Raw genomic sequence first — 123,038 nt, 5'->3', positions numbered from 1 at the left:
GCTCCTGTCCGGAGCTCGCTGTCCCCCTGCTGCAAACATTTGGGAAGCGGAAGGGGGCAAAACCCCCCCGTGGGGTCCCAGTGTGGGATGCATCTGCATCCCGCATCCCGCATCCCGCATCCCGCATCCCTCCGGGCGGCGGGGCAGGCAGAGTGGGGAAGGATTTTGTTGACCCATACTACAGGCAAGACTGTGGTGTCGTTTCGAGCCCAATCCTGCAGATATTTAGGGCATAATCTGCGATTCGGAGAAGTCAGTAGAAAGCTTCCCAGCAATTGCAGCGGCCACCGGATCCGGCCTCGAAGCGCACGAGCGACTTGACTCGTGTCGGTTCCCCCATTGAGTTCAATAGGGCACCCGGCGCGGGTGGGTTTACTCACGTACTTAAGTGTTTGCAGGATCAGACTCCATGAGTTCACTTATTTTAGAACCCATTCCAAGTGCAAAAATACAAAAGAAAGGGAAAGGAAAAAAAAAAAAATAATTGAGGTGTTAAAAACACAATGTTCTTAACATGTAAATAGAGTCCAAATTGATTGTGACTGCAATTCAGTTAGTATTTAAAAGTAGAAAAATTGCACTTCCTGGAAGAAAGAGAGGAAAAAAAAAAAAGTAGTTAGTTTAATTATCCTGTAAATTATTTAATTTTGGCAAGATGTATGTAATTTATATTTACAACAACTTATGTTAACTTTTTGCTATTTATTTAACTTTTTTATTTATTAATTTTATACTTATTTTGAACTGGACACCGCACCATAGAAAAGAAGATAAAAGAAGCAAAAAAAAGTTAAAAATTAAAACTTTTGACCATAAAAAATGATATTCCAAAAAAAGAAAAAAAAGAAAAAAACCCTATCTACAACTCCTACTTGTAATTTTGATGCAACCAAGTTATTTTTTATATATTTTGTTATTTATTCTTTTAACGATGGGAATTTTTTTAAAGATATTTTATAACCGAGACATTTTGATAATTTTTTGGTTTGTTTTTTTGCGGGGGCAGGGGCACCAGGGGAAGAGAGACTTTTTCAGTTTTTCTTTTCTTTTTCATTCATATTGTTTCAGGCACTGATAACAGTAAATGAAAATTCTGTATTTATTATTTATTTAATATTTAAGTCGGGGAAAAAAATGAACTGTGCTCTTGTTGTATATTTATTTTGTCGTTTGTGTGTCGGTTATGTGATGACTGAGTACTTGTTTATGTGAAGGAATACTGTTAATATTTAAATAATAAAGAGTCACATTGAAAGTTATAGCAGGCTACATGTTATTCTGTGAAAACGAATACTGTGATCTACTTTCCTCAGGAAATGTATTTTGCAGACAGAACTTCCTTATGTACTGGCACGGTTATTTCATAATAAAACCCAGTTCTGTTTGTGACTTTAGTTCCTATGGTCTTTCTTCGAGCTGCTGCCAACGTCTCCGACGTGTCCCCGGTGGGCTTCATCCTCGCTCCTGCACCGTGGCTTGGAGGGTCGGCGTGTCCCCCCACCTCGGACCTGCGGCCACCCCAAACCTGGCTCTTCCCACCTGCTAAACCGGGCGATCTGGGAGGGCTTTAGCTTCGGTATCTCTGAAGGCTTTGAAAAATAAGGGGTTGTCACCATCCGGCCAAGCGGGTGCCTAAAATCCCGCTCCTCCCATGGTGGGGAGAATCAGAAGTCCAAGTGAAGGCAGGAATTCGTTTCATCGGTTGCTGGAGCCCCTTCCCCACGGCAGGAGGGCTGCAGGCAGCGTTTCTCCGGGCAGGGGTCGCATCCTGCACCCCCAGAACTCGGCATCCCTGGGATTTCGCGGCTTCGTGCTCCCACAGGCGACGTGCAAGCAGAGGAGGTGCCATCGGGAGCGGTGCAGGAGATGCCAGCCCTGGGATGGGGCACAGAGACGGATGCTTTCCCTTCTTGGAATTACAAAAAGGCTTTGCCAAATTGATCTCTGAGGTTTAGCTAAAATGCCGGGGAACGGCTTGTTTTTGTCAACAAGGTTTCCTCGCTCCTATCTGCCTGACCGCGATGTTCACAGATTACCTTCCTGGAAGAAATGGAGCGTTTTTCACTGGGCAGAAGAGTTTATGTTTTGAAGTGGTGGTAATGAAGAGAATTTCTCAACAGTCTCTGCTCTGGAGATGTCATTTCTGAAGTTGCCAAAATTCAGTTTTGCTGTGCCGTAGCTGTAGTTTCCAAGGTGAAATAAGGTAAATCGTATTAAGGCCATTTGGAGCCGAGTGAGACGGGTCGAATGGGAATTTCAGGCAGGTCCATCACCAAGAAATTCAATTTGCTACTTAACTGAGCTGAACTTTCCTGACCATCCCCGCGCAGAGGCACGAGTCTCGTGTTGAGACAAGCCGGAGACTCCGCTGCAGCACTCCTGGGCTCTGCCCAAGGTAAGCGCTCCTCCTGCCTCTGCCTGAGCTCTTTCTCCAGGTTCTTCTATCAGCATCTGGCTTTCCTCCCCCTGAGCAGTCAGATTTAGGACCTGCTCTGGATGGCCTGGCCATGTGGTCCCAAAAACATGAGTAGAAACACCCTCAGGAGTGAGGACTGCTGGAGACTGAGCCCAGCTTTTCCCAGGAGCTGTGGAGCAGGAGCCCCAAGGACAAGGTCTCTTTGAGGCTTTGCTGGACACAATTTAGAGTTGATGGGGTTTTGTCCTCTCCGCAAAGGGCTGCGCGTCTTAAAAGGAGAAAAATGGGGCGACTGACTCACGCAATGGTTCGCCTAAACTGGCTGGCATGTTGTTTTTCTGAAGGGCACATAATTGTTTTATGGGGGGTTTCACTAGACTTTGCACCGTCAAGCAGTTCCTTGTGCCAATATTTGATTATGACGATAGAGCTAATAGACGTGCTCGCTTGTCCTTTCTTAACGAATTGGCTGTGCTGTATAATAGAGCGGTTAGATTTGTGTTATATTGCAGCTTTGGGAGCCATCACCGTGAGATGTTATCTTCTCCGAACTGGCGTCCTTTATCGCAGGGAAGGGAATTGAATTGGTTTAAGATGGTACACTGTCAGTTTATAGGTGTGCTTAGGAGAGCTCTTAAGCCTCCTCCAACACACGTAGGGTGAGAGCTGAACGGCAGAGAGCGGGGCTTTTGCTTCAAGGATGCAAGGGAAAAGATACTTGTCAGCATGTGGTTGTTTCTAAACACCTCGAGAGCATCATTTGGCTTCACTGATGCCACTGTTAATTGTTAAAAGCTGCTAACGACCCGTCCCTCTGTTCCTCTGCTCAAGTGGTACCTTCCACTTGTCAACATTTACCTAGCCTCTCCCCGAGAGCCACGAGCTCCGGCGATGGCTTTCGGCTGTGTGCAGAAAGGGGTTTCTTTCCCAGCCTCATGCATTTTCTCTGACTTTTGGTCCCCCTGCCCCAGAGCTCCTCTGGGTAAAGTCTCAAAGCTCGGTCCTTCTCACCCTGCTCCCGCCACCGAGGTGTCCCAAAGAACGCACAGCGGGGTGGTCAGGAAGGGGTTGCCTTGTTCTCCATCAGGTTACTGGGGAAAGAAGGTAACTTTGCTCTTCAGAGCTGCCATTTGGCCTCGAATTCACCTTCCTTGGGCCCCGGGAAGATGATGCTGAGGCTGGGGAGCAACGGGATGGGCTGGAGATGACACTGCAGCCAATGGAGCAGCCCCTGGCTGGAAACTGCTCTCCTCCCAATCTGCGCTGAGCATCACTTGGCTGGATTAAAGGCTCTGGCCCGCACTTGTTAACACACTCGCTTCTCCTACACTTTTATGAGAAGATATATCCTGAAACGACCTTCCACTTCGTACAGAAGGGCTCGTGGGATTGAGGCTGTAGGAAAGCATGCGGATGATGCATTCTTCAGGCAAATAGCTCTCGTTATTCCAGATGCCTTCATCCCCTTCTTTCAGTGGGATGAATAAATCACCAATTGTTGTAAAAATGGTAGTATCAGATTTAAAGACATTTTCGACCCTGTCAACAAGGAAGTATAACAGCCATTAAAGCCTGCTTTCATTTCTATAACGGCAACGCTCTTTTGTTTGAATGTCAGTGACTATCTGTGATATCTGAAGAAACACAAGCCATGAAGGGATAGAGCAAGGACATATGCTCTGCCTGAGCTCCAGGATGAGCACGAAGGGCTGGACCACACCGGGAGGACCGATCTACGCTAAGATACGATGTCCGACCCTACAGCATTGTGGCCACAGTTAACTCCAGGATGCCCTTGTTAAAGCCAGGAGATGCCAAAACTTTTCCTTGCCTCTTCCTTAATTCCAGCGAGTCCCAGCGTCCACCCAAGCTAAGCATGAGGCAATGGCCAAATGGTTTGGACTCAAACAGCGGCTAACCTGACCTTAGCACCACAGGGGAGCTGGTTTTGGCCTGAAGCTCATCAAGGCCAAGATCAAAGATCAGCTCCTCAGGTTTTGCCATTTGCCGGAGGACTCCTTCTTGGGCTTCAACATTTAATAATCCAGCCCAAACATGCTGAGGCTGTTTAGCAATTAAATAACATAAATCCAGAAGCTAGATTAATAAACAGTCTAGTCTGTCTAGAGCAGTCTACAGGGTGGAGAGATAAAACTGTAAAATATTTATTACCGGCTTGGGGATGAAGTCATTAATTTAATAACTACCCATTGCTTTGCTTCTTACAGTTGTTAGCAGTCTGAAGGTTACAGAAGATTAGGTGGGAAACTTACTGCCTCCCTGCTGAGAGGAGCCTTTCCCATGAAAGCCAGAGCCCAGCTCCCATCTGTCACCCCATTACGTTCGGAGGTGGTGAATATATTACCGTGCCGCTCTCCGAAATAAAACAAAACAAAATTTCTGCTGGCCACATGGCAACCCTCCACGAAATTTAATGAGGACGCTGCCCTTTGTGTGCGGGGCCATTTTCAACAGCTGTAGAGATGAAGGCAGGAGGATCTTTGTTGGCTCTTGCCGCTTGCTCACGACGTGGCTCCCACAGCGAGCCTGGTCCCAACAGTATTGCGAGGGCAGGCGCCTTTGGGGACCGATGCTTCGGCTGCCTCTTGTCCTGAGAGGTCGGGAGCATTGTCAGAGCCTCTCATTTGTGATTTCTCAGCGGGTCTTCACATTTTCAGGAGAGGGAACATGGGTATTAGTTCAGTCCCTGCTGTGATCTGATATTAGGGAGCATCCAGGACTTAGATATATGCATCCTCTTTATAGTGATTATGGCTGGAGTCTCCTGATGAGCGTGCTCCCCCACTGACAACTACAATTTGCAGCAATGCTGCAGCAAAAGTTGGGGCAGGGGAGAGCGAGGGAGAGTGTCTGTGTGCCCTTGGCATATTTTGCCATCCGTTTCATCCAGGGACAGCAAAGAGCTGTCATCCGAACGAAGTGCACAAGGGGCAGGGTTTGAGCAGGAGACAGTGTGTGATGTGGGACGTGTGCCCCCCGCCAGCTCCCACTGTTGAGGGGCCGAGACACTGCTAACGCTCCCCGATGACCGCACTGACAACAGGTAATCGAATTGCCTAAATAATTTAATCGAATCTTTAGCCTGCTTTGTAAAATAAATAAAATAAAAATGGGCACATACTGTGAGCACGGGACACAGACCACAGCATGGATGAATATACGGGTGCAGCCACCCAGTCCTCCCGGCTACAGCCCCCCGTGGGGGGGACCAGCTCCAGCAGCACTTAGTGCCTGTCCCTGTTCTTGGGAAAGGCAGGAAAAACAGCTCGGAAAGCGCTGAAGGGTGCTGGATGGCTCCTGGAGAGCTCTATCCTGACTGAGCCGCAGAGCCCATACTCCTCACTCAGCCACCAGCCTTGGAAGAGCCTGCTTGGCCATGGGCATCCCTGCTCCTCGGAAAGCTGCAGAACCACACGGACCGGGCAAAGCAGAAATGAGTAGGAGCCCTGAGTGGATGCCTTGAGGATGTAAGAGAGGTTGACAGGAGACAAGGTGGCCAGTGGTGGAGAAAGGCATCTGTGCTCTCTGTTAACACAAGAAGCAATGATAAGCACCTGTGGGTCATGCAGTGACAGACACTGATTTTTACCTTGCGCCATTTGGTGTGACTGTAGTTCTGCTACCAACCCAGAGAGCACCAAGTAGCCTTGTTTTCAGGTAATTTCCAGGTGATCTGGTTGACTCGAATGCCCAGGAGAGAAAGGAAAACAACATCCCTGAAATAATATTCTGGTTTCTGCAGGCTCCCACAAAGGAGAGACTTGCGTAAGGTTTGTGGGCAGCTCAAAGCAGATGAGCACGAAGCTGGGTCTCCAGGTGCTGGAGATGAGAAGCTCTGTGCAGGTGGATCAACTGTGATGTCTTGGCCAAGACTTTGCACTATGGTTTAATGACATCAGGCTGTGTTTTAGCACAGACAGAGTGAGATTTTAGTGGTACTTTAAGGAGGATAGGGAGGAGAGGGAAAGAGAGAAAAAACGCTTGTGAATCAGACGGGCTTCTTCAGTGCTGAATGGCGCGACAGACCTGCAAGATATTTCTGTTCTCACCAAAAAGTAACAGAAACATTTCTGCAGAGTGTTAACCTCAATTTTTCCCTCACAACAGACTAATTTGCAACTGTCAGCACAAGCACCTTTGTCCTGACCATCCTGTACTCCGGTACACATCCAGCACAGGCAGGGCTAACTGCAGAGGCCTTACCCCAGTATCATGTCATCGCATTACCCTTTCATTTCTCTTATCAACACCACCATTCAGTACCACTCCTTATTCCCAGCCGTTATCACAATGAGCCAAGAAAGTGCAGAGCATCAGCCAGGATAAAAAAAAAAAAAAAAAAAGAAAAGGTGAAATTCTGATGTTGTCAGCTAAAATAGTTTCTAGATGAGCTCTGCCCACAAAGAAGCTGAATCTTGGTGATTTTGTTGCCAAATTTTACATTTGCTCCCTCTCCGCCATCCCTCCTCTCTGCTGCAAGCTGAAAGTGGAGTCCTGACACTGCAAAGTGTTAATAGAATTAGTCTCCTGCTATAAACTGTTCACTGGGGCTTGTTAGCTCAATTGTTGATGCTAAATTCTTATCAGAGCCACCTAAAAGAGCATTAATCAAGAAAGGCTGAACTCCCTGCCTGGGTCACAGAAATTTAATTAAACCCCAAGTAAAACTGGAAAATCATTTTGAAAGAGAAGAGACGAATACAAAATGCTTTTCATCATTTGACTCTGCATCTTCGTAGTTCAAACCCTCAGCCATGATTTCAAAGAGAGTTTTGCTAGAGCAAAGGCTGAGTGAAACACAGACAAGGCTTCCCTCAGTGCCTCCTTTAACACAAGGTCCTGATGCTCATCCAGGGTAAATGAAATATGGAAAACCACTGATTAAGGCCTGCTAAGGACTGGCACCCACAAATGCAAAGGGGCAGAATGCCCTTCCAAGTAAAACAGCGATCTCCTTGAGTAAGGTTGTGTTATGGTTATTGGTTTATGGATTTGTATCTATTTTCCATTTGCTGTGCAAAAAGGCTCATGCAACAAACCATTTATTCAGTAGACACAGAGAAATATTAGTACACCGGTGTCGGTACGACCTCGTGTGGGATATTGTGTGTAGTTCCGGGACCTCTCTTTGGAAAAAGAAAAGATGAATTTATCCTTGAACAGGTGCGGGGAAGGACTGGCAGAGTGATTAGCAGAACAGAGAACCTATCTTAGGAGAGGAGATTAAAAGAGCTTGGCTTGTTTAGCCTAGAAAAACAAAGGTTAAGAGGGGATATGATTACTCTTCATAAATACATTCAGGGTGGGAGGAATGGGAATGATTTAAGTTAGAGGATAATACGGGTAGGAGATCAAATAAGGCGCATCTTGGCCAGGAATAAATTTCCATTGGAAATCTGAAGATGTTTCCTTATTGTTGGAGGAGGGAGGTTTTGGAAAGGCATTCTGAGCAGGATGCCTGAGCCCCCGTGGATTTTAAGGGGAAATGGACAAACGTTGTGGCTGGCACAGCCCAACATGCCAGTCTGTAGATAGGATATATAGGACCACCAAAGCCAAAGCAGGAGCAGGAAAACATGATATGGCTGCCGTTTTGTGGTATTTTTATTATTTATGAATCCATAAAATCTGTTGATTTTATTTAATCCAGGAATCACTTAAAAGATCTAGAAATCATTTTCTTCCCCTGTAAGTAAGAAATGCTTGATTTTTGAGATTCTTATTTGGCAACCCTCTCCTAAATCATGGCAGATGGGCCATAACGAGACAGGAGAGAGACAGGACACCGAACGGGGCTCACCGGTGCTCCTGGCAATACCAAGAAGAGTTGAAGCACCTCGCTGCTGTTATGTCCCCAACGGCAGGGACCTCTGGTGACACTTTCTCCCACTCTCACCCAGGCCGCACCATCTCCTGGCTGCTTTCTTTTGACGACGCAGTTAAGTGAGATGAATCCAGGTCTTTACGAGCCCTTCTTCCAAGTGGCAGTGGTTATGCATGGTGCAATACAGTGGAAATCAAGACATATGTTCTTCCTCTTGCTTCAGCAATTACTCACAGAGCCCCTTGATGAAGTGAGGCAGGAGGATAGCTTTAGGAGGAACACACACACACACACACACACACACACATATATACCCTTTGCATGGGCAGGAGGATCTCAAGTGATTTGCTGTCAGTGGGTTAATAGTAATACTAGTATAAATGCATGTGTCTGCATGTATTTACATATAAGCATATGTGTGTGCATATGCACATATAGTATATACTTCTGAAAGTGGTATAGTGCCAAAGTGACAAAAAAATGCAAAAGAGCATATTTTGCAAAATAAAAAAAAAAAAAGAGAAAATGGTGAAAATACAACCCTATGATTTAATGCTCCTCCACCTCTTCATTTATGTGAGTCATCCTGTCACTCACAAATTACCCTGTTGACTTAAACAGCAATCTGTATTGCAAGGCTGCAGGTCAGGCTGCCGGAGTGCACGAGCTCAGCCTGTTGGGCCCTGACTTGGGTGCCAAAATACATTTTTACTATTTGCTCTTTCAAATAAATCAAACCATCCCATTTTTAACTAATCATCTCTAAGATGGACTTCAGAAGTTAATTCACACTGACTGGTATTTTTAAAGTATTTATAAAAGAAATTGGTTTTACCAAAAAAAGAGGGAGGAAACTGTAAAACACAGGGAAAAAAGACAAGGAAAAGCAAGAAAATTCTTGGCTTCAGCTCAACCTCATGAAAATTGCTTGCTCTCAGTAATTAAGTATCTCAGCTAACGAAGGATGGAGACCTGATTCTTACTGCTAAGACTGTAGAGCAGGGGGTTGCTGAGAGGAGGGACAGGGATTGCACTTGCACCTGCGAGGGTCCCTGCAATGCCCCAGGCCAGGCAAAGATGCTGAGGTGCAACCTCCGAACCCCGCAGCAATGCCTGTACTGCTGGAGACACCTTGTGGTACACGGCTGAGAAATATAATAATGCATGGATTTAACCAGGGCCACCAGGGCCTGCTTTCCCAATCCTACTTTGCTTTTTCCACTCTCAGGGGCTGCTGGGGTTCTTCAAGCCAGGGGGGAGCTGCCCACACGCATTTGCAGACAACGCAGATGCAGGAGTGAGTTACTAATCTATTGCTGACTATAACTCATGGATAACAAAGCCCCAGGTGAGCTGTAAGGATGAAAGGAAGGTCTTTTTAAAGAGCAGGGAAAGAAGTAGCACAAAGAATCAGCAATCGCAGACCCATGAAATCATGAAATACCCAACCCTTCTGTTTTTCTAAATATGGGCATTTTTCCAATATTATCAGACAACTTGCGGTTTCCTCCAGAGCTGGAGCCTGGTGCTATGACCTACGTGGAGGTGTTTTCAGCAATAACTACATTTTCAAAGAGCCAGAGGGGAAAAAGCGCCCAGGGCAGCAGAACCAGTGGGAAGCTGGGGGTGAGCCCATGCAGCAGTGAAAGCAAGCCTGCCCGGGCACAGCTTGGCATGAGTTTTCTGTTAGCGCATGATTTGGGTCATGTGCTGCAGAGACATGTATGAGTTAGAGGTGCAGAAAATAACCTGTCCCTTGGGGGTGACCGTCTCCCTTTGGCTATTCCCTCCTCATGGCTGTGCCCCCGGACATGTTTGGGGTGCAGGGAATGAGGTGGGGACTTGCTGTGGGCAAGTGTCTTCCCTGCGTGCTTCTCCTGGTTAATCCCTGTAATTCTCTGGAAACAGAGGGGCTGCCAAGATTCACCGATCCTGGCAGTGAAAGGCTGGAAGGAATCATGAATACACCTAGGAGGGCTCAGGGTATTTGGGAATCCCTAAAACACTCCTCAAGCTCTTTCTGGTCTTCTCGAGAACTTGCTGCAAGATCTGCTGCTGCCGCCGCCAAATCTACCTCTCTGCCTTAGTAACAGTTTGCAGGGAAGCACAAGCAGTGCTCCTTTCTACCCCTGCTGCTGTGAGCTCTCTGCCTACAGCACAGCTGCTCTAGCAATAATGGGAATTTTTTTACCCCGCCTTTATTTTAACAATTTTTGTGCAAAAAATAAACCAACTCCTATTTTTCAAGCGGCTCTAGTGGCAAGGGGAGCAGACACTGAATGGAAGGCCTGGAACCACACATGTAAGGAGTTCGTCTGTTCTGCGTTTGCAGATTTGAACTGCGTTGCCATTATGCTTGAGTGCTTTCCGTATTAAACAAGATGAGGCGAGCACAATAACCGCGTCCTGTTTTGGTTGAATCAGCAAGGAGGAGTTTCAGTGCTCACTCTCCACAAATAATCCCATTCTCCCAGGCAGCTGTCTTCCGTGCAATGAAAGTGCAGACATCTACAGTATTACCCCGTGCCTGTTTGCAGAGTCTGCTGTTATCATGTTAACGAAGGGAGCTGAGATAATCACCTTAAAGCATAAATACATCTTGGATGCTGATTCACTTTCTCCTATTCGTGCCTATTTACCAGGGTAATTCTTATTTTTTTCCACTGCGGGCTTGTTGTGTCTGGAAGGATAGCTGTTTCTTGTTTCACAATTCAAATCCCAACAACTTAAAGCAAGATGCCTCTTGTCTAGATGTGATTATTCCTTCTCATTTTGTAGCCATAGTAGTATCAATTCCTAGATCTAAGGCCAGTCTAGACAATTTTGTTTGATCTGCAGCCTTAGCAGTCACACAGATCGCGCAGCCTCAGCCAACGCTGTGTGCGTCACTTACAGATGAAGACGGACACGCAGTTTTAGAGGAAAATTTCTCTCAGTCTGAGATGGGTGAGAGGAGTCAGCTTTTCCCCATGTCTTGTCAGGCCCTGCCATGTCAGTTAAAGCCACTGAAGGAGCCTACGTGGGTGGATAAAATCTAAATTAGGTGCCTAATGCTCAGCCAGATCATCTCAGGGGACAGGGATCCCTCCACCGCACGAAAGAGCAAGTCAGATATTGTGGCAGTCTCGCAATACTCCACGTTTCCCTCAAGCCCCAGCCCCTGGAGTCGGGTGAATATGCATCTCACTGATTTTCTTCTCGGTAAATTTATATCTGGCATTTACGGTTGCAGCCAAAAAAATAAAATTATCCAAGCATGTGACTCAAGTTGGGTGTTCATAGGCTCAAAATGAAGAGTACCAATTAGCTCCCAGAGTAATGGGGTTTTTTTCCTGAGTTCCCATGATTTTTTCCCAAGCCTGACTAACGACATCAGAACATCTGGTGCTGGCCAGGCTTCACACAGGAGGTTCAGCTACAGCGTGAGGACCGTGTGTGCCAGCTGGAGACTGGCATCTCCCCAGCTCCCAACGCCGGGCTGCTCCATGCATCCGCTCCCGCACCCCGGGAAGCCCCGATCCCACCCGGAGCCGGGGCAATCTGCTGTCACAGCGGGGATTGCGGCGGAGGTGTCCTGCAGGGGATGAGGACTGGGAGAACCGGGTGCTGACCTGAAGGAGCAGCTGTGGCGACGCAGCCCCGCGCTGGGAGCCAGCCATGAGGGCAGGGTAAGGGGGACGGGGCTGGGGGAAAGCAGCCACACCGCGATGGGGAGATCTTCCCAGGAGCTGTGCGATGGGGAAGGGAGTCCTAGTCTGTATTTAGTCCAGCTCCGTATTTAGGCTGGATCTGTGGGTGCAGGCTGTTGGCCCAGTCTGTGTTCAGACCTGCTCCGCATTTACGCCTGGCCCATAGCCCCGTGCTGCAGGCCCAGGCCGTATTTAAGCCCTGTCTGTCGACTCCATCTGCATTTAGCCCCAGCCTGCAGCTCCGGTCCGTCTTTAAGCCCTGTGCCTGTTGCCCTAGGCTGGTTTTAGACCTAGTTTGTACTTAGGGCCGGTCTGTATTTAGCTCCGACCCGTAGGCCCAGTGTGATGAAGGCCTGGTCTGTGACAACTTCCCTTCAGGCCCCCGCCTCGTAGTGGTACAGTCTTCCCACCCTCTCCCCGGTCACTCATGGTACAGCCCAGACAGCGCCCTCCTCCGGGCAGCAGTGGTATGCTCCCTCTCGACTTCCCCCCCCCCCCCCCCCCCCGCTTTTCTCGCGGCGGTGGTGCGCGCCGCGCCTGCGCAGTGTCGCGGCCGGCGCTCAGCTGGGCAGTGTTTACAGCTGACCGAGCGCGGCGGGACGGGCCGCGCCGCCGGGCCCGGGAAGGGGAGCGGGCCGCACCGGGCTGGCTTTCGCCCACCCGCCGCTCAGGTACGGCCCGACGGGCGAGGAGACCCTGTCCGTTGAGGTGCGGCCGGTCCAGACTCCACTTGACCTCACCGGGCTGCTGCAGCCCCCCCCCACCTCTCCCCTTCACCTCAGCCCCGGCCGGAGCCGCGCCGCCTCCTCAGGCCGCAGCCCACCCCCCCCCCCCCCCCCCCCGTCCTCCGCCTCAGCCCGGCCCTGCGGCTTTCCTCGGGCGGTGGGGCTCCCGCTTCTTCTGGAAGTGCCCCGCGGTGGGAGCATGGCCCTTCCCGTGGCCTCTCCTTCGTCCCAACACCGCTTCCCCGTCAGGGCGGCCTGGGCTCCCACACGGCCGCGCTGGGGCTCTGGGCACGGCTGGAGGCAGAGGTGCTGTGTGGAGACCGGAGGCACCCAGGTGTAATTAAAGCCGCGGGCGGGGAGGGGGGGATATACCAACATCTGGCTTTCCTAGACCTCCCAGCCTCTCATCACCGTCACTTTGCTCGGCAGCAGCCTGAGAACGCAGGTAGTGATTGAGCTATATGGCGTGGGGCTTTTAAATTTGTTATTTGAGAGGGTTAGAAGGGATCGGATTGAAAGTGTGCCAGCTGTAACTGTTGGTTGTTTTTTTTTTTATCGGTAAATAGCCTCACCTTTGTTATTCCTTCTGGCGCGTATTATGTCAGAGCAGGGATTATCCTGGAAATGTGTTGGGGTGAAGAATTGCATTTTTGTGCCTTGTGTATTGTTTTGAGTCTTCCTCTGTGCATCTGCTGGTGTTTGCCTTGGAAGAAATTGCTTTTAGTTCAGTGTTTTGTTTCAGGCGTCTGAATCCAGCTTCTCATGTCAGACTTGTTTGTTTGTTTTTTCTGTTTTGTTTTTCTTAAAGGGGAAGATGACAACATGCAATTGAAGGGATATTTCAACACTAAAAGGCTGCTTCGTTTGATACCTGTGTTGTGATCAGCTAAGGATGGTAGTTTTTGCATGTGAACTTTGTCCCTGCTCAGATTTGTGGAAACCTGTGCTTTACCTAGAAGCGTGAAAAGTGCGACTAGGCTAATTGTGGAGGGAGAGGATCTGGTTTTTAAAAGTTTGTTAAAAATAAGCCCTGCTCGTAGTTGTGGTCCCCATTTCCGATAGGAGAAGGGAAACAAGGTTAAACAAAGACGTGGAATTACCTGAAGAGGAATTTAAATGTCAGAGTTTTATGTTCTGCATATAAAACATGCATTTTATTGGAAGTAAGCTAGTGTCCAGTAAAAGTGATCATTTCAGAAGTAACTCACACCTGTCACAACTTGGATATTCCTTGATCTCATTAGAAAAATGTCTTCAATGTTGTGTAGGACGTGGAAGAACAGTTGTTGATCATATAGCTGCGCTAAAACCAGGTTGGACCACTTGTCCCAGTGGGGCTTGTGTACATCAGAAAGAATTTGTTGGTGATCCAAAGTGGAACACTGTTAAAGGCACAACTTTTTATTCATACTTTAAATCTAAAAATGTAGATTTTTCAATAGCAAAAAGAGCTTAAGTGGAAGAAAGAAACAAGCCTAAGAACAACGTATACAAAAGAAAGTCGAGGGAATCAACACCCTCAGGGAAGAGAGTATTTTAATGCAGCGTGTTATATAAAGCATACTGACTAAAGATATAAGCAACCCTACTTGTGCAGGTGCAAAGAGTTGTTGTGTATGTAAGAGGAGGGGGAAAAAAAAAAGAATCAAATTGGCTGGTAAACCCAGCTAAGCCTTCAACTTGATGTGTTTCCATTGTGAAGTAATAAAACACAATCATTTTTTTTAGAGAAAATGAAGGAGTAACTATAGAAAGGAGAGGGGTGGCATTTTTTTAAGTTTTATTAATGGTCTGGAACTGGATTGATGTGTTTGAGACATGAATGTATTAAAAACTGGCTTGAGTTCCTTGCCTAAGTATATCCTATTTTGTGTGTCTCTGCAGGTAATCAGGATGGTATGTTATTTGAATAACGGTGAAATTTCCTTAGACTCCTGTAGCTTTTCTTTTTTTTCCTCTGAAAATGAAAGTGTATAATTTGCTCTTGCTGAATGAAACAAATAAACCCCAACAATTTAGCTGTAGGCAGATCTTCTGATCCCAGGAATGAACTCTAAAGCTGCTCTTTCTGTGGTTGTTATTGTGAGCAGAGAAAGGCATTGTAAATAAATGCATTTAAAAAAAAATACCATGTTGTGTTTTCTGAAAAGGATTTTTTTTTTTTAAGATATGGGAAGAGATGAAAAGCTAGGTTAATTTTGAGTGATAAGTTCTTCTATGATGTTCTCCCCCTACACCTTTTCCTTTAAAACCTATAGATATTTTACTACAGGAAGCATATAGCCATGTTTGGTGTAATGCATAGTCAAGGAAGGTGCTTACTTTTCTCCTCCCCTCCTCCCCCCAAGACTGAATAGGTTGCTGGAGATGATCATGTCGGTGAAGTCAGAAGTATTTGTAATTCATATATCTGTGTCACTGAAGAGTTTCCAAATTGGGGGTTAGCTCATCTAGGACTTAAGAGGACCTAAGAAATTCTATAGGCTTCAGTGGAAATTCTCCCTGCAGTTGCTGTCTGTATCATTAAGTGCTTTACTAATGATGGTGGCTCAAGCTCTAAAGACGACATGTGTGAAAGTGCATTTGCTAAAGTAAGCAAGCTTGTACACTAGGTCAGAGGTTTCTTTAACCTCTGCAAAATCGGCATCCTGGTGCACGTTCAAAAAGAATGTAATTTGAGATTTTTTCTGGTTCTTGCTGCCTGTGTCTTAATTTCCCCTAGTTGTTATTAGAAAGTCCGCATGTGGCAAGAATTCTGACAGGCAAGCCAAACTTGCACTGTTTGTTGGATTTGAAATGAAAAATGACCTATAAGCATAGGAGCTAGAATAATCCTTTTATATAAAGGGTTCAGTGGAAAAGCTGACATGCTAGTAAAATGTTGGTAGTGTTTGAAGACAGGCATTGCACGTTTAAATTGTCTATTGTGGTTTTCCCTGCTAGTGTCAGGTACTGGGTGCCAGATCTGCTGCATTTTCGTTTTCATTGTTTGAATGGGGGATGGGGGTGCTGGTAGGTGGTAATGTTTTTCTGGTGCTTGTGGTCCTTAAGGTACCTAAAGGTCTCCCTCAAAGTACTTCATATACAGCAGCATAACTTAGCGTTCAAATGCATGCTCTATACCTCACCTTCCTTTATTACTCTTTCAGTTTTAGTGCTTATAGAAAACTGCTGAAGATGGGAGGTGCAGTGAGTGCAGGAGAAGATAATGATGAATTAATTGATAACCTGAAGGAGGCACAATATATCCGGACAGAACTGGTAGAACAGGCATTCCGAGCCATTGATCGAGCAGATTACTACCTGGAAGAGTTCAAAGACAATGCCTACAAGGACTTGGCATGGAAGCATGGAAATATTCATCTCTCGGCACCGTGTATTTACTCTGAGGTGATGGAAGCTTTGGATCTGCAACCGGGGCTGTCATTTTTGAATCTTGGCAGTGGCACTGGTTATCTGAGTTCCATGGTTGGACTCATCTTGGGTAAATACCTTTTCAATCATGTTAACTGTTTACATTAGATTAAAAAAGAAAAAATTTTGAAATTGGGAATGAAGCATACCTCAAGTAATGAAACTAAAAGGTAGCCAGGAAAGTAAAGAATGCATTAATTCAGCTGGCCAATTTGTCAGGATTCTTGCAACCTTCTCTCTGGAACTGGATGGGATCCACATTTCTGTGGCAGTTCAGAACAGGCAACAATGTAATTGCCCAGGCGGCTGTAGTGGATTGCTGCAGAAATGGACCTGAACTTGGGTTTGTTGCCCCTTGAACAAGAACCCAGCTCAGGAGCAGGAGCACCATGTTTAAAATAGGATTGAGCATGCCCACAGAAACCTGTGACTATAGCTGCTTTGTGGCTTGCTTGTTTTTAAGCTCTCCTGTCTAGACCAAAACATGTTTGAAATCCAGTTTTGACTCTTACCGACATACAGGTGGGAATAGTCTCTGGAAAGCAGTTGGTGCATCACAATTGACTTTGTGACCACATCTACAGTAGACACAAAGCAAAGCATCAAAATGCAATTATATAATTGCAATTCACCCTTAAGTATTTCAGTCAGCAATTGTGCAGCCGGGATAGATAGCAAATTACTATAGGGTACATATTTTCCTTTTGTGGGGGTGTCAAGAATTTTAACTGCTGAAACGTTTGTTGTCAGGATAGAACCTTGCTCCATCTCCCATTTGTGGTTTTCAGCTAGGTTTGTTGAGATTACCTAGGATGCAAATATGTAACCCCAGGGTTTTTGAATTCCTTTGAATTTTTTGAAAAGTTACCAAGTCAGTTCTGAATAAAAAGCATGAGTGCTGAACAACTTCTGTATTTTCTGATTTATTTTTGCTGTTAATTGAGGTACAATGTGTGGTGAGTGTTCCCAATTCCTTTGAGGAGATTTTCAGCATTATCAGCAAGGGGCTATGAAAATAACATGAAGATTTTTTTGAGAGATTTATTAAAAAATGCAGGCTATTGTTCTGCATTGGAGTTTTTTCAGGTGGTCAGTTTTACAGCAGTAGTATCAGTGTTTCCCTCCTACAGAGGAATTTCCTGCATAGTTAAGAGCAAATGATTCAAAATAATTGTGCCGAACAGCCTCATTTGCTGCCAGAAATTGCAGGTATAGGGTTGCAATCCCCATTGTAGTAGTAAGATAGCTGATGCTACACAAGTGCTGACTGTCTGACTCTCAAGGAGCAATCTGTTATAGGAAGTAACCAAAACTGTATTTGATCCTGTTGGATTTTGTGTTGTTGCCTGTTACCGTTACGTACTGTTCTATATTTGCAGGTCCTTTTGGTGTTAACCATGGTGTGGAGTTGCATTCTGATGTGATCGAATATGCAAAGCAGAAATTGGACTTCTTCATTAAAACAAGTGACAGCTTTGACAAGTAAGAATGTGGAATGCGCATTTGGATTCATTTTGTGCATTTGGCTTTAGTCATGGCAGTTCTTGCTCCCGTGTGGCAGCTCTGGATTCAGGGTAATCTGAGGATTTTGGCTCCTTAGGCTTGCTGAGCTGCAGTGTATGACCTTCGAAGCTGATACGTATTGTGGGGGAGTTTCAGAAATTTTTGCAGTGTTTTTAATAGCAGTGCTGCTGTTGCAGAGCTTAAAGGAAGCTGAAGAAGATTACTTACTTTAAAATGCACTTGCAGGTAACAACTTGAAACTTGCAAATAACAATAATAGTTATGTTTGTGATCTGAAAGCGTACATGGTTATCAGAAGAATATGAACTGATTTCTGTGGTGGCCTAATATGTTTTATTTGAGAAGAAGAAAAATGGCGTTTTAAAATATGAAGGTAGTTTTATGATGATTAAGTTGGTACTAAAACTGCTTGGGATTTGATTTATGTTCTTCCTTAGAACCTCCATTTTGCTGCTGTCACAAGTAATAACTTTCCAGCAAGATAACCACTGCCAATAGTAACCTCAGCAATAAAAGTTGTAGCTGTCATATTTTTGGATCCGTCTCACAGTTTGTTCGAACAGGGAAGTAAAGCACTTCTGGATACCTGATAGTCCTGCTCTCATGGGAGGAAGAAAATTAAAGTCATTCTGTGCTGGAATTTAAACTGCTCAGCCTTGTGCTATTACTGCTGTGCTGGAAAGCTGCTGATGGCAGGGCTGTATTTTCTTAATGTTGGCAGCAGACCGAAAGTTTTCGGCATGGACAATGCTTGCACGTAGATGACTGGGTTTTTTTCAGAGTCACATTGCTGTTGTTTGAATAGGTGTTTTAAGGAAGACTTATTTTTCTCTCTCCAGACAAATATAGCTATGGAGCAAAAGTGAGCTGAATTCAGAAATCAACATGTCTGGAAAATTGGCATTGCTGAGAGAAATGTCCGCTGGGTTATGCTGTTAGAACACCGTGTGCAGGAACTATTGGCTGGCTGCTGTGAATGTCTAGCACACTTTGCAAAGCCAGAAGGTTTCAGGAAGTGTTTAGGAATAAATAGGTGCTATCTTGAGCTGCCTCTCAAGATTCCAGTAGAAGAATGGATATGTTGTACAACTTTTATCAAAATCAGCCCTTAAATGTAGGGCTTAAAGCTTATGTAGTTTTGGAGCATGTGAGAGAACCAGAAGCATCACAGAATCATTCATTTTTATTCTAAACTGAATCAGAAATGCTATAGGCAAAAATTCTTTTTATGAAGGGTGAAATCACAGTTCTTTTGAAGCTAATGGCAAAACTTACATTGGCTTTAGGAAAGCATATTTCTGAAGCATCAGGTGATAGTTCCCCACAACATCTGAAAACTACTTAAAAGCTTTTGAAAATGCCAAAAACCCCCTGGTGCAGTCCTTAGAAGACCTTAACATTTGGAGTTGCTTGTCTGATATTTATATTTGCATATCATAACTGAGTCAGCATCAGGTGACTAAAAATAGCTCGTTCTGAAGAGTTATATGCAACTAAAGTATGAAATTATGCATCCTTATCCTTTGGAGATTTTCACCTATGAATTCTCACCTCGTTGTTCTGTGGTTTTAAGACTTCTAGCTGTGGTCTGTTCCGGTAATGTCTAGAATATATGGGCTTCAGAGGAGAAATCCCATGAAACTGTTGGGGGTTTTTTTCAAGTATTTTTCATGGTTTCATTTTTTTCAGAATCATGAAAATAATTCATTTGATAAATTGTAATATTCTTGTATGATACGCATCTTCTTCATTTTCAGATTTGAATTTTGTGAGCCATCTTTTGTTACCGGCAATTGTTTAGAGATTTCTCCAGACTGTACTCAGTATGACCGTGTTTACTGTGGTGCTGGAGTACAGAAGGAACATGAAGACTACATGAAGAACCTGTTGAAAGTTGGGGGAATTCTTGTCATGCCTCTAGAAGAGAAGGTTGAGTGCCTTTCTACCCATGTTTCTCTTTCAGTTATTCTTAATTCTTATTCTCAGTTGAGTCAATAGCTCTTCCTTTAGTTTGCCCTTGTAGCAGATTGAAGAAAGCAGCAAGTGCACCAGTTTTCACTGTGAGTGGAAACGCAACTCTGCTCATTTAATAATATTTAAGAAATTTGTAGCTCTACCAGTCTTCCACATATTCAGATCTGTTGTTTTTAATCGCAGATTTATTTTCATGCTGCAGAAAAATGTCAGCAAGGCTTTGTTCAAGTTACATCATCTAGTGTTGTACTTAATGGCAAAATACAAAATTACCCCCTAACTGGCTTATGAAAGAGCATGCAAGTTGTCCCTATTTAAAAGTGTCAATGGATTCTTTTTAGTAAAAAGTGGGTAACTGCCCTGTGTGCGAGTTTAGGATTGTAATTCAGATTATTTTTCTGGTGTAAAGGTGTGTTGTTTTAATGGACTTGAATGACTGAGGTGTAGGTATGTGACCTTTTACCTCTGTCAGGGTGGTTGAGGTGAGCAGAGTTTCTTCCCAGTCAGATGCTGCACAGTGAGTTAGCGTAAGAGATTTGAGCTGGAACAGAAATCCAGTGGTCTTCAGACTTCCTTCAAGAGTGAACGTTCATCAGTGACTGGCATGTTTTCTTAGTGGTGAGACGTAGCTGTTCTGGTTCAGAATTGAGGAAGATCTGGGAAAGCAGGGTGACCTAAACTGCCAGTGCCCATACTGTGTTGCAACAGATGAAGTTACCTGGGACTAATCCTGTAAGGAGTTCTCAATTTTCTCAAAAACGCCCCAGTGTTTCTCCATATTACCTAACTTTTACTGTTGTTGCTTCTAGTACTTTAACCACTTGTCCAGGCAGAAAAGTAACTTGTTCATTTTTTTGTTCAGAAATCTTACTGTAGTTCACACAATGGACAATAATCTCCTTGTTTTGATTTAGTTGACTAAGATAACTCGTATTGGTCCTTCTGCCTGGGAGACCAAGAAGATTCTTGCTGTTTCTTTTGCTCCTTTGATTCAGCCTAACCACGCAGATTCAGGAAAATCAAGGCTTGTTCACTTGCGTGAGTACAGATATTCTTGAGTATGGGGGGGGTTTCTTCTGCTATTTGGCTATAAACTGCACCTTACTTCCTTAGATGTAACATGCCTATGAATCCTTTCACAGAAAATTATTCCAACTGCTTCCTTCTTTGAACAGTTGTCCAAGTCTTGTATTGGGTCCCAGTCCACCCTTGAGGATATCTGCAGAGGCCTGGTGCAAGAATCAGAATTGCAGAAAACAGATTCTAAATACAAATGATTTCTTGTGAAATTGTACCTAAACTTTGTGGGATGTTTCATCATTGTTTTTGCACATGCAGACATCTATTTCAATCCTGAATTACATACTGTCCTGGTTCTCGGGCACTGTGCCATGGTGATGGAAAACACACAAGCAGTACCTGTGAACAAACATTGTATCTACTCAAAGGCTCTCACCGCCCAGCAATTCAGAATTATCCTGAACCTGGAACGCTTGAGGGATAGAAGTTGTGCAATTTTTGGTTAGCTGTTTGAAATGCAGGTTGTATGCAGTGGCCTCAATCTTTAGATTAAGACTTCAGTGTAGGGAGGCCTCTTAAGAACATGTGAAGACAGAGATACTTCCATAAAGAGATTAGTCAGGCTTTGTTCTTATTCTGGAAAGGTGTCTTTGCATGACAAAAAGCAGCTCAGCAAGCAGTCCATACAGTGCTATAAAGCCCATTAAGTGCATATTCCAGCATACTTCATATGGTGGCTTTGTAGTGAGACCTGCATATATATTACATGTAATTTTTTTCTGGTTCCTTCATTCAGGTCATAGGAATGCTTACTTGTCAGTAGAAGACAGGGAGGTTTTTTTGTTTCAGTTTTAATTCATTTTAGTACATGGATGTGTGTGCATCAATACATTTTTTTCTTTATACTACATGAGTTATGTTGTGCACTTACGGGCTGGCAGCAAATAAGTGCAGAAGACAGAACAGTCTTCCAGACCATTAATGTGGGAAGTATTTTAATACAATAACTTATTGTATGCTTCTATAATTACTTTTACCAAATGGTTTCCAGCCAGTCTTCACCCACTAAGTCTGAAGCAGTTTTTGAAGAGCGTAAATAGTACTCATGTTTTATAAGTGAAGAACTTGGCAAAGCTGAAGTAACTTCAGAATAGAAAAATCATTTTATGGAAGAGTTAAATAGACTTCAGGTCTAGTTCTCTATGGTCGGAAAATATCTTTTTCTAAGTTATTAAACAGTCAGAGTTTCAGTCACTAAGTCTGCATTCTTATAATCTTTAAGACATGTGTATCTTAAAATAATTGTGAGGACTTGACATCAAAATATGAAACTCTTCTTTCATCCCATTCTTTTTCTTCAGTTAATGAGAGAAATGCATAATTAAATTTTGTTTGGGAAGTTACAATACAGTTTATCTGAGTTGACAGGAGTTGAATAGGGCTGTTTTTGTAATCACAGCAGGGAATTCAAGTGGCCTGATTTAATTTGAGCAAATACAACTTTTCCTGTGAGTACTCTTGAGGGGAGTTTCTTCATATCTGTTCATGGTTTTCATTTTGTTTTAGCCCCAGTGGCTGTTCGCAGCCTCCAGGATCTGGCTCGCATAGCCATCCGAGGAACCATTAAAAAAATTATACATCAAGAAACAATGGGCAAAAATGGAAATGGGCTGAAGAACCCCCCAAGATTTAAACGAAGACGAGTGCGTCGCCGTCGCATGGAAACTATTGTTTTCTTGGACAAAGAGGTCTTCGCTAGTCGTATCTCCAACCCATCAGATGATAACAACAACAGTGAGGATATCGAGGATGAGAGACGAGAAGAGGAAGAAACTAAACCCTCTGAACTAAAGCCAGATCCCCCTGTAAACTTTTTGAGGGAAAAGGTCTTGAGTCTGCCTTTGCCTGATCCCTTGAAATATTACCTGCTTTATTACAGGGAAAAGTAATTTCCTTCTTCTAGAAAGTGGGAAGTAGGCAGAAAATAAAGTATTACTTAGGGCTTGACAAATGTATACCACTTGCTTGCCTGCTAATATGACCACCCAAAGCAGTAGGCTAGCTGGGGAACATGGCTGCTGTACACTTAAACATTATAGCTTTTTTGAGTTTCTTCTTTCTTCTCAGTTGTGTGCTATAGTTTTATCCTACAGCAGGGATTCCTTAGGAAGCAAGTTGGTGAAATGCTCAGCTGCTTATGGAAAGGAGGATTTAATTCCCTGAAACTAACTGCACAGAGATATTCTAAAAATCTCCTGGCTGCTCTACCGAATTGCAGTTTTTAAATATTCTCAAGCAGTTCCCCAAAGACCTTTGCTGTCTGTGCTTTCTCCCACTAAACCTGCCATCTATTTACTGTGGTGTGCGTTTAATGGAGGATGAAGATTATTAGTAAAAACTGACCTGGCAAATCGTGTTTCTTCCTGTAACCTGAAAAAGCACAACTTTTACAGAAAGGAAAGAATTTTTGGCATTACCCTTGTGGCATCCAGGTTTTGAATGAGAAGGAAAGCATCAGCTCCCCTTTGGTTGGTCTCAGTTTTGCATATAAACTATATATAATTTTTCAGTAAAAGGTAAAAATGTTTTAGAGAATATTGATTTTCTTAGTGGGAAACACCTGTTCTAGTGAATTAGTCTAAGAGATGCAAAGTTGTTTTTTGGTTTTGTTTTGTGGGGTTTTTTTAAAGCAATGGAGGCAAGTGGAGAATTGCAAAGCTGATTAGCTTTGACAGGATGCTAAGGTAGTCAGGGTTGTGACTGTTGTCTCTGGAAATGTTTACAGAATAATTCTGAACGGGGAAGAGGGTAGAGAGGTGCGAAGCAGTGAGTTTGTGAAAACTGACTGTGAAAGCAGAATCTGCGGATTTTGCTGTTGTATGAGATAACTTACATCTGCTGGGCTGAACAGAGTGAAGTGCAGCGTGCTAGCTTGAGCGGAGTGGCTTGTGTCCTGGTAAATCAGCCAAATGTAGTTTTGCGGAGGGTATGTAGAACCTGAAACAGTCTAGAAAGCCAAATAGATGCAGTTCTTAGGTGTTCCTGTGTGTGTGGCCCTGCTGGAGCAAGGCGGCTAGAATACAACCTATGTACACACACAGTCCACATACGGTAGGTAGAATGAAGTTGATCAACTTGGTAAGTTATTCCTGTAACAATTGAGTAGATGTTTAACAGGCTTATATAGAAGGACTTTACGCTCTGCAGTTCTGTGGATGTGAACTCTAATTTTTATTCCCAAGTCTTCCTGTAATGGTGATAGAAGTAGATATCGTGTTTAGAAGGGGAAGTTTACTTGGTTCAGCCTGTTCGAAAAACCGACCTAAACTGGTAAAGGCTGGAAAGAAACCCTTGAGCTTGTATTGATGTGAAATACTCTTAAAGCTGGTGGGGGGGAACCCCTCTCCGTAGGTAATGAAGCTATGTTAAGGCATTGCCCCATCAGCAGCACTTAAGTTGGTATCACTTTGATATCTTTTTTTTTTTTTAATGCTGTCTCCTCATTTTCTGAGGAGGAATGAATGAAGACTGTCTTGCCAAAAGTACATTGGGTTTTCGGTTAATGGTACTGAGTTGCACAACTTGCCTAATGATAAACGGTGTTTCAAAGTTCTGTGTGGCTTTGAAAATAAACGGATAACTCTTGTACGTCTAAGCCCAAGGTGAAGAACTCTTCCTTGCTTAATAGGCTTTTTTATATCTTTGAGAATATCATCTGATAATACGGTGTCATGTGGCCGCTGGCACATAACACAGTTGTAGGCTGTGTTTTGCCTCTGGTTTCCTAAGTCTCCACTTCTGGCCTAAATGGTACCCTAAGCTATTTTGCTCTCTCAGATTTTTATTTCTTTATTTTAAGTGGGGCAGTTCTATGGCCACTGAGCTGATGGTTTCCTGTAAACATGCAAGTACCCATCTTGTAATTCTGGCAACTACAATGAATTTCTTTCTACAGATGAAAATCCTGGATATGGTGGTAAATAGAGGCTTAATAGAATCTACGTGTAATATTTCCCTTTGCTTCCCTGAAGGCTGTCACCTCTGTATTTGTTAGGCATTTCTGCTTAATAGCTGTCATACCAGGTGTGTGCCTTTCTGTATTGTGGCACAATTTCCACACCCCTACATAGTACAGGGCACCTCCTACTTTTGGCTATCAGGTCATCCTTCAGTTTGTTAATTACAAAACTTCTTTTAAAGAAGTTGCTTTAAAAATGACATTAAACTTCAAGTTCGTATTAGTAAGCCTTGTTGAGATTCTGTTAAAGCCGACCAGTTGAGGGAGAATTCTCTTTCATTTATCCCTGTTTGATTTTAGCCCCATCCCACTCCCAGTTATAAAAGATATTTTATCAGATTTTTCACCAGATTTGCCTTTTTTATTACATTTGCTAGATTTTTGTAGCTTTCTATAAGATGCATAAAATACTGCTATTTTTCCTGGATAAGGTTGAATAAATAAATATATATACAGGAAATTTATGTTCTAGGTTGTCAGATTGTCACCTTGTCCAAAAACCCACAGATCCAAACACAGAGTAGAAATTTTATGTGTAATATAACTGTGAAATAGTATTGCTTATAGCCTGTAAATGAAGGGGAACTGTAAATATTTTCCCTGTGCACAAGGACTTGCACTGTAGTTTTGTATGCATTTCTAATAGAGTAATTGTAGCATAACTGTTTTTGTATAGTCTGTAAGCTGTCTAGGAATTTTACCTGCTTTGTTTCCTTTTGTGTTCGAAGTAGTCTTCACTTTAATTGTATGTGGCTCCTTTTAGGTTTTGATACTGCAGTAAATTTGCAAAAAGAAATGAACTTCAAGCTGCTTTAATCATTAATGTGTAAGTTGAAAAATCTATGTGTAGAAAATAGAGTTAAATTGGCCTGAGGCATGCAAAAGTGTTACACAGTTTAAACATTATTAATAAGTGTTTCTGTATCAATAAATTCAGTAAAGACTTTTTAGCCTTCTTAACATGGCTTTGCATCATGTTGTGATTAGAATACTTTGTAGATAAGTACTTATTTCCATAATTGAAGGTTAAGACACTAGACCACTAGAAAAAGCACTTAATAATATGGTGCAGGTGCATAGTTTTAGATGAACTCCTCAGAATATAATCTCTCAAAAGAAACCTGCCCAGCTGATGGTTTCTAAACCTTTACGTAATGGAGTTGTGCAAGATGCGTTTTGGAATTGGCACACACAGAACTGATCTAGATTTATTATATCAGAACGGTTCAAGAGTGAATTCACTTACCTGGCTGTTAGACCTGTAGACAACAAATATCAAGATGTCATTTAATCCACTGCTGTATTTCAAGGAATTGCCTAAACTAAACATGTCAGGAGTTTGTTTAATGCATTCTGAACTGCAACTCCCCTCTCATCTCCTGTGCTCTGTTTCAGTGCTTAATTCATGGCGATTTTTAAGAGCTGTTCAAGGCTTCCATTTCACTAGTGTTGAGAATAATATTTTGGCTTCAGCTGTAACAGGAAACTGATCATAATAGCAAATACAGCTGTTGCTAATTAAATGTGTCTGTTAACCTTTATTCCACAGGATAATTATGTGTAGTCTGTGTTTCTTAATGTCATCTGTGCGTGTGTGATAGATGTCCTTTTACCAGCTATAACATGAGACTAGTTCAGTGATAATGTTTTCCTTCACGTGATGCTTGCGGAAAAAAAAAAATCCCTTTCTGCTTTGGAAAGCTATGGATGTGTCATACAAATGGTGTCAAGTAAATTAAATTTGTCAGATAATGTTTATGTTCCCTTTATAGTAAAATGTAAAATATCACGGTTTCCTGGGAAGTAGTGATGAGCTCCTCAGGGGACCTACTCCAATGAAATCTTTTTACTGCCGTAGAAGTGAAAGTTAAAAATAAAGAAGGGGGGTGGGGGTGGGGAGACCCACACCTGAAAAACAAAACCAAACTTCCTTGCATTCTACCTGTGTGAAAAAGTGTGTCTAGGAGAGACTGACAATGCTTAAGCATGGGACACAAGGTTCCTGTTGCTTAGGAGTTAACTTTTCGTTCTTGTTCAGAGCTGCATGCTCCTTTTTAAACAGTTTGTCATGTTGATGGAAAATAAGATAAATTAATGCAAGAGTAAGGGAACTGTGATTGCTAGCATTTCATAACATCTCACAAACATCCCATTTGTCGTGAGGGGGAGATAAGCAAGGTAGAACAAGTATGTTTCAAGTTCAAGTGAAGATTTGCTTCTCGGTAAACGTATAGCTTGCAGAACTTTCTTTTTTGCACTCAAGTTATTCTTTGTGGTATGGCCACTGTTAATCTGCTGACTTGGCTAAAGATCCCATTCCCACAAAGTTGTAGGCAAATACCCATCAATCGTCCCAGAAGCTGCCACCGACTGCACAGCCAGGCGCTGAAATAAGATTCCAAAGACAGTACGTATAGAAACATGACTGATGCCTGGGCCAGCTCTCCTGTTAGCAATATAAATAAACCTGAAAGGGATTATTTTTTTTTATATGGTGGGTTTAGAGCTCAGAGTTTATGCACCAAGATGTGATTGGAGGCAGAAGGCAAAAGCTTTGTATTTGTAAAGTGGCCAGATGTACCAGGGAAGATGTCGATGACATTCCTAAATACTGAAGCATGGTTTGAAGAGAGCATTTTTGTTTATTTTCCTAAAAATACTTCTTTACAGAGAAGCTCCTAAGTAGCTGTTTACCCTGTCGTAACAGAGTTCAATGTGTTTTGAAAAGATAATGTGAGGAGCAATCAGACTGGAAGAACATAGAGCTTAAGTCTTGAAGATTTTGACATAACCTGCATTGTCTTTTTCTGATGCACGTGAAGGATGCACTTTTCATGCACTTAGGTTCTCAAACTGGGATAAAAAGCTGTCATTCACCTGGAGCAATCTGCCCTCAGCTGCCAGTTGTTGTTACATAAAGGCTGAAGCAGATAATTTAGCCTTTTACAACCTTTTTTTGTAACAAAGGGTTGGGTGGCCACTAGAGGACACTCTGCTCAAAACCATGAGTTGGGTCCGCAGGGGGAGCGGGGAAGACTTCAGCGAACTTGTTTGAATTTTAAAGTGATGTCAGGGCAAACAAACAACGGATTGCCTGAGAACTAGATGCAGAAAACCTGCGGTAGTATAATGCCCTTTTATAGGTGGAAAAAAATATAACTTTTACCATCTATGACATGAAGTTTGTAAGTGAAACCCCCAAACCCAACGCTCTCTCCGCCTGTGCTCAAGTGACAAAGAATCTGAAGGGAGAAAAGAACTGGGGAGGTTTAAATGTCACCCTTGTTAAGTACTGTTTTGTCACGTTAATTATATTGTAGTCTATGATATAAAGCAGACGCGCAGGTTGATGGGAAACTTGTGTTTGATCTTCCAGGTAATGTGGAGCAGTGCCATGTTTGGTATTCCTCAAGTACCTTTATATCCTAATAAGTATTAATGCCTCACAGTCATTTAGGATCTTGCGTAGTAGTAACTTAAAATCTAAAGACAAGCTGTTTCCACTCTAAGCTACTTTATAACACTAGAAGGTGATTAATTCAACTGGAAACAAGTCTTCCCTTTTGCATCTCCACTTTGTCATCCAATGGGAGAAACAAACTGAGGTCTGTGTTTCTTGCAGTTCAAACTCAGTTGATTTCATTGTCTCTTTCCCTCTTCACCCCTCAATTGCCTTTAATTTCTCCAAAATCCTGACATTCTTCCAAATGACATCCTTGTAGAAAGAAATTACACTAGCTAAAATGTCTTTGAAATGAATCAGCTTTTACTCTGCATAAAAAACTTTACACAATGCATACAATCAGGGTTTTTTTGTCTTTATTTGCAGGTTATTTATCTCTGTTAGTGATCTCCCTTTTAAAATCACTTATCTGTAGCATTCCATGTTCCCATCAATGGTTGGAAACATATTTTTGTTGGATGTTGTAACTACATGTAATAAGAGACAGCCTCTGTCCTGAAAGTCTTACTGCCTGATACATTTGACAGGCTGTTAGATAAGATGCTATCCTTAGTTTGCAGAGAGTGTGCTAAGGCAAAACTTTTGACATAAAAAACTTGACCCTGGGCCATCTGCATCCCAGCTCAGCCTTGGAAATACAGGGTTATTTTTTGGTCCTTGTTCATGAAGGTGCGTTCTGCATGCTTGCAGATAAATGCCTGAGGAGAAGGTGAGGAGTTAACTTGCTGTTCAAAGTAAGAAACAAGGCAAAAATAAATCAAAATTAAAAGTTTGCATTTCAGCACCACAATTAAAGAGGGGTGGGAACAGTCTGATCTTCAGTGATGTACATAATGGCAGAGAGGGTGGGCGGTTGGACTGTCAAACTGCCTTAATTTAATTGCAAACACATGCTGATGAGTCCCCTCCTCCTGGACCTCAGGGCTGGGAAACTTTTTTTTGTCAGCTCCCCGCAGTTCAGAATTGAGGCAAATACACTCCAGCAAACACCATGCTGATCAAATCTTCAGCTCTTCGAGGCTTTTTGTGTTTTCTCCTCTTGCCTAGTTTCTCCTGCTCCTGTCCTAGTCGCTGCCTGTGCTTCAGGACTACAGTAAGATGCATGCATCTGATGTTGGAAACCATCCCCGATATCCCACCCCAGACAAACATACTGTGAGTAACCATTTCATTTTACTGCCTTTCTTACCTGCTTGGTCTTTAGAAAGAAGAAAGAAAACGTCAAGGCCAAAGGCATGCTTTTTTTTCTGCAGAATTGTCTACATCACAAACTGTTTTATGCTTTTAAAGCAGAAAACAGAAACTGCTCTTTTTTTGGCATCAGTTAATTATTAACAGGACAATCAAGGGAATTGAAAAATGTAATAAGAATAATGCCAGGGCGATCAACTGGAAGACAGTTTTGGAGGATCAAAGGTCAAAAGTGTTAAACTGAGCTTGTAGAAAGGTACACAGTTTACATTTGAGAAGGCTTTGTATATGGGTGTAGGGGAGAGAGAGGACATACAGCAGTTCAGGCTTTTGTCTCTACTGAAACAAACACTTTTCTAATATATACAACACCATTTCTTTCCTAAACTTTAAGTACTGCTTTTTCAGTTTCCATCTGAACTATACAAACCAAACTTAAGGCTTATTTGGAAGGCAACAATTGTGGTAACTCACAGATTCCCTGAGAAATAAAATACCTGTTGGCGAGGGAGCTGCTGGCTGAGGCCCTTTGAGCAGAAAAGGTGGAGGAACAGGGTATGTAACGCTTGGAAAGTCCTAAGAAGTCCTTGCTGATAGATCCAGAAGAGCACTTCCCTGTGATTCTAAACTAATCCTCACCTTAAAGGTGGCTTTAAGATGCAGCGGCATGTGACAAAATACTTCCCTTTGTGCTACTCTTAGCTGATCCCTTAGTTTGGAAGACCTTTTTTTGTAAATAGTAGGAAAGACTCATCAAAAATTTGTCTTTATACTCATCCTCCTTAAACTGCTGCCAATTGTAAAACTTTTTCAAGACGAGTTTGAGAAGCTTTTCACTGTGCCTGTAACAATCCAAATTTGGTCTCAGTCAGAACATCTATACCAGCATTTCTCCTGTAATCATCTCACTAATATTGCTAATGCATTTTCTCTGCTGGCAGCCTAAGGAACATGATGTGGGCAGGATGCTGGCATTTTAATTGCTGCCATCCAGATCTGCTTTGGCGGATGGAAACTGCAGAGGTTCTAGCGTTAGTGGCACACAGGAAAATATCTACGCTTGCTACAGCTGCCAGAGCTATGCTGTTGGGGAAACTGATTGCAGCTGGGCTACTTGGGAGTCACCTTGGCACGGGGCAGATCAGAATCTGGACTTGCTCTCGCCCTAGGCTAGTGACGGAGTGGTTATTCTACAGTGTGGAACTGGTCAGTACTCTATGGCTTGTTGCAGACTGTCTGGGTGGTGGTTATCTGCCCTTACAGCAACTTGCAGAGTCTGACTCTCCAAATTGTCACCAAACTTTTTTCCCCCTCTTATTCCCTTGCATCTTGAAATATTAAAATATTTAAAAAACCTTACACTGTTTGATTTCAGCAAAGTAACTTGTTTCTCCTTGTTTAAACATAGATTTTACTGAGAGAAAAGTTTGTTTTGTTGGCTGAACTGAGAAAGCTTAATTTCTGTTCTCTGTTTGAAATGAGATATTTACTGTCCCACTGGATAGCCTGAGTGTGTTTTGGATAGAGATTCTTCACAGAGGGAAGGAAATTTACTGTAGTCACCAACTTCTTTTTCAGTACTGCAATGGTGTATTTCTAAACGTCCTCTGGCAACAGCACACTTCATTCTCTGTGCTGAAGGGGGCAAACCTAACTCTGGTCCATGGCTTGTCCTTGCAGCTTTAGTAAAATTCCAGGTAGTATCTTGCTACAATGTAAGTGGCATTTAGTTGTCTGTAAAACTCAATCTAGAAAGGTGACCAGATTTTCCAGTGCAGTGTATACAGTTATCCTAATTCCCTCTCCCCTGCTCTAACTAGTTTACATGTACACTGCGTGTAAATGGTCCATGTTTTGCCTCCTTAACCCTTTGGAAAGCTGGTTTATTTAGTTTAACATGATAGCCACAACCTTGAATGAGAAACTGTTTTTTTAAATGTTAACTAAATGGTATAGATGTGAGATATAGAAGTAGTAATATTCCAAAACGAGATGACTGTCTTTATAGACCAGTATTTTTTAAGAAGATTTATCTGGTTTATTCTCTTTCAATACTGTCTGCATAATTGTAAGTAAACCCCATACTGATGAGCAGAGATCCCCATAGATACAAAGACGTATGAGCCTGGTAAGTGTTCTCTGTTGGCAGCTCATGTGCCTTTGTATGGTGTGTGGCCTGACTTTCTGACTATCTTGAAGATCTAATGTATGTAAATGCATTTGCCAGCCAGCATCCCATTGTATCTGTTATAAATAGCATTTGAATAATTAAACTTTTTTTAATTGTGAAAGATCAAAGAATGCTTCTTAACCAGGCCCCTGACGACTCCAGCTTTTTGGTATGTTAATCTTTCTCCTGGGAGGACTGTTGTGTCAGAGTGAACATTCAGAATTGTAGCAAGAGTAGTCTTGATCGTGGAGTTCGTCTGAGTAGAAAATGTGGGATTGTGATATTTTCCACATTTGCCCTTTGGTATGAATAGGACCAAGTCTGTGACTGCAGATACAAACACCGATCCCAGGCTCCAGCTCGGTTCCCTTGCAGAACAGCTGCAGTTTCCAGATGGAGTTTGCTTTGAAGTTGGGAGTTTGGGACTTTCTGACCTCCGTGACTCCGTGCCACCCTCTCTCTAACAATCCTTGAAGAGTGGGGGAGTCTTCTAGCTGGCACACACTGTGCTTCGACAAGCCCCACTGGCAGATGGCCCCCTCGGGGCTGTAGCCAGCTGGCGTAACTTAGAGCAGCCCATAGCCTTCTCCGAGCGATGCTGGGATTGGCATGGAACCAGTTCCAGGATTGATGAGCTGTTACTGGCTCCTCTTTGGTCACCATTTCTCTCCTCCCTTCGCAGTCCCAGCTGGGTGCAGCTGAGGATCTGGCCCAATGTCTGGTTTTAGCACTAGACTCTTTATCTTTGGTAATGAAGTCTGTTTTATCCTGAGCAGAGAATAGGATGGCAGGAATGGCTACACGTGTATAGATAAGTAAGCTATAAAAATTCATGGTGTATAACTGCAAACGTATTTTGGCTGCTGTCTCTTCAACTGGAACATGATTACCCAGATGTGATCTGCTGGTTACCGCTGGGATTCAAGCAGTTCTTTTTGCCAGCAGCCCAAAGAAGGGAACAGCTGTGAAACATACACTCAGAAAATTTCAATAGGTCTTTAACCTTCTAAGTCATTTGTTCTACAGTGTGACATTTAAAACAATAAACGTTGAAATGTGTGGGCATGAGTAGAAGAAATCTATGGAAAGAAGTTCCCCCCTGGCTGGCAGCTAATGGATTGCAATCCAATTATCCATGGGTTATTCTCCTTTCTGCATTATGCATAGCACATAATGAATGAGTACTTCTAGAGAAACATAGCTGAGGGCACAAGCAAAGGCGGCGCAGTATCTGGGATCTGAACACATCGCTGGCATGAACTGAAGGTGACCCAGTTGTTCACAGACCTGGTTGCTAATTGGGCAGTGTAAGCATGGCCAGCTTGACAAGTTTTGTTTCCCATCGTTGTTGTGCTGCGTGTTTGGTGGCCGCTCGGTTCCTTTCGTCCTCCCGCAGGTCATTACACTGCAGTAGCGAAGGCTGTAGTAGGACAGGGTATAGCTCTCTTAGTCTATCTTAAGAAGCATAGTTTTGAGAAGGAACTTTACACGTTTGTTGGGGAAAGGTTTACTGAGCAAATGAGTTCTTGGAAATGCTGCTCCCTTTGTGGTCTCTGTCGTGCGCTTTGGGTTGGAGAATGGATTACTCATTTCCTCTGCGTGTGATAGTCTTATATGCAGCCATTAAATGCACACCCACGCATTCTGGATATGCCAGGTGTGATCTCTTTCTGACTTCTTTCTCTGTAGTATTTAATCCTCATTAAATCTTTTAGAGGTGACCAGAGTGTTCTGAATGTTCTGTTTGTAGAAGTCCCTTCATCAGAAGAAAAATATGGAGGGAAGGTATTTAAAACATGTTTTCCTTCCTAGAAACATCCCAGCATCTTCTGATGAAAACATCCTAACTCTTGGGATTATAGCTACCTCAAGGGTTTAGAAATCCTGTCTTCACTGAACTTCACAATGCTTCATCATCTGGTTCCCACTTGAGTATTTGCATTTTCATTGACCTCCCCACATCCTTCTCCCCATAGGTATACCAGGATTTTTTCCTGTGCTCTTTAAGAAGAAGTCAGCATTTTTTGGTGAAAGAATGTGTGTGTATTCTGGGTAAAGACTTGAACAGTCATGGTCTTAAAAAAGAAAAAACCTGACACTTAGGCTACATGGGACTCGGTACTAAAGAATGCCCCAGCAGTTAATTTAAGCTGAGATGGTGCTACTGCTTCTTAGACTCTATGAAAAAGGTAAATATATCTTTACGCTCTGAAATGTTCTTTTACTCCTTCCAGATCCAGGTCAGAACACAGTTCAGCAGGAGGGAAAGTTGTCTTCATTTGACGCGGGCAATATCTTGAATAGATGGTACAAAGGAAATATGCATTATGTTAAGAGAGTCCTGCTCGTTGCTGACATGAATGCCCAAGAATAGACTTAGCTGGTTTGATTAAGATCAGAATCCTAATCTCCATACCAGCTGTTAATACAGAATAGCTCAAATTATCTAAGATTGTGGAGGTCAACAGTTTGCTGTGTAATCTCTCTACTTGAATATGTGTCTAGGGCCGAAACTATGTTTCGGAGATACTCCTTGCTTCTGCCTTTACTGGCAAGAGCTAAAGGGATGCCCTGTGGCAGGCGATGAAATGATTCCACAGGGATGAAGCACTAGCAGACCCCTTCTGCCCTAGCACTGCCTTCAGGGCCAGGCTCTGAAATGCAATATTGATGCCAGCTTACGTGCACCGAAAAGGTGGGATCAAAACAGCTTGGTACATTGACTGCTGAATTGCTATCTTGCCGCAGCTGATGTAGAGGGAGCCCCTTTGAAAAGGTAACCCCTGTTTGTGGGAGCTGAAATCTTAAAAAGCTGGTTTCAGAAATGCCTGTGGTAATTTCTTAATTAAAAGCTAGCATGTCCGTCCCTAAAACTTCAAAATGTAAGCAGTGTGGCAGCGCAACAGATAACAGCCTGTTTTGCAGCACGAGGTTCTCTGCATCTGCTTGCTCTTCAGTGTTTCAACCATGATCGTATCATCTCATTTACTAGTATTTCCATGGTGAACATATTTTCCTTCCTCCTCCCTCTTTGAACAGTCAAATCTTGATGTCTTAAGCTGGTATGCCCCAAAATAGGCAGGACTTGGAAAAAACCCCAGGCCCGAGCCTCCCTGCGGTCTCCTCATCTGTCTAGCAGAGATGGCAATGCTCAGCTGTCCATGTAAGGATTCGGAGATGAAGGCTGTCATTTATTAAAGCCATTTGGGGACTCGTGTGCGAGAGGGACATTCCTGAGTTGGGGAGCTGATGACAGTGAATCTGGAAGACTTCATTTCCATCTCAGCAAGGCTGTTTTCCCTTCCTGCCAGGACTGGAGCTGTTTGGCAGGATGGGGGAACCTGCAGAGCTGACTCTGATGGTCTGTGGATAAGTAAGAGAAACAAGCATCTTTCTGATAAATGTTCTGGCTCTTCTTACATATGGAAACTTGACCTAAAAATTGTGTTTAGGATGTCTTTCACGTCTTCCCTTCCCCAGGAAACACTGGAAGGAACCTCAATGTCTTATCTCTGTTTGGAAACCCACCTTTATTCTCTGTCTCTTTGTTGACAGTGATTGGGTGGCTGCCACTTACTCGACCAGTTCTGGGTGAAATGGGCCAGAACTGCCAGCATCACTGCTGTGCACAACGGTTTTGAACACAAAAGATGCTTCAGTGAAACAAACCCAGTAATTTCCATGGAACTGCAGTAAAATACCTCTTGTAGCTAATTATCTGCTTAGTTAACATAGTAATACATGTTTCTGTAAAAGCCTAAACAGATTAAACAGAAGTGGAAGTTTCTTGTAAAAGCCATTGATTGCTTTATATGCTAATCACTGATAATTATTTAACGCAATGCTTTCAGGAACAATTGTTCTGATAGCAGCTGAGAGGATCAGAAAGATTCAAGTGTCATTCTGTAAAGACCTGATTCCCCATCCGTTTTCAAGTTCTGGCATTCTTGGTAAGCCTCTGCAATGGGGTTAAGAGTTCCCAGAGTCAGAAAAGGTGAGTTATTTCAATAGCAGATCCTAGATTATCTATGTATTCCAGCCCAGTTTCCCGTCAGAGCTATGGTGCTTTGGCACCAGGGTTTGGTGAGGTCTTCTGCTGAGCCAGTCAAGCTGGTATTGTCTGGAGGGATCAGTATTGCATGATGCAGGACAGTTGCTGTCTCAGGCCTCCAGGGACTGTGTATGTGAAGGTAAAAAAGGATCTGGGATCCTCTAGCAGCAGATATCCCCTTTGTTCCTTGCAGAAAGGTATCTTGGAATCCCAGACTGTTGGCCTCGAAACATGGTGGAGGGTCAAATCACAAAAGACATTTTTCGCCCCCATTTTGCAAATTCCAAGGTGGAAAGAAGGAGGTGGGAGTGAGGGAGCCCAGCTGCTGGTGTGCACAGCAGCTGGAAGGGGCTGGCACGGGAGAAGCTGTGTGGTGGGTCCCCGTAAAAAGCACACTTGTTTGTGAAAAGAAACGTAAAGTTTCCAGAGCGAGTGCCCTGGGAATAGAGAGAAACAAGCGTTTCTGTGTAAGAGGGGACAAACTCTGTAGGGAATGTTCTCAATCAAATACATGTAAGCCAGGAATTTCCCAGTGCAGCCCTCCATGGCATTCATTACCAGCTAAGCTTCAGGCTGAGGCAAGGTCTGGAGAAAAAACACTATAGATGAGCCAAAATGTTGGGTTTATTTTAATGTATCGGTAAGGAGGAAGGTGTGCGTTCCTCTGTGTCTCCAGGGACTTTCTTTGCTGTGTAGGGACATACACACCAGCGTCTTTTCACTGCTCTCTTGGGTACAGGGAGCAGAATAGTTGAGTCCATCCTTCTGCCTCCAGGGCAGGATCCATCTACCTAAACCACATGTGGCTAATGTCTGTCTCACCTGCAGTCCACCTGAGTGTTTTATTAGCCTTGCTATTTACGATATTTTAAAAAGAAAATCTGGATCTATGGTTTTAGTCAGTGACTATTTGCCCTTTTCCATTTGTAGCAATGTTCTGACATAGTTATTGTACCTATGGCTAAATAAGCCGTTTCAGTTCTTTTCATTGTCATGTTTTCTAGACTTCAGATCATTCCCATTGCTTTCCTCTGGATTCTCTCCAGTTAATTCACATCATTTCTTGAAATTAAGTGCTCAGAGTAGACATGCACTGTTTCAGTTCCCCTTTTTGTCTGTGGAGAAAGCTGTTGCCTTCATGTGATGCAGAGCAAACCGAAGAGTGAGCTTTCCAAAGGAGAGCAAGGCAGCTGGGGTCCAGGGGCTCATTTGAAGGTCTTATCTGTAACAGAAAAGAGAAGAAAAATCAAAGATATTTCATTAAAATAATAAACTAAGTTTTATTATATGCTCCTTGGGGGTGGTGTAGGGGAAAAGTTCCTGCATGAAACCAGACCCCCATTGCTTGCTCATCAGTGGGAGCTATGAGGAGGCGTTTCTCCATCCATGTGCTTAGCAGGAGCACTACTGAGAGATGGTTCAGCCAAGTGACAGCCGTGAGACATGTTAGTGACACAGGGTCACTCCTGCCAGGTTTTGCAGCCCAGGTTTGCTTTATTGCTCTCGCAGGTGAAGAAACCTGCCGCCTGGGAGGTCAGACTTGCTTAGGAAGCTGGAAACCAGGTGCAAACTTCCACAGCACCACTTCCAAGGAGTTGTTTTCGGCAAGCAACCGATACTGAAAGCAACCCTGGGAGTGGAGGAGCTTGTGGTTTTTATTTTTCTGGGTTTTAAGGCACCTGAGGTTCTGGGGTTTGCTTTTTGTGTCAGCTGTGGAAGCTGTGTGCTTTTGTGTGAATGCTGGGGTGTGAAGAATTGCAGTTATCTTTGTTCATGAGAATAGTCTGATTTTTTTTTTTCCACCTGCAGCCTGTGACCCAAAGTGGTATTTTACACTTCACTGCCTGCTTCCCGCTGCCTTCCATGAGCATCAACAGCTTCAGCCCTGACCCCTGTGTATTTCTTCCATTTATTTGTTATGTTCCCTATTACCTGTAGCCAGCTGCCTGGACTAATTACACAGCTTTTTACAGCCCCCTGGGGCAGACAGAGTTGGTGTCTGTGCGTTACAGTGTATAAATCAAGTTTGCATTTCTTCACCTTTTTTCATGATCTAGTCTTTCCTCCTTTCCTTTTAATGAGGCTGCGGAGAATAGTCAGTGTGTTGTGTTATCACCTTTGCCAATGTTTAATTGTATTTGGCTTTATGGTGTCAGCCGTTGCCTTGAAAAATCCATACAGATATCCTCAAATTCACATCAGCAGGGAAGAGGGATATGTAACACCTTCCAACAAGAAGAGCAAGAAACGCGCATTTGAAGCAATGCAAGTAAAGTCAAACACTCCAGAAAATGTCAAAGGTAAAGTTACTGTTAAAAACTGCAATTCCAAAGGGTCATCCTTTGGGACCGCAGTTTGCACTGGACAAATGGTGCTTGTAAATTACAATTCCAACACTTTTTTTGAAATATTGAAGCTGTGTTCCTTCCTGCCCTCTAACTCTTCTCTGTGCAGTACTTGCCACTAAGAAAGGGGAGAGACTTCTCACTTCATTAGTCTTTTCATTCCTTTATGCAAAGTTGCAAAGTTAGGCAGGAAAACACACAACAGAAAAGACAGCGTTCCGCTGGCGTGTGTTCTGTTGCATTCAGTGATAACAAAGGGGTAACAAGGCAGAGATTTAATTATTTCAGTGTAACCTGAGTTAAGTAAAAATACCATGCATACTCTGCCTAAAAAGTAAGAAAATTTAGTGGGAATTTTTTAACGTAAAATAACTAGTTTGGCAAACTGTTCAGCTAAAGAAACATTACATCTGAAGATTAAATCATCTTTACTTACTGTGTATCCTCTTCTCCAGTACTTGCTCAAAGATGTTTCAGCCCCCTCGGATACTCACTGTCAGTTCAAGTTTACAGCCACCTGCAATGAATGCACCTCTTTCTAATCTTAATTTTATAACAGCTGCGATTCTTGTTGATGCCTGTTCTAAAAATAAGTGTTAAACTTCTAGCTATTTCTAGAATTCTTTCTTTAAACTCTGCCTCCAAATGCTCTGTAACTTACCACCAGAATGACAGGCAATTCAGCATGTTCATGTGTTGTTTTGTCTTAAAGCAAATGCCCTTAAAAGGCTGTCTTAAACCAAGAAATAGCTGTGTATTCTCTAAATGTGATAGATCAGGCAGTGTGGGAGAAAAAAAAAAAAGCAACTTCACTGTTGTGCTTTGGATAGAAACTAGCAGCAAAAAACATTTGTCAGTCTTTTGTGATTTGTTATAATAGGCTGGAAGGTGCCAAATCAATGCACATTCCCTATAGAAGTGTTTCTACTTGGTTAACCAGGTTAAACCACTTAGCTCTTATTTTATTATCTCATTAGCAATCAAAACCCCATGTTTTAGGGCTCCAAGTCAATGTCGTTACATGGACAGCCCTTGAAATTTGCCAGAATCCCCTGGACTCCACTAATTGTAATTGAAGTTGGCACAAATTTGAAATGAAGGCAGCGATAAGCTGTTCTGAGTCTTGGAGCATTGCGGAGCAGAATGTGAAATGCTTATAATATGAGGTTATTTAATCAGGTTTAACCATTTTAGGGTAAAGATAATTTTGCTAGTGAGCTAAAAAATGGGCCCACATGATGCTACACATTCCTCTACAAATCAGTATGAGATGCAAGTGTAATTGCATGTGAACTTGGGGTGTTGAGCAGCAGACCTTGTCCGGTGTTCATGGAAACGATCACTTGAGTCCTTTCAGTCTTTAGTTCTCCATAAAATTAAAATGAATTATGTAAACGTAGGCTTGCTCTGGCTTTTGGCTGACTTTGCAGACAACAGTAGACCCCAGTCATCATCCCCACTCCTTCTCCACTCCCTTCCCTGGTCTTTGTCTCCATTTCTCCAGTTCATGTAGGCCTGGTACGATAGACTCTCCTAGGAGCCCTCCTCCCTTCCTCCCTGGATGATGCTGATTGCTAATGGTTTGTTTATATCACGAGTGCACTGATTGCATTTTCTGCTTTCAGAGATTTACGTTTCAACCACATCAAGGAGATACAACCTGGAGCCTTCAGGAGGCTGAAGAACCTCAACACGCTGTAAGTTCCACTCGGTGATCCTGCAGTGAATTTATCCACTTATTGCTTGTGTCAGTACTATCCCCCATAATGGCTTAAAGATGGCTTTGGTCTTTTAGTTATTTCAGCCAAGTTGTGCATATCCAGCTAAAGCTTTAAAATTCTCTCTGTTCTACCCTGGATCATGTTTCTTATCCTTTTTAATTAAATGTGCAATTTAATAACTTGCATTTTGGCAATTAACTTGTCTTTTAAAAAAAAAATTAAAAATCCTAATGCGTATGGTCACTGCCTGAGGATGTTTCAGCAGGTATGGCTTTAGAGTAGCCTGTAAAAACAGTTCTGGCTTGGGATCAAGATAGCGGAGGGATGCATTAAGATCTTTGTCCTTTCTATGACCTCCTCAAATGCATAAACCACATTAGTTGCTCTACATGACATTGACTGAAGTGAGAGTGCATCCTTCCAGATGCTGTCTTGTCCCTACGCCTTGCCCTAGAATAAATGCCTACAACTATCCTACTGCAGCTAGGAATGGGAGCAGAAAGCAGTTCCTTCAGTCTTGCATCCCAGCCAGAGCAGGCACACTCATGTCAATCTGATCTACTACTGCACTAACAAGTTTCTCAAAGGAAATAGTGGGAGCCTTTGCTGCTTCTTGCCGCTGTAAGGCTGAGGGTTTGAAGATAGATATGAGTACATCTGCACTGTGTTGCCAAGAAGTTGAAAACAAACCAGCTCCCAAATCAGGAACAGAAGCTGTGTCAGCACAGTGTTGTGCTGGATGTAATTGGCCTGTTGAGACTCAGATCTGATTATTCGAGCCGTAACATGGCGCTAACAGCTATAAGATTTCCAGGTCCAAGCTCGAATCTCTCTGTGAAGCAAACCAGCTAGCTTGGGAACCTCCACTGCACAACAGACATGCTCAGATTTCCTGGGTTCGTACATTCATGGTCCCAAATGGCAAGAGAATGTCCAGATCGTTTTTTTCTGTCTGACCTTGAAAGATCTGAAGTCCCTGATCCTATAAAGATGGCAACGCTGAAAGAAGGAAGACCTGGGCAATAAGGAATTCAGTCAGTTGTAAAAAGTTGTAGGAAGTGTGGAAATACAGCAGGACTTTTATCATAGAGCCCTGTTCAGTAGCTATCTTTTAAAAATTGGCATTTGCTAAAGATCGTTCCACTGTGTGGGGGGGACTGATTGGCTGACCCATGACTGCAGGATGCTTCAAAGTACCCTGGTCATGGCCCAGGCTCCTGCTCACAGGACTGGTGGTCAACTAGTGGACTGGTAGAAAACTTTATTGCCAATGATGCTGTTCATTCAGACCACAAGAACAGCCCATATTAGTCTCTCAAACAGCACCACGTGGTACTTAATTACCAAAACTAATAGAGAGAAAGGATACTTTGGATGGATTTCTGTCACTTGAGATAGGGTCAGATGGGGTGATAAATGTGAGTAAAAAATCTAGAGAGAAAATAGAGTCTGAGTCCGTAGGGTTTTACCTTATCACAAAGCTCTACTGAGGCATCTTGATCTCCAGACCTGCTCTTCCACCCCTGAAGCTCTCCTGAGTCGAGAAAACAAACCGTTCCAAATTATGTCATCTCTGTGAGATGCAGACAGATGTTTGGCAGACAGCTCGGCAGGACCGCCAGGCTAGTTTCAGCCGAACCCTGGGGAAACTAAGGATGCTGGCAGGCCTTCACTTGGAGAGATGCTCCACCCAACCTGCGGAGCCTTGTAAGAGATCCCAGTTTCTGCCCTGCCAGTGTCTTGGTCTAGGCAGGTCCCTGCCATCTGCAAGACTTCTGCTTCTGTCTTTCTGACTCCTGCCACTCTGTTTAAAGCTAGATATAGATACACAGCCTGCCTGAGGTGGAAAGACCTGTCTCTTTACAATACCTGTTCATGCTCCATGAATTTGTCCCATTCTTTTTGCTTTCTGTCTCCACACCCTCCTGCACAGGGACATGATGACAGCAATCCCCTGAACAGATCCTAAAGGCAATAGGCATGAATGTTCCCCCTAACATCCCTAATCTCATGATTACGGATGCTGGGGCAGTTAGAGGAATGTGTTTTGCACAGATGGGGTGCAGACTCCCCTGCTCTCCCTAAATAGTGTCCTACGGCCATCATCAGAGCTGGAATACTGGACTAGGTGAAACACTGCTCTAACAAATACTGCATTTTTATATTTGAATTCTGAAAATCAACTGGTTTTGCAGATGAAACCTTTCCATTTAGATAGTACTTCATATGCTTGGTTGGATTTCCTGGTTTGGCCAGCAAACTGGAAAAATCAGTTATTCTCACACTTGTAGTAGTTAACTCCCACGGATGAAGAGCTTGATAACTGAATGAAAGAATGTCAGACCTCGCACTCTTAAAGCAAATTTCTCTCCAGGAACTTTTGTTTTTCCAATTCCCACATCAAAACTGACAAGAGCTAAAGAATTTGCTGATGTTTCTTAGATGCTAAACTTTTGCCTGAGGACTCGTATAGGTCTTCAAGTGATAAAGAGAATAAATCCTTTAAAATCCCTGAGAGACTTGCTGGGAAAGTTTGGCCAGAATATTTGAAGTGAGAGGTTTGGAGGACAGCGTAGTTCAGGTTCCATATGCAGAGCTCTGAGCTTGCAGCTTTCTGCCATGGGACTTAAATAAGTGTTCCTTAAGCAAATAAGTGCTTTTAAAAGAGCCTTTTCCTACAATGCTTTGGCCTGACAGAGGAAGGGCAGCAGATTCTGATGAAGCTTCTGTTCTGCATCTCCTTTTGGGCAGGATGGCTGTACTATATCCAAGTTTGACAGTTTATAAACCACCCTGATAAGGAAATCTTTGTCACCCACGTTGGATGGAGGGACGTGGGCTGTGAGACTGACAGAAGAGGAGCCTGCCATGAATGTCCAGTGGGGCTTTTCAACAGTTAAACCCTTCCCCTGCCTCTGCTCTCTTCTTTTCCTTCCCTGGTGCGGAGATTTGATAAATTACAGAGCACTACTTTAAAATTAAAAACAAGAGCCCTGTTTGTCTGTGGAAGAGATACAGTCATTATATGTGTCTGACTGAGGACTCCTGATACAGCACCACAGGTAATAAGCAATTATCCTAAATGCTGCACCACTGGGAGCTTGCTTGTCAGCCGTCTGCAATGTTGTGTGCATTGAAGAAGTCCTCGTGGACTAAACTTCTTAAGACTTGTAAAGGTTTCCTCATCCCTTCCTATTGCCTCTTCTCAGTTCCCATGCAGATGTTGCTGTCAGGATCTCCTCTGTGTATTTTTAAACTCTTAATATGTCCCCTCAGTAAAAAAAACAACCAACAGGGTAGCAGGGAGAGGGAGAGGAAAAAACTCTTGTATGCCATCCACAAAATACCCACAGCTCCTCAACAGCTGTTTCGCTTGAGCTTGCCAACGCCAGCCGCATCACTTAACCCACCATTAGCTCACAGCAGGTGGTGGACTGTGGAAGAGAGCAAACACATGGCGAGCCCGTGGTGAGGCATAGCATCTCATTGCTTTCCAGTCTTTGCTCCTTTAGGTCATCTTTGGGTGGGGATGGATGACGACACCCCTTGCATGACTGTCCCCTTACGTGTTTCCACAGGAGATCAGCACCCTGCCATGTTGACCCAACTGGTTGATTGCTGTATTTTCAAACCAAAGCCATCACAACCAAATGGTTGCTGCTACTTGAGTCTGTCCAGCATTGTCTATAGAAATGTCCAGCCCTGGGACCAAAGCACTATTTCTTAACTTCCCCAGTATGTATTTTGTTCTCCTTGTAGCATGGGCACCCTAGAGAATAGGGACTCTGCGGAGACCCCATCATGGTATGTGCTTCTGCTTGTACGTTTGCCCTGTCAATGTTGTTGCTCACATCATATTCCTCTTTCTGCTTAGGTGAGAGCAAAGGGCACTTCTGGTGAACGCTGCAGCTCTCCTTTAGATGCCGTTTATAAGGGTTTCAGGGTGAATGACAGGAGTAACGTGGAGGCTATGTCTTGAACCCTCTAGTAGCTCTTGAGAGAATGTGTTCCTGTCAGCAAGGACGGGATGTTGGAGCTTGCTTGGATCTCAGAATAGAAGTTTCTCCCTCAAATGTGGGGAATGGCTATTCCAGATCATTCTGTCAACAAGGGAGAATGCATGGCTGAATATTAAACTCACATTTTCTCCCCCTTTAAATACAGTATGTGATGATTTCTATTAATGGGGGGAGGAAAAAAATAGCTGTTGTGTCACAACGACTGTAGCATGTGGTTTGTCAAACGAAGAGAAGAAAGAGTACACGGTTTGAGTCTGAATTCTGTACTGTCACATCATTTGATACATTCTTCAAATCCGAAAACGACTCATTTAATGCAACTTAAGCCTGTGCTTGGCAACCCGGAGAGAGGGTGGGGAAGGAGAAGGGAGGGGTGGTCGGGACATAAAACCTAAAGGAAACTGAATGTAAAGTGTTCTCTTACTCAATCTGGGCCAGATCTCATGGTGCTTGTATATATCAAACCTCCCAGAAGAAATTCTCAGGAATAAAACCTGTATGATTGAGTCCACCTACTCATTTGGAGCCCAGTTCACCAGCTGGCACAAAGGGGAATGCCACATCGTTTTGCTATCTTTTGATAAACTCCAGGAAACGTACTTCTGATACTTTTAATTTAGCTTGTTTTGCTACAGGGTATACTTAAGATGTGCATCAATAATGATCTTTCCAGCTTCTGTCTGCCAGAGCATTTATTGCCAGCATATATGGTTAGCAGTAGGTCTTAGCTTTCAATCCTCTTTAACATTAGCAGGAATTTGGGCAGTTTGCTGTTTGATAGTATCAATATCCAGGTCATGGCAGGATTTTGCACACTCCTCTGCCGGAGTGAATTGCACAGAAGTCGAGGAGTAGACAGCTGTGCACAAGCCATCTAAAGTCTTTCAAGAAGCCAGATGTGCTGTCTTGTCTATGGATTTCTCTGAAAGCAGCATTTTGGAATATGTAGACTATGGTGGACTTCATAAATTATCTCACTTTTGAGTCTTTTCCAGGACATATCCTTCTATTACAATGGGGAATCCTGAGGCAGGAAACAGAGATGGCTTCTTCCATACGCATTTTAACCTTTAAGCAGGCAATGAACAAATTTTTAAGTGTCAGACGATGAGATAAGAGGCCTGTGTACTGCATGCCATCTGAACTTCCAGAATTTGTCTTGTTTGGCTTGCATCACTGATTACACCCCCTTGAACTGTCCTAAAGAGCCCAGACGACAAAACGCACTAGGTTAATGCTTTTAAATAGCACCAAAATGCAGTCAGACAACAGGTTGCAATTTGAAATCCCCCCCTGGACTTCAGTCCTCGTCCAAACTCATTGCCTTAAAGGGTCAGAGAAGGAGTCCAGACCATCGTGGTGCGTGAGGCTGTTGGCATGACCCTACCTCCAGGACCTGCTCGCCTGGTCGTTGTCTCGTGCCCGCTGTGAAACGGGTGGCTGGTGCCAGCTGCGTGGCAGGGGACGGGTGCTCATGTCCATGGGAATGATGTCGGAGCTGGCACCCGTCTATCAGCCCATCTAGCGTCCTCAGAAGTGGGGCCAAGGATCAGATAACAGAGAACAAGCTGCCTTCATCCTCCTCTGGCTGAAGATGAAAGCGTGCTGATAGAGGGCAGGGAAGGAAGCGTGCACGGTTGGTGCCTGTGTTGTCTTTGTCCTGTGGGTAAATAGACAAAAGCCCTCTCCTGTGCTGCTCTCAAGCAGTTATTTCCAGTCCTTGGGTGTTCAATCATCAAATAAACCTTTGGGTTGGTGTTCAGGGGCTGTATTTCCACTCAGCATATCTGGCTGTCAAAGCAGGATCGTGTGTTCCAAGGACTTGACATCATTTTTGCATCCTTATGAGTGAAATCGGGTTGTTTAACCTCAGCCGTGTGTATCGAGCCATTGCTTCCAGCTGTGCAGAAACTTTGCAGCAACTTTCTGCCTTAACCTCTTCGGGCTGCTTGTCCACAACGCTGGCAATGTGGGGTTTGATAGTGGTACCCACATCCATGGTAGCAGGGTAGCTAATCAAGAGAGGATGGTCAAATCTCAAGGGTATTGAGATTTTTCTCAACCCCTTCTTGTTCTGACTTCTGAAGGTTTCTTTGCACTCGAGTTTCTGAAGTGCTTTTTGGACCCTTAATGTAATACTCCACCTGAGAACAAGCTGGTGGAAAGCTGGTGTGACTCAGGTGCCTGGCGGTAAGTTGCGAAGCTGCCGTAACACGTGTGTGTTTCTGACACCTTTTATCTTTGCATCCCCAAGGCATTTGATTTTATCTTCATCTTCTTTTCCCACACGTCTTCTTCCATTTCTCCCCACCTCTTCATCTTTTCTCTCTATCCTTTACCTGTACAAACTGTTCTTCCCAGGAAGGGACCTTTGCTTGTAGTGCCAGAGGCTGACTGATGCGCTGCCTACCCTATTTTCTCCAGCAAAGGGGAGCAGAAGATCAGGCTTCTGGGACTGCTAGGAAAGTGCTGAACTGTCTTCTCACCTGCTGTCTGGTGGCAGATCATTCGTGAGGAGCGTAGCTACCACAAAGAGGAGCTTATAAAATAGAAAATTTACATCCAATGCACGTATTGAATTTGACCCCACATTGTAAGGTCTGGCCGCTTGCAGAGGGAATAGCAGTTTTTCCTACAACACTAGAAAAACAAATCTTTGCAGTACACAGTCGCAGCTCTCCTTTCCATCCACATCTCCATTTAAGAATTTTAAAAATGAGTGTAGCCACTGAAATCCTTGCTCTGCGATATTCAGCTATAAGCCCCACCAGCTCTGTGGCTGCAGTGAGGTTTGCCAGATCTGAACATCAGTGGGATCCCACGGCGAAAGACCCATAGGAGTGCGGTTGGGCAGCCACGATGAATAGTTAAACGTCGTATATTAAAGAGCTATTTATAAGTGATTTATTTCGTTTTCTCGGTGTTGGGCTTGGCAGTGGTTGCAGAAGAGGTTTTTGTAGCGTTCAGCTGCGTGGTTACCGCTGTTGCACACAGCATGGTTATTACAAGGTTGAGCTGTGTTTCTGGTCATTGGCACGGGCCATCATTTGCATGCACAGTCATGGCAACTGCACATACAAGTCGGAGATTGCTTGCCAATAAGATGTTGTCCATAGGTTTTGTATTAAAATCTGGCAAAAGGCTCTCTAGATCGAAAGAGGCTGTCTCTGAATAGCCTCAGGAGCCAGATCTGTATTTATTTATTTGTCATGTGCACATATTTGTATACAAAGTGATTAGAACAAAGCGTTACCATTTTATAACTCCTATAACTCCACTGTGAACTGGTATTTTAAACTGCATTTGTGCTTTTAAAAACTGGCTCTGCACGCCCCTGGTCACACGTTGTTGAACACAACTATGCATCTTCAAAACCTGTTGTGGTTGTACAAGACTGGCAGCAATGATTTAATTTCTCCCTCCCCTCCACTTCCTTCTGCCTGTCTCCCTTCCCCTCATCCCTTTCCTGGCCAAAATTGTAACTTTGGGGTGAAAAATGCTGTGGCAAAAGGTAAAGAAAAGTCTTTGAACATTGTACGTATTGGAAGCGCTTGGCCCCTCTGGGCAAGAAGCCTTCTCATTGACTTAGCTGGTCTTTCATCTGCTAACCCCTTTAAATCTTAAACTCTGTGAAACACGAGCTCAGGATTTTTTAGTGGGTATCCAGGAACAGAAATACCACAAGTCTCACACGTGCTGAATTCACCAGTTGTGTTTTTCTTTCTTGATTTGAACAGGCTGCTGAACAATAATCAGATAAAGCAAATTCTGAGAAGATCCTTTGAAGATCTGGAGAACCTGAAGTACCTGTGAGTTGGTAGCTCAGTAATTTCTTAACCTCTTTGAAATTTAACAACCGGCTTCTAATGTTTGCCAGTCAAGGATGTATTTTCTGTCCTCAGAATTTCTGGATGTTCATGTCACAGCTATAAAATGTTGCCCTTGAATCGAATCGGCAAGCTCTGCTTTGGGTTGAGGTTCATAGTTGTTTCCTGTGTCGTCTTAAAACACAACTGCTGGTCAGTTAGCCTAATGCTTTTTTTCTTTCTCTCCTTTTGAAAGCTACCTTTATAAAAACGAAATTCAGACCATCCAGCAACATGCCTTCAACGGGCTCCGTTCTCTGGAACAGCTGTGAGTACAAATGAGCCTTGTTTGTTGCTGAAGGTGATGTGCGTAAGAGCTGATTTATTGGCTCCTCTGACCCAAGCGCTGTGTTTCCAGTAGAGGAGAGTACCAGACACTTAGCAAGGAGTAGGATGAGGCTTCTACTGTTTTATGATCCAGCTTTGCAAGACTACCCCGGCTTCATTTGAAAACAGCTGGTTCCAGTACTGATTTTGGTTAGTTAATGCTGAGGTCTCCTCCTACTGATGTCCTGTATGTTTTCTCCTGACCCTGAACCCCTGGAGCATAGGAAGAGCCCAGCTGTGCTTCTGATTCCCTTTACATCCAAGAACCTTAGGGTGGGAGGAGATCGGGGTCTGTAGGATGGCTTGAAGCAGAAGGCAGCTGGCCTGCTGTATTTATGTCTGCTGAGATTCCTGGAGCAGAGAGTAGGATCTGGCCCTTTGCTTGGATTGAGGGTGCTGGTCAAGTTTTTCTGTTATCCAAACCTTTGCTGAAGATGAACGGATGAAGTGCAAGGTGAGAGCTGGGGCAGCAGGGTGTTTGTGGGAGCGATGGTGGTGCTCGCATGCTATAAAGCATCTGGAAATTGCAATGGGGGGAAGATGATGGATCCAAACAAAGTAATGACCTTCCCTCCAAGCTGTGTGGCACTCTGGGATGAAAGGAGCCTCATGTGTTTTCCTGGCAGCTGGAGCCCATCACAGTGACACTCTAGCAGTCCTTATTTGCTCCCCTTCTGTGTATTGCAAATCTGTGTGGTTTATTCAATCAAAGAAGTTTTGTTTCGTTTTTTGACTCTTAGTGCTCCATGCTCAAGGTGAGATGGGAAGACTGAGATCTGACTCTTCCAAAGTGTCTTGCTAAATTGGGATTGGATTTTTCATGCCAGGCGTCATGATATATTATGTGCATGTGTGTAAATACATGTGTGCATGGGGAGAGAGTGTGAGCGTGGCTATTTGAAGTATAGGAATTATTTGCATCATTGGAGAATAGGAACCAAAGGTGAAACCTTTCTAATTCATGGATTGTTCCCAGCGGCAGTGTTTATAGGGTTGGAACGTAACTAAGGATTTTGCTGTAAAAGGGATAGGATCCAGCTTGTTCTCCAGGCTGACAGCAGAAGTGGACAGAGTATAACAGGAAGTTTCAGGCAAGCTTAATAATAGGTGTGCTACCAACCCTCTGTACAATATGGTTTTTCATCAGCCAGCTCAGCAAGGATGCCTGGGAGAAAACATAGGAAGCAGATACCGGCTCAGCCGTGCTTTGAGGGGAGATGATGCTGGCCACAGCGATATTTTAACAATAAGCGTTCCAGACTTGATGTCATGAATAAAAGAAAAAAACCCAACAAAACCAACAAACAACCCGCTGAAAGTCCCATCTGTTTTCAATCTCAGGCAGGCGTGGTTCCAAAAGAATTAGCTTTGCTCAAATCCTACCCCGTTTTCCTGTACCCTACAAGCCAGCTTTTCAAGAAAAAGTATAACCCGATTGATGGACAGTATCAGATGCTTTCCTCAAGGACCAAAGCAATGACAGCAGACATGTGAGACCCATTAAAGCACATATGTCTTTCCCCACTGTTGCCCTCCACTGCAGAATCTGAGTCACCATCTCTTGGTTTGCACTCTGATAGTGGACCATTTATCATGAATCCTTCCATTACGAATCAAACAGCCATGTGGCGGCTTAGGCAATTATTTCTCAACGCACTCAGCTACAATAGCAGAATGAGTATTTGTAGATCTGTGATTAATCAGTGTCTGCCGTGAAATTTATGCCTGTGTAAAAATAAGGGGGAAGAGTTTAGGCAACCTTGAAACCATACCAAAACGCATCTAAAGGTCAGGAACACGTCAGTTATGCCAGTGAATGTCACAGCTAATGGGAACAGGGAGTCTCAGGTATCATGGGGTGTTGCTCTGCAGATCCCAGGTTTCCTTTGCTGATGGCAGGGGGTGACCTGGGGCAGAGCAGAAGGTCTCCCAGGCCTCTGGAATAGCAGGTCACACTTGAGATCTTAGTGGAACTAAAAATATTAACCTGCATTAGCAAGAGCTGGGCTGTTCACATTAACGTGCCATTTAGATCCAAGTGTTGCAACTGGCTGAACCATCTCTGTCTTTGGAGACTGTGCCTTCCCTCCACAGAAAGAGAATAGCCTGATGGCAGCTGTTCCCAGATGTTTCTGCTCTTGCTGGATGGATGCACGTGCTGGGAGCCCCTGTTAGAATCACAGATAAATTCAGACTGGAAGAGACCTTTGGGCGTCTCCAATCCCACCTTCAGCAGCAAGCAGGACCAATTTCAAAGGTTTCAATTTCATCAGGTTGTTCAGGGCCTTTTTCTACAATTTAATTCTCAGCAAACTCAGGATTCCACTCAGAAATGTTGCAGTTCCTAGGCTGGGAACAAGTGCCTTCTAGTAAGGCTATTTCTTCCTCCCCAACAATCCAAGGACGCGTTGGGGACTAGGGGAAAGGCAGGGAAAATTCCCATATGGTGCTCGGATAGGAGCAGCTGCTGCTGGCTCTCCATGGGCAACAGTTTCATCCTGGCACTTAACAGTGCAACAGGCAATTCAGAGTGATGGTGGTGGCCTTAGGCTTCAGGGAAGAGCAGAGCTGTTCTCTTTTCTGTCTGTGTTTTAGTTTATTAAGAGAGAGAGGAAATAATTGACAGGATAGGGAAAAGCCTGCATTGGCTACTGCATTTGCCCGTGGAAAGTGGATGCACTGAAGTGGATGCTGGCTTCTCAACATCTGCCCTGAGATGTGTGGTGACCAACTGGTGGGCATTGGTGGATTGATCTGGAAATATCTTCTGTCTTTTAAATTGCAATCTGTAAGCCTGCCCTTTGTGATTTTCTGTGTGACAGCTACCTGCATTTCAACAACCTGGAAAGTCTGGAGTCGGAGACTTTTAGTGACCTGCCTAAACTTGAAAGGCTGTAAGTAAAGATGGGACTTTTCTTGTGAGTAAGGGGGTGAGGAGAAGGGGAAAAAACCTTCTTTTTGTGTAACAGTTTCAGTAGCATGAAGTGTGATCTTCAATATGGAGGCAAATGCAAAAAGAAGCTTCCTTGAAGAAGGAGATTTTACATACTTGCCAAGCAGAAAGGTTACTGAGAATATGAAGGGAATTTCCCATGTTGTGTTATGTTCACGTTTCCACTTAAGTAGGGGTAAACCTGCAGAAAGCCCTACTGCTGGCCAAGCCAACTGAAATTTTACTCTGGCCATAAGGTCAACATTAGTCACTGTTGGGCAGTGTGTACAAAAAAAAGCGGGTGGAAAAGGAAAAAAGTCAGAAGAAAGTCTAACAAGAAAAACACGCGTCCTTCTTGAAAGCAGTTAGGAAACGAAGTCCTGTGTCTCTCGCTCCCCAGGATTACTTCTAGTAGTGATGTAGCCCCTATGACAAAAGTTAGCACGGTGGTTCCCACTCCATGGTGAAACCACCAGCCCCTTCTATGCTGCATGGAAATGTGCCTTATATCCGTACACGCAAGGCAAATAAAATCATGGTATCCAAACACCCTTAGGAAAATTCAGACCTGGATCAGTACACCACGACTGATCTCAGTCGCTGTATTTGATCCAACAAAAATTCTGGATTTAAATTTTAGAGGAGGGTTTGTCAGCTTCCAAGCTGGGCAACTAGGCTGAACTTGCATGTACATGTGTGTATGCAGACATTTGCACACAAGCTGTACTCCTTTTGTATTTCTTTCCTGTTCCACTCTCTACGAATATTGCTTCCTATCTTTTATCAATGGTCTCTTATGAGTTTTAGATGTAACTGGCATAAGTAAATTTCCCCCTCCCTTATGGAAATGGGGAGTTAATTATCCCATCTTGGTCCCCACTGATGCATTTTAGTCCAATCAGGGGTTGTTTTTTCTAAGAACTGGGGAGTCTTATCTGTGTGCTAAGACTTGGGAAGTGACAATTTATGTTGGCTTTGTTCAGAGGTAAGCCCGGCTTAGGCTGTTGTTATCTGAGTTAGACTTACTCATGGATTTGGGTTAATAACTGCATTGAGTCTAGGGCACGAGTTGTCTAGCATCTTCTGCTGGAGCCTTACTTCAATGAAATTGCTATATCTCCTGCAGGGGAGAAAAGAAAAGGTGCCTTCTAAACTGGAGCTGACCCAGGCACAGAAAGCATAGGGTGGGTCCAGTCTGTGGGGATTTCGTGCCCTTTCTCCTCCCTTTGCAGCGCATGAAGCAGATTAACGTTAAGGTTCCAGTTTAAACCTGTTACATCACATCTTGAGTCACCATTTCCAGTCCACACCCGCTCTCCGCTTTGGTGTATTGCATTGCACTTGCAAATGAATGAAATCCCTATAGCTCATGGAAACAAACACAGTCAATTTAAAAACTAAGCTCCGTTTTGATGAGTAGCCTTTGTATTTAAACTGAGTTTTGACCTGGGATGTTATCATCCATGTAGTGCAAATACTGAATAATGTTTTGGCATGGGTTCTCCCACTGCAGATTCTTGCACAACAACAAGATTTCCAGGATTCATCCAGGGACATTCTCTCAACTGGAATCCCTCAAACGGCTGTAAGTAAAAAACATTGCCTGCAAAGAGCAATTGTTTATCTTTGATCAGACGGCCAGGACCTGAGGAAAAATGTGCCTGGTTGGCAAAGCTTTTAGTTGTTGCACTTCTAAGGCCGCTGCTAAGTTTATAAAACAGTTTTGATTGGACATGAGGGCTGATTTAACCAGTTAGTAGTTTCTTCATGCTAGTGTCTAATTATAATCTAACTATAATCTGCTTCCAGCTCAATAATGCCACAGGAATGAACATTCCTGGAAGGTCCTCACTACAGTTTGAACCCATAAAACATCTTTCAAAAATGTAGGAACTCCAGGTCACACATATGACCTTGATCATGTCTTCAGATCAGTATCTAACATGGCAGGAAAAATCATAGTCATAAAAGGAAAGGCTTTTTTTCTACAGAGTGAAAATACTCCAAGGGGTGCCCAGGTGCACGATTCTCCTCCTATGCAGGAATACCCTGGTGTGTTGTTCCCACATAACCTGGCTGTCTCTTAAGCTTACTTGCTTGCTTAAACCCTGCAGAGATTTGCTTTGTTTGTCTTTTATGATCTCTGGAAATAAGTTCTATGATGCGTTTTGGGGGGAAAAAAGCAAAAGCTCAAGAATTTTGGTGTTTTGCCATGCTTTTAAACTGCAAGAAAATAATGTGTTTCTCACTGCAGCCCTCTGTGATTTCTGCAAGCAGGTAAAATGCTTCGCTTTTCTTTAACAGGGAATAACTTGTGAAATGTTGTCTGTACGTGTCAGGAAAAAGGTGGGGTGTCTATAAAATGCTCTATCGTGGCCTTGTGTGAAATCTCACATTCTCAAATGTTTGTCCCTGAAAACATTCGACCTTTCTTCCATGTTTTTTTCTGATGGCCCAGACCCATCTATTGTAAAACTGTCAGTGGGGAAGGAGGCATAAACTAATCCCCCTATAGTCTTTATTTATCCTTATGCATAGCACTGCACAGAGGAATGAGGTCAGCGGAGGGAAAACCATGGGTGCACTGGGAGGTCACTGGTGCTCCGTACAGTACGTTGCAGTAATAAAAGTTCTTCTAGTTTGCAGAAATGCTACAACCTCTAGCAGCTGGTCACAGAAAGAGATTGATCCGATGCACACTAAAATCAAGGGGGAGTTTTTTGGAGCTAAGAGTGAAACAGAATGGAAAGCTCTAACAGAGGCAGTGTTATCTGCCATTCTTAGAGAATTCAGTAAAGGTTGAAATCTCCATCCTGGGGGAAAATCCAGTATTTCAGTGTCTCTCTTTGCCTCAAATTAAGCCAAAAATGCATAATCCAGTTTAACAGATTAATTTTCATTTGAAACTGGAATGAGTGATGGGTGACATTAGTTTTTCAACTAAATCCTTCTGACTTGGTTAAGCATCCTATATGACCATTGTGGGAATGAAATATCTCAAATTTTCATTTGGGATATAATCAAATGCAGGGAAAACCAGCCAAGTGATCCTTCACTGCTCTTCCCCTCCCGTGTCCTGGAGAAGGAGGCAGCAGTCAGAGGCTGGGCAATGAGCCTTTTCCTCGGTCTTGCAGGCGGCTGGACTCCAACGCCTTGCTTTGCGACTGCGACTTGATGTGGCTGGCTGAGCTGCTGAAGAAATACGCCGAGCAGGGCAGTATCCAGACAGCCGCCACCTGCGAGGCTCCTCGGGACCTGCACGGGCGCTCCATCATCACCTTGACCGCCCAGGAGTTTAACTGCGGTGAGCGAGGTCAAACCCCTCCACCGGCCACCCTCAGCCCGTGGAGTTGGGCTTTGGTCTGGGAATTGTGTCCTTCACCCCTTTTCCTCCCTCTTTCCCACCCTGGCATCCTGCTTTCTCCCTCCCTTTTACTGCTGAAATGGGGAAGTCCCTGTGGGGTCACACAAGTTATCAGGATAATGCAGAAAAAACTGACAGTCGTGGGGGGGTTGAAGACAGCTCTTTTTTTGGCTGGCAGTTGTCATCTTGGTTTTTAGATAGAGTAGGGCCAGGAAAGGATCTGCTGCAGTTGGTGGCTAAACCAGCAACCAGAAGAAATGTCCCGCGTTAGGCTGAATAGAAGGGGAACGCTGGGACAGCTGCAATGGCTGGAAACGCAACTGAAAACCTAAGCAAACGTATAGTAGATACATAGCTGAATGCTTTGTTTGACTGTGGTAGTGTATTGCATTTGTTAAGCTGTTATTCTTTAAATTTAGATAATTGCTCACTGAAAAATGCCATTTTGAAATGGAAGGTTTTGTTCTGAAAAATTCTGAAGTAAAATATTTCGTATAGAAAAAAGACAAAACTCTGACTTTTAAGTGCAGGCATCAGCAGAGGATGGCACAAGTGTTGGCTGTGGTTCCCTGATACTTTACCGCTGGTGGAGTCAGTTTGAGATGTTCCCACTCACCCAGGCCAGCTATTAGCATCCCTCCTGGATGTGCCAGTCCAGCTGTGTGCGTGGCTGTGCCAGATGTGTGAGATCAGCTGGACTTTGAAGGGCTCTCCCTTGAATTCAGCTTTTTTTCCTATGACTTTGTTATTTTTTTCAAAATCTTGACCACTTCACAGCTTAATTTAGGGCACAGCCACGCAAAGAGTTGAACTGGCACAAAAGGGTCTGTAACCTCAAGGGAGGGGGGAATAGGGAGGGGGGAATAGGAAGGGTCTAGAGAAAGCAGCTGGGGACACATGGAGCGGGACCCGCTACAAGTGGATGTGGCGCACAACGAGCTGTCCCCGACACACAGCCGGTGCCATGGTACAGCCGTTAATGTAAATTGGTTCTGGTTGAGGCATGGGCGCACAGTGGGATGTCTGTCAAATGAGCCAGAGCACCTGGTGGGAAGATTTTGCTGGCATTAGGCTTTTACGCTGGTATTGTGCCAGCTGGGAAAGACAAATGATGCATAATTCAGCGTAAAGCTCTAATGATGCAGGCAGCTGATATCTGAGTCAGTACGAAGCCTGCTGGCATCAAGTTAACCCACCACTTTTTAGCAGATGTGAGCCGGCGGAGCAAATCTGCACTGGGTCAGTGTTTTGGAGCAACGGGCTGCGGTGGGTTTGGTCCTGGCGTTGCCGTTGGGGATAAGTTGCCAAGCCATTAAGTTGCGGTCTAAGGAGTAAGGGCACAGACTTTCCACTGGAGAAGGTTCTCAATCTTATGAATAATCCAGCTGGTTTTACTGGATTACTGGTGAGCACACAGATTGTTAGATGGATAAGTATTTTGCTGAATCGAGATCAAGCACTCCAGACCATGTACATAAATTCCTTCCTATTTTAGCACATCCTTTAAATGTTTAACTTGTTTAGTGCTTGAGTACATCTTAAAGTGAAGCGCATAGTGAAAGGCTTGGCTGAATAGGGATCGGCTGATGAATTAGGGGCATAATGAATGAAATCCTGTTGAAAGGGAAGTAGCGTGATTTGCAGAGAGCTGGCTCTGTGTGATTTGCAGAGAGCTGGCACTACGTTCAGATGGAGCAGGCAGTTGCTGAGAGCAGCAGGCTGCCAGGGGCAGAAAAATAACCCAAGTGAGGATGCCGCTGACTACTTCGCTTATTCTGGGGGAGATGGGGACCAACTTTTGGGGCAGCTATAGTGAACCAGTGTACAGCCAGGTCTGGTTTTTCTCAGTGCTGCCTAGGGCTGTGCGGGGACCCCAACATACTGGCGATAGAAACAGCCACTTTGATTCTCCAGGGCTTTTGGTGGGCTCAGATGAATGATGCTGTTCCCTCCCTGACGTCATTTTTGCTGATGTTGGTGAGAAGTCCTGGGGTGGCTCTGAGTTGTGCCTAAGGATCTGCTGGTACCTACCTGCTCAGGGGTTGCAAGATGGGTGTTGCGTTACCCACTACACTCCGTTTGGGCTGTAGATGGTTTTGTGCTGCTCTAGACTGGGTTGTGTTAAAACGGTCTTTTGCAGAGAGGCCTCGCATAACCTCACAACCCCACGATGTCGACGTCCTCTTGGGAAACACAGTTTATTTCACCTGCAGGGCAGAAGGCAACCCAAAGCCTGCGATTATTTGGCTGCACAACAAGTAAGTGGCACACAATGAGCCCTGGGGTAGCAAAGGTTTTTTAAGCATCAAGCTCTTCAGTTAGTGCCTGTAATTACAAAAGCTGTTTCACGCAACATAAAAAAAACCAACAAAAAACCCAAAAGAATGGATATTCCATGGGTTGTATTTACCTCTCTTTTAATAGCATTCTCTGGTGACCACGTAATCCAAGTGGTGTTTTCATCTGCGTTTGAAATATTTCATCTGCATTTGTAATGGATTCCAAGAGCTTATAACTTTCCCATAAACGTACTCTGCAGGCTGAAAGCAATTGTCTTTTGATCAGAAAAAGAATAAAATTAGTATTTCGTGTTGCTCTAAGCCACCACGCTTGCCATTTATTAACTGCTGAAATGCTTCTAGTCTCTAGGTTTTTCTCACTAAAGGCCTAGTGTGCTGGGAGAATGGCTTTTTTTCAAAGGGAAAAATCACTGTGCTCCACTGAAAGACAGACCCTGCAAAGCAGTGTATAGATTATCATTCTATACAGCAACGCTGAAAAAATATACGGCTATGCTAGTTGCTGATGCGTTTCTGGGAAATGCTGCACAATAAAATATTCCGTGCTCAAGCAGTCGCCCACTGTGGAAGTGAAGTTACTTTGCTGCTTTACGAGCTTCTTGTCTGTGGGAGCCTGAGTAGGGCTTGGTTATTAATAAAAATGATCAATGTATGCTTCTTCAGCTAACTCCCCACCAGGCAGAGTTTCAGCACAGAGCAAAAGTTTATGGCTGAGTTAAGTTCCCCTGGAAGGAAGGTTTTGTTAGGGAAATGCTGGCAGGCTCCCAAAGATAGCATTGTAAGAGGGGTAATGATAATAAATGTTCCGCAAACGAGATACGACTAGAGTGAGGAGACATCAGGGGAATTAAATAAATGCCCAGCAAGCATATTAGCTTGCATAGTGGATTCAGCCTTTGTCCTAGGGGGAGAGAGGTCCCTTCTCCCCTTTCAATCGTCTGCAGCCATCCAAGATTCCTTCATGCTGGGACAAATGGGATGCAGCAGCGGGACCTTCTGCCGCGGGCTGGGATCCAGGAGTCGCAGGTCATTGTAGAAAGAAGGAAGATGTTTCACAGCTCTCGGGTTGGGTTGGAGTCCAAGCTGTGTTGGGGTCCCATGGTGACTTACTCAGAGCTTTTTTGCCCCCCTGAGGCCTTTGAACCCGTACTAATAGAAATGGCTGCATGCAGTAACAATATTAATTCATAATTATATTTACACTTAGTAAATAACGAGAACAAGCTTTCCAGGCCCGGATGCCCTGACAATAGCAACGATGCTATTGCATGGGAACAGTATGCTCTCCCGATGGGCTGTAAATGTCGTATGTAATCAGTGGTGAGAGAAAAAGTAGCTCACCCAGGGAGTAAATCAGAGCTGGAGCTGAAGTGCAGTGCTGTAAATCATAACTCTTGCTATAAATTTCATGAAGTCTCAGAATAGCTCCAAGGAACACCAACTTGCAATGCATGCGAAGCCCCACCGCTCCTCCAGCAGCTCGGGGCAAGACCACCAGCCTTACTCCTTTGAGATTTTGCCTGTTTGTGTCTGGTTTTCAGTAATGAGATTGATATGAAAGACGACAACCGCCTGAACCTGTTGCAAGACGGTACCTTGATGATCCAGAATACCAAGGAGTCGGACAAAGGCGTCTACCAGTGCATGGCCAAGAACATAGCTGGCGAGGTCAAGACACAAGAAGTCGTGCTGCGCTATTTTGGCACCCCATGTAATTGAGCCTTGTGCATCCCTTGAAGGCTTGGGGCTGGGAGTGGAGCTAAGTCAGACTCAGTCTCAGCTTTGTACGTGCCAAGATGTTCTTGGTGTGCTGGGGAAGAGAGCGGCTAACAGCGTAGCGTGGTCTGAACTTTAGGGGGTTCCTTCACAGGAGTGGGAATCTGGGGGTTTAGAGGGAATTTGGGGCTGGGGAAGGAGTCTGGAGGCTGGGATGAATTCTGCAGCCCAGAGGTATCAAAGCTGAAGGGGACGCGGGAGTGGGGATGCTCCAGTGCTAAGTGACTGGGAGGGAGGAGGTGGTAGGAAGAAGTAGCACTGGGGGAATTGCTCGTGGTGAGGATTTGGAGGTCAGGGAAGAGCCAGGTGATTGCTAGCTGGGTTGTGTGAGGAGTCCCAGCAATTTCTGCCCATAACTGAGCAGACAGCAGAGCTGCTGGTTTCTGAAGCACTCGTTTCCTTCCAGCCAAGCCCACTTTTGTGATCCAGCCGCAGAACACTGAAGTGCTGATTGGGGAAAGCGTCACCTTGGAGTGTGGGGTCTCTGGGCACCCCCACCCCCGCATCAGCTGGACCCTTGGCACAGGCTCTCCTTTACCACAGGATTCCCGTTTCGCTATCACCAGCTCTGGAGGACTCTTCATTCAGAACGTCACTTTCTCGGACCAGGGCCAGTACAACTGCAATGCCAGCAACACCGAGGGATCCGTCCAGGCGACGGCAAGGATCATAGTGCAAGGTGAGGAGTCCCAGGCTGACGACATTTCTGGGATGCAGTGTTCAGTCAGGGGGCTGTATTTAAGCCCTGTGGCTGGTTCTGCTCCCATGAACTGAGAATTAACCTGAGCTTGCTGCCTGAGTTTTTCCTGCTGCTCAGTCATTGCTTTCCTCTCCAGATTCTCCCAGGTTTCTCCTCATTCCCACTGATCAGACAGTAACTGAGGGACAAAGCGTGGATTTCCCGTGCTCTGCTGAGGGTCATCCTCCACCCGTGATTGCCTGGACGAGGGCAGGTACTGCCTCACTTGACTCACGATTTCTTTCTCTCCCATGCCATCATCCACGGGATGTGGGTGAGGACAGCTGAGCTGATGGTCCAGGGTGATGACTTGCAGTGGTGACAGTGGACGGACGGTGATCAGCACAGACCTAGTCACACTAGGAGGTGTGTTGTAGATCAGCAAGAACGATGTTAAGCACTGAGGAGGGAGCCTCGTAGGTCTTTGACCCACTGAGTCATCGTGTCAGAAGGAAGGAGTGTGCTGGTTTTCATCAGCATGAAACCCGCGGACAGCCTCGAGCTTCCTCCTGCCGCCTTTGAAAAGGGAAGGTCTGGACACTCCAAGTCAGTGGATATCACCGTGTACCGGCTCTGCATCACTGTCATTGATTTGGTCCTCTCGGGGAGCACGGTGCAGAAGAGCACCGTTCACCACTGACACACCTCTGAAGTTTCTGTTAGGTTAGGAAAAAACACTTTGGGCCAACAGGTGGTGGTGAACTTTTAAAGTCTCGGGTGGTTGTTAGTGCTGGCTCCACTGAACTGATCCCATCCAGCACTTTCTGGGACAGAAGCCAATAACACTTGGCCCAGAGGCCCTCCAACTTTTCCTTATGCTTCACAAGCCATAATTAATGGTTTAGTGCTGTGGAGAATTCATGGCTATTGTATTCCAGCTTCCACTGCAATAGCCCTGATGCGGAGTTAAGAAAGACCAGCTGAAATTCTCCTCCACCAGCATGTTCTCCATCTCCTTTAACCTGTTTTCCTCCACTGCCCAGATTTCAGAAGGCATCTCTTAGAGATGTGGAAAGGAGCACAGTGACAAGAAGTAAGGTTAATAACTGCTTTGTAACCAGGTTTGCTAGGTCACTCGGCAATCCAAAGATCAGCCAGGCTTTACAGTGCTTTCACGGAAAGCACGCTAAGAACAAGACAAGAGGAGGAGAAGTGATGGAGCATCTCTCATCCCAAAGCCACTTTTGACAGTGTGGGGAGGATTCAGATTCTTTTTGGTATTTGGGATGAATAAAGAGAGCTCTTATTTGGAGGAAAATGGAATATTAAAAAAAAATAGTTGCTAAACTGAGAAGTTCTAATAATTTTGTTTGGGTTTGGTAAGGCATTTTAATTTTCAATTTTTCTCCTTAAATAGAGGGACTATTGAAACAACATAGTTTCCAAACCAAAGAAAATCAAAGCAACAAATTTAAAGAGACAATGCTAAATTTTTCCATTTATTTGATTGAACAGCCCGTTTGGATAATTAAACACAGATTTGCTCTCCATCAGGTGTCACTAAATCTGCAGTTTGCATTAAGGAAAGACTTAGGAGGAAAGAAAAAGGGTACCAGCTCCTTTCCAGTTGCTAAGACAAGACAACTCAGTCATAATCCTGGGTGTGAGAAGAGCAGCAACTGTCCTGTTCCTCACTTAGCAAGATAAAGATGGTATTTCAGGGTGGCTGATGTCATGTTGGGAAGGAAATAAAATTTTTAACCGTCACACAGATACCTCCGGTGATGGGCAGAGAAATCTCGCAGGCAATTAACAAATCGCACTGCTTGTTTGTCCAGGTGGGCCACTGCCGAATGACCGGAGGCACAGCATCCTCTCCACGGGTACCCTGCGGGTGATGAGGGTTGCTTTGCATGACCAAGGCCAGTACGAATGCCATGCCATCAGTGCCATCGGAGTGAGGACCCTCCCGGTACAGCTGTCGGTGACCCCACGAGGTAAGCTGGTGAGGCTGCGGGAAATAAGGGCTGGCAAATGGGTTTATTAATTTAATGTTACAGTATATAACACACTGTCTGACAAGGCAGGGAATTGCCCTGGTTCCTATGGGATGGGATTTTGCTTTTGCCTGGGAGCAGACATCTAGCCCTGAGAGCTCCATCAGTTGATGGGAAACGTTAAAGAGGTTTCCAGAGGGCCAAGATTTGTAAATTGGAAGAAGCTGCTTCAGTGTTCCTTGAAAATTTATCTGGTAGTCCAGAAAAATATAACCGTGGGAATGAAAGTCATCTGGTGTGGCCAGGGAATGGGATGGTATTGTTTGGCATCTGCACAAATAAACACTAGGGCAAGGTTATGTGATCAGAAATGACCTTTAACAGCCATCAGATGAGCTCTGATATCTGACCGGTTTGAGTGAAAAATGGGGCCCTTTAATATGTTGGGGAGTTGTCGTTAAGAAAATGATTTTGGGAAAGGAAACAAAGGATTTTTGTTGGATAATTTACAAAAAAATATATTAATTAAATTCTTAGTGGGTTTTTTTCCTATTTTTTAATTTTGGCTTTCCTACAGAATGAATTGTAAGATTCTTTTTAAAATGAAATATTCTGCAAAACAAAATGATGCCTTCTCAGGAAGATTTAACTCTGGCTCTGGACACATTTGTCTTAAACATCAGCAACCAGGTCGTAGGTTCAACCTAAATTTAGGTATTCTACAATCAAGCCTCTGTAAAATACAAGTGACACAGGAATGCTTTCATATTTTAATTTTCTTTTTTGTTCCCATGTACATAATCATTCTAAATAAGCAAACATCCCTGCTTGTTCATAAACATGGCAGAATTTTACTAATGGTAGACTGGAGGGAAGGCAACTATCTAGAAACATGAAATTAGTGGTGCTTCAAGCACAGAATTCACCGAATATTTTAAGACCAGCAAGATCAATATAATTATTTAATCTGACCTGACTAACACTTGCCAGAGAGCCTCATCCGATAACTCCTGAATCAATTCACGATCCTTGTTTCAGCTAGAGCATCTTTTCTAGAAAGCCTTTGAATTAACGATTTTAAAGGACGGAGAACCCAGCACATTCCTATGTAATTGCCCCACAGTTACAGAGACACACAGGAGCAGAAAATAATGAATGTAAATTACAGAGGACTTGGTAGAGAGACAGAGAGCACGGGTAAACTGACACCCCTTTGAAGAGCCCTTGCAACAGCAGAAAGAGCGCAGCAGCCCTGGTTTGCCTGCATGGAGATGGTTTGCACACAGATTTCTCTGTTTTCTTTGATGCATTTCTTGCACTTGTGACTTTTTTTCCCCCGTGTTGCACAGTGATACCCGTGTTCCTTCATCCCCCCCAAGACGTGGTGGCAGAGACAGGCCAGGACGTTGCCATTACCTGCACTGCCCAAGGAGATCCCCGGCCCACCATAACCTGGGTCAAAGTAAGAGATGATTTCATGTACTCGACAGTCACCGGCAAGCAGGAACGCTCCTCCGTGGGGGCGTTAAACAACTCTCTCGTTAAATGCCTCTCCCAGCTCAACTAGTTAAATCAGTTGCTGCAATGCACATGGAAGAAATTGTCTTTGATGAAAATTTAAGGACCAACGTTTCCACTGATTTGGGGTTTTTAATGGTCTGAAAGAACAGTGCTCTTTCTGAGGCTCGAAGCCTTGCAATCCACATTCCTGTTTTTTCTTGTTCTTCCTTCCAAATGAGTAACTCGAAGCCAGTGACCTTCCAGGATGTTAGAAATGCTTGATTGGCTATTCCTGGAAAAAACGGATTTTATTTTATTTTTTTATTTTTTTTTTTTTTCTTTCTAAGTAGTTTGCCCTTATTTCCAGGATTCCCAGTGGTGGAACTGGATGTTGCCGGTTGGCTCCAGCTTTGATGGGGCAAAGCCACAATCCCTCAAAATCACACTGCAGCCTGGCTGCTTTTTTCAAGAATTTATTAGTTGAAGCTCTTCAGACTTTTTCCTGCTGTGCTGTACTACCTGTGACCTTCAGTGGGACCTGCCCTGCCTTTGAGCACAGTCGGGCACGGAACAAATTAGAGGGGAAAATGCTTGAGCCTCAGTTACCCTGCGGAGGTCTCATGGGAGGTGGGCTCCAGCCAACAGTAGGAGCAGAAGAAAAGAGCCTGGTGGGAGGGCAGCAGAGTAAGCATTAGCCTGGGGCAGGGCAGCAGAAAGATGGTAAGAAAGAGGTGAATAAAAAAGTAAAACCTGAAGCCACTTCTGCTACCAGCCAGGTTGAAAGGTTGGGTTTGAGTGTGCTGCTGCTGGCAGCATTTTGATCAGCGATGCTGCCCAGAGCCAGCAAAAGCTGGTATCTGCAGTTCGAGGCCAGCAAAAATCCATCAGTTTCAGGTTGTCCCCAAACTGAAGACATTTGGACTTACTTTATCTGCCATGAAACTTCTGCGACAGCATCAGGGCACAGCGCTCGCTCCAGCCAGCCGGTCTGTAAGAAGTGCCGAGAAATGGGTGGGTTGTCTGTGCCCTGCAGTGAGTGCCTGGAGATGGTCCAGGAGGAGGTCCAGAAGGAACTTGCTGGGGGTCCAGGCAGGACCAGATGTCCTTGGATAGCTTTCCGGTTTCTTTGGAAGAGCAATGCTAACATCTGGTGGCCACGTTAGTTCATTGCATCCGTCTGCGGGTTTGCTGAATAGGCTGAAGGCTGGGCTGATGGGAAGCTTTCCATACCCTGACACGTCTTCTGCCTTTTGATGGTACAACAGGAGGGTATCCAGATCACAGAGAGCGGCAAGTTCCACGTAAGCCAAGACGGGACCCTTTCCATTCAAGACCTCGGCGTGGCTGACCAGGGCAGATACGAGTGCATAGCCAGAAACCCCTTTGGCTTCACCTCCAGCGCTATGCAGCTCACCATCACTGGTAGGGTACCTCCTGCGGTCCTCGCGAGTCTTCTCTTGCTCTCGTGTGAGGAAGGGCTATGCTGTGTTGACGCCTACACTTTGAACGGATAACTCTGTTATTTCTTTAGCTTCTTTGCAGACAGGTCCCTCGCAGGCGTGATCGGAGTCGCTCGGTTGTGAAAGCCCACGCACCTCCCAGCTGCTCCTCGCTGTTTTCTCAGCTGAGCTGCAATTGCTCCCTGCAAAGCCAAAGGTGTTGTCTTAAACCGCCTCCTGCAAGCCGAGCTGTCGGCGTGCGTGTAGTTACGGCCTCTGCTGAGAGGGAGAAACTTATTAAAATGTGCCAACACGCTCACAAGTCATCGTCTGACCGTAACCTCGCACGCCAGGGGAGGGAGAAGGAGAACAACATTGTCGCTGCAAATACAGGGTTTTAAACGTTTGCTCAGACCCTTGGGGATGGGAAATAAGTCGCTCGTTTTCAAGCTACTGCTCCGTGCATTAGGGAAGCTGTAATGAATAAAGAGGAATAGCGCTCCTCTGCTAGTCAAACCAGAGGTCAAGAGTGGAAATTGTACTTCTTAGAGGATAAGGAAGAACTGGCAAGGAAAAAAAAATCAAAGGCAAGCAATAAGGTTAAAAATATAAGTAAGGAGCTATTCCTCAAGCACGCAGGAGTAACCAGCATGGATAGTGTGTAGCTTATTAGATGAATTTAGTATCATTTTCTATACAGGGATTGTATGCAAGGAGCTGAGAATAATCTGAAATCTCTTTGTTGTCTGAAATTATTCCTAAAATAATTTCTGTGATTTATTCTTGAGTGATATCTCATTTTCCAGCGGGCTATTGCATACACCGGTAGCCAAATGGGAACGGGTTTGTACAGACATGACAAGGGCCCTGGCTTAAGAAATGCATTCTGTAGTAATTTTTAAGAATACGTGTGTTTACTTCTGAAGGTATTCAAACAACACCTTCCTTTTTTTGATTTAAAATGATGTATCTGATGTGTTAACACTAAATTTGAACTGAATTAGAAGTGTTCCACGAATGGAAAATTAATATATGAGCAATACATTCAAATGAATTTCATGACTTTTAGAAGTTTCCTTTGTGGGAATTAAATACATTCTGTTGGGTTAACCCACTGTGATTTTTACATTTTCTTTTTCCAGTTTAACCACCAACCAAAACAGGCATTTATTTGCAAAGCTGTACAGGAGCAAACTCTGACTACGTGTTCCACAGCCATCTCCTGAAAAAATCACCTTCGGGCAGTTAATTTCTTCTTCAGAATATCTGTTTAAAAAAATAAATTCATTATGTTTATGTTGCAAATGGAAACGCAGTTTGACCTGCAGTGGAGTAACGACGGGGCTTGTACTGATACACAGATTTCCTTGAGCTTGAAAGCAATTTAAAATCGACATGAATTTAGGATATTTTGTTTTTCTTTCTGCTTTGGAAAGCCACGGATGTCGGTCGGAGCGGCGACACGTTTGTAGCCACATCGATACGGGAAGCCATCAGCAGCGTGGACCACGCCATCAATTCAACACGCACTGAGCTGTTTAGCAAGTAAGTGCGTGAAGTGCCACCATCTGAGACTTGAAAGAGAAAAGAGATAAAAGACGACAATGAATGAAGCTTTCTCAAATCTCATTTTGTTGTTGACAATCTGCAAATGAAAGCTACGGTATTGTTTTGAGTGTCGGAGGTTGAAGCTCCTCCATGTAGGATGTAGGGATGTGATAGAGCTTCATAACAGGCATTTGGGATTCTGGAAGAATCTGGTACACGACTATCGCCTCTTAATGTCACTTATATCTGCAACATATATTTTGTCAGCTGGAGTTGCCTCCAGAGACAGTGCATAGAAAAGAAAATAATCGGCATAGTCATTTTATAAATGCAACTGACTTTGTGTAGGGTGAACAGAAGTAATAATATAATATTCTAACCATTTCCTCAGTGAAAAATGACTTCTCGAGTGAATGGTAGTTCCTTCCTCTTCCACCCCAATATACATTTTTATTGAAAAGATAGTTTGTATTAAGCCCAAAACCTCTGGGTTTCAGCTGTTGAAAAGTGAAAAATAAATTACTATGGCAAAAAAAAAAAAAAAAAAAAAAGAGATGCTGAGGAAATTAAATATGTGTATTTTCCTGGGGAAAAATTATCCTTTCTTTAATCATCTGCAATATGCAGGCAAGCCGCATGGGTCTTATGCACTAGTTTTGGGGGTCAAGCACCAGACCAGGCTTAGAGCCTGACTCTTGCTGCCTGTAGAGTCTCATTGCCCTGAACAGAGTCTATTTATTTTAATGTTCCCGCATCACTTCTAATTCCTTGAAACAGACGCCCCAAGACCCCCAATGACTTGCTGGCTCTCTTCCGTTACCCCCGGGACCCCTACACCATTGAAACAGCCAGGGCAGGTGAGATCTTTGAAAGGACCCTGCAGCTGATTCAGGAACACGTGCAACAAGGTCTAATCGTGGATATGAACGTCACAGGTAGGAGAGATTTTATTTCCCTGCTTAACTTCATGCGCAGGATTAAATTAAAACAACAATGTGTAGACATGCAGAAAGTTTAAGAAGTGCAATGGTGTACCAAAAGTCCAGATCAATTTGGGGCATATCGAGAAATGTGTTCTCTGGGTTGCAATTCTCTCTTACATTTCACAGTTTATATAACAGCCGGAGGCTGGTCTTGCGTTTACCGTGCCAACCCGGTGCGCAGGAAAGTGTTTTCAGTTCCCCGTTTTGCTAAAGTTTTCTTGACTGGCTGTGGAAGCTCTAATCTTTAAAAATATTTAGCCATCTAACTTACAAAGGAGTACCTTTGTGGATCTGAGGTTCAGTCCCTCAGCAGCGTAGTCTGAGATATTTCCTGCCCTCCAAGTGGCAACGAGAAAAATACTGTAAACTCTGAGTATTCAGATGCTGTAACAGCAGAAGGGGGATATCACTCCTCTGTCTCCCTACTATTTTGACCTCTTAGCTACAAACTCAGGTGGGTTCCAGCCACTCAGGTTCCTTTTATCGAGGCAGGATAGCAAGCAACAAAGCAATGCAACACCAAAAATATTTAGTGTTGTCCAAGCATCCAGCAGCTGGACTCCAAAACTTGCTAGCTGAGACTTCCTTTATATACAACAGGCATTCCCATACACTGCATGTTTCTACCTATACGTGTGAATCATCATGTAGCAGGCATGTACATTTGGGGCCCGTAAATATTTTTTCCTGCCTGGATATATTCCAGGGTGCGAGGAGTCTCTCTCCAGGCTGCAGGTCTCGTCTGAGCTGGTCGGACTGCCAGCCTCTCCTCCTTGTTGGTCTGTCAGCATCCGCACAGCACAGCATTATTCAGCGCTTTCGCATGGCGTAGCGCCCTGGCAGTCACCCACAGCTTCCCTGCTGCTTGTCACGTAGAGTTTGGATGGTTGATGGTGCTCGAGGTTGCAGTAACAACCCAGAGAGACGTAAAATAAACCTAGAATGGAGACCGAGACCACCCCCACGGTTTGGTCTACCAGTCACAACATTTCTGGTTTCCACCTCCGTGCAGTTTATACTAAACTCTTTTCCCCTTCTTTTCTTCTTTGTGGGACTGATACGATCCTGTGCTTCATTTGCCTTCCATAAATTACATAGCAACACGACGATCAGAGACCTGGCTTTCCCGTGCCCACCCAGCAGCGGGTTTCACACGGAGCCCTTACACGGGACAGTAGGAACCGGATGGCTGCCGTGGCCGTGGTCTGACCTGGTGCTTTGCCTTTACCTTCGCAGGCTATCGGTACAATGACTTGGTGTCCCCTCACTACCTGAACATGATTGCCAACCTGTCGGGCTGCTCTGCCCACCGCCGCACACCGAACTGCTCGGATATCTGCTTCCACAAGAAGTACAGGACCCATGACGGCTCTTGCAACAACCTCCAGCACCCGATGTGGGGTGCGTCTCTCACAGCCTTCCAGAGGCTCCTGAAACCTGCCTACCAGAACGGATTTAACCTCCCCCGGGGGTTTTCCATGGCAGAAGATGCCAGGGACCTGCCCCTTCCTCTACCTCGCCTCGTCTCTACCGCCATGGTCGGGACTGAGACCGTCACCCCTGATGACCAGTTCACGCACATGCTCATGCAGTGGGGCCAGTTTCTGGACCACGACATGGACCAAACGGTGGCAGCCATTAGCATGTCCCGCTTCTCAGATGGAGCGCCCTGCAGCGAGGTGTGCAGCAACGACCCGCCTTGCTTCTCCGTCATGGTCCCTGCTAACGACCCCCGCGTGAGGAACGGGCGCTGCATGTTCTTTGTCCGCTCGAGCCCTGTGTGCGGCAGCGGGATGACGTCCCTGCTGATGAACTCCGTCTACGCCAGGGAGCAGATCAACCACTTGACGTCTTACATCGATGCCTCCAATGTTTACGGCAGCACAGAGCAGGAATCGCGGGAGCTGCGGGATCTGAGCAGCCAGAATGGGCTGCTGAAGCGAGGGCAAGTTGTGCCCGGCTCGGGGAAGCATCTCCTTCCCTTTGCTGTGGGGCCGCCCACCGAGTGCATGAGAGATGAGAACGAGAGCCCCGTGCCGTGCTTTCTGGCAGGAGACCACCGTGCCAACGAGCAGCTGGGTCTCACGGCCATGCACACGCTCTGGTTCAGGGAGCACAACCGCGTTGCTGCAGAGCTGTCGGCCCTCAATCCCCACTGGGATGGAGATCTCCTGTATCACGAGGCACGGAAGATTGTGGGTGCCCAGATGCAGCATATCACCTATGCCCAGTGGCTCCCCAAGGTCCTTGGGGAAGCTGGGATGAAGATGCTGGGTGAGTACAAAGGCTACGACCCCAACGTCAACGCGGGGATTCTCAACGCCTTTGCCACTGCTGCCTTCCGCTTTGGGCACACCTTGATCAACCCCATCTTGTACCGGCTGAACGAAACCTTCCAGCCCATCCGCCAAGGCCACATCCCCCTGCACAAGGCCTTCTTCTCCCCTTTCAGGATCACGCAGGAGGGTGGGATTGACCCCCTCCTCCGTGGGCTGTTTGGGGTTCCTGGGAAAATGCGCGTCCCCTCCGAACTCCTCAACATGGAGCTGACGGAGAAACTCTTCTCCATGGCACACTCTGTCTCACTGGACTTGGCTGCTATCAACATCCAGAGAGGACGAGACCATGGCATTCCACCTTACAACGACTTCAGGGTCTTCTGCAACCTCTCATCTGCACAGGAGTTTGAGGACCTCAGAAATGAGATCAAGAACTTGGAGATCAGAGAAAAGCTCAGGAGGTACTGTAGCCTGGACTTGGAAGCATCAAAATCGCTGGAGATCAGTCAGTGAAAAGTTTCTGCTTCTCCCAGGAAACCCATCAAATAATCTTCCTAGATATTGCTACCCAGAGATGTTAAGATAGGGTAATAGCTGTGGTTTAAGAACGGGGTAAGACAAATGAGGTCTTTCCAAGTGATCCGTCCGGTTCTGTGTGGAATGTCATCAGGCACTGCTGTGGTGTAGTTTGGGAGCAGATTGAGCCTTGGAGCTATTTTCCAGTGAGACTAAACTGCATCCTATCTGCACTGGCCGCCTCTTTCCAAGGCAGGCCTTTATCCCATTGTCTTTTAGATAAGACCATTACAAATATTGTCCAGATGAGTTCCTTGCGTACAAATTCCTATGACGGGATCAGATTTATATTATCCCCACTATTCGATAGTCTTTTAACTGTTTTTTAATATCTGTTATCCTGCAGTTTATATGGAACTACCAAAAATATTGACCTATTTCCAGCACTGATGGTGGAAGATCTTGTTCCTGGTACCAGAGTTGGACCAACGCTGATGTGCCTGTTAACGACACAGTTCAGAAGGCTGAGGGATGGAGACAGGTTATCATTGGAGTCAACCCAAAGTCTTTGCTATTCTGTTTGGGGGGATTTGCTCCCTACAGGGAGGAAGAGAACCTGTAATTTTTTATTATTTCTGGTCTTATGATACAAGGAAGAGTCTCCTCTGTCCTGTTCATTTGCAGAAGGACTTGCTACAGTTACTGTCAATGTGTCCTTTCCTGATTTAACGATTCTCATTTCACTGCAGGACACTGAGGACCATTGAGCATGTGGCCAATGTCTCATGAAAATGCTAGCAAATGTCCACAGGAGCTCCTGTCCAATTCCTATTTGGCGCTTGTGTGAATGAGACACGTCTTTGCCCCCTGATACACTTAGGGCAGGAGCATTGTTCACCCGTGCCCCAACGTGCTACAGCAGAGCTGTCCGAGCCTTGGGATTCCCCTCCAAGGGGCTGTACCTGCAGGTGGTGGCATCCTGCAGCTTCAACCAGCAGCTCACGGGGGTTCCTGGGTTCAGAAAAGGGCAGTCTGTGTTTGCAGCTGCCTGACACCAGAATAAAAGCTCCTTTTTGAGGGGTGTGGGTGCTGCCACACAGATGTAGGGGAACACTTCTCCCTCTCCCAGCATCACTCCCCATCTTCTTCTCCTACTCCTGAGTCATGCTGTGATTACAACCCACTGCAGATTTTGGTATGAGAATCCTGGAGTCTTCACACCGGCGCAGCTGACTCAGATCAGACAGACGTCCCTTGCTCGTGTCATCTGTGACAACAGTGACCACATCCAGCAGCTCCAGAGAGATGTATTCCGGGTGGCGTCGTACCCGCAGGGCATGGTCGGCTGCGAAGAGATTCCCACAGTGGACCTCCGCTTGTGGCAGGACTGTTGTGAGGGTAAGGAAGGAGGCTGCTCTAGCACCGACTGACGTGGGGATGGCTCTGGGTGGCATTCGTCATGTGCCATCAGCTTATATGAAATGCCAGGACCTGGTTTCATGCTACACCATGAGAACCATCTGTCAGCAAAGGGATGCAAAGAGGAGAACAGAACAGCATGGAATAGAACAGAACAGAATAGAATAGAATATTTCAGTTGGAAGGGACCTACCTCACCTAGCTGAGGGCTTCTGTCTCTGGCAGCAGCCAACAGCACATGCCTGGAGGATGGACTGAAACAAGACGTAGGCATGGTGATCCCCACCGTGTATCACTTTACAGCTTCATTTGGGAGTCTGTAAAACTCTGCCATTAAACCACAGATCCTGCCATAGTCCCTTTGTGCTATATTCTGGGTACAGATGTCCAGCTGACACATGGGAATCCCTGCGTGATGCATGCCCTGTTACACACCTTGGTTGCCCCCTCCCCTCCGGCATAAGAGATGTGTCCGGGGCGGATGGTGAAGGAGGGCAGCGCTGCCTGCAATCCACGTGGTTCTGCTTTAAACATGAGTGCTCACTGTAGCCTTTCCCTTCCTTCCTAAGACTGCCAGACACGTGGGCAATTCAGGGCTCTTTCTCAGCGGTTCCGAAGCAAGAGGTCTCCTGGCTTCAGCTACCCAGAGGAAAACCCTGCCAAGCATAAGCCTGCCTTCCCCAGGTGTAGTATCGCCGCTTCTTTTACCTCCATTTTATGAAGGATAAGAAAAGGTTTTAATAACTCAGTCCGCTCAGACCTTTGAAATTGGCATTCTGCAGAGGTCTGGAGGTCAGGGGTGTTCCAGTAGGTAGATGCTGAGCTCAGTCAAAGTCCTCCAACACTTTAGTGCAGAGTCTGACTCCAATATTTAAATACCTGGGCTGAGTGGCTGTTTGGCTGGCATCTCTTGGCAGGTGAATCTGGCAGTCGGGCCCTTCTGTTTGACGCTTACTCGGAGGCTGATGCTGGAGCAGGCAGAATGATTCTCTCACTCAGGATGCTGACATTTGTGTAATTCCTTTCATTTTTTATCCCTGACCCCAGAAATGAGGCGCCTTCTCCAAGCCCTTCCTCCAGAGAGAATCTCGAGTCCCTTGTGGCTGAACTGGAGAAGACAGTTGCTTCCCTACGGAAACAGGTAAAACTTTGTGCCCCAGTGTTTGTCTTCTGTGGAGTCACCCCAGGAGCAGGATTTAGCTATTTGCTACGGGCAGCCTCTGCAACTTCTGTGTCCTCCAGAGCCAAGAGCAACCATCCGATCAGAGGGAACAGGTACAGAAGAGGTAGAGCAGGGAGAGAAGAGATGAAGCTGAGCTCTGTGAGCTCGGACCTCTACAACTGTAGGGTAAAACGCAAGTTTGAGCCTCAGCAAAAGTAACTCGAGCCAGCACTTTCTTCTTGTATTTGAGACAGGTAAAAGACTGTCTGTGCAGTGGTGCAGACTCCTCTTTCTCATCCCCACCAGGTGAATGTACTAGAGAGCCAGCTGAGGTGGCACCACAGGAACACCAGCACTCATGGACAGGGGAAGAAGACTGGAGACAAATGGAGAAAAAGATGACCACGTCACTGTTCGTATAAGGTCAGTGTGTTTGTTCTGGGCTGGGATCCAAGTGGTGGATCAATGTGGTGCTGCTGAGCGTGGGGTGGGACACCTCAGCAGTCTTCACATCCAGAAGATGCTGTTGCAGAAAGGGATGGAGCAATCTGGTGATGAATGGGACAAGAGGTAATAGGCTTAAATGCAGCAGGTTAGACACTCATTTCTACCAGTAATGATTAGTGACTCACCGGAGTGGGTTGTCTGGGGACGTTGTGGCGTATCCATTCCTGGAGGTCTTTTAAGAACTGGTTTGGCAAAGATGGGGAAAGACTTAAGTATAGGACGGACTAGGTGGACTGGGCGAGGTCTCTCAGGCCTATTCTTCTGGGACTCTGGATAGGTTTCTTCTAACAACACTTAATACCATAACCCCAAATCCAACAGCCTCTAAAGGACTTTTGTGGAGAGAGAGATATCACAAAGCTCAGTGATGGAGTAGATGGACTGGTTCCCCCTCAGGGAAACAAGGACATCTGGGCAGATGGAGCAATCCAACATTTGCTTACATATTGGCAGAGATTTCCCCCTCAACATCTGAGTCATTGTGCACCTCTCTTCTGAAGGCACCAGTCCTCTGTTTGCTCAGCTCGAGCCAAGGGAGCAAGGCTGTGAAGTGCATGTCTAAAGTCACTGTCAGCACTTGCCAGCCTGGGGACGCCTGCTGCTGCTCAGCTGTGGCAGGGTGCTGGCCGAAAGCTGCCAGACCTCTGGTCCCTGGTGTTTAGGGGCACGGAGAGCACAGACTGAGCTCCCTGAGCCCGCTTTCCGTGGAGACCTCTGCAGCCTTGAAAAAGAGGATGAACAACTCACTGGCACCTGCCAGTCTGGAGAAGGTTTCTAATGGTTTTTATGTGTTGCAAATGATTACTCCAGGGACAGGAGCAGAGGAGTTATGCAGAAGCGTTGTTCTGCCAGGCAGTCTGTACTAGAAGGAGCATCCTCTGGAAGCTGGATTACAGGATAGGGCAAGCAAAGGCTGGTCTGTGCCGGTAATCTCAGCAGAAAGCAGAAGGGGAAGCCTGTAGGCTGGCCACACTGTTTTCCAGTCTGATTTGGTGTGTTGGTCCTTACAGATTTTCCAGTCAAACAGCGATTCCCCTTTAGAAATGTAACATAAATTACAGAGTGACACGTGCGTTAGCTTTTCCTTGCCATCATTGCAGATCCTTGAAGTGCACTCTAGGGTTTACAGGGTCCCTGAAAAGTATTCCTGTGGGTTTAAAGGGCTGTCGCTGTTTTGGTGCTACAGTTCTGCATGCCTCAGAGCTGCCAGGCTTTGTACAAACAACTCGCTCTGCCTCCAGCTGCCTCCCATAAAGTTTTTCTGCTTTCCTGTGCTATTTCAGGTGCCCTGTGACCTGCACTCCCGCTCTCCGCCAGCCAGTCCAACCCACTCCTACAGGGCTCAGAAAGCAGCCACGAGACCCCGCGATGCTCTGCCTCCTCTCACACCTCCTGTACCGCTCCCTGTCCCAGGACGACTGTACTTTCGCCTGTATTGAACCCTCTGCACTGATTGCCTACGAGCCCCTCGGCCCCTGGACCGTTCCTGCCCTTGTCAGCCTCCCTGGGATGGGCTCTGCCTTCTTTGATGGGGACAGACCAGCGGTCTGCCGAGACACCGCTTTCTTCTGCACTCCCCGGGAAATGGAGAATTATTGAAGCTGCTTTAGTGCCACTGTTCTGCTCTTGTCCTCCTCCCACGCGATGCTGTCGTCATCTACCTCCCCTTGTCTGAAATGGCCCATGGGCACCCAACCGAAAGAATTCATTAAGAAGCAAAATCTTTCTCATATGCACTGTGGTGCCAGGAAGCATCTGGACAAATCTTAAAAAAAAAAAAAAATAAAAATAAATAAACAAACAAGAAACCCAAAACAACTCCCCAGCCAGCTTCTCATGCCAACAGAAGGAGCAAGAGGAACCTCAGGGCCCTGGCAAGCACCGTTTGGGCTGGGCTTGCCATCCCTGCCAGCAGCGAGAAGGTGAACCCAAGGCCTGGGGAAGTCTCCCGGCTGTTTGGGTGCTTCAGGATGGGATGCCAGACACAGCAGACGGTGGCCGCCCCTGATGCCACGATCGGCTGCTGTGTTTTGCCAGTCCTCAGGTAACAAGCGGCACGTCCTGGGTTACGTGACCCTGCGAGTGACCTACCGTTACGTGCCCAGCGCTCAAAAACATTTTCCTCGGCGTGACCTGCATTCTCCAACTTTCTGCCCCTTTAGGGGTTTAATTGGATTTATGTTTGTCTTCCCTTTTATTTTTCCTCCTAAAAGGCTCTTTGCTGGAAGACGTATTTTGAGTGTAAACGTAACAGGACCTGGAACAGAACCTCAGATAATTAGATATAATGGGCGCTCTCATTAGTGGAGGGGAACTGCTGTTTTCTGTCAATTAGTACGGGGGAACACTATGTGCAGTATTTGACACACGGATGAATGCAAAGTGCTGTTTGTGTTTATTGCTCCCAGGTGCTCTGCAACTAAACCAGGACTATGTAACCAGCTCTACTGAACAAGTCTTCTGGTTTTGTTGCTCTTTGGAGGTGCTTTTTAGTGGTGCTAGAACTAAGGTCCCTGTGTATCCACCATCGCCCCAAATCTGTGGACAGATCGGTTTTTAATACATCTTGGTTAGCTGGTCGCAGGGACTAAAGAGAAAATACTTGATCCATCAGATATTTGTGCCTTCCTTATCTTTCTCACTTTTCCTACATCTTCCCACCTTCCCTCCCACAGTGCAAGGACCAGAAACTTTTATGAACATGCTTTTTCTTTTCTTCTTTTTTTTTTTTTTATTATTTTTAGGTGTTTTATAGTACCAAAGGGATTCAAAGCAGCAGGGATGCTCCTGGAACTTAATAGGAAAAATAAAAAAGATACTAGAGAAAGGTTGTGATTTATCAGCTATTTCCTGGCGTGGGACTCTGAGCTGTGTGTGCGTGTCCTGTGCAGACACAGGTTTGCAGTGATGAGTGTGTTATGCATGTCTGGTAAGTTCAGCTCAGAGGCAGTATTTAGTCCTCAGGGATGTTTGTCATTTTGAAGTACTCTTTCATTTAGGTGCAAATCAAGATCCAAAGCCTTGCGTGTTATAAATCAGCTGCACTTGTCTATTGCTTGTACCACTAGAGAATCTAATCTGGCAAAGGTCAATAAAGGTAAATCAGTCTCCAGTCTCCTTCTGCAAACCACAAGTTTACCAAGTCCTCATTCAAAACAGTAAGGCATAAACGTTCGGTGCTTGATCTAATCAGATAATCTCTAAATGCATAACCAAGCAGCCCATTTTCCTCCTGATGGAGTGTGAGGTGAGGAGCAGACATGCCAGAAGCGCTGCAGAAGGACAGCAGAGGGGGTGTCCCTTCCCCGGGTGTTGCAAACCTTTCTGCGCTCCATCCTCTGTTCCCCTCCCCATGCTGAAGTGGGAAAAATACACAGAGAAATTACACATCCCTGCGTGCCGCCGAGGGTGAGGCTGGGTGCTGGGCAGGTGGGGGAGGATCTTGGGGAAATTACCCGTATATTCAGGTGCTACTTTGGTAAGTAGGGAGCAGAATATTTTATTAAAGACTCCCTTTTTTCCTCATTTCCATCTGTGCAGCAACGTGCCGGGCATGCTCACGGAGCGCTGTGTACTCCTGCCCTCTGTCCTGGGCTTCTCTGCCTGGGAGAGGGTGAGGAAAGAGCTGACCCCCAACCCCAGATATTGAAATCCAGCTTTTGCAGGTTGTTTGGGCATCATGGGACACGCAGGACACGGCAGGCCTGGAGCTGTTGACCCAGGGATGGGTCCAGTTTGTTCCTCATACACCATACAGTTGCAGTCTGCAACCTAGACCCCTACAATTAATTTTCCTTTTTTTTTTTTTTTTTTTAAGCATCCTCTTTCAAAACCCAACTGCACACCCAAAATGAGCTACCCGGACCAATTACAAGCAGAGGAGGATCGAAATAATGGGCTCAAGGCCAGGAGCGGAGTTGCCAGGCACAAAATTCCCACTAATTAGATGGAACAGTTAAATGACAAAACCCAGGCAGGGGCTGGGGGTGGGGGGAGGCTGGCATTGAGATTTCTCACCGGAGCAGCGATCTTCAGGCGGCTTAAAGCACACATGATGCGAGGTGGGAATCTCCGTCCTTCGGCCGATGCCTGTGGTTGCTGGGATTTGGCGGGGGAGTTGTAGCATGTCTGCGTCCGAGCGTGACCAGGACCACGATGTGCTGACGGCAGCGGGAGCCGGGGGGGTTGCGTGCTGGGGCTGATGCAGACCCTGCATCAGATGAGGACCTCCTGATGCTGAGGGGGACCCATGTCTGCTGGATGCCAGCAAGCACCAGATCCTGGTGGATCTGGGAAGTGGATTCCATAGAGATCCTTTGCAATGGGGAATTAGTGGGAGGAGGCAAATGCTTTAGCGGGGTAACCCTGGGAGGTCATTGCAGACCGAAAGGAAAAAGGATCTCGTGTTATAAACCCCACAATATCCACCCAGCAAATATCCAGACCACTTCAGATCTCCTCAAAGGTTATTTCCTTAATTCTGTTTTAACTCGCACATATTTGTGGATGCAATTATTTTCCTATGGAAAAAAAAATACCCTCCCACACAAGTGAGATCAAGACTATTAACTCGAGTCAGCCACTTGTCACAAGAGCTGCTTGAAGAAGAGAGAGCTGTGTTTACGGGTGCTCTAGTAACAAGCAGGAGAGCAGATTGTAAAATAATAATTAAAAAAAAAAAGCCGTTCTTCTCCGAGAGCGGCGAGCCTGGCTCCAGCTGTGCCCGGCTCCCAGATGTGCCCGTGGGACTCCCGCCTATAGACTCGTCCCACCTGCAGACTCGTCCCACCAGATGAACCAGTTTCACTTTCAGAAATAGGAAGTTCGCCGGGAAGGGCCGGCGAGCGCCCAGACGTGCGCGAGGGACGCGGGACGGCGGCGTGAGCCGCCCGGCCGGCGGCATGACCTCTGCGTCGTCCTTTCCTCCGGCCTCGAGAAGAGCGGTGGCATAGACCACCGCATCCACCGCATCCGCCAGGGATGGAGCAGTTTGTCCGGAAGCGTTTGACCTTCCTGACGTCCTTCTGGAACAAGCTCCGTCCCCGCTCCGTGCCGGAGAGCTGCTCGCTGGGGTATCTTGGTTCTGATTCCGTTTCGCTGCACTTGGAGCCGAACTCCATTTCCTTCATCCCCAAGTCTTCTCTCTTTATCGCTTTATACGCTTTCACAGCCCGGAGCGCGGAGGAACTGAGCGTAAGCGTAGGGGACAAACTTCGTGTCCTCAGAGAAGAAGGAGACTATGTCTTAGCCCGGCGGCTGCTGGGGGAACCGGCCATGGGGTACGTTCCCGCTGCGTACGTGGCCAACCTCAGCCAGGGCACCTCCGCTCACCGGCCGTAAGTATCCGATGCTCTGGACCCCTTGGGGGATGGAGGCTGGACCAGGGTGGCATATCCCTGCCCAGGGAAAGGCAGCCGTCGCCCTCTGCCATGGCAGGGAGCGCGACCTCCTCGTCCCCTGCTTTTGCCATCGGCGGCGGTGGGACCGAGTGGGGATCTGTCCTCCCTCGGGCATCCCTGCCGTGAAGGTCCTGCAGTGGGGTGGAGGTATTCGGCACAGCAGGCGAGGGTTGGGGGGGATGCAGAGGTTCCGCTCCCCCTTCCCGGGCACATCACCCTCACACGAGATGGGACGGCTCCGGGCTGGGACACGGCGTGATGGTGCGCACGGGTGCGGCTACGGTGCCAAATAAACGGGCTCCTGCTTGCTCCAGCTCCTCTCCCTCCTGCCCTGCATTAAAGGGGAGGCAGCGGGGAGGGAAGGAGCTGGGGCAGCTTGTACCTGAGTCCTGCCAAAGGGCCCAGGAGTGGGGGGAGAAGCAGTTTGGGTTGGGACCTGCTGGGAAGCCTGGAGCTCTGTAGAGCCAAGCCGTGGTGCTGCTGCTGCCGTCCGGCTCCTGCTCATCTGGGACCGGGGGCTCCCTCCCTGACGGTGCCTCTCCCACCCGACATGGAGCTTGGGTTGATGTCTCAGCCCTCCCTCAGCTGGAGAAAGCCCAGGCTCATCATTGCGTAAGGCAGCCCGGTCCCGACATGCCGGGCAAAGCGCCCCGAGACACTGCTGCTCCCTCTGCACCGGGCTCTGAGTCACTCCGAGCGATGGGGAGAGTGTGGACGGGGTGGGTGTCATCGCCCTGCAGACCCCCCCAGCACTTCCCTGGGAGCGGGAGTGAAGGAAAGGAACGGGGAGAACCTGGGAAGGGGCCGTGATGTGCAGAGGCAGTGATTGCGGCCAGTGGGATGGGAGACGCCGCACTGGCAAGGACCATAGGGTCGGCTCGCTGCTTTAGTCCCGTTGCATGAAAGACTTGGGCAGGCTACAGGCGAGCATGCGCGTGTGCGTGCACGATTCGTGCCCAGCCCCGTCCCGAGGATGGAGGCGAGGGGGATGCCGCGGCGCGGGTGGGCGGTTGGCAGCAAACGTGCGTGGCTTTGCAGCCGGAACGAGCCGCGAGCGCGCAGACTCTGCGGAGCCGCAGGTCAGAGCTGGGTGGTAATTTGTTCAGCTTGCCGTAACCCCACGACGTATAATTTCCTGCACGGCTTCTCAGACGCCGGCGATCCCAGCTCATGATGAAATCTTCAGCTTCTCACATCCTGGCCGTATTAGCCTGGATGAAGCAGCATCTTCTCCACGCTCCCGTGCATCCCGCTGAGTCGGGACCCAGCCAGCCAACCTGCCTTTTCTTGCTGGAGATTTGGTGACGAATCTCGGCGCTGACTGGGCACAGAAGAGGGGTTTGGCTGGGTCCTCCCTCCTGGCTTGGTGCTGCTGAGGTCCCCGACCAGCGCTGCCGTGTCTGGAGCAGCAAAGAGCAATTCCCAGCGATGTTTTCATTGATGTGATTTGCTCAGGTGCTCTGAGAGATGGTTGTGTCCATCAGCCGCAGGTCAAGAAGTGCAAAGCGATGCTGTGTCTGTCTGTAGCTGTTGCTCCTGTGGCGGGACAGATGGGTGCAAACCCACCAGAGCATCTTCCACGCAGCACCAGGTGGTCGGTGCTTTATTTACCGCAGGCTGTCAGCCCAGGTGCTGCGCTGAGCCCCAAGTATAAACCTCCTGATTTTTTGGGGGATGGAGCTGAGACCTGGCCAGCTTGCTACAGCGGTGACCAGACACTGCTGGAGAAAAGGGTTTGCAGTCAGCAAGCTGCAATAAAACGCAACAAGTGCCCGCAAAACCAATCCAACGAAGCAGCCCCGACGAGGGCTGGCAATGGTGAGCGTGGTAGCCGCATTTACAGGCTCTGAGCCACGGACTGGCCACTGTACCGCTCGCCTGGTGGCTGCCAGTGATGAGCAAAACGGTGGGAGGGAGCTGCTCCCCCTCCCTGGCTCAGAAGGTGCGGGAACCCCTGGGGTGGATGTGACCCCATCCGTGCATCGTCTCCTTGCACCACGCTAACCCCTTTGCTCTGCTTTATTCTTATGACACCCAGCTGGTACTTCAGCAAGATCAGCCGAAACGAAGCCGAGCAGCTCCTCCTCTCGCCTCCCAACCAGCACGGCTCCTTCCTCATCCGCGACAGTGAGAGCAGCAAGGGCGAATACTCTCTCTCAGGTAATTTTGTGGCAATTATCCAGAGAAAATTAGCACAGGGAAAGGAACTAGGCTGTTCCTTAGGGGCAGCTCCTGGCTTGGTCAGCAAGGGGTGAAAAACACGGAAATACGTTTAAAGTGCTTTACAGCATCTCGTTAAAGTGAATTGACTGCTCTCTGAAAGCGTAGGGAAAGCTAATAGATGCAGGTAGGGATTGCCGAATTACTGCGGCAAAGGAAAGTACGTTTCTCCTGTCCAGGGTATGGAAGCCATAAACAACTCACAGCGGCTTAATGATGGTTTCGTGGCACAAACTCCCAGGTTTTCATTCCAGCAGCTTTTGTCAACTGAGGGTTGTCTAAAAATATGCTGCCACTCCAGATTACCAGGGCCTGGGCTGCTCCCACGTACAGAAATCAGGGGGCTTCGGACCAGGCAGTGCTGTTACAAGTCTGCTCCGATCCATGTAAAAACAACCCCAAAAAATTCACGGCCAACCCCGCATCGGTCCCCTGGGCTGCAGCGTGCCTGCGGGACATCCAGCCGCTGCTGGTTTATCCACCTGGAGCAGCAACGAGCCCTGCCGCTCTCCGAGCAGTTCGTTTGTGTGGGGAATTATCCCTGCTAATAAAGCATCACCTCTCCGGTCCAAATGAGCCCCACTCGCCCGTGGCCAGGAGTCTTCTGAGCCAGGAGGTGGGAGCAAAAGGGGTGATGGGGAGCGGGATGTAACACCCCAGGGGCGATTTAAGTTGCTTTAGGGCGAATTAATAGATCGGATACCTGGAAAGGAGAGAGGGTGAGAGTCAGCAGGGAGGTGGGAAGGAGTCGGCGATTGCACAAGCTGAGTTTTCCCCCGCCTGGGCTTCCCCGCAGTGCGCAACCACGCGAAGGTCAGCCACTTCCGAATCTGCAAGAGCCCCGGGGGAAGCCTCTACATCCAGAAGGGGCATCCCTTCCCCGACATGGAGGAGCTCCTCGCCTTCTACACCGAGCACTGGAAGGTCATCCAGAGCCCCTTGCTGCAGCCCTGCAGCCCCGCGGTGAGTACGCCAGCGGCACGGCTCGGCCAACGTCCCGGAGGTGGCCAGGGTGGAAAAAAGGAAAGAGAAATTAGGGGGAAAATAGCAATAATTAGTCTATCCATTTGGGATTTGAGCTTTATTAAACTAAATTTAAAATACGCCATTAATATAGCTGCCAGCATCACCTTTTATCAGCCATGTTAAGGCCAGGGCATGGCATTTATACGTATTTTTGAGCGGCCAAAATGCACAGGCCTTTCTGAAACGTCTTCTCCACATTGAAGACTAGAAATTGCGTTGTTACAAATCCCTTTGATGCTGAATCTGGAAATACCTGCGCTTCCAATTTTTTTTCCTAGGCTATAATAAGACCACATTGCTTTTTATATAGTTTCCATGCCAATTAGTGTGGCCCTCATAAAGTCAATTAGAGTATTAATCCCAAATTGCAGACTCATTTCCTGATTAGAATTCCATCCGCCGATTATGACTTAGAAATAACAATTAAACATGTGAATAATCCGAGAGTGAAACTGAAAGGTGTAAGATAAAATAAATGCTTAATGAGCCAAAGTCTGAATCAGCCATAATATGCAATAATATTCATTTACTCATTTTTATTTATTGGTGGAAATGGAAAAAAGCCACGTTTGAGGTCTGATGAGGAGTGACTCATGACTCGAATTCCTAACATTTCACGTAGCCTCCAAAAATCTCCCCCCTTGCATACGTCGGCTCCCAGCAGGGGTAATGCAGAGGATGCCCCACATGCTTTGTGCCCCCAGTGAACGTTTAGCAGAGGGAAAAAGCAACGCACAGCCTGCAGCCCCAGCGCAACGCAGGCGGTGGAGCACCATGTCCTGCTCGCTCCTCTGCGGCCAGTGGACCTTGGTGGGCACCAAGAGCTGGTGTGGGCTCCACCAGCAGGTCCTACCCGGCTGGCCGGTCCAAGCGTGCAATGTCCATTTTGCAGACCCCCCCCGAGAGGGACGGCTGGGAGCGCCCACGCTGGGAATTCACCCTGCGGAGGAAGCTGGGCGAGGGCTACTTTGGAGAGGTGTGGGAAGGACTGTGGAGGAACACGGTGCCGGTGGCCATCAAGATCATAAAAGGTAGGTGGAGGAGCAGAGGTTAACAGTGGCCAACTGGGTGTCTCATTCACTGCCACATCGTTCACCCCCTTTTGTTTCCTAATCCTCTTGGTCGCTGTGTCTGTCTTATCGAGCAAACTGTGGCAGGACCTGGCACGTCGCCACTGGACTATTTCTGTGGACCCACCTAAGCCTGGGCTGCACCTTTATAAAGTGGCTCCATCCAGTGGGTTTGTGATAAGTCGCATCAAGTCAAGGCCAATGGGTTTGTGATAAGTCAAGGCCTGATGGGATTATGATCCTGAAAATGGCAAAGCCCAGTGAAAAGCATCTCTTGGGTGTTTGGATCTGAGACACAAGGTGTGCAGACATGAACTTTGAGAGCAGGGGTGGGCTGTGAGGAGGAAAAACGTCCTTATCCCAGTTGAAGGTGCTGAGCTCCCAATGTCCCTGTAAGAAAGTAGCTCGTAACAGCTGCATTGGCTTTCTCGCCCAGCTGACATGAAGGCAGAAGACTTCACCAAGGAGATTCAGAACCTGAAGCGCCTGAGGCATGAGAAGCTGATCCAGCTACACGCCGTCTGCTCGCTGGATGAGCCCGTGTACATCATTACTGAGCTCATGCGGAAAGGCAACCTCCACAGCTACCTCAACAGTGAGTACCCATGCCGGCACCACGGGGAGCGGGCTCCTGGGGCAATGCTGCTCTGCGGATGCTTTCTGTGGCCCAGAATGGTCCTGTGAACCCGAGTGGGGACCCTCAGAGAGTGCAAGCCTGGGTTTGGTCCTGTTTAGCTCGGTGGTAATGCAGAGCATTCCATGGGCACTTGATGGAGATGGTCTTGGGTGACCCCAAGACCCAAAGACACAGTCTGGCGTGATCCTTTTGGTGGCTGCATGGGCTGGGTCCATATGAGTCCCTGGGAGCCCAACCGTGTTGGTAGGGACCTTCATCCCTCCTTCTTCACCCACCCATGGTCTGCCAGCTCCCACCAGTGCACAGAAACCCCACTGCCGTGTTTGGGTAACTCTGCCTTTGCAGAGCTCGTAACAGGCCGTGGTCTACTCATCACCCGGCCACCGGTTTATTTTTCTTGGCCTTTCTTTTCCTGACCCAGTAATCATTCTTGAAAGGAAACAAGACAAACTGCTCCCACCACAACCTGTTTTTCTGCTGGGTACAATCCCCTCCTCCCCCACACTGACCTCGTTTTTGGTTTGGGCTCCAGCAGCATTTGGTGCTGGAGGAGCTGGAGCTTGCAGGTAGGACAGGTTGAAAGGCCCAGCTGGAGATTTGCATGGCAGAAGGTCACCTTTAGCTTTGAACGAGCCATGGATGTCTGCACCCTCGTCGCAGCACAAGGCGCTCTTCGGAGCTCACCCCAGTCCCATTCCTGAGGAGCACGTGGCTGTGCTGAACTTCCCACGCAGTACAACCAGGACTGTTAGGCAGGACCTCCACTTTGAGATTTTACGCATTCCCCTGATCCCATGTTGACGGCGCAGGGTCTCCTTCCAAACCAGAAAACCCCAAATAGATGTCGCTAGATTGCCCCCAACGCTTGGATCGTCTGGGTTAACAGGTCCTGAAGGGAAGTCCCTGGGCACCTCCCACCTGCTCAACATCGCCTGCCAAGTAGCCGATGGGATGAGGTACCTGGAGGAGAAACACATTGTCCACCGGGATCTGGCGGCCAGAAACATCCTGGTGGGAGAGGAACTCACCTGCAAAATCGCTGATTTTGGACTTGCCCGGCTCCTCAAGGTGGGTCCCTCCCATCACCCCAGGCCACCAAGCTGCCGCACGCTGCAGCCGTTCCCCCGCCGTCCCCTTTCCCAGCCTGCAGCCCCAGCAAAGCCCCAAAAGCAGCGGCTGTGTTCATCGTACCATCCCTCACGACCCGTTGTCCTCCCGTTGCTTTTCAGGATGACATTTATTCCACCAGCAGCAGCACTAAAATCCCGGTGAAGTGGACAGCCCCGGAGGCAGCCAACTACCGCACCTACTCCCTCAAGTCCGATGTCTGGTCCTATGGGATTCTGCTCTACGAAGTCTTCACGTATGGACAGATCCCGTATGAAGGTAGGGCTGCCAGCCCCCTCCACATGCCAGGCAGCTGGCCCACGGTTCCCCAAAGCCACCACGTCATGAATTGTTATATCGTCCCTCCCATAAGAGATGTGGAAGCAGGTCCTAGAGCATGAGCAAGTTATTGTCCGCTTTGGGGATTGCTTAGAGGGACTTTCAGTGTTTGCAGAGTCGATGCAGGAGCTGGGGGCAGGAAGGTGGTTTGGGCTGGATGATCTCCCCCAGCCTCTGCTCTACCAGCCTCCTGGCAGAGAGACACCATTTCACAGCAGCGCCAGTTGACATCATGGCCCACGCAGGTGTGCCTTCAAGGCATCCTCTGGGGACATCAGATTCAGGGCCGTTTTCTCCTTCTTTGCAGGAATGACAAACCAAGAAACCGTACGGCAGATCACCAGGGGCTACCGCCTTCCCCGGCCCAGCTCCTGCCCTCCCGAGATCTACAGCATCATGCTGGAGTGCTGGAGCGGCAACACGGAGGAGCGTCCTACCTTCCTGGCCCTGCGGGAGAAGCTGGGCTTCATCTACAGACGGCTGCTCAGCTCCCTCTCCTGAGGGACCTCTTCCCACCATCCTTCCTGCACAAGCCCCTCCAGGCCAGCTCTTGCCAAGAAGCTCCTTCCTTCTGGTTTGCCCTCTGATGGGGCTCCAAGGAAAGCACATCCCCCCACAAAACCAGCCCACGGTCCCTCTCGGTCAGGATGCAGGGAGGTGGCTAAGGGAAAAGGCAACGAGTTGTGGAGAACTCGTTGCCAGCGCTTGGCTGTGTAGCAGTCCGGAAAAGCCCCGTGGTAGCGAAGGCATCACCCAGAGTTTACATCTTCATTCAGCCAGTAGGGTGGGAGGTCCCTGCCGCTCCCCACGCCAACGTGAAGGTTTGCAGTTTGTGTTCAGTTGTGGCTCCGCTTGATTTTTCTTGTAGTGAGTGTCCGGTGTATTTATCAATAAACGTGTGTGCATCCATCCACGTGAGTCCTTGCAGGGCATCGCTGGACGCTGCTCCCCTCCCTGCCCAGGAAGCAAAGTTTTGCAACCAGTCCCGCTCTTGCAACCACAAATATAACCACCTTTGTGTCTCTTTGGTCTCTGTTCATCCAGGTGTGCATTAAACCTTCGTGTGCATCTGCCACCCCTAACTAACCCAGGCAACAGCCCAGCTTGCCCCGAGGACCCTGCACAGGCAGCTCCTGCCTGGGCTGCTCCGCTCTGGCTCCTTGCCTCGCTCACCATCGTGTGGTTATTCCAAGAAAAACGCGTATCTGGGTTCAAATATTTAATGCCAGGTGCAGGCGGCAGAGGCAGCACTCGATAAAACACCATTTCGCTCTTTATCACGCCCACGGTGCAAAGCCAAGAGATGCTCCCACCACCCCCAGCTCCTCGCCGGTCCCAGGGGACGGCAATACAGGAGGATCTTGAGCCTCTTGACCCCCCCAAAAAAGCTGGAGGGAAGCATTTGCTCCAGCCAAGTACCTTTTTTCCCCTCCCCAACCCACGCACGCTCTCAGAGGCCGGGCTGTCCTTGGCAGCAGTGGAAGGACTCACCGAAAAGCAACACCAGGAGCAGTGCCAAGGTCGCGGGCTGGTGCAGGCAGCCTCCCCGGGGCTGGCACCGATGTGCTTGGGGCACCGATGGCAGGGAGAACAACATGCTGTGGGTGAAAGGCAGCCTGGCTATAAATTTTCTCCTGACAAGTGCATTTTGCCTGTTTACATCAGAGGGGGTGACCGGTAGGACTGAAACAACAGCAGGGTTGGAATACATAAAGTTAATAAAGTTTATGCGATACTCTCCATGCCTGAGCAACATCCACGCTGTGCAGAAGAGCAGAAACAAGTCCGGCCGTTAATTGAACAAGTCTCCGTGCACGAGGGGCCTGGAAAGGGGAGGTGGGAATGTGGTTTAGGGCTGTGATTAATTCCTGATCCGACTGGGCTTCCTCTGGTGCCCGAGCAAGGGTGAGGCTGTTGCTGAGCCCTCGGGAGCTGCGGCCGTGCCCCGGGAAGGCAGCAGCTCCGCGTTACGAGTGTTCACAGCTGGAAAAAAGCAACAGGTTGAGTTTGGACACGGCTGCAAGCAGAGCCCCTCATCTTGCAAAACATTTTGCAGCCTGATCAAACAGCACACGTGTGCGCAGCCCAGATTCCCTTCCACAAGAAACTAAAGACCGCGGCTCTGTCCGGCGGGTGATGGGGTTACTGCACGCCAAGAAAGGCGCGCAGCAATAAAGATATTAAATTTGCAGGTCTGGCTGCCACCAGATGGAGCTAAAAAATAAGCAGGAGAAGAAGGGCGTGCGTGGGGTGCTGGGGCGGTGGGTGGCTGGCGTGGGGAGCAGCGGTGCATGGGTGGGCAGCCCTCGCTGCCCGCACTGGTCCCATCAGACGTGTCGTCCCAAAGCAGCTCGCTCTGCTATAGCAATGCCACGAGGGGTGGAGTGGAGGGATGTGGGGACATGCTGCTGCCCACAGCAGTTTTTCCTTCCTTCTCTGCAGCTGCATGAAAAGCCGATGACGCTGCTCGGGTTCGCCCTCCAGCACGATCTGCTGGGTTTTGGGATTTCTCCGAGTCATCGCTTGCTGCCTAAAAGTAGACGGAGTTGGAGGGGGGAGCCCAGATTTTCTCATCTTCTCCCAGGTTCTCAGCATGGACAGGGCACTGCAGGTCCCCCCCCCCAAAATCGGGGCCACTATAGGGACCGGGGTCTTACCGAAATCCATCCCACGAAGACAGAGCTGCTGGGGTCCCAATCCTTTCCAAAACAGTCCGGAGTGGGCATTGCAAATACTGTCGTTAAAGGCATTCGCCTGCTCTGGCTTCAGCCTGGCACGTGCCCCGTTTGCAGATTTAACTTGACCAAGTGGCATTTGAAAGCAGCATCAGGCTAACGCGATGTATTTGAGCTGCGCAGTTTCTTTCTATTTTTAAGGTCCAACATTGGCCTTTGAAGCGTGAGGGGGAAGCAAAGCTGCTGGAGGAAAAAACAAAATAATAAAAAAAAATTCCCCAAGCAGCAAGAGGCGGGCAATGAAAGGAAGTATTTCTCACGCCGGGGCTGCTGAGAGAGCTCCTCGGAGGCGCCGGGGTGACACGAGGGCCGCTGCAAGGGCCGAGGGCGAGCGGAAAGCATCAGCTATTTTTTTCCCCCAAAACGTGAGTTAAGCAACAGTCAAAACACGGCGTCTCGTCAAGCGTCACGAGGGAGCAGAGGAGGGGATGTCCGTCCCCGTGGGGGTTGGTGCCGTGGGAGGTGGGTGCTCGTCCCTCCGATAGCAAGGGGGGGATGCTTAGGGAGGGGTATGGTATATAATGAGCCCCTTTGCTTGTCTCCCTTCTGTTGCCCAGTGAATTCCTTGCAATCCCACCACAGCGGGCAGCACGATGACCCGAGACACGGGAAATCAGCTGGAATCATTAAATCGTTGAGGTTGGAAAAGAGCTTTAAGATTATTGAGTCCAACTGTGAACCTAACGCTGCCAAGTCCACCACTGAACCATGTCCCTAAGTGCCACATCTACACGTCTTTTAAATACCTCCAGGGATGGTGACTCAATCGCTTCCCTGGGCAGTCTGTTCCAATGCCTGACAACCCTTTCAGTGAAGAAATTTTTCCTAATATCCAGTCTAAACCTTCCCTGGTGCAACTTGAGGCCGTTTCCTCTCATCCTATTACTTATTACTTAGGAAAAGAGACCGACACCCACGGCAGTGGGGATGGAAACACCAGAAAAATAAACACGCTTGTCTGTCAGATGCTTTTCCTAAACACATCTGAGTGCTGCCAAGGGGCAAGAAAAGCCCCAAAAGCACCAGGCACCCCAAGCAACCAAAGCGATGCCAAGGTCTTTACTCTCAGCGATACCATAAAGCTGCCTGGGAATGCAGGCTGGGGGGAGGGATTGGGCCCTCCCTGCTTTTTTATCCCCAGCAGAGCAGAAGCCCAAGTCTGTGAGACTTTACAGACATTCAGAAAAATCCCCTTTAATTCAGCAGGGCTTTTTCAGGCAGTTTTGCTGCACTGGACAGGGAGCCGCTGGTATCAGGGCAGCCACTCACCGATGCTGCGGTCACTGCTGTAAATCCGACTCGCCTTGCAGCAACGTGGGAATGAGCTTAACCTCCATGCAGCATCCAAAAATGGGATGGAGGAGCATCAATGTGCTGGTAGCATCACAGCAGGCGGCCAAAGCAGCTCACCCAGAGCTGGGTCAGGCCAGGGAAAGCACCCAGCTGAAAACCAGGGATGCGGGATTGGTACCTTTGCTCTGCCACAGCCTCCCTCGGGTGCCCGGGGACAGTTGCTGGGTTTGACCCTCCGCGATCACGAGACCAACAAGCAAATACGGCAATATTGACTTTACCTTTGTGCGTCCACGCTTTAATCTGCAGCCTCTGAGGCTGCAGGCTTGGAAAAAAATGTTTCTCCAAAATCTGGGGCTTCTGCTGGAAACCAGCAGCAGATGAGAGCCTGCTACTCCCCTGAAGCATCCCGGGGGTGAGCAGCAGCCAAAGGGCTTTGCCAGGGCATGGGAAGACCCCGAAGCAGCGCTTGCTGGTATGAGTCAGTGCCATAGGCACTCTTCCCAGCAAACCAGCCAGACCGCACGCCTCATCTTGTCTTACTCAGAAGGGATTATTTTTTTCCTCAATTTTCCTGGGTTTTGTGACGTTTAAAAGCTGCCGCGTGCCTCCTGCCATAAACAGCCACATGCACATAGGTGCAGCCCCCCCCCCCAGCAGTTTGCTGCCCAGCTGGAAGTCAGATCAGATCAGTCACGGGGTGATGTTACCACCGTGGACGGAGAAGTCACCCGCGGGGGTCCAAACCACGCGCCCAAGGCTGCTGGCCCTGGGGACGACCCCCCCCCCCCAGCCGTTCCCTTTGGATGCACGTGCCTACGCAAAGGGGGAGCGGAGGTCCCAGTGCTGCCCCAGTGCTACAGGGGGGACACAGACCCTCTGCCCTGAGGACAAGGAGAGGTAGAACTCAGGGCAAAGCTCACGCGACGCTTTTCCCTACCAGAAACAAGGAGCAAAGCTGGAAACGACCCTGGATGCCTCTGTAGCACGGACAAAAAGCAGAACAGTTCAGGGAGCTGCCTGAACGCAGCTTTACCCTTCAGCCCTGCCCGCACGGGATGCCAGAGGTACAAAGTCACCGCTCAGGGGGTCCCGTGGCCCCCCAGCTCCTCACGTACACAGGGACTGCCCCGTATCTCATGCTGGGGCTGGAGCAGGAAGATTTGGCACCTTTAAATCCGCCCTTGCCAGGGTTTTGTTTGCCTCCAGCAGGAACGGGGACCTTGCCCCCTCGCGTGTAGGCGGCCGCAGGCTCTTGTTTTCTCAGTGCTTTATCAAGCAGCACACCCCAGCTATCAATCAGGCTGATCGCAGAAGGGCCAAACAGCCAAGTTGACTAATTCAAGGCAAAAATCTGCCAAAACACCACTTAGGGCAGTACAGCACGTGGGCCAGCTGGGCTCCAGGACTGCCCAGCCCCATGCACCCCCCTGAGCTGCCAGCCCCACCGCGAGCTCCAGCCTGCCATCAGACCCACAAAATGCAAGCCCTGAGCGAGCTTTCTCTCTCCCTTCGTTACGGAAGGCTCATTCTGCACTTCCCCCAGCCCCGACCAGAGCCAGCTGCTCACTCCTACCCCACGAGGCCCTGGAGCAGGGCAGGGCAGCAATGGGCTTGGGGAGAAAAACAAGTTCAGTGCCAGCAGGGACAGGTTGTGCAGCCAAGTTAGGAGGAAAGGGTGGGGGAAAAAACATTTGCAGCATCACCACAGCCCAGCCGGATCTTGCTCCCATGCAAACCACAAACGTCCCGGGGAGTCACGCTGACACGACCGTGCCATCAAGCGTCACCAGACTCCGCACCGCGTCCTGGTTGAGCCCCACCACCATCCGCAGCATCGCTCTGCCCTCCCAGCCCGGATGAGGAACAACCCACAGCATTTTAAAAGGCTGCTCGAGTTTATTACTTGCCATCGTACGAGTACAAGGTAAATAAAACACGTTACCGCGTCCGGGCGGAAAGGGCGTAGTTACGTTGAGAAAGAGTAAAAAGGCTGGTGTGGGAATCATGGGGGGGGGGGGGGCGTTGCTGCATTTTATCCTTACAAAGCAATACCTTTGCTTTGGAGCAGCCTGCCTACTCTACAGGGGGAAGGGGCTGTGCCCGCCGGCCTGGGGAGCAGCCGCTGACCCGCTCACGCCGAGGGTCCGGAGCTGGGCTCGCTGGCGTGACGCCTCCGTCCCGCTCCCGGGGCTGGAACCAGACCACAAGCCATCGGTCCCGTTGTCACCCGCAGCGTTCCCGAGCTGCAAGACAGAGCAGAGAGAGGGTCAGGGCAACGCCGAGGCGTTGCGCCGTCGCTCTGCGTTGATTTTTTGCAGCAAAGGAACCCTGGGCACGAAGACGTCGCCCATCAGGTCGGGATGCACCTCGGGGGACGCAGCAGGGATGTCCCCAACCACCCTGGGTGCTGCACTGGTGCTCGCCTGTGTCATCTCATCCGAGGAAAGCACTCACCTCTCCGGGGACTCCGACACAGTTGTCATGGCCGGGTGAGTCGTCTTCCCGAAGAAGAAGCTGGCCCACCAGTGGCCGGGGTCAGACTTGGGCAGACCTGGGGGACAAGTGTGTGCCAGGGAAAGTCTGGGTCAGTGCAACCCAGGCAATCCCGCTACCACCCCGGTCTCATCCCATAGGAGAGGCTGGGTCACCTCCAGTAAAATTTGGAGCGATGGGGTCAGGAGCAGAGTCCTCCCGCGGCCCCGAGCCAGGGAAGCGCTTACCCGGGGGGTGGGGGATGACCTCCCCAGAGTACTCCGAGCTGCCGCAGGAGCTGTTGCTGGATGTGGAGCTCAGGCGCCCTGTGGAGAAATCAGGGCCATCAGAGGCACCACCGACCCTCGGTCGCGCCACGAAAAGCAAAGCACGGGCTCGGTGTGGCCGTCCCTGGAGCGACACGGCTCAGTCTCGTCACTGTCTCGCTCCAGTACTTGCCCAGCTTTAGTGCCAAGTCAATAAAAAACACTAGGAAGGGAATACTGCTGAGATTACAAAGTGGCCAACAGCAGGTAGCAGAAAAGCACTTGAACACCTCTGAAGGAAAATGCTTGCGACCCCAAGGACATTATTTAATGGCTTTGCATCTGCATGCAACACTTGGGAGGCCTGTGCAAGACAACTCGAGGCCAAGAGGATGCAGATTCCTGCATATAATCCATGCAGTTTTAGTCCAACTGCTAGAAGCCTGTCACTAGTTTCAGCTCAAGGCGAACACTTTAATTCCCTCTGGTTTAGGCAATCCCTTAAACCAGAAAATCTCTCCCCTGGAGAGGTACCAGTAGCTACCATTGCCCAGGCTGGTTTTGCAGCTCATTTCCACAGCAACAGTGCGAGATGCATTTGAGGCCATCGCCTCCCTTCATCTACAACCTTAATAAGAAGTGAAGGAGTTTGCAAGACCCATCTCCAGCCGGTACAACTAGGCAGGGGTGGCCCAAAGGAGGGTCTGAGCAGCAGGAGGGATGGCGGCCGGCTGCTCCCCTTCCCCACCAAGGAGCCTGCCAGCTCTCACGGGGCTTCAGCTAAAAGCTCACACCTGAGCTCAGCTTCATCTCCGCTGGAGCCACATCCCCCCCAGCCTGGCAGAGCATCCCACCCCCCGCTCGCCCACCCCAGCCCCGAGCGCGCGCCCTTACTTCTGTAGTAGTTGTGGGTCGCCATGAGCGAGCCGCTCGATGGGATGGATGCCATGGTTCTCGATCTTGGTTCTTGTGCAGACTTAAAACCTGCGAGCAAAGGGGCAGCTGTCATTGCAGAGGGGACAAAGCGTGGCCCCCGCAGCCCCCACCCACCCCGGACCCGACCCTTGCCCATACACGAGAAAACTGCAAGAGTTTCAATGGTACCAGTGTGATTTCTCAAGAGATTTGACACGCAGACCCTCACAGCGGCACTGCGCTGGGTACAGAGGTTAGCGCTCGTGGTGCGACACGTGGTTTAAATCCGCAGCTGTAGAGCCAAGAGCGTTACGTGCAAAGCCAAAATAATTCCCTCAAAACCGACTGTCTGCACAGAGCGCAGGCCTGGCGAGTCTGCGCAGCACCTTTTCCGAACCCCATGCGGGTGGCTTGGCTTCCTTGCAAAAAATCCAATTCCCCTCATTGTATCAACAGTTGGGAGTTATGAAATCTCAGGCACAGATTGCGTAAGTAGCAAAGGAGTGTTTAGCTCGGGGCACATACCGAGGATTTTCATGCAAGGGGTTCCAGCCCCAGCCCGTCCCCAGCAGTGCCTCCGCCACCCCCGAGCCGGGGGGAGCAAACCTTTGGGCCACCATCACGCACAACACATCGATGCCTCCTCCTGCAACGACTGCTTCCAGCACGGGCAAGAAAATTTGCTCTCCCTGGCCCACAATTATTTTGGGGAATTATTTTTCTCCTCCTGGTACAACGCACACCCCTGCTAAGATGCTGACTCTTCCCACGTCCCGTGGCTTGATCCTTTCTTCTTCGAGCAAACTCCAAAAAGGCTCAAACAGCCAAAGGTGCCTCTTGCCGGCACAAGCCACGGTCCCCTGGACCTGCAAGAGGACACCGAGCCCCATCGCCACCCGGAGGCACAGCAAAAGCACCGATCCGGGCTGCGAGCCGGGTGCGGGGGAGGCAGCCAGCACCCCAGGGTCCTCACCCCTGCCCCCGGCCATCCAGCTCCTCCCCAGCTCCTGATGAGGCTTTTTCCTGGTCTAATGCTGCACCCTCTCGTTGGGTATCCTGCTACGGAACGTCCTCCACGCACCCACGTCCCCGTTAATACAGTAATCCTTAGTGGGGAAACTGAGGCACGGAGCCGTCTCCCCCAAGTTTCACCCCAAAGTGACTCGGCACAGCCTTGCAGTGCACCCTTCTCAAAGCAAAAAAAAAAAAAAAAAAAACAAAAAAAACAAAAACCCACACCATCCCACCCCAAATTGCTACGGGCCGCCCCCTTTCCCCCCGCCGGGGCTGCACTACCTGGACTGGGCAGCGGCGGGGTCCGGCGGGCGGGCGGGCACTAGGGCCGCTCGGCGGCGGCGGCGGCGCCGCCCGGGGAACGCAGCGTCCGCTCCGCTCCGCACCGCACGGCCTGAGCCGCGGCGCTGCTGGCTCCGCCCCCCGCCCCGCCCTTATATCCCCTCTGGACACGCCTCCTCGGGGCGCACCGCCAATCGAGATGAGGAGGGCGCGGCCGGGAACACGCCCCCTCTTTTTTTTTCCCCGGGAGGGGCGGGGCCTGCGAGGGAGGGGCGGGGCCTGCGAGGGAGGGGCGGGGCAGGGTGTGCGCAGCGCCGAGCACCGCGCTGCGGGGTCCCGCGTTCCCCGGGGGGCGAGGGGCGAAGGGCCAGGGGGTCCTTCGGGATCTCTCGAACTGCCACACAAACCCTCCCCGTAACGTTCAGATAACACCCGGAATTTGGGGCGAGAAAAGTTAAAAACCTGCTACTGCGGGGTCCGAGTCCTGGAGAGCCAAGGCAATGCCGTATCTATGGAAAACAGAAACTTTCCAGAAAAAATCGCTTTCTGCGTCAAATGGAAACGCGGTTGAGAACACAAAGTGAATCCACACGGAAGCGTCACGGGGAGACGCAAGAGCCTCGCGGTGTCTCCACAAAGGCTGTTTGCTATAACTGAAGTGTTATTCTTTTATTCGCCCTCCCAAACCCAGCAATGCTTCAGAGCAGCCTGCTCTGGCCCGCTGAGGGTTCGCGAGAAAATCTTGCAGCTGTGGGAAAGAGCATTTTTAGGGGGTGATGCTTTGGCCATTTTAGGGTTTGGAGAAAGTAAGGAGCCTGTATCCCAGCCTGGGGTGGTTCTGGCACAAACTCACCCTGCAGTGAGGTTCATTCCCCCCCCCAGCCTGTGATTTTTCTTATTAAGCCGGGGTGATTCGTTAAGCACCGGGGGCGAGCAGCCAGCTCTAGGGGAGGGAGGGCTGGCTCGTTCCAAGAGGACATCGATCTCCCCACACAGCTCACGGGGCTGCAAAAGGGCTGAGATGCCCTTGGAGCTGTGTTTTTCGGCAGGGCAAGCCCCCCCAACCCCCCCCCCCCCAGCATGGGGACACCCTGGGTGACCCGTGTCCCCAAATCCCCCCACCTCGCCCACGCAACAAGGCAATACTCCGGCCATCACATCATCCCAGGAAATCATCCGGGACGGCTTCGGGGAAAGCCTTGGCACCACAGAGCTGTAAATAAATTGTTTATTTTCAAAGTCTACCCCCCGAGGTTTAAGGACCAACACAAGAGCATGTGTGATCCAGCTCGGGACCACGTTCCTCCAGCCGTGCCTCAGTTTCCCCATTGATGACAGTGACTCGGTGCTTTCCAGGGCAGGAGTTGGCTAAAAGCTGTGATGGACTTTGAATATACAAATACCAATAGGCAGTTTAAACAGCCACGGGGTTGTTTTCGTGCCCAGCCTTAGGTTTTGCTTTTGTGCCTCATGGTCAGGTTTGATCAGTGGTTTGATTTTGGGGTCCCTGGGACCCACAGGCTAGCCCTGCCGGGAACATTCGCTCCCAGCCCCACCAGCTGCAAAGCACAGGGAGCTCTAGGGCACAGGCTTGGGAGAATTTTCTGGCCCCGAAGGGAAAGATAGGAAGGCTAAAAATTGGGTTCTTCAGACCTGAAAAGCCCCTTTTGTTTTAGTGAAACCGGTGTCATTTCTCAGGTTCCTCCTCAAATCCTTCCTGAAAGATGTATTCCTGCATCCCTGTCCCTCTAATAATGTACAGAGCAATAAGAGTATATTGATATAGAGTTTATACCCTATAATGGAGTATATTTTCCCCAGCAGGTACAGGATGCCTTCGTACCTCACTGAGCCTGAGCGGGCTAATTGCTTTAATTAATGATAAAGCAGAGATGAACAAACACTTCCTAGTCCCTTTGTGCAGTGACACCACTTACACCCACATTTGGGGCTGCTTTTTAAAGGATCGGCTCATTAAGCAGATAGCACCGGGGCCACGATGCTGCACCCGTAGCGATGGGGGATGAATTGGGGCTTTGCTGGTTCGAGGGAGATCGATCTCCCCGCGTGGATGAATGAGGGTCTCCAGCAAAACCCGTCTTGCTCTGCTCTTCATCCCAAAGCCAAATCCGCTTCGCCTTAATGACGCAGTGGGAGCAGCGCCGGTGGGACAGCTCAGCCAGGGGGATTGATGGAGCATCCAGTCTGGTTTCCCAGAACAAAGCCTGTCCTGGGTGTGTTGAGGACAGGAAGATACATTTCATTTGTATTGATCAAGAATCAGTAGTTATAAAAGCAAGCAGATGACAAGATTTGGACAGATTTTTCGCTTCCATTTTCCTCTAATTAGAGCCTCTGAGTTGACTGCAACTCTCCTTACACTTTCTTTTGCGCAAGGTGTCTGTGTTTTCCTTTTTTTTCCCCCCCAATCTGGTTCCCTGGGCTCCATGTTACAGCTGGCAACTAGCTTTTGTTACCTGCCGGTTGTGTGGGCCGTTGGGAAATAGCTTTTCGTGTCACATTTTGTACTGGGCAGAAACATCTGGAAAGCAGCAAAGGCTGCGGAGCTGAAGGAGCTGCTGCCTCTGGATTCTGCCAGCGCTCACGGGACATCACGCTGGGTGTTCGCTAGTGCTGGGGACGATGGGGCACCCCAATGCCCAGCCCATGAGGTTTAACGCTGCTGCCTGATTCCCTCTGGGGTTGTGACATCCTAGTGGCTTCAGGAATTTGGTCAATGGTGAGAAAATCACGCAGCAGCCTCTTGCCCAACGCCTTGCGCCCGAGCACGCAGCTATTTTCCTCCCGGGTAAGAAGGCAACGCTCGCTCCCGGCACAGCAGTCATGCAGACTTGAGCTCTCTGTAGTGCTACAGGGCCTGATCCTGCACCACTGAGGGTTTTCCTTAATTCTCCCTCTGTTGAGAAGGGAGCCGGCACGACTTGTGCTCAGGCTTTGCCTTCCTACTCCTCCTGGGCTGCCTTTGCCCAGCTGTATTGCTCAGTGCCAGGTTTGGGATTTGGACAGTATCTGCCCAGCGCAGGCAGCTGCTGCCACCTATGGATAAAAAACAGCCGAAATGTTCGCCCCAGACGCTGCATTAGGGCCATCCGCTCCTCTCTGCCCAGGGTTTTTGCAGCCTCACAGAAATCAGAGCAAGGGCGGCTGCGAAACGACACCCATGGCCGTGTTGTGGCTGGGCATCTTCCCCTGCCTGCGCATGTTTAAATTGGAAAAGGGGACGTCCTGGAAATGCAAGGGGAGAATGGCCTCGAGCAGCGTATGTTACCTGTCAGCTGGAAATCACGCTCTGCCTTTTTGAGATCTATGCAATGAAGTGACCCAATCATCCAGGGCTGATTTCCTCAAAGGCTTGGGGAATTGGCATCAGGCCCCCCCTAAAATTCTGGGTCTAATCTGCAAATATGCAGACTGTGGAGAGAATTAGGTAGAAAGTCACCAACTGTCTGATTTGCCTATGCAAAAGGGATGTCTCCGATTTGGAAAAAGCGGTGAAGACAGAGGACGGCTGCTTGCTGTAATCCAGAGGCTTTAGGTGGACTTGGTCCCACAAATTCCTGACTTTTGGCCTGTCTGTTCCTCTGCAAAAACTGGAAAATCATCTTGCAGGAACCAGCAGTGGTGCTGAGCGGGATCCCTCTCTCTACAGAAATCTCTCAGACCAGCACCTCCTTCGTGGGATTGGAGGGAAATTTCGCTACCATCATATGCAAATTCCTCACTAATATAAATCCGTGGGCTTTGATGGGGGTTGGTTCGGCAACAGATTTTCTCATTAAGTTCCCTGATCCTTATTTCTCCCTCTGGATGCATCCGGAGCTTATGCTGTCAGCCAGGTATCTCCATTAAGAGCCCTTCCACTAAAGTGATGGGAAGATATGGGCAGCCAGGGCTCTTTTCGCTCAGTGGCTGTGGTTTAATATGAAAAGCCATCCCCAGGATTAATGCAGGCTTTTCCTAACTCGGAGATGTGCACGGCTGCCAAAACAAACACATCAATCTGTTGTAGCTTGATACAGCATCAGACTCCCTTGCCGTAAAATCAGTGTGGTCCAGGAGCAACCGAGCATCCTGCAAACAGCATTAAACCACAGGGCAGAGGTGTCTTATCTCACTTGGGCTTGACCTAGATCAGGGTCTGTCCCCTCCTCGGCACACAGGGAGATTTACGGGATCAGCTTCTCGCAGCCCCCGCAGATGCTACATCCAGGCATCAGAAATGCCAGGGTGTCCCTGAAGAGATGCATTTAAAATGGTGTTTTTCTCCTCCCCTGGTGTCAAAAAAAATTTCAGAGTGTGGAAATATTCATCCTGGCTGCTTCCCGGAATGGACAGCGGCTCACATTGAGCAGTTTTACCTTCCACAGCCTCTTCTTTGCCAGTGGCATCTTGGAGAGCTGGAAGAAATAGAGTAGCAATATTAAAGTGACAGAGGGGAGGGTGAAGAGCAGCGCAGGAGTTAAAATCTTCAGAGGAAATCTGAGTTTCGGCGAGGAGCTGCTGCGTTTGACCTGGCGATGTGCACCCAAGGGCGTTTTATAATCCCTGAGGTTCTGCTGAGCTCGGAGAGGTGGCAGCCCTAGAGCGGAGGGAGTTTCCCATCTCAACCCCATAACTCAGCCATTTGGTGGAAAAAAGGTTTCTGGCAGAGCATCCCCCCACACCCGGGATGGACGAGGACAGTTTTAAAGGTCCTTAAGCATTGTCCCTTCAGCATTGCTACCACCCGATGCCTGTGGCTACACCGAAACCCCGGGGGGCAAATCCCAGCGGCGTGAGCACGATGGTGGGTCCTTGAGTGCAGCCTGCCCCGTACAAGGTAGACTGCTGTCCCATCAGGGGTGACACCAGACACCGTCCCCAGCTGGCTGGGCGGCTGGAGGGCTTGGGCATCTTGTTATCGCTTCTGAAGTTTATTTTTAAACCCCTGGCTCCAATTTAAAGGTATCAGCAGCATGTGCTGAGTGCAGGACCTCAAAATACTCTCCTTCTCCTCCTTCCCCTGCCTTTCTGTCCCATCATTTCTGTCTTCATCTCCCCTCTCCAGGACTACGGCATGAGCACGAGCTGAAAAACCTACTCGCGTTAAAGGTTCCGTGAAATCTTCCCCTGTTTTGGTGCCTTGGGCCAGGAGTGCTGCCAGGCAAACACACAGAGAGAGGCAGGACACATCAACATGGGGGCCCGGAAAAGTTGACCTCAAAGCCAACCCCACGTAAATATGCTCTAGAAACCTCTGGGAGATGCAGCGGGGAATCCCATCCCGTCTTAGCCCCAATTAAGCTGGGGCCTAACTGAACTGGGAATACCTGTTTTATATGCACCGGCACTGGCACTGGGGATTGCCGTGGGATGCGTGTTGTATAGATGAGGAGAGGATGGCCAATGTCTCGGTGTTTTGAGCTTGTCCACTTCCAGCAGGCGGTAAATGCTGAAACATCTGGGTGCAAAGCCTCTGGAAAGCCTCCAAAACTGGTGTGGAATGAGCTGGAAGTCTGACCATGGGAAGAAGCATTCACCCCTTCCATAAAGATGCCCTATAGAGGACAACCAGTGCCCTACATGCCTCTGATCTGCTTTTCCCATGGCTGTTGCCTGAGGCCAGTATAAGGCCCAGCATTTCTTCCTTTCAGGGAAAATATCTCTATTTCTTTGCATGGGAAGAAGGAAGAAAATAGCAATTTATAGCCATTCCTTGTGTCCAGCTCCAACTTTTCCCTGGTGAGAGCAGGGCTTCTGGAGCGACATCAGGGCAGGCAGCCCTCGTGGCTGCTGTCTGCTCTGCCCAAACCCCCACCTTCAAAGAAGACCTGATGCATATTATAGCGACAAAACCACAAGTGCTCAGTTAGCTGAACGCGTTACTCACGGGAAGAAACACCCCCAGCGTGAAGGCAAATTCAGGCAGGCAGCCTGGGGTGTTCGCATCCCAGATACATACAAATTACCGGCACTGCGGATTATTCGCTCTCCCAGTCACACTACGCAGGGCCTCTTTGGAGAAAAAAAACCCAACAAACTCAATTATTATGTCTGGGCAAATGGAAATTTTAGCACAGCTTAAAGCATCAGATCCTAACCTGGGGGCTATGAGACTGGATGGGGTCGAGGTGATGATGAAAGGGGTAAGAGGTACCGTATAATGCATGTATGCAGCCTGCCCTTCCTTTTGCGGGGGGTGTCCGTTTTCTTGAGTGACCCCAAATCATTTGGTGATGGTTTTTGGGGTGAGGGAATCAAGCCTAAATGGGATGAACGGGAGTTGTTTCAGCTGGGACCAGAATCTGAAGCCAGATGGATGGAGACGAGGCGCTAAACTTCAGCCGCCCTCGGATTTTGCCTGCTCAGGTCTCTTCAATTTTACATAGCTGAACATTTAAGGACAGATTGCCACTATTTTCCAAGAGGGAAAACGGTTCCACTTGGGCGTGACAATCGAGCTTGATGGTCCACAGGGACCACACGTGTTCGGTGAAATCCTTTTCTCTGGGCACCGGCCGGACCTGGGCATATAGCTGTGGCTTTAAGCTTCTCGGAGGCTGGGCGTAAAGTGGCTTAACCGAGCCGGGATTAGCCAGGTCTGACAGCCCTCTCTCCTACTCGTGTCCCGTACTATTTATAGTCCGATGGGCCATCAGGCTCCGTTTCATTGCAGAAGTAAAGCACAGCGCACTGCCCGTTTCTCTTTTCCCTGCCTGGAAAAAGGGGTGAAAATTCAAATTCTTTTTACTGGAGAAGGAATGGAGAGAGGAGAGCTCCGTCCCATACTCACCTGGCCCAAGTGGCAGAGGGACCTGGGATTTACTCCATCTCCACAAAGACTAAAGTCTTCATTAGCAAACGCAGCCTCTGCCCGGCTGAAGGCAGCTCCCAGGCTGCCTGCAGCCCTTGTATAAAAAAGGGATATTATTTCTTGGCAAAGCGCTAAAATATGGATAGGAAGAATAAGGTATTTATATACCCATCCCTCCCACGCGTTATCGCACTTGGTGTCCATTCCCAGCACATCCAGACCTGGGGTAAGTCTGCTGCTCCTATCCCAAACCAAGGCTGGGTCAATGCCTTTAAATGCTCTCTTAGAGCCTTCCTCTTGGAAATTTCTTTTTATTTTTTCTGGCACTCAGTGTTTATGTTGCGCAAGGAATGCTGCATAAAAGTAAAAGATATCTTTCCTATCATATTTCTAAGAAAATACCAATGGACTATAACATTCATAAAAAAATAAAGTCTCCCTTTAAGCATTAATGAGAGGTTAGTAACATTTTAATCTAGATGATGTGTAAGTTTTTAACCCTTAGTCTATGAAGGTAAGAGTACTTTCGTAAGAGTACCTAAGGGTACCTGATTTAGCTGTTAAATTCACTGGAAGGATGGTCTAGGCCATAAAATTGGCCTGGACTATTACATAGCTTAATTCAAAATTAGCTTTCTTTTGACCTATATTTGGCTTTGGGACACAGAAAAATTTGCATTAGCCTTGTAATTGCACAGCTGACACAGGTATAAATATTCTGACCACTACATATTCATTTTTTTTTATGCAAAAAAATTTTCATGATATTACCGAAGGACATTACATACGGTTTCCTTGTTCCCCTGGGACTTGAACCCCATCTCCCATTCAACGGGATGACGTTAATAAACCACAGATTCTTGAGCAGCCAACCTACGCGTTGCAGGTGCAGGAATCTGTTTTGCTCCATTTGTCCCTTGCTTTGCTGTTTGCTCCTGGGCTAATGCATTTCCACCGAGGCAGAAATGCGGGTCAGCGCCGGCGGGGCTCTGCCCAGGGACGCGTTTGCCCCGTGTGCCGTGCAGGGACCCCTCTCCTCCCAGCACACGGGGGAAAACAGCCCCTCTGCACCACTGGCCCCACTGGGGGCAGAGCGAGGGCTCATGGTTCTTGGTGGCCCTGGGCCCCCTTCCAATTCCAGCCCCCGGCTGCCATAGGGGGTCCGAGCCCCACTTGGCCTCCATCTACGCCACTCCTCCTGGACCAGCACTGCCATCATTTCCCCTGTCTTCCAAAAAGCCCTTCTTCCCATCTCCCCTTACCCCTCCATCTTCCTCCCACCCCCCCGCCTCCAACCTCCCCATCTCCGCCAGCCCTCCACCTCCCTCTCCCGCCTTCATCTTCCACCTCTCCCATCTCTCCGTCCTTTATCCATCCACCACCCTCCCACCCCTCTTATCTTCCACCCTTGCCTCCCTCCAACCTCTGCCTCCCACCCTCCCACCCCTCCACTCCCCCTCCTCCCCATTTCTCCCCCCCCCTCCATTTCTCCCCATCCCTCCGTTCTTCCTCCCATCCCTTTTACCACCCACCCATCCTTCCCACCCCTCCATCTCCCACCCCCTCCATTTCTCCCCATCCCTCCATTCTTCTTCCCATCCCTTTTACCACCCACCCATCCTTCCCACCCCTCCATCTCCCACCCTCCATTTCTCCCCATCCCTCCCCCTCCTCCCCATTTCTCCCCCCCTCCATTTCTCCCCATCCCTCCGTTCTTCTTCCCATCCCTTTTACCACCCACCCATCCTTCCCACCCCTCCATCTCCCCCCCTCCATTTCTCCCCATCCCTTCCCCTCCTCCCCATTTCTCCCACCCCTCCATTTCTCCCCATTTCTCCCCCCCTCCATTTCTCCCCATCCCTCCCCCTCCTCCCCATTTCTCCCCCCCCTCCATTTCTCCCCATCCCTCCATTCTTCTTCCCATCCCTTTTACCACCCACCCATCCTTCCCACCCCTCCATCTCCCACCCCCTCCATTTCTCCCCATCCCTCCCTCTCCTCCCCATTTCTCCCACCCTCCATTTCTCCCCATCCCTCCCCCTCCTCCCCATTTCTCCCCCCCCCTCCATTTCTCCCCATCCCTCCCTCTCCTCCCCATTTCTCCCCCCCTCCATTTCTCCCCATCCCTCCCCCTCCTCCCCATTTCTCCCCCCCCTCCATTTCTCCCCATCCCTCCATTCTTCCTCCCATCCCTTTTACCACCCACCCATCCTTCCCACCCCTCCATCTCCCACCCCCTCCATTTCTCCCACCCCTCCACCTTCCCTCCCTCCTAGCCCCGTCCCCCGTTTCTCCCCACCCCCCCCCCTCCTTCTCCTCCTCCTCCTCCTCCTCCTCCTCCTCCTCCTCCTCCTCCTCCCCCCGGCGCGCCTCCTCCTCCCCCGCCCGGTACCGCATTGCCGTAGTGCGGGGGGGTCGCTGCATTGCGCTGTCGCCGTCAATAGGTGGGCCCCTCCCGGGGAGATAAAGCCGCCGGAGCCCAAGCTGGCAGCCTCTGCCACCCCGACCGCCGCTCCGGTAAGAGCTCCGGGGGTCCCTGTCATCTCCCCCCCCCCCCCGCCACCTCCCCGGAATGGGGCCCGATCCGCAGCAAAAGGGGGGAACGGGGCTTTTTGGGGGAGGGAGGGGAATATCCTGGTCCCAGGGGTTGGGGGGGGGTTCAGTGCATATACAAGACACCCCCCCCCCCCTTAAAGTGCATGGGGTGCTGCTGGTCACTGGGGTGGGGGGTACCCCTGGGTGGGGAGGGAGAGAATGGAGCTGGACCATTCCTTCATCCCGCAGGTGGGAAATAACCCGCTCCCCCCCCCAGCTTTTAGCTCCTAGAGGGGAGAAAAAGAAAAGAAAATCAATCCCCCAGTTCCTAAAGCGACCCCCCCACCCCCCCTCATTGCCCACCCTGGGTGCTGGGGGTGCGCATGGGGGAGAGGGACCCCCAGGCAGGGCTGGGTGCTGCTGGGGAGCCGGCATCTCAGGGGGGGCTGCAAAATGGCCAGATCCAGGCTGGAGCTCTTCAAGGACAGGGGAGGGAATGGAGGGAATGGGGGGGGGGGGCACAGCCAGGGCTTTTGCTGCCCAGGGAGGCTTCTCGCAGGGGATATTATCACCCGCATGGCTGAATCGCTGTTAGAGCAGCAAACTCCTCCTGACCTGCTTTACTTTTATGGGCAGATTCGTAAAATTGGATTTTATTAGACGTCAAATTAAAGCTCCTAATTGTGCCGGGTTTGCGTAGCAGCCGCAGAGCCATGGTAACGCTTGGGAGATGCCAGAACAGCTCCCCAGATATATTGATTGGCGTTTTTAGCCTCTTCCCTCCGTTTCATCCAGATTCACGGCAGCAAAATATAATAACCCCCCGTCCCGGTCCCGCCGCAAGCTCGGCCAGTGCCGCTGAGCTTTCGGCAACCCCGCTATTTGCAGCCCCGCTTGGGGGGAGAGCGGGCGAAGGCTATTTTTGTGCGTCCCATTTTGCGGACACCATGTTGTCACCCGAACCGGGCACGGCTTGGGAGTGGCGAGGGCACCCACGGCTCCTCCCAGAGCACCCACGACATGGAGGAGATGCCCTGGGGTTTGGAAAGACCGAGAAGGCAGCAAGTAGCAGCCTTGAGTCGGAGGAAGGTTTTTCTGGGGAGGAAGGGCACCTTCGAGGCACCGATGACGTAGCCCTGGGAACTGGGGGTCTCCGGGAGGGCGGTGGAGGGCGAGACGTTGAAAAACGTGGCATCTTGCGGAGAACACGGAGGCTGGACGCGGCGGCCAGAAATAGCCCGACTGGCCTCAACTGGGGGCGGACTGGCTCCATCCCAGCGCGGGCAGAGCTGCCAGACGAGGCCGGGCACCTCCGGCCGGGAATGGGGCGCGTGGTCCGGCGGGAAGGTGGGGCGATGGGAGGAGAGCCCTCCCCGATGGGCCGGGAGGTTGCCGTCACGGGGGTTCTTTTGACGCGTCTGCCTCTTCCCCCCCCCCCCTCCGCAGCCTCCCCAAAAACGCAGCCGCGTTCCCACAGCCCTCCCCGCCGCCGCCAGCCCCGGCCAGCCCCTCGTAGCCCACCAGCATGGGGAAGGAGAAGACGCACATCAACATCGTCGTCATTGGGCATGTGGACTCTGGGAAATCCACCACCACCGGGCACCTCATCTACAAATGCGGGGGCATTGACAAAAGGACCATTGAGAAATTTGAGAAGGAGGCTGCCGAGGTGAGGAGCCCGTCCCTCAGCGTGCCCCCCACCCCATCCCACACTCCCACCCGCAGGGATGCTCCGCACTGACGCCCACGAGCATCCCACGGGCAATATTCCCCTTTTCCCGGCGCTGCCCTTCTCGTACCTTCTCTTTCTCCCTTTGTTCCCATCTATTTTTTTCTCCTCTGCGCCCCTGGGTCCTCCTGACTTCTCTGGCCTTGGGAAAATAGGCCATTTGGGCGCTCGCCACCCTCTTCTCCGGAGCTGGGGCACTCCCTGCTGCGGGCTGTTAATGAGGGCAGGGGCACAAGCGAGGTCTGCAAGATGGGTTAGGGAACCGGCGGGAATCACCAGGATTCTGGAAAAGCCGCAAGCCATGGTGCTTCAGGGCATGAAATTCCTTCTAAATATTGTGCGTGAGGAGGAAAATCTGAGAATCCCTCATTGCCTAGTGCAGGACTCTCTGAATTTCACTCTGAAGCATCTACTTCCAGTGCCTGCTGGGGACAAGGTGCAGCATCAGCTGGACCACTCGTTTGATCCAGTTCGTTAAAAGCCCCATTCCCATTTTTCTCAGGAGGGTGGTCTGACGTGTAGCTCGATTGGTAGCCTTTAATACAGAAAAGCTGGCACGAAGCGTGAGCATTTCTGTTAAATTCTTTTGTTTAACTCTTATAATGGTGGCATTTACAGCAATTTAATAGTGCGTGCATTCAGCAGGCTGTCACACAGTAAAGCACCACCCAATATCTATAATGTGGCAAACACGGAGATTAAAGAGGAAGAAAAAAATGTGAATTGGAAGCTCTCGGAAATTAATGATGGTAAATTCTAGAGAGGTGGGTGAGCCAGGAAAAGCCTGGCTGTGTTATTGATAGGGCAGATCTGGTCTCTCCGAAGATGGCTTGTCGTCATCGTTCCAGGAATCTTTAATGCAGATATCCCTCGATTCCTTTTTTTATTTTTTTCTGGGCAAGATCCCACATTTCAATTAAAAAAAAAAAAAAAGGTTTACAGAGCTGCCAGTCTTGATTAGACATTTTGCTGTCTGTCTGTCTTAAGCCTTTGAATTTGCTGATAGCATCTCAGCTAAACCACCCATTTTCCTGCCTCACTGTCAGCCTTTTTTTCCAGCCTTTGAATGAAAAGCTTCTTCCTTCATACAAAATGATCTCTCTCGCCCCTGTTTTAAAATGGTCGCTGATATCCCTCCATATATTCCCCCCCTTTACCTACAGATCGGATATGGCGTTGATTAGGTGATCCTAGATATGATTGCGGCTATTTTAATTGAACAGACACTTTCACTCACTTGCCAGAATACGCGGGGACTGGAAGCTGCTATTAATAGCCTATTGACTGAGCTTACAGACTCCATTTTCTGATGCAGGGCTGGGGAAGGGTTTTCTTCCATTAGGTGGCATTCGCAGGAAATGGAGGCCTGTGTGCACCCAAAAAGCCAACAAAAAAACCCAGGGTCTGATATTTTTTTTTAAGAGAAAAGAGAAAGGATTATTTTTTTTCTTTTTCACTCAGAGGCAGAGGTAACAGTATCTCCGAAAGAAGAGTTGTTCTATTTTTAAAAAAAGAAAATCAGTATTTGTGGTCTCCAAATAGAAAGCTGTCCTTCCGCTGGGGTTTGATCAAGGAAAATCAGGCTGTTTCTGGCACTGAACAGGGAAGGTATTGTGCAAAGCTAGATAATACCCTGGGTTTTTTTCAACAACAGCTCTGGGTAACTGAATATACCCCGTGAAAGGAGGGAAACTGTTTGCTAAATAAAGGATCTCATTTGTCTTGATGTTACGTACGATACCGAGTTCGGCGGGGGGGGTTCACATGAGATGACCGGCTTTTTGTGTGCATTGCCTGCAATAAGGTGCTGATTCCCACTTAGCTCCTGCGGGAGAGCCAGGGGTCTGCTCTGTGCCTCAGTTTCCCCATCCAGAAGTGAAGGAATAGGCTGCCGAAGGGTGAAAGGCTTCAGGGTGTGCTGATCGAGCTCCCGCTCGAGAACTACCCGTTATTAATGCATCGCACAAAATGCACTGTTCCTCGGTGTATCTCCGCCGTTTCCAGCAGTAAATGAGCACACCCTAATGATCCCCCCCAGTCCTTTTTCCTGGCAAGAGAGGGGTTCAATGCACATGCTGGAAAGGGTTAACCTCCGAGCTCCTGCTCTGCCCCCTCACTAAGCCTGATGCCAGGAGGATGCTTAGGAGCAGAGATTTGATTCTGGATTTTTCCACAACCCCCTCCCCCCGACTGCCCTCCCTGCAGGTACAAGAGCTCGCAGCTGCCCAGCAGGGATGGGGCATCACCCTCTCAACCCAGTATCCCCTCCGAGGAGGGGGAGGCTTGCCCCTGGCTTTAGGATTTTGCCCGTAATCCTCCAGAGCAAGCTGCAAAGTCATCGCAGCGCTCAGCTCTTACATAAATGGGCCGGCACCGTTAATTCCTGGTGCTGGCTGGGAGTGCGGGAGCCGGGGCAGACCAGCCCCTGGGCACGGCGTGGGCAGGACAGGTTTAGATGTGATGCTCTGTTAGCCTTCTTGGTGAGGATCATCACTGAAGCGTTTGTTGCCTGCCATCAGGAAGCGCATCCCTCTGGACCAGTGATTTATAATTGGCCAGGATGAATTTTACGCATTGATACTCTAGAAGAAACCATGGTCGCAGAGAACACCAGGATGGATGGATGGGAGCGGGGTATCTCAGATCTGTCCTTGCTCAGTGGTAGGAGCCCATTAAATCATCCGCAAATGACCTAAATTCCGTTTTCCATCTTAGAAAAACCCTTGCATCTGAGGCCAAGAGATGATCGATGCCCATTAACCCTTTGCTTTTGCCAGGCTCCCCAGACTGCCCCGGCAGGCTGTGGTCAGCAAAGGCTGGTCTTGTCCTGCCCCAACTCCACGTTGGCAGGATCCCAGCTCAGACTGGGAGCACCACCTCCATGCTGGGGAGGGGGGGGGGAGGAATTCCGGCTCTCCCTGATGGCATGATGTCAAAGGACACCGACCCAAAGGAGAAAGCAGTTCAGAAGTGACATTGTGGTTTTACCAAGGAATGTGCTTTATCACAGGACAGAGAGATTTACTGTAGCTAATCTCACCCAGCATGATTTTATGCATTACAATGTTGGCTGCGATTTTGGCCATTTGGCAACAACAGTTGGTCTGGCTGCAGCTCGCAGTAGCTTTTTGTGTGAATTCGCACACTCTGTGGCAAAAATCAATCACATTTCTTTTCTGCTCATAGCAACCATCTCGCATTTAATTTTCTTTTAACCCATTCCCCTCCTCCACCCCTGTCAGTTATGGGCTCACTCATGCAGCGATGCCCTTTCCCACTAACCAGCTGTCTCACAGGTTTGGTTAATAAATTAAAATGCAACAATAAGAAGATTTTCACCATTGCTGTGTAGTTCTGTAGCAGCATGATTTCCCAGCAGCAGTGCAGGACCGTGGTGCTTCATGGAGGAGACCTCATGGATCACTGGTTCCAGCTCCTGCCCATCCAGCCCCACTCACAAATTCGCTTCATAGCTCTTCCTCCATCCTGTTGAGGAACGCATTGAGAACAATATCTCCTTTCACCTGTATTTATTAGAATAGATCATGGCTGCCATTGAATTTAGGGATTTTTGCCTTCAATGTTTGTAACGTGACCCTCTGCCTATGTGAGCCCGGGATGTGCCCTAGAGGGTAGGTTGCTGGTACCGGGGCTATGGGCTTGGGTTTCTCACCGGCTCTTGCCTTTGTGTTGGCCAGATGGGGAAGGGGTCCTTCAAATACGCCTGGGTGCTCGACAAGCTGAAGGCCGAGCGCGAGCGTGGCATCACCATTGACATCTCGCTGTGGAAGTTTGAGACCACCAAGTACTACATCACCATCATTGACGCACCTGGCCACAGGGACTTCATCAAGAACATGATCACCGGGACCTCCCAGGTGAGAAATGGTGGCCAGGGAGTGGGGAGCTGCCAGAGGTGGGAGGCTGAGGCTTGCTGATGAGCCCAGGGTCACATAGGTGCTGTTGGAGTCCTTCTGGAGGTGAGTAGTTGACACAGCAGACATCAAGTGACGTTGAGCAGGGTCCACGCAAGAAGCTGAGTAGCACCAGGAGACCCAGTTCGCCATGGGCCTTTACCTCCCTGGGTGTCTGGGAGAAAGGGCTTCCTTGGGCACAGAGGGGTGCTTTCTCCACCCCATTTTCCCTACTTGGAGGAGGTGGGGATGAATATGGCCTCTCTGGGAGGTGGGATGCTATGACCTCCAGGCCTTCGTGTGAGGGTGTCTCCCACATTATTTTAGCCTCAGCCAACTGAGGTGTACGAGAAACTTCCAACAGTCCCTTAGCCTTTATTGGCTAAAGGAGACTCCATGGGTCTTTTCTCCTTCCTTTTTCTCAAAACAGCTGTCTCTGTCCCATAAACCACATCACATCGCCAAACTCCATGGTCTACCCTTCCAGGGTAGGGCGCTTTCCCCTCATCACACTGCAGAACATTCCTGCATCTCGCTGGGGTTGACGGGTGCTGGATGAGCCTCGCTGCACGCCCAATGAGATTCTCATCGCGATGCCAGTTGGGCTGGGCATGGCTTTCTGTCAAACCCATGCAGCTTCTGCTGTGGGCTCTGGGTACAGGGGTAAGCCAGGGAACACAGTTTGCATGGCTGTAGTCTCATCCATCACCCAGGGAGATTATTTGCAAGACTTCAGTAGGGTTTTACATCAGGCCTTGCCTGTGCATCCCTGGATGATCAAGATGAGGTCCTGGTTAGTCATGCAACCTGGAGGAACCCACCCTGGTTTCCAGCCCACCCTGCAAAACCAGGCACTGTTGGCAAGTCTGAAATAACGCAGTGAGGTCAGGTTTGAGGTAGATCAGCAGGGTTATGGGTAGCAGCTGGCAGGGAGTCTGTCCAAACCATGAGTAGCGTTCGTCTGGGACTTACTCAAAGCTCTCAGGGGTGTCACCAGGAGCAGTGCTCTCTGGGGACAGAAGCAATTCATTAGCTCTCTCCTCCCAGGCTGACTGCGCTGTCCTGATCGTTGCTGCCGGTGTCGGTGAATTTGAAGCCGGCATCTCCAAGAACGGGCAGACTCGTGAGCACGCCCTGCTGGCTTACACCCTGGGGGTGAAGCAGCTCATCGTGGGCATCAACAAGATGGATTCCACAGAGCCCCCGTACAGCGAGAAACGCTACGATGAGATCGTCAAGGAGGTCAGCGCCTACATCAAGAAGATCGGCTATAACCCAGCCACAGTTCCCTTCGTGCCCATCTCGGGCTGGCATGGAGACAACATGCTGGAGCCTTCTCCCAATGTAAGTGTGCGTTGTGTTAGACTTTTCCCCCCACCCCGGCTGTCCTGATCCAGGCTGAAGCTGACCCCCATGCTCTGAAAACCACGGGCACATTTCAGGCACCCGTTGTGCGTAATGACCCGTGTTGCTAGCATAGATGGGTTTGTCACGTAGCTCTGCTTGCACCGAGCCAGGATGAATGGGAGCACTGTTCATGGGCACGCTGGTTGCTGTACCGTGGCCAGAAACCCCAGTGGCTAAACGTGAGCATCTTCAGGACATGATCTATACGGCTTTGCTTGTGGGGTGCGATTTGAAGGTTTCATATCGTCAGACCCGTGGTGATGTTAGAGTCATCTGCAGAAATTGTCACTCTCAGCAGGAACATCATGTGTGGTTTTAGGGTGTTGCTTTCTGAGCGAAATAACACGATCTGGTCGCAGGCTTGGAACGGCTCCCACCACACAGCTCCCGCGTGTTGGGTATCAGGTCCCCTTTCCCGTTGGTGCTGAATGCCGCTGTGGTGGCCGCACCTCCGGTTCCAGTGCTGGGATCTCACTTCTTAAGGCGACTTTTTTCTTCAGGAGGCACCAAGTTTCCCATGCCAAAACCATGGTTTCCTAGAGCATCCATTTGGGGCTGCTCCTTGTCCAGTTGATTTTTACAAGGCCCTCCCTCTGTCCATCAGTGATGAGGATGGTGGGGATACAAAAGCAGGGTGCTCTGGGTGGGCCCTTGCCATTATTTCGTATGGCAGCAGGGGAGAAAGAAGAGCTTGAAGAAGGATGGGGGCTTCTTGGCAGACAGGCTGCCAATAACAGTTGTTCATCTGACACTGGTTTTTTGGAAAGAAAGCTACCCCAGCTTTAGTCTTCTAAAGAAGTGATGGGCTGGAAAGTTCTGGCCAGAGGAAGGTCCCTGCTCTCCTGCTGGCTTCTGGGTGACCTTGAGCAAGTTGCTCAGACCAGAAATCCCCAGCAATCTCTTGTGAAACCAATGGGAAATTTGATGCTTAAGGGGACTTCAGGACTTCACCTGTGGATTACGGGTCAGGGCTCTGTGACGAGAGAGACAACGTACGAGTGTAGCAGCGATTGAGGGAGGTCAGGGATCACGAGCCTGAGCTAGAAGAGTGCTGCAATGCAAGCTCACACCATCATGAAACGCAGCTCACAGCCTTGCACGGGAAAAGCAGCTCGGTTGGGGCTGGCTTGGAAGGAAGGAATTTTTGGGGTGCTTACGAGATTCCTGTCCCCTGTGGAGCAGAGCTGGGATAAAGGTCAGCTGCGGCCATGCCAAACCCAGCCACATAGTTCCTGGGTGCCTCAAATCAGACAGGCTCCAAATGTCAGCAGCTGCTGGGCTGGGAAGATGATCCCGAACAATTCTCCTATTAATAGGCTGCAGAGGGGAGGCACGGAGCAGGACGGGGCTCCCTGGCCCCCTTCCTCCGGATGGGTCTCAGAGCATGTTCTCAATATAATGCACTGCCCAAGAGAAGGCAGGGGCCAAAATAACTCAATTCTCGGCCGTAAGGAGGCAGCTGGCTCCAGGGTGGATTGCCAGAAGCTGCCTGAGCTGGTGAAGTGGGAAAAGAGCCTGTCCAGAGATCTGGATTAGCATGAGTTTTGCTGGAGAGGGTGCAGGGTCCTCCCCATGCTGCGGTCCTCAGGAGGTCCCCATCCTGCCTTTGCCAGGACACCAGCTTGGAACAGAGTCCTCCTCCCCATATTGCACCACGTCTAGGAAAGCTCGAGCAGGAAGCTGGTGTAGATACGTCTCATCTCGTTCCTTGCCTGAAAAAGCTCTGATTTTTTTCACTCGCAATTTCTGGCAGGCTTTCTCTAAAGCACAAGGCAGTCAACTGACTTGTCTGTTTGTCAGGGGACTTATCAGAAAGTGGGGATTAGAGCCGTGACGTCCCTGCAGCTCCTGTCACCTCCAGGCGAGGGGAGGTGTGGTGGTACGTCAGGCTGGAGCCAGCTCTGCGTGGGAGACTCCAGCCCACATCCCTGTTGCACAGCAGCCCAAGGCCAACTGCAAAAAATGATGGCTGGGCTGCGCTTGCCTCAAAATTTGACATTTGAGAGCTTTTTGGCAAATGGGCTTTTATGTGAAGCCAGCTTTCTCTTGCTGCAGCCAAGAGAACTGGGCCATTCGATGTGGTTTGGGAGACTTTCACCCTGTTGGGATGCCGCAACCCAAAGGCACCCAGTCTGTGGGGCAAGGGAGCGTGGTGGCCTGGGGCTGCAGGCTCAACGTTGGGGTGGGTGGGGTGGGTGTGCTGGGATGCTCACGGGTTGGGTAAAATCAGAGAAAGGCGACTGGTCTGTAAAACGCACTTGGGGTGCAAAATAGTTGGGGCTCAGCTGTTATTTATGGGGGCTTGAGCCTGCGGTTTACCCTGTCTGGCTGCGGGGTTTGGTCAGATCCTGCTTTTGCCATAGGAGTGGTGGAATAGGAATTGCTCTTTGGGAAGCAGATTTGGGGAATACATAAGAGAGGTTTTACTTGCGTGGCCCTAGGAGGCAGCGCAAACCAGGTCTTGCAGATGCTTCTCACCCTAGGGCCATGCTGAGGTGTTGCAGAGTGGATTTGCTCCCAGAAGGTGCCAAACCGTATCTTTATCTGACTCTTGGGATGTCAAGTTTTCTGGCTAAAGCATCGAAAGGAAAAAGGACGGCTCTGACAGCCCCGCATCACGGGGCAGAGGTTGCCATTTCTCCGTGTCCCCAAGCCGTGCAGGGGCAGAGGGACGGGACCCACGGGCACATGGGTGGCCGTCACCCTCGAGAGCAGAGCCCGTGGGCAGGCAGCCGTCGGGGCAGCTGCTTGCACGGGCACCTGCCCGGCATTTTGGGCCGTGCGACAGCAGGCTGGAGGGAAGGTCTGAGTCATCCTGCGCATCACATGCGGCTCCGTCACCGGCTGGATGGATTTATCATTTTGCCGAGCTGTTAGCCTGGTGCTGGGGCTGGCTGCGTAGCAATAGCTACAGTGCCCTGGGAAGGATTCCTCTGCAAAAATGTCCCCAGGCTCCTCCTGCCACTGTCACCAAGGAATACAATTGGTGTCAGACGTCACCCTCCAAAGGAGGCTGACCTGAATATGTTCGATGCAGGCTGAATTCCTTGGCTGGACCTGGCTCTTCCCTACCTTACTTCTTCCCGAAAGCAGTGCAGATTGCAGGATAAGAAACCAGCCTTGACATAGCCGTGTCCTCCAGGGATGGCTGTGAAACTAGGGGCACTTTGGGGGTCCCATTTCACCCCTAGCCCCAGCCCCACACCCATTGCACTGTGCCACTGGTGTTGGTGCCTAAGGGAAAAGCCATGTCCATAAAGTGTGGGATGGAGCCGGGGCACACGGGCAGCATTTTACAACTGAGTGGGAAAATATTGTCTATACCTTTCTGTGCCGAGGAAGGGGGAATGACCTTGCAGGCTCTGATCTCTGTTTGTTGTATCAGGGTTGTTTCAGACCCAGGGCTGAATTTTTCTTGCTGGCAAGCCCCAGGCGTTGCTACAGCTTCCAGATGTGCAGCATCACCCCAAGACAGCACTGTGGTTCCCTGCATCAAACCACGGCCTCTGCTGAGCGCATTTCCATACCTCTCTGCCTCTTTTCTGGCCAGTTTTAGCTTCAAGGGTCCAATTTAGGGCAGGAGCAGAGAGCATCTGTGAAAAATGATCCTGCCCCTCGGCAGCCCTAGTGCAAGCACTGCGTTTCCAGGATCTTCCAAGCCAGGGTTTAAAATCCAAATCCTGGAGGGGTGATAGCAGGAGTGAGTGGGGAGAAGTGTCTGTCTGGGGCTCACCTGGAAGAAACTTGGTCCCCAGGACTGAAGTTTGGGAGTTTTGTAGCTGGGACTTGGCTGGAGACCCTGTGGTCCCTGTGCTGGAGGCATCATTGCTGGAGGGCAGGATCCAGGCAGCTGGTGTAGCGCCCATGGGTTGGTGTTGGAAACGGGGGCTGTGAGTTTGCTGGTTTCAACCACTTCCATCCTTTTTCTCCTGTTAATGGATGTTTTGCACGTTTCTAGAAGAGAAGGGGGGAGATTGAGCAAAGGGGTGCAGATAAGCCTGCAGGGATGGTGGAGTGGAAAGAGCTCCCCAGCCCCCAGGTAAAGCCAGGACATGGCTGGACTGACTCCGTGAAGATTGTCCTGGTGGGACATCTCTCTGGGATCGCTTCTGGGTGCTGAGGACAGGCACACTCAGTGCATCTTGTTGCTGCTCTGTTTCCAGATGCCTTGGTTCAAAGGCTGGAAGGTGGAGCGCAAGGAAGGCAATGCCAGTGGGGTGTCCCTCTTGGAGGCCCTGGACACCATCCTGCCCCCGACCCGCCCCACAGATAAACCCCTGCGCCTGCCCCTCCAGGACGTCTACAAGATCGGAGGTGAGCAAAAGCCTTGCCGCTGTCCCTCTTCCCTCTGCTTTAACTGGAATCTTTGTTCCATGGGAGATTTGGGCATGACATTTCCAGGTATTGGGAAACTGAAGGGATTGGATTCTTCAAACTCAAGATAATGTGGAGGAGAAGGGTGGTAGCTCCAGGGCAAAAACCCCGTCTGAGACAGGGCTGTCTGGGGTGGAGGTAGACATGCCTAAAGGTGCCCAGGGACCGGAGAGGAGCAGCAGGTTTGTGAGCTCTCCCCAGGGAACATGCAATCCCAGAATGGCTGCGAATTTGGGTGTCCCCAGAGGTCATGGCTCGCAAGGCAAGTTGGAGGCAGCAAAAAACGTGCTGGGACCCAGATGAGGGAAAAGACCAGCAGGGAGGGCCACCGGTGAGACTGGTGCTTGGCAGCTTGGCCACAGTCTGCCCGTGCTTCCCAAATGCTGGTGTCCATCACCGGCACCTCCATCTGCTGAGCTGGACCGTGGTGCCAGCCATGTAGGGAACGCAGTGGCCGGTGCATCTCCCTTTCCCTCTGGAGCAGTGATGGGGATGCTTTTCTGAGCTATAAATACCCCATGAGCTCTCTGACCTGCTGGCAGCAGTGGAAAGCCCTGCTGACTCACCCGGCTGCCGGATCAGGCAGGCAGAGCCTTTTCCAGCCCTTTTCCATGCTTTTCCAAGGACACATGTGCTGCAGAAACCAGGCAGGGATTGCGCATGGGTTTTAGGAGGCTTTTTAATGCAGTCATTTGTTTGCAGTGGAGAGGAAAGTGATGAGCAGGTCTGTGTCCTCCCCTAGCTCAGCTGGGGCAAAGAGATATGGTTTTAGCATGAAGTAGGTCCTTAGAGAGCAGGGACACCGTGGGAAGCTGGGGGGTGGAGGCAGCAGGGTAGATGTGGATGAGCTGATGGGTCCAGCCAACCTCCCCATCCTCTTTTTCGAGGCTGTTTCTCTTAATGATTCTTCACCTGACTCCAAAGGTGAGTTTTCCCAAAGTCTCCTGATGACACAGGGTGTAAAAGGTCCCCTTCATTTAATTAGCCACCCTCGTTCCCTGGCACAGCTGGTCCTCCTCCCAAGTGGATGTTGTGGCCATCAGGGATGTGGAGCGTATTGTTGCACACACGCCATGATGTGCCCAGTCCTCCGTGCAGGAGATGTCACAGCCCCTACAAAGGAAGAACTTTTGGGGCACGTGGATTGCTCAGGGCCTTCTGATTATGATGTTTCTCCTTTTTTACAAAACATTGGGTAGAAAGGATGGACTCATAGTATTTTTGAAGAGCCTAAAGTTGACCTTGCAGCTGAAAACTGGGGGGTTTGGGGCAAGAAGCAAACATGGTCTTTTGTTAAACCACTGGAGATATCTTGCTTTTGCTGCAGCCAGGCTCTAGCCCAGGGATATGCCAAGCAAGTTACATTTCGCTCTTTTTTGTCCTTGTCTCCACAGGGATCGGCACAGTCCCCGTGGGCCGCGTAGAGACTGGCATCCTGCGGCCCGGCATGGTGGTCACCTTTGCACCCGTGAACATCACCACTGAGGTGAAGTCCGTGGAGATGCACCACGAGGCCCTGAGCGAGGCTCTGCCTGGGGACAACGTTGGCTTCAATGTGAAGAACGTCTCCGTCAAGGACATCCGCCGCGGGAACGTCTGCGGGGACAGCAAGTCGGACCCGCCGCAGGAGGCAGCACAGTTCACATCTCAGGTCAGCAGAGCTGGTGGTGCCACCGTGCATGGTCTGCCACCATCCTCCAGCTCCCATCCTTGCCCTGACACCGCTCTGTCCCTCAGGTGATCATCCTGAACCACCCCGGTCAGATCAGCGCCGGCTACTCGCCCGTCATCGACTGCCACACCGCACACATCGCCTGCAAGTTTGCTGAGCTGAAGGAGAAGATCGACCGGCGCTCCGGCAAGAAGCTGGAGGACAACCCCAAGTCCCTGAAATCAGGCGACGCGGCCATCGTGGAGATGATCCCTGGCAAGCCGATGTGTGTGGAGAGCTTCTCCCAGTACCCACCCCTCGGTAAGGGAACAGCTCTTTGGAGGTCTCCTGTGGAGGAGCATGAAGGCTCTATGGGTGTAGAGCTCACACCAGACGTGCTGAGCCTCTCCCAGTATCCCCCACCAGTTAGACTGGGGAGGAGGGAGCTGAGGACGTTTTGTTGCTCCCCCATGCGCTGGGGTCACAAAACTGATGCATGAACTGTGTTAGGGCTGGTGGGGTGGGACGGGCTCTCTGCTGAGCTGGTTTCCAAAGGCAGGGCTGGGTTCTTCCTCGGGGAGCAACAGGACCTTTCCTTCAAGGTTACTAAACCCTGATAGTTTCTGAACACAAACATTTTCCGGCTTCCCCATCTCTACCCTAAAACACAACTGGTCAGGAGAAGAAAGAGGGAATTTTGCTCAGCAGAGGTCACCTTTGAAAGTAGGGAAGTGCCGTGTTTTCCTTGGATGGTGTTGCACATCTGGAAACTTTAGCAATACCAGGAGCTTGCAGAGAACAGATGTGATTTAAGTTTAATAAATAGTCATTTAAACAGAGAGGAGCATCAGGGCTAGCTTGGTGCTCAGAGCAAGGGTTGATGGCTCAGGGCTGGTTCCTGCAGGAACCTGCTCCAAGGACAGGGGTAATGCATGGCATCATGAGTGGTGGGTGCAGATCCCACCATCACCCATCCAGAAGAGCTCATCCTTAGCGAAAACAAGGCGTTTCACTCACGTCCCCCCGCTCTCCATCCCACAGGCCGCTTCGCTGTCCGTGACATGCGGCAGACCGTGGCTGTGGGCGTCATCAAGAACGTGGAGAAGAAAAGCGGTGGGGCCGGTAAAGTCACCAAGTCTGCCCAGAAGGCCCAGAAGGCTGGCAAATGAATCGTGGGCTCCCAGTGCATCGCGCAGAAACCATCCCTGACACCAGGACGCTGCCACCGTCTCCCCCGGGCGCATGTGTGCACATCAGCTTGTAAGAGTTTATATGTCAACGACTGGATGCTCACCATTAAGGTCCAGTGGAAATTCTTTAAAAGGAAAAGCATGTTCCAGCGTTTGTGAGGCTTCATGTTAATTTTACCAATAAAACTGGTACAACATCCACAGTGGAAAAAAAAAAACCCAAACAAAAAAACAAAAAAACAAAACAAACCAACCAACCCCAAAAGTGTGGAGCTCTGTGTGTGTGTCTGTCATTGAGAGGGGCTGGTTTTGCTGGGTTTTGTGTAGTCCCACGTAGAGCAGATGGTGGGGATGGGCATAGGCAGGGCTGGGATGGAAATATGGGGGAAGGAGGAGAGCTTGGCACCCATATTCAGGGTGTCACCAGGGTCCAGTCCTTACCCAGCTCTCGCCCCTCAACCGATGCAGGTGTCTGGTCTGATTCCCCCAGCCTAAAGCAGGGCCTGCTTTTATGACAGTCTGGGTTTTTATATTCTCCTTAACCTGCTCAAGTGTCTAATACCAGTTATAAGGGTCTTCATTATCATTTTTTTCCATGCAAAATAAGCTTCAGTTAACCCCCTAAAGTTAGGCCATTTAAAGAGAGAAAATAGCATACCCCATGCCTCCTGGAAGGGCTGGCAGCATCGCTTTTATTCTTCATAATCAGTTTGGGAGAAGTGGCCAAGGCTGCCTTCTCTCTGCACCTTTCTTTGCCTCACACATGGCGGATCCCCCAGCCCTTTCCAAACAACACAACAGGAGCGTTTCTCCCCAACTGAAGCCATGTGCTGGAGCTCAGACGTGACTCGGCACTCCCAAGAAGCCCCCAAATTCATGGTCTTCACCCAGGACAGTGTCTTGGCTCCCACCGCAAACTTGCAGCCTGGGGCAAGGTCTGTGCCTTTCCCCGCTCCACCCAGTGGCAGCTGCCCCAATCCGAAGGATTGTGGTTGCCAAGTATTTAGGATTGACCAAAATGAAACAGCCGGGTGCTTTGAGGGAGAAAGGGTGGGAGCACCGAGCGTGGGGAGGAGCGGGAGGTGGTACGGTGGGGCAGTGAGATGGAGGGACGAGGTGTGAGGGTGCTACTCTCACCCCACCGCAATGGTCTGGAGACATTTCCAAGGGATATTTCCTTCTCAAAGGTGGGGTTAGCAGCGTGCTGGGGCATCCTGAGGTTGTCTGGCTCATGACTTGGCTTTTAGAGGAAGCCACAGTGCCGGGAGTGGACGCCATGCATGGGCTTTGTGAAGGATTGCATCATGCGAGGTCCTTCCCAGGAGAGCTCCAGAGGCACAAGCATCATTATTGTTTGTGTTGCAGGAGCCCTTAATGATTCTAATTAACATGTGATGCTCTGCAGCACTAAATGTCCCCAGGCAGAGCTTCAAGGAGCAGACACCAAGCTGAATTACAGAGAGTGTTGCATGAAGCCATCACCGCCTGCTCCCCCAACACTGTCCCCATCCCACATCCCGGTCCCATACCAGCTTACTGAGCCACGTTCCCCAGAACTGTGCGCGCAGACCACCAAGGCTCCTCGCCCCTCTTCACACCCCCAGCAGCCACCAGCTTCATCCATAGAAATGGATTTGGTGCCCAAGGTCTCTGCAGCATTTGGGCTTTACGAAGTGCCGTGTCCTTGGCATGCCGCAAATTGGAAAGGGACCTGGGGATCCCTCCAGGCACAGCACGACTGTGGGAGGAGGTTGTTTTCCCACTAATGGTTTCATCTCATCTTCCAGCTCCTCATGCATTTCTCGGCTCCTGAGGCACATTGTCCTTGAGCCAGCACGGCAGACTTGTGCCCCTTCCTGGGTATTTCCAAGCAGGGCAGGAGAACATCACCATAGGCATGTTTTTCCTCCATCCCTAAAAGCAGCAAGAACAGGAGCTTCCATGGGGACATTCCCCCACTACTGTGCAGGTACCTCCAGCTCTCTGGTCCCCAACGAGAGCTGGACCCTGGCACAGCAGGAGTGGGGAAAACCTTGGGCTCAGGAGAGGGACAGGGAAGAGTAGGCATAAAGTCTGCACCTGGTCCTCTATAGCTATTTTAAAAGCAAAAACAAGTTTGACAAAACCACAGCTACGTTTCCATAGAAATATGCCAGGGGAGCTGTGAAAGATGCTCTGGGAGCGATGCACAAGTAGTGAGGTAATTAACAGTGTAGCTGCAGAAAAGGAAAAATATAAACCCCAGAGGATTTAACTCAAACTTGTTCATGGCTCACAAGAGGTCCAAATTTTCAGCCTGATTTCAGTGCTGTTGGTAGCCCAGGTAATCTGCAGGATCAGAAAGAAGAGGCAGGGCCTGAAGTGAGATGTCTGCAGCTCCAGCATCCCCCATTTTGGGAGGTTTTGGGTCAGGCTCTGTAGAGAGCCAGAATAAACAGAAATGTTCTGATTTAGACCCACCTCAAAGCATGAGGTTCGAAAAAGAAAATCGAGTATGCTGAATTTCTAGGGATCTCAAATCAAAATCAAATGAAGCCACGACCTGCCTCTACCCACACCTTGAGTTTGAAGACTCATTGTGGATCTAGGTTTTGGGACCAGATCAACGACCTGCCACGTGCAAATCATTGTCCGACCCTGCAGGGCTTAGAGGCACTCTGGGAACAATGCTTTGTTCAGGGTGGGTGACCCATTTTGGGTTTCTACCAAAATTATAAGCAACCCAACATCACCTCGAAGTGGGCCACAGATGGCTTTTGGCAAACCTTGCAGGAAACTCAAGTTGATTTGAGAGCCATCAGCACCGTGGGAAAGCAGGCGGGTGTCGCGTGGCCTGTGGCGGGTGATATATAGGGCCGTGCTGGTGAGATGCATTTTAAAACACTGTTTTCTCCTCCAATTCCTCTCTACCACAGCCAGGTGCACTGGGACCCCCCAATCGAGAACTCGGAGGCATTTTTTCCTAGCAACCCTTTTTTTATTTGGAGGCATTTTTCATCGCTGTCCTCCCTGCAGAGTAGCGGTGGATGCTTCCCCTCCGTAGCAACCTCAGCGATGCCATCTCGTGGAAACAGGGACAAAGTCCTGCTGGAGCAGCTGCCAAGGAAAAGAAATCCAGCTCCACGTCCCACCTCTGCAAAACGTGGCCCTGGCAGGCAGCACGTCCATAGCGAAGCAAAGGGTACAGCCTGGGGAGCTGCAAACTGCTTATTGTCATTTCTTTGGGGACCAGAGTTTGCAACTGTGATTGTATTACCTGAAATTTAAAGCTTGTGGGGGGAAAATTACTAGAGGTGGTAGGAAAGTCAAAAAGCGTCAGGGCTGGCTCTCCTGTACTGCTGCGGATCAGCTCTTCAAGAGGTTGTTTGAGAAGCCGATGGACCTGGAAGAAGGGGGAAGGAGAGAGAGGTGTAGGGGGGGCTGGACGTGGACCAACAGCCAGTTTCCAAAAGGGACATCATCTCCACGAAGCAAGCACGCCCCACTCACAGTATAGCACTGATGCCTTGTTGGGGTTTCCTGATGGAGAAGGGAACACCCCACGGATGGGACCATCCTCCAAGGCGTGAGCAGACACCTCTGCCCATCCCCAGCCTGGTGCTGGCTGCTCTCGTGGCACCCACTGGAGGAGGAGGAATGAGTAACTTCTCCTTTCCCACCTCTACCCCACGGGCCTCGTGTCTGGTTGTGTGCTGTTAATAATTTAAGGTAAGTTTCCTTAATCCACCGGAGCTGATTGGCCGACTCAGCAGGCACTTTGGGCTGATCTAAAAAATTTATAAGGCTTTTGCAAGACTGCAAGTGCAAGCCATGCTGCAGATGCTGAGCTGGGTGAATTCGAGCTGCCCGCTGCCCTTCCGTGCTTGGAGGCAAGTTAAAGCATCAGCTGCTGCAACCCCTCGTCTGCCTGGGCACATCCCTGTAGAAACCCAGCACAGGCAGCACGTGTGGAACGTTGCGTGGCAGCTTGGACACACAAGAAAGCCTCCACGGTTAAGGCAGCTCCTTTCCCATTGCTCCCTTCATCTGCCACCGGTCTCCCAGTATGTTTTGCTGAACCTTAATCCACCTGTGGGCAGTGAGGTCCTGCCATGTTGACTTAGAAGTCTTGATGACATCTGAAGCATTTCATCAGCATTTGAAAACACACTCCGCTAGGGGGGGAAGACCAAGCAGAGATCTCCTGATGTTCCATCCCATTCCTGCTGCCTTGGAAGCCGATGCCGCTGACTGCCAGGGAGGCCAGGGTACACTCCAGCCCCCTGAACACCAGCATCACCAGAGGACATCACCCAAGTGGGTTCTGCCATTGCCTGCTGGTGATGGAGATGCTGAATCATCTATAGCAGAGGTGGGAATGATGCAGATGCAGCACGAAGTCCATGACTATGCAACCTCGGAAAGCGAGTTCCATCCCTAACCAGCACCTTTGCCTGGGGGCTGTGTCCCAAAAGCAGCTGCTTGCCTTCTGCGAGAGACTGAAGGAGTTAATGTCTCAAACAGTGTGGTGGGGCAGTTCTGCATATTGACTAACTGCCTAGCAAGGAACTCCAGGTGAAAAGAAGCCCATCAGAGCCCATCAGGAGCCATCAGCAACAGGAGGGGAGGGTGTGCAGGAGGGGGCACAGCTCCCTGCTCTGATGTGCTGTTCTGATGTGCTGAGCAGGGCAGCTCACCATGGATGGCCAAAGATCAGGTCTACAGGGAAGGGGAATCTACTCCCCAGACGATCCCTCCCAAGCCCACAGCCCAAAGGCTCCCTAATTAGTCTAATGAGTTCGAGTGCCCACCCGAAGGAGGGGGCAAAGATGATAAAAGGACAAAACCTGAAGCCCCATGTGTGCAAGCCCACCGACCCTCAGCTGACTGAACTGATGACATCTTTCTCTTCTCTCCCTTTTCCATAATCCCTACACCTCATCCCTTTAGACATAAACCATTGACCAAGTCTGGGACTAGGAGTGGATCCAGCCGCCCCTGGGCTCCTCACTGAGGAGTCTAGAAAGCAAGGGGGTCTGCCCTGAACCCTGTGATTCAAAGGGAGGGTCTCCTTATTCTCTTCCCTGAACCGATTCCCAAATAAGTAAGGCCTGTAGTATATGTTTGTTGATGTAGGGTTAGCACATGTTACACAGTTTACTGACATAGTTTCATGCCAATTTTTGTTGCGAGCATACCACTTTTGGTGGTGAGCATGCCAATTGTTGCGAGCCAATAAAAATTGAGTTTTGTGAGTTAAAGGATCCCTGGTTGTCATTTCGCCTTAATCCTGACTTGGGAATCGGCAAACCTGAGTCATCTTCCTGAGAAATTGGGACATGACACCTTCTCCTCGGGCAGTTTCGCAACACGTTTCGCCTTGCAAAGCTGCGCTGCCAGTGGGTGGTGCTCCATCCAGCGTGGACATAAATCACCGCTGCTCTGCTCCCCAGCCTGTGTTGCTGGGCTCGGCCTCTTTCCCAGAGCGGATCTGCACAGTGCTGAGCACCCAGGTCTGAGCTGGTGGGGTTGGGGCTCCCACACCAGCCTGGGCAGCTCCTGGCCCAGCAGGACGAAGGAGACCTGCAGGCAGGAGCTTTGTTCTCCCTGGGGTTTTCATCCTTGGGACTGGCTTTCTGTAGAGCAAGCTGGTAACACCAAACAGTTGGAGTAAACCTCCTTGGGAAACGGATGATGGGCCAGATCAGAAGAGGGGAAAAAAGGCTGAGCAGGGCAGAGAAGAACGTTCCATGCCTGGGTGGCTCTCGTCTCTCCATCCTGCTTCCACTGTGTCCCCTTCACAAAGTGCATCAGCCACCCTCGGCCAAATCCTGCCCCAGAGAGGTACAAATTCAGGGAGGAGGATAGCAAGCCAAGCCCTCCCCCAGCATTTTGTAACATGTCAAGGACCAAACCTGGGACATTTTTACTCCTTGCCTTTAACCACCCCCCTCTGCATCCCTCCCACTTGGGATCCGTATTTTCAGTGTGAGCCTGAGGTGCATTCGCAGCCGGGGAAGCGCGAAGCAGCTGCTCTGGCCAGGGCAATGCACCATGCCCCATCCTCCTCTTGGCCTGTGCCTTCACGTCCGTGCAAAGATATTGCTGATCTGAAGGAGAAACCCGAGCTGTAACACAGCCCGGGACTAAGATCCTGGACAGACACCCCCTCCTGCCCGCCTGCCTCTGAGTGCTCGGGTATCATTTGGCCACAGCTACGTAGAGATACTGCAGCATCTTCAAATAATTCATTTCAGCTCCGTTCACAAATGCTCCTTCCACGTGTCAGGCTGCCTGCAAATTTGGCATGGCCTGGTTTTGCCTAGTCTAAATGATTTCTGATCACCCCTTGCCTGGCACTATTTTCATGCCTTATATCCGCTAAATGCTTTTTGCAATCCCGGCCAGCTGCAGCGAGTACCTGCCCGCTGAGCACTTAAGAGCGATGAGTCTGGAAGCAGCCAGCCTTTGGGATGGGGAAAGAAGGG

At 48.6% G+C, this 123,038-nt stretch overlaps 5 protein-coding genes across 7 annotated transcripts; 4 read left to right on the top strand and 1 right to left on the bottom strand.

Moving 5' to 3' along the window:
- Positions 1 to 12,515: 12,515 nt before the first annotated feature.
- PCMTD2 (protein-L-isoaspartate (D-aspartate) O-methyltransferase domain containing 2) lies at positions 12,516 to 25,581 on the top strand. 3 transcript variants are annotated; one of them, XM_049816798.1, is made up of 7 exons: positions 12,521 to 12,621; positions 13,484 to 13,570; positions 15,825 to 16,159; positions 17,469 to 17,571; positions 19,371 to 19,542; positions 20,502 to 20,625; positions 22,174 to 25,581. In XM_049816798.1, the coding sequence occupies exons 3-7, from the start codon at positions 15,853 to 15,855 to the stop codon at positions 22,554 to 22,556; spliced, it is 1,089 nt and encodes a 362-aa protein (XP_049672755.1). In that variant the 5' UTR covers positions 12,521 to 12,621; positions 13,484 to 13,570; positions 15,825 to 15,852; the 3' UTR covers positions 22,557 to 25,581. The 3 variants fall into 3 exon arrangements, with proteins under 3 accessions (XP_049672754.1, XP_049672755.1, XP_049672758.1); XM_049816797.1 differs by lacking the exon at positions 13,484 to 13,570 and having other exon boundaries at positions 12,516 to 12,621; XM_049816801.1 differs by lacking the exons at positions 12,521 to 12,621; positions 13,484 to 13,570 and adding an exon at positions 12,853 to 13,120.
- Positions 25,582 to 29,034: 3,453 nt separating this feature from the next.
- On the top strand, positions 29,035 to 75,286 carry LOC126045592 (peroxidasin homolog). Its single transcript, XM_049816951.1, has 23 exons — positions 29,035 to 29,243; positions 39,471 to 39,542; positions 47,323 to 47,394; positions 47,648 to 47,719; positions 50,601 to 50,672; positions 52,224 to 52,295; positions 53,845 to 54,014; positions 56,215 to 56,332; positions 57,916 to 58,085; positions 58,557 to 58,829; positions 58,987 to 59,103; positions 60,668 to 60,826; positions 62,176 to 62,288; positions 63,592 to 63,748; positions 65,202 to 65,310; positions 66,091 to 66,248; positions 67,533 to 69,036; positions 69,498 to 69,632; positions 70,281 to 70,489; positions 71,080 to 71,194; positions 71,558 to 71,651; positions 71,979 to 72,095; positions 73,463 to 75,286. Exons 1-22 carry the CDS (start codon positions 29,080 to 29,082, stop codon positions 72,072 to 72,074), a joined length of 4,221 nt encoding a protein of 1,406 aa, XP_049672908.1. The 5' UTR covers positions 29,035 to 29,079; the 3' UTR covers positions 72,075 to 72,095; positions 73,463 to 75,286.
- Positions 75,287 to 77,159: 1,873 nt separating this feature from the next.
- Positions 77,160 to 85,132, top strand: SRMS (src-related kinase lacking C-terminal regulatory tyrosine and N-terminal myristylation sites). The gene is made up of 8 exons (XM_049817095.1): positions 77,160 to 77,515; positions 79,617 to 79,738; positions 80,595 to 80,761; positions 81,717 to 81,855; positions 82,331 to 82,489; positions 83,418 to 83,599; positions 83,761 to 83,917; positions 84,285 to 85,132. Exons 1-8 carry the CDS (start codon positions 77,160 to 77,162, stop codon positions 84,476 to 84,478), a joined length of 1,476 nt encoding a protein of 491 aa, XP_049673052.1. The 3' UTR covers positions 84,479 to 85,132.
- Positions 85,133 to 89,884: 4,752 nt separating this feature from the next.
- Positions 89,885 to 93,090, bottom strand: PPDPF (pancreatic progenitor cell differentiation and proliferation factor). Its single transcript, XM_049817102.1, has 5 exons — positions 92,958 to 93,090; positions 91,641 to 91,730; positions 90,729 to 90,806; positions 90,463 to 90,559; positions 89,885 to 90,251 (listed from the first exon to the last, which is right to left on the bottom strand). Exons 2-5 carry the CDS (start codon positions 91,693 to 91,695, stop codon positions 90,140 to 90,142), a joined length of 342 nt encoding a protein of 113 aa, XP_049673059.1. The 5' UTR covers positions 91,696 to 91,730; positions 92,958 to 93,090; the 3' UTR covers positions 89,885 to 90,139.
- Positions 93,091 to 102,156: 9,066 nt separating this feature from the next.
- EEF1A2 (eukaryotic translation elongation factor 1 alpha 2) lies at positions 102,157 to 116,837 on the top strand. Its single transcript, XM_049816995.1, has 8 exons — positions 102,157 to 102,288; positions 103,753 to 103,975; positions 107,734 to 107,913; positions 108,997 to 109,293; positions 113,520 to 113,670; positions 115,125 to 115,381; positions 115,468 to 115,702; positions 116,423 to 116,837. The coding sequence occupies exons 2-8, from the start codon at positions 103,832 to 103,834 to the stop codon at positions 116,548 to 116,550; spliced, it is 1,392 nt and encodes a 463-aa protein (XP_049672952.1). The 5' UTR covers positions 102,157 to 102,288; positions 103,753 to 103,831; the 3' UTR covers positions 116,551 to 116,837.
- The last annotated feature ends 6,201 nt before the right edge of the window (positions 116,838 to 123,038 follow it).

The sequence above is a fragment of the Accipiter gentilis genome, chromosome 14 (genome assembly GCF_929443795.1).
Source record: "Accipiter gentilis chromosome 14, bAccGen1.1, whole genome shotgun sequence".
In the NCBI taxonomy this organism is placed as follows: Eukaryota; Metazoa; Chordata; class Aves; order Accipitriformes; family Accipitridae; genus Astur; species Astur gentilis.
This window is presented reverse-complemented; position numbering and strand designations above follow the sequence as displayed.

Excerpts from the sequence above, each read along its gene's own strand:
- SRMS (XM_049817095.1), top strand. The coding sequence starts at position 77,160 with ATGGAGCAGTTTGTCCGGAAGCGTTTGACCTTCCTGACGTCCTTCTGG. Across the intron at positions 79,739-80,594 it reads GGGCGAATACTCTCTCTCAG|TGCGCAACCACGCGAAGGTC; the intron begins GTAATTTTGTGG and ends GCTTCCCCGCAG. Across the intron at positions 80,762-81,716 it reads TGCAGCCCTGCAGCCCCGCG|ACCCCCCCCGAGAGGGACGG; the intron begins GTGAGTACGCCA and ends TCCATTTTGCAG.
- PCMTD2 (XM_049816797.1), top strand. The coding sequence starts at position 15,853 with ATGGGAGGTGCAGTGAGTGCAGGAGAAGATAATGATGAATTAATTGAT. Across the intron at positions 17,572-19,370 it reads ACAAGTGACAGCTTTGACAA|ATTTGAATTTTGTGAGCCAT; the intron begins GTAAGAATGTGG and ends CTTCATTTTCAG. Across the intron at positions 19,543-20,501 it reads TCATGCCTCTAGAAGAGAAG|TTGACTAAGATAACTCGTAT; the intron begins GTTGAGTGCCTT and ends GTTTTGATTTAG.
- LOC126045592 (XM_049816951.1), top strand. The coding sequence starts at position 29,080 with ATGCTGATCAAATCTTCAGCTCTTCGAGGCTTTTTGTGTTTTCTCCTC. Across the intron at positions 50,673-52,223 it reads CTGCCTAAACTTGAAAGGCT|ATTCTTGCACAACAACAAGA; the intron begins GTAAGTAAAGAT and ends CTCCCACTGCAG. Across the intron at positions 63,749-65,201 it reads TATGCAGCTCACCATCACTG|CCACGGATGTCGGTCGGAGC; the intron begins GTAGGGTACCTC and ends TGCTTTGGAAAG.
- EEF1A2 (XM_049816995.1), top strand. The coding sequence starts at position 103,832 with ATGGGGAAGGAGAAGACGCACATCAACATCGTCGTCATTGGGCATGTG. Across the intron at positions 103,976-107,733 it reads TTGAGAAGGAGGCTGCCGAG|ATGGGGAAGGGGTCCTTCAA; the intron begins GTGAGGAGCCCG and ends TGTGTTGGCCAG. Across the intron at positions 109,294-113,519 it reads TGCTGGAGCCTTCTCCCAAT|ATGCCTTGGTTCAAAGGCTG; the intron begins GTAAGTGTGCGT and ends CTCTGTTTCCAG.
- PPDPF (XM_049817102.1), bottom strand. The coding sequence starts at position 91,695 with ATGGCATCCATCCCATCGAGCGGCTCGCTCATGGCGACCCACAACTAC. Across the intron at positions 90,807-91,640 it reads GACCCACAACTACTACAGAA|GGCGCCTGAGCTCCACATCC; the intron begins GTAAGGGCGCGC and ends ATTTCTCCACAG. Across the intron at positions 90,252-90,462 it reads GTGTCGGAGTCCCCGGAGAG|CTCGGGAACGCTGCGGGTGA; the intron begins GTGAGTGCTTTC and ends TCTGTCTTGCAG.